Raw genomic sequence first — 144,179 nt, forward strand, 5'->3', positions numbered from 1 at the left:
GAAAGTGTGGGTGCTGGAGCCAGTGGCCCCAGCAGCACTCCAGGACAAATGGACTGGACCCTACCCTATCATTGAGAAAAAGGGAGAAGTCACCTACCTAGTTGACTTTGGAACCCCTAGGAGCCCCCACAGGGTGCTCCATGTGAATCGTTTGAAAGCATTTGTGGACAGGGAGGACATGAGCTTGCTCATGGCCACAGATGGGGAACAGGAGGAAGAGAGTGACCCTCTCCCAGACCTGCTTTCCCAGAACCCTGATGATGGTTCAGTTGATGGAGTAGCCTTGGCAGGCAGCCTCACTGACCAGCAACAGATGGACTGCAGACAGGTTTTGCAAGCCCACAGACACTTGTTTTCACTCACACCCAGCCAGACTAACTGGTGCACCCATGAGGTGGACACTGGTGACAGTCTGCCTGTCAAGAATAAGATCTACAGGCAACCTGACCATGTCAGGGATTGTATCAAGGCTGAGGTGCAAAAGATGTTGGAGCTTGGAGTGATTGAGCCATCAGAGAGCCCATGGGCCAGCCCAGTAGTCCTCGTGCCAAAACCTCATACCCAAGATGGAAAGAGAGAAATGAGGTTTTGTTTGGACTACAGAGGTCTCAATGCTGTCACTAGGACAGATGCACATCCCATTCCAAGAGCAGATGAGCTCATTGACAGATTGGCTTCTGCCAAGTTTCTGAGCACATTTGATTTGACAGCTGGCTACTGGCAAATCAGACTAGCTGAGGAGTCAAAAGCCAAGACAGCATTCTCTTCCCCCAGTGGACATTATCAGTTTGTGGTGATGCCCTTTGGTTTGAAGAATGCACCTGCCACCTTCCAAAGGTTGGTGAATCAAGTCCTTGCTGGGTTGGATGACTTTTGTGCAGCATATCTAGATGATAATGCTGTCTTTAGCTCCACCTGGGAGGATCACCTGATCCACCTGAAGAAGGTTCTGGAGGCCCTGCAAAAGGCAGGCCTGACTATCAAGGCTACCAAGTGCCAGATAGGGCAGAGTAAGGTTGTGTACCTGGGCCACCTAGTAGGTGGAGGTCAGGTTCAACCACTGGAGAGCAAAATCCAGACCATACAGGACTGGGCTCCTCCAGTTACCCAGACACAAGTCAGAGCCTTCTTGGGCCTGACTGGGTATTAAAGAAAGTTTGTGAAAAACTATGGGTCCATTGTGACACCATTAAATGACTTGACATCCAAGAAGATGCCAAAAAAGGTTCAGTGGACAGTTAGCTGTCAGAAGGCATTTGATGACCTGAAGAAGGCCATGTGCTCTGCACCTATCCTGAAGAGTCCTGACTACTCCAAACAGTTCATTGTACAGACAGATGCTTCTGAGTTGGGGGTGGGAGCTGTGCTTTCACAACTTAATCAAGATGGTCAAGACCAGCCCATTGCTTTTATTAGCAGAAGGCTGACCCCCAGGGAGAAACGTTGGTCAGCCATTGAGAGGGAGGCCTTTGCTGTGGTTTGGGCCCTGAAGAAGTTGAGGTCCTACTTGTTTGGAACTCACTTCCTAGTTCAGACAGACCATAAGCCCCTCCTGTGGCTCAATCAGATGAAGGGTGAAAATCCCAAACTGCTCAGGTGGTCCATTTCCCTACAGGGGATGGACTTTACAGTGGAGCACCGCCCAGGGACTGAGCATGGTAATGCAGATGGTCTCTCCAGGTACTTCCACTTAGAACATGAAGACTTATCTGGTCAAGGTTAGTTTAATGTCCCTGCGTTTGGGGGGGTTGTGTAGGAGAGTAGGGTCTGCTATCCTATGGTCACCCCAAATTTTTGCTTTTTGCTTCACTGGTTTTAGACTACTGAGGCTGTGGGCCTGCTAATCAGACCCCCAGCCTGCTGTTCTCTCTCTAAATTATTAATACATGTGCTATAGGTACATACCACAATTGGAAATGGACTCCTTGTCAGCCCCTGTACCATGCACTATAGGTGCTCAGGGCGTAGGTGCCACCAAGGCCTACCAGGGGCTGCAGCATATCTTTTGCCACCCCTGGCTGGTTCTTAAATTGACACAACTGGCTGATCACTCAGCTGGGACAAGGTGGTGTAATCACCCTTTGCTTAGATATAGTATACCTATATCTAAACCTATATCTGGACACATATAAACCTGTGAGCCACTCCTATGGAAGGCCTCATCAATCCTGGAGGCAGAGTGCGTGGTTTAATGTGAGATGGAGCTCTAGCATGAGCTGAGCCTGTCTGCAGCCGTCGGGAACAAATCCCTAAGCTGTTTCAGGATAATGCCATACCATATACTCTTAAGTGCATTATAATCCTCGCGGTTATATAGCAACTTTGGTTTGGCTTTATCAAAACATGTCGTGTAAGGTGTCATACGATTTGGAATACTATCCCCTCACCAGTTCTGGCGACGGGGATAGCATTCCACCCCTCTAGAGGGGTAAGACATGTTACTTTACTTAAATGCGGTTAATTTCTAAAAGGGCCTCAGATCCACCAAATGGATGCTTCTGCCACAGACACAAGTCTGACCACCTGAAGCTGACCGAAACTCAGCCAAAGGGGCCTGGACAAAGGGTTTCCTGTCGCAGGGAGGTGTCACACCCCACCCCCAGACAGGAGATAGTGGATTGTAGCAGGGAGGTTTGAAAGAGACCAGACACTGCCTGGGGTGCACAAGGCTGCCCCTTGCATAATCCGGTCAAACTGGTTCTGGGGCACACCAGCCCCAGTCCCAGCGCGGCCTGGATCAAAGGAAAGGGGTGTATCCACCCCCTTCCTGGGTCCCACCCATAGGAGGGGACCTAGCAGGTAATCCAGCCCCCTAGATTGGTATAAGAATGGGAGCAGTGCCAAAGCACTTCAGATTATCCTGATGAAACATAAGAAACGAAACTCTGGACCTTTCGACATCCTACTCAACGTAGAAGACTGAAGAATCTCCCTTGTGGTCAAGGAGTGACCACCCTGTGCAAACAAAGCGATACAAAAGGGGATGATGGACGGAGCATTTGAACAAATCAAAGACTCACCCCCAGTCAACTGATCTGGGTTTAATCCATCACCATTCTTTAGTTCACTCAGCCACCCCAGTTCAGACAAAGCTATATGCAAATCAGTCTGACCCTGTGCCTTGTGGGAACAGTCCAGCCCGAACTGCCAAGCCATGTCTTCCCTGGACCGGACACAAGCATCCTGGGACCGGTTTCGGATTCATAATCCTCATCAGCCAGGCTATCTTGAATCCAGTGGCCAAGTGAACAAGGGACTCACGTCTGAGCATACCCTGCCACACTTAGGGCGAACAAAGCGATACAAAAGGGGATGATGGACGGAGCATTTGAACAAATCAAAGACTCACCCCCAGTCAACTGATCTGGGTTTAATCCATCACCATTCTTTAGTTCACTCAGCCACCCCAGTTCAGACAAAGCTATATGCAAATCAGTCTGACCCTGTGCCTTGTGGGAACAGTCCAGCCCGAACTGCCAAGCCATGTCTTCCCTGGACCGGAAACAAGCATCCTGGGACCGGTTTCGGATTCATAATCCTCATCAGCCAGGCTATCTTGAATCCAGTGGTCAAGTGAACAAGGGACTCACGTCTGAGCATACCCTGCCACACTTAGGGCGAACAAAGCGATACAAAAGGGGATGATGGACGGAGCATTTGAACAAATCAAAGACTCACCCCCAGTCAACTGATCTGGGTTTAATCCATCACCATTCTTTAGTTCACTCAGCCACCCCAGTTCAGACAAAGCTATATGCAAATCAGTCTGACCCTGTGCCTTGTGGGAACAGTCCAGCCCGAACTGCCAAGCCATGTCTTCCCTGGGCCGGAAACAAGCATCCTGGGACCGGTTTCGGATTCATAATCCTCATCAGCCAGGCTATCTTGAATCCAGTGGCCAAGTGAACAAGGGATTCACGTCTGAGCATACCGTGCCACACTTAGGGCGAACAAAGCGATACAAAAGGGGATGATGGACGGAGCATTTGAACAAATCAAAGACTCACCCCCAGTCAACTGATCTGGGTTTAATCCATCACCATTCTTTAGTTCACTCAGCCACCCCAGTTCAGACAAAGCTATATGCAAATCAGTCTGACCCTGTGCCTTGTGGGAACAGTCCAGCCCGAACTGCCAAGCCATGTCTTCCCTGGACCGGAAACAAGCATCCTGGGACCGGTTTCGGATTCATAATCCTCATCAGCCAGGCTATCTTGAATCCAGTGGCCAAGTGAACAAGGGACTCACGTCTGAGCATACCCTGCCACACTTAGGGCGAACAAAGCGATACAAAAGGGGATGATGGACGGAGCATTTGAACAAATCAAAGACTCACCCCCAGTCAACTGGTCTGGGTTTAATCCATCACCATTCTTTAGTTCACTCAGCCACCCCAGTTCAGACAAAGCTATATGCAAATCAGTCTGACCCTGTGCCTTGTGGGAACAGTCCAGCCCGAACTGCCAAGCCATGTCTTCCCTGGACCGGAAACAAGCATCCTGGGACCGGTTTCGGATTCATAATCCTCATCAGCCAGGCTGTCTTGAATCCAGTGGCCAAGTGAACAAGGGACTCACGTCTGAGCATACCCTGCCACACTTAGGGCGAACAAAGCGATACAAAAGGGGATGATGGACGGAGCATTTGAACAAATCAAAGACTCACCCCCAGTCAACTGATCTGGGTTTAATCCATCACCATTCTTTAGTTCACTCAGCCACCCCAGTTCAGACAAAGCTATATGCAAATCAGTCTGACCCTGTGCCTTGTGGGAACAGTCCAGCCCGAACTGCCAAGCCATGTCTTCCCTGGACCGGAAACAAGCATCCTGGGACCGGTTTCGGATTCATAATCCTCATCAGCCAGGCTATCTTGAATCCAGTGGCCAAGTGAACAAGGGACTCACGTCTGAGCATACCCTGCCACACTTAGGGCGAACAAAGCGATACAAAAGGGGATGATGGACGGAGCATTTGAACAAATCAAAGACTCACCCCCAGTCAACTGGTCTGGGTTTAATCCATCACCATTCTTTAGTTCACTCAGCCACCCCAGTTCAGACAAAGCTATATGCAAATCAGTCTGACCCTGTGCCTTGTGGGAACAGTCCAGCCCGAACTGCCAAGCCATGTCTTCCCTGGACCGGAAACAAGCATCCTGGGACCGGTTTCGGATTCATAATCCTCATCAGCCAGGCTATCTTGAATCCAGTGGCCAAGTGAACAAGGGACTCACGTCTGAGCATACCCTGCCACACTTAGGGCGAACAAAGCGATACAAAAGGGGATGATGGACGGAGCATTTGAACAAATCAAAGACTCACCCCCAGTCAACTGATCTGGGTTTAATCCATCACCATTCTTTAGTTCACTCAGCCACCCCAGTTCAGACAAAGCTATATGCAAATCAGTCTGACCCTGTGCCTTGTGGGAACAGTCCAGCCCGAACTGCCAAGCCATGTCTTCCCTGGACCAGAAACAAGCATCCTGGGACCGGTTTCGGATTCATAATCCTCATCAGCCAGGCTATCTTGAATCCAGTGGCCAAGTGAACAAGGGACTCACGTCTGAGCATACCCTGCCACACTTAGGGCGAACAAAGCGATACAAAAGGGGATGATGGACGGAGCATTTGAACAAATCAAAGACTCACCCCCAGTCAACTGATCTGGGTTTAATCCATCACCATTCTTTAGTTCACTCAGCCACCCCAGTTCAGACAAAGCTATATGCAAATCAGTCTGACCCTGTGCCTTGTGGGAACAGTCCAGCCCGAACTGCCAAGCCATGTCTTCCCTGGACCGGAAACAAGCATCCTGGGACCGGTTTCGGATTCATAATCCTCATCAGCCAGGCTATCTTGAATCCAGTGGCCAAGTGAACAAGGGACTCACATCTGAGCATACCCTGCCACACTTAGGGCGAACAAAGCGATACAAAAGGGGAAACAGGCACCATCCAGCCCTCGACGTCTGCTTTGTTGCAGTTTCCGCTGGAACTCGAGCAACAGAGATCAACGAGAGCAAGCTTGCCTGCCTTGTAACAGCCCGATCCACAGTCCCTGCAGAGCTGAGACCCGTGGAGGTGACCGGAAGTGTGGGGCACGCCATCTTTGGAAAGACCACGAGATGCTGACTGTGCAGCCCATGAGTGACCCTCGAAGCTGTACAATGGGGTTTGAGAAGCCCCAGCCCAGAGCCACTGTTGCACCGAAGTTCAGCCCTCCACACTCGGCGAGTGCTGCGTGGGGCCCTTCTGCTTCTTTTGGGTTGACGCGTTGGTCCGGTCACTTGCCAGCTGGCTTGTGGCCCATGTACCGACGAAACTTGAAATTCGACTTGTGATTCTGGTTGCTCCAGATTTGCACCAGCTCCCCTGAAAAGGAGCCCCCACTTTGACCCTCCTGGTTTGAGTGAGAAGCAATCTCCCGGTTTCGCGTGGATTGCTTTTGCCAAGTGTGGTTTGCTCCAATCTTGAAGCCGACAGCGCCGACAGCGAGAGCCTGCGTGGGACAGATCGTGACCCGCTCCTGGACATCGTAGATGCCCCAGAGCCCACGTGACAGCGGAGAGAAGCTCCTCGACAACCACCTGATTGCGCCCGACATTGCCTGGTTCCGTCCTGGTTCCACCCTGGTCACTGCTGAGTGACCCAGAGTGTCCCCTCTGCTTTCAGGTACTTTTCGACTTGAGTCCACCCTTGGACTCCACCAGACACTTCTCTTTCACCCCGCCTGCAGCCCTTTCAGCTCCAAGCACAAAGAGGCTGCGTGACGAAACCCGACTCAACTTCGACCCTGTGCACCCACTTCCTGTGGGTGAGGTAACATTGCAACGCCGGTGTTCCCACACTGGTACACACCTCTAGGGTCTGTGTCTTAAGTTTTGTTCCTCTAGGTTCAGCGGAAGTGTCCTTAAACTTTAACTTTGTAACTTTTACGCACCATTGGTTAACATTGATGCATGCATGCACTTTCTGCACTGCACCCGAATCCCGCGGGCTTTTCCCGACTTCAGCATTGCTTGTCCCGACTGCTCCCAGCGATTCCCTAGGCCCTATGCCTAACCACTGATCAAATGGTCTCTCTTATACCATTTTTTTAGTATATGGTTTGAGTGGCCCCTTGGCCTCATCCAAAATTGTGCAACTTCGTATGTTATACTGTGCTTTTGATTTAACGCTTGTGCCCCTTTATTCATAAAGAATACTGGGGATTGTTTTTAGTAATAAATACATATGTTTTTATAATATATACTTGTGTGGTGTCCTTTCATTTGATATTACAGGATTGTATGTGGTAAAACAGCTCGCTTAACACGACCTCTTAAGTTAAGCCTTTAAGGCTGCTTAGTCCATGCTACCCCTAGGATAGCTTGTCTAATAAGGTTGACTTACAACCAGACACCATAAGGGTTGTTTGGACTGATACAAGGTGGTTCTAGAATTGGAAACATCATATATCAGGCCAACTTCTCACATTGGCCCTTAATGATTTTAATGCCAGATAAGTCATTGTGGCCTTCCCGCGAAGGGAGTGAAGTTGTGCCCTAGATGTGTTATTTGAGTCCAGGAAAACACCCAGATACTTGTATGTAGTTACCCGGTCAAGCTTTTCTCCATTCAGGTGCCAGCAAGGATTCCTTTTTTTCCTATAATTCACCGTCATGACCTTTGACTTATTAAAATTTATTTGAAGGACATTCTTTGCTGAGAAGGCATAGGCTGCTTTCAAGAGGTGCTGAAGGCCTGTTGGCGTACGGCTTATCAGCACCAGAATATCCGCGTATAACAGATTTGAAAGGGTGATTTTCCCCACATTGAGTGCATGGTTGCGACATTTGTCGAGTTCTGCGGGTAAATCCGCTAAAAAAAAGTTGAATAAAATGGGCGCTAATAGGCACCCCTGCTTTAATCCTTTTGTTGTCCTAATGGGCTTCGAAAGGTGTGTACCTGCCCCAAGTTTAATTTTAATCCAGGTGTTAGAGTGGAGCAGTATTAGGACATCTAGGAGGCGTTTCGGTATTCCCCAATTATACAGTTTCTGCCAAAGCAATTCACTGGCTTTCCAAGATGGCCGGTTCCACGTCTCTCGTCGCCTCCACGGGTCTCAGCTTTGCTGTGGCTGTGGATCGGGCTGTTGGATGTCTGGAAGTCTGGGTTTTGTCAGGCTCTGTGTTAAAGCTCCGGCAGGAGCAATGACAAAGCAAACCGTTGAGCGCTTGATGGTGCCTGCTTGCACAGGGTGGTCACTCCTTGACCACAAGGGAGATTCTTCAGTCTTCTACGTCGAGTTGGATGTCGAAGGGTTCAGAGCTTCGTATCAGAGTTTCAGTCAGGATTATCTAAAGTCTTGGGACTCAGCTCCTACCTATATACCAAATCTAGGGGCAGGATTACCTGCTAGGTCCCTCCCTTTCCCTTTGTCCAGTTTTGTGCCACAGCTGGGGCTTGAGTGCCCCAGCACCGGTTTGAACTGGCCTATGCAAGGGACACCTTGTGTGCCCCAGGCAGTGTCTCGTTTTATTCAGCCCTCCCTGCCCCAATCCACTATCTCCTGTCTGGGGTAGTGCTAGCATCTCCTTGTGACAGGAAACCTATTGTCCAAGCCTCCCTCGCTGGAAGGACTCCCAGCAGCAGGAGGTCATACTTGTGTCTGTGGCAGCAGCATCCATTTTGTGATGCTGAGGCTCTGGTTAACTTTAAACGGGATTAATGGAAGTAACATGTCTTTTCCCTCTAGAAGGGTGGAATGATACCCCCGTTGCCAGAACTGGCGAGGGGGCAGTATTCCAAAGCGTATGACACCTTACACGACATGTTTTGATAAAGCCAAACCAAAGTTAGCAATAACCGCGAGGATTATAATGCACTTAAGAGTATATGGTATGGCAATATCCTAAAACAGCTGTAAGGACATGGTTCCGAAAGCTGCAGACAGGCTCAGCTCATGCTAGAGCACCATCTCACATAAAACCAAGCACTCTGCCTTCAGGATTGTTAAGGCCTGCCATAGGAGTGACTTATAGGTGCATATGTGTCCAAATATAAGGTTAGACATAGGAATACTATATCTAAGCAAGGGGTGATTACACAACCTTGCCCCAGCTGAGTGATCAGCCAGTTGTGTCAGTTTGGATGGCCAGCCAGGGGTGGCAACAGATATGCTGCAGCCCCTGGTAGGCCTTGGGTGCACCTATGCCCTGGGTACCTATAGTACACTGTACAGGGACTCATAAGAGTGACCCAAATCCCAATTGGTGATGTACCGAAAGTACATGGTGTGAACTTTAGAGAGAGAACAGCAGGGCTGTGGGTCTGATTAGCAGGCCAACAGCCACATTAAGTGAAAAACCAGTGAAGCAAAAAGCAAAAAAAATGGGGTGACCATAGGATAGCAGACCCTACTCTCCTACATACCCCCACCCCAATGCAGGGACATTAGACTAACCTTGACCAGTTGTGTCTTCATGTTCAAAGTGGAAATACCTTGAGAGACCATCAGCATTGCCATGGTCAGTCCCTGGTCTGTGCTCCACTGTAAAGTCCATCCCCTGTAGGGAAATGGACCACCTGAACAGTTTGGGATTCTCACCCTTCATCTGATTTAGCCACAAGAGGGGCTTATGGTCTGTCTGAATTTTGAAGTGAGTGCCAAACAAGTATGGTCTCAACTTCTTCAGGGCTCAAACCACAGCAAAGGCCTCCCTCTCAATAGCTGACCAACGTTTCTCTCTAGGGGTCAGCCTTCTGCTAATAAAAGCAATGGGCTGGCCTTGACCATCTACATTAAGTTGTGAAAGCACAGCTCCCACCCCCAAATCAGAAGCATCTGTTTGGACAATAAACTAGTTGGTGTAGTCAGGACTCTTTAAGATAGGTGCAGAGCACATGGCCTTCTTCAGGTCATCAAATGCCTTTTGACAGCTAACTGTCCACTGAACCTTTTTTGGCATCTTTTTTGAAGTCAAGTCATTGAGTGGTGTCACAATGGACCCATAATTCTTGACAAATTTTCTGTAGTAACCAGACAGGCCCAAGAAAGCTCTGACCTGTGGCTGGGTAGTTGGAGGAGCCCATTCCTGTATGGTCTGGATCTTACTCTCCAGTGGTTTAACCTGACCCCCACCTACAAGGTGGCACAGGTACACAACCTTACTCTACCCTATCTGGAACTTTGTGGCCTTGATAGTTAGGCCTGCCTTTTGCAGGGCCTCTAAAACCTTCTTCAGGTGGATCAGGTGATCCTACCAAGTGGAGCTGAAGACAGCAATATCATCAAGATAAGCTGCACAAAAGTCATCCAACCCAGTAAGGACTTGGTTCACCAACCTTTGGAAAGTGGCAGGTGCATTCTTCAAACCAAAGGGCATTACCACAAATTGATAATGACCTCCTGGGGTTGAGGAAGCAGTTTTGGCCTTGGCAATCTCAGCTAACCTGATTTGCCAATAGCCGGCTGTCAAATTAAATGTGCTCAGAAACTTGGCAGAAGCCAATCTATCAATGAGCTCATTTGCTCTTGGAATTGGGTGAGTATCTGTCCTAGTGACAGCATTGAGACCTCTATAGTCCACACAGAACCTCATCTCTCTCTTACCATCTTGGGTATGAGGTTTTGGTACAAGGACTACTGGGCTGGCCCAGGGGCTCTCTGATGGCTCAATTACTCCCAACTCAAGCATCTTCTGCACCTCAGTCTTTATACAGTCCCTGACATGGTCAGGTTGCCTGTAGATCCTACTCTTCACAGGCAGACTGTCACAAGTGTCCACCTCATGGGTGCACCAGTTAGTCTGACTAGGTGTCAATGAAAACCTATGTCTAAAGGCCTGCAGAACTTGTCTGCAGTCCTGTTGCTGCTGGTCAGTGAGGCTGCCTGCCAAGGCCACTCCATCAACTGAACCATCATCAGGGTTCTGAGTCAACAGGTCTGGGAGAGGGACACTCTCTTCCTCCTGTTCCCCATCTGTAGCCATGAGCAAGCCCATGTCTGCCCTGTCAACATATGCTTTGAGTCTGTTGACATGGAGCACCCTGCGGGGGCTCCTAGGGGTGCTAAGGTCCACCAAGTAGGTGACCTCTCTCTTTTTCTCAACAATGGTGACGGGTCCAGACCATTTGTCCTGGAGTGCTGCTGGGGCCACTGGCTCCAACACCCACTCCTTCTGTCGTGGCTGGTACTCAGTCAACATAGCCTTTTGGTCATGCCAAGCTTTGTGAAGTTCTTGGCTAGCCTCAAGGTTTTTAGAAGCCTTCTCCATATACTCAGCCGTCCTGGAGGGAGACCAAGTATATAGTCCACTCTGTCTTGCTTAGGCTTTTTTTGAGGTAACTCCAATCCTTCCTTCACAGGACATAGGGGTCCCCTTACAGGATGCCCATACAAAAGCTCAAAAGGGCTGTAGCCAACCCCCTTTTGTGGGACCTCTCTGTAAGCAAACAGAAGGCAGGGTAAAAGGATGTCCCATCTTCGCCTAAGCTTTTCAGGTAACCCTTTTATCATCCCTTTGAGGGTCTTGTTGAATCTCTCCACAAGTCCATTGCACTGTGGATGGTAGGGTGTAGTGAATTTGTAATTAACACCACACCTCTGTCAGAGACAACCTCCATTGGAAACCCCACTCTGGAGAAACCTCCAAGTAGGGCCCTTGCCACAACAGGAGCTGTTGTGGTCCTCAGGGGAATAGCTTCTGGATACCTGGTGGCATGATCCACTACCACCAGTATAAATCTGTGCCCAGATGCTGTTTGGGGGTCCATTGGTCCAACAATGTCTATCCCCACTCTCTTAAAGGGTACCCCCACCACAGGTAGTGGTATGAGGGGGGCCTTCGTTGTGCCACATGATTTGTCACTGGCTAGGCAGGTAACACAGGAGCGACAAAACTCCTTGGTATCTTCTGACATATGGGGCCAGTGAAAGTGAGGGACAAGCCTGTCCCAAGTCTTGTTCTGGCCTAGATGTCCTGCTAAGGGAATATCATGGGCCAAGGTAAGAAGGAAGCCCCTAAATTGCAGAGGTATAACCAACCTCCTGGAAGCACCAGACTTGGGGTCTCTAGCCTCTGAATAAAGGAGACCATCATCCCAATGCACTCTATGGGTACCTTGAGCATTCCCAGCAGCCTCAGCAGCAGCCTGCTGTCTGAGGGGTTTAAGAGAGGAACAATCTAATTGAGCCTGCTTCAGATCTGCCCTTGAGGGTCCCCCTGTCCCAAGAAACTCAACCTGATCAGGCTCAAGTTCTTCTAGGACAGTTCCCTCTTGGATCACACAATCATCCTTCTGGGAGGGCTGATCCTCAATCTGAGGCAGGGGGAAGGCACTGCCTTAACCCTCTTGCTCTTTCTCTTGGGTTGTGTCTGGTCTATAGTTTCAAGATCCAGCACTGGTTCAGGTAAGCACTTTTTGGCCTGTGACCTGGTCACAGCAAGGACATGTGCAGAAATAACTAGCATCTCTGCATGAGTCCTATACTCCACTTCTGACCATACTGAGTTTTCTAGATTATTGCCCAAAAGACATTCAACTGGGAGGTCTGCACTTACCACAACTCTTTTGAGGCCAGTTACCCCTCCCCAGGAGAAATTAACAACTGCCACACTATGTGTAGTAGTGACATTGCTAGCATTGGTCACCAGGTAATTATCACCCAGTACAATCAGTCCAGGGTCCACAAAGTTAGGTGTCACCACAGTGACACAGCAAAACCAAAAGAAATGATGGACGGAGCGTTGACAAAACAAGCACTCACCCCCAGTCAACTGATCTGGGTTTAATCCATCACCATTCTTTAGCCCACTCTGCCACTCCAGTTCAGACATGGCCATATGCAAATCAGTCTGACCCTGTGCCTCATGGGAACAGTCCCTTATGGTGATGGTTGTAAAGCCAACCTTATAAACCAGATAACCTTATATATCTTAGGCTAAACTCAAGAGGGCATGTGAAGCCAGCTGTTTTACCATATGCCATCCTTTTAATACCAAATGAAAGGACACCACACAGGTTATATATTCAAAATATATATGTATTTATTTCTAAAACAACCCACTGAACTCTTTATGAGAACAGGAGCACAAGCGCATAACAAGTAACTTAATATAACATACAAAAGTTGCACAAATATGGATAGGCCCTGGTGGCCCGCTTAACCATATACTAAAATAGTGGTATAAGAACCACGTCATGAACAATGGTAAGGCCTAGGGGCTTGGGAATCACTGGGGCTACACTGTACTAACAATAGTTAGAGAGCAGGAGGCCCACGGGATCGGGTGCAGTGTCTAAATGCACACGCGTGCACACATAGAAGTCAATGGGTGCGTAAAGTTAGAAAGTTAAAGAATTAGGAGTCTTCCGACTGGACTAGAAGGTAACTACTTGAAACTAGGACACTAGGAGAGTTAATCTTTACAGGAGCACCGCAGTACTCGCGTTACCTCACCCACAGGAAGCGGGTTCATAGGTGTCAAAGTGTGTCGGGTTTCGTCGTGGAGTTCTATGGTGCCTTGGAGAAAAGATGCTGCAGGCGACCAGGAGAGAAGAGTCCAGTTGGATCCAAGGGTGGATCAAGGATGAAGAGTACCTGAAAGCAGAGGGGACAGAGTCTGGGTCACTAGCCAGTGACCAGGAAGTAACCAGGCGATGTCGGGATGCGATCTGGTGATGTCATGAAGCTTGTCTCTGCAGCCACGTGGACCAGGAGGTGTCGACGACAACCAGGAGCTGGATACGGACTGTCCCACAAAGGAGCTCACTGTTGGCGGTGTCGGATCTCGATTCAGAGTCAACAGGCCTTGGCAAATGCAACCCACGCAAGAGTCAAAGATGGCTTCTTACTCAGGCCAGCAAGGACTGAGGGGCTTCTCCTTTGCAGGGAAGCAAGGGCCAGTCTGTAGCAATCAGACCGGTTGTGTAGGTTTCAGATTTCGTTGCCACAGAGGCCAATAGCCAACGGGCAAGTGACTGGACAGACGCGTCAAGCAGGAAAATGTAAAAGGGCCCCACGCAGCACTCGGTGAGTGTGGACAGGTGATCTTCGGTGCAGTTGGTGCTCGGGGCTGGGGCTTCTCAATCCCCAATGCACAACTTCGAGGGGGCCTCAGAAGTTGCACGGAAAGCAATTCACTGTAAGGTAAGGTAATGTTTATTTGTACATGATTAATTAAAATCTTTAAAAAAATATAAAAACACCAATAGGAACATTAAAAGCCATTTGTACTTAAGCTTAACAAATTCGATTAAATAAATAAAAAAAAAAAAAAAAAACTAGATTTGCTAGGATCATCTCAAGGTTATCCTCAGGGCCTTATAATGTTCATCAAACGCCATTAAGTCTTTTTCTTGTTAAGTCAAAGAACTTCACAACCTGGCAATTCAGTTTGATGTTACTGGTGGTAAAGCATAGTTTGACTGCCTGCCTGCAGGTCCGAACATCATGTGATTTAAAGGATGGTAGCAAAAGGTTGTGCCTCAGATCCCTTAGTCTAGGACATATACAAATCACATCGACAATGTCCTCTCTACCGGTTTTACACAGGCGACACTGTTGCAAAGAATGTATTCTCTCCCAAGGAGGCAGGTGTGGCAGTATAGGGATTACACCAAGGCGCAATTTTAGGAACTTTTCTTTGACTTTTGTTTTCATGCCAATGTTGAGGTATGCTTGTGGCTGTATTTTTCCATAGTCACCCAGTGTTGTCCATCCATGCGCTCTGTTTGCTAAGTCCTTCTTATCTTCAATCGCTGAGATAATACGCGCTGATTTTTTGGCTACTTTTTTGAAGGACAGGAGATCTATTGACGTTTCTCAGATATCGGTCAAACCTAGAACTTCAAGTGATTCAAATAAATAGTCTCTAGGCAACGAATTACGATGCCGAAGTAACTCTTCCCATACGATGGAGTTTAAGGAGTCGGCCTGTGCTGTGCGAATCTTGCGCCAGCTGGCTACATATGCACTCCACCTCTCTAATGTTTGTTTGAGGATGTCGAATTCTAATCGAATCTGAGCAGGAGGAGAGACGTGTTTGGGAAGATTAAAAATAGCCCTATAGGAGTTGGCTATGACTGTGTCCAGCAATACGACATCCTTCCCATGAAGAGATTCACTCCTGTATGGAAGAGTTGGTTGTAGTTTCGCATGCAGGACTTCAAGGAAGGGTTTGAGTATGAGAACGGGAAGTTTGGCCCTTAATGATTTTAATGCCAGATAAGTCATTGTGGCCTTCCCTGGAAGGGAGTGAAGTTGTGCCCTAGATGTGTTATTTGAGTCCAGGAAAACACCCAGATACTTGTATGTAGTTACCCGGTCGAGCTTTTCTCCATTCAGGTGCCAGCAAGGATTCCTTTTTTTCCTATAATTCACCGTCATGACCTTTGACTTATTAAAATGTATTTGAAGGGCATTCTTTGCTGAGAAGGCATAGGCTGCTTTCAAGAGGTGCTGAAGGCCTGTTGGCGTACGGTTTATCAGCACCAGATCATCCGCTTATAACAGATTTGAAAGGGTGATTTTCCCCAATTTGGGTGCATGGTTGCGACATTTGTCGAGTTCTGCGGGTAAATCCGCTAAAAAAAAGTTGAATAAAATGGGCGCTAATAGGCACCCCAGCTTTAATCTTTTTGTTGTCCTAATGGGCTTTGAAAGGTGTGTACCTGCACCAAGTTTAATTTTAATCCAGGTGTTGGAGTGGAGCAGTATTAGGACGTCTAGGAGGCGTTTCGGTATTCCCCAGTTATACAGTTTCTGCCAAAGCAATTCACTGGCTTTCCAAGATGGCCGGTTCCACGTCTCTCGTCGCCTCCACGGGTCTCAGCTTTGCTGTGGATCGGGCTGTTGGAAGTCTGGAAGTCCGGGTCTTGTCAGGTTCTGTGTTCAAGCTCCGGCAGGAGCAATGACAATGCAAACCGTTGAGCGCTTGATGGTGCCTGCTTGCACAGGGTGGTCACTCCTTGACCACAAGGGAGATTCTTCAGTCTTCAACGTCGAGTTGGATGTCGAAGGGTCCAGAGTTTTGTATCAGAGTTTCAGTCAGGATTATCTAAAGTCTTGGGATTCAGCTCCTACCTATATACCAAATGTAGGGGCTGGATTACCTGCTAGGTCCCTCCCTTTCCCTTTGTCCAGTTTTGCGCCAGAGCTGGGGCTGGAGTGCCCCAGCACAGGTTTGAACTGGCCTATGCATGGGACACCTTGTGTGCCCCAGGCAGTGTCTCGTTTCATTCAGCCCTCCCTGCCCCAATCCACTATCTCCTGTCTGGGGTGGTGCTAGCACCTCCCTTTGACAGGAAACCTATTGTCCAAGCCTCCCTCGCTGGAAGGACTCCCAGCAGCAGGAGGTCATACTTGTGTCTGTGGCAGCAGCATCCATTTTGTGATGCTGAGGCTCTGGTTACCTTCAAACGGGATTAATGCAAGTAACATGTCTTTTCCCTCTAGAAGGGTGGAATGCTACCCCCGTCGTCAGAACTGGTGAGGGGGTAGTATTCCAAAACGTATGACACCTTGCACGACATGTTTTGATAAAGCCAAACCAAAGTTAGCAATAACCGCGAGGATTACAATGCACTTAAGAGTATATGGTATGGCAATATCCTAGAACAACTGTAAGGACATGGTACAGAAAGCTGCAGACAGGCTCAGCTCATGCTAGAGCACCATCTCACATAAAACCAAGCACTCTGCCTTCAGGATTGTTAAGGCCTGCCATAGGAGTGACTTATAGGTGCATATGTGTCCAGATATAAGGTTAGACATAGGAATACTATATCTAAGCAAGGGGTGATTACACTACCTTGCCCCAGCTGAGTGATCAGCCAGTTGTGTCAGTTTGGATGGCCAGCCAGGGGTGGCAAAAGATATGCTGCAGCCCCTGGTAGGACTTGGGTGCACCTATGCCCTGGGTACCTATAGTACACTGTATAGGGACTCATAGGAGTGACCCAAATCCCAATTGGTGATGTACCTAAAGTACATGGTGTGAAATTTACAGAGAGAACAGCAGGGCTGTGGGTCTGATTAGCAGGCCCACAGCCACATTAAGTCAAAAACCAGTGAAGCAAAAAGCAAAAAAATGGGGTGACCATAGGATAGCAGACCCTACTCTCCTAAATAACCCCCCCCCAAATGCAAGGACATTAGACTAACCTTGACCAGTTGTGTCTTCATGTTCAAAGTGGAAATACCTTGGGAGACCATCTGCATTGCCATGGTCAGTCCCTGGTCTGTGCTCCACTGTAAAGTCCATCCCCTGTAGGGAAATGGACCACCTGAGCAGTTTGGGACTCTCACCCTTCATCTGATTTAGCCACAAGAGGGGCTTATGGTCTGTCTGAATTTTGAAGTGAGTGCCAAACAAGTATGTTCTCAACTTCTTCAGGGCTCAAACCACAGCAAAGGCCTCCCTCTCAAAAGCTGACCAACGTTTCTCTCTAGGGGTCAGCCTTCTGCTAATAAAAGCAATGGGCTGGCCTTGACCATCTACATTAAGTTGTGAAAGCACAGCTCCCACCCCCCACTCAGAAGCATCTGTGTGGACAATAAACTCTTTGGAGTAGTCAGGACTCTTTAAGATAGGTGCAGAGCACATGGCCTTCTTCAGGTCATCAAATGCCTTTTGACAGCTAACTGTCCACTGAACCTTTTTTGGCATCTTCTTTGAAGTCAAGTCATTGAGTGGTGTCACAATGGATCCATATTTCTTGACAAATTTTCTGTAGTAACCAGACAGGCCCAAGAAAGCTCTGACCTGTGGCTGGGTAGTTGGAGGAGCCCAGTCCTGTATGGTCTGGATCTTACTCTCCAGTGGTTTAACCTGACCCCCACCTACAAGGTGGCCCATGTACACAACCTTACTCTACCCTATCTGGCACTTTGTGGCCTTGATAGTTAGGCCTGCCTTTTGCAGGGCCTCTAAAAACCTTATTCAGGTGGATCAGGTGATCCTCCCAGGTGGGGCTGAAGACAGCAATATCATCGAGATAAGCTGCACAAAAGTCATCCAACTCAGTAAGGACTTGGTTCTCCAACCTTTGGAAAGTGGCAGGTGCATTCTTCAAACCAAAGGGCATTACAACAAATTGATAATGACCTCCTGGGGTTGAGAGAGCAGTTTTGGCCTTGGCATCCTCAGCTAACCTGATTTGCCAATAGCCAGCTGTCAAATCAAGTGTGCTCAGTAACTTGGCAGAAGCCAATCTATCAATGAGCTCATCTGCTCTTGGAATTGGGTGAGCATCTGTCCTAGTGACAGCATTGAGACCTCTATAGTCCACACAGAACCTCATCTCTCTCTTATCATCTTGGGTGTGAGGTTTTGGTATAAGGACTACTGGGCTGGCCCAGGGGCTCTCTGATGGCTCAATTACTCCCAACTCAAGCATCTTCTGCACCTCAGTCTTTATACAGTCCCTGACATGGTCAGGTTGCCTGTAGATCTTACTCTTCACAGGCAGACTGTCCCCAGTGTCCACCTCATGGGTGCACCAGTTAGTCTGACTAGGTGTCAATGAAACCATATGTCTAAAGGCCTGCAGAACTTGTCTGCAGTCCTATTGCTGCTGGTCAGTGAGGCTGCCTGCCAAGACCACTCCATCAACTGAACCATCATCAGGGTTCTGAGTCAACAGGTCTGGGAGAGGGTCACTCTCTTCCTCCTGTTCCCCATCTGTAGCCATGAGCAAGCCCATGTCTGCCCTGTCAACATATGCTTTGAGTCTGTTGACATGGAGCTCCCTGTGAGGGCTCCTAGGGGTGCCAAGGTCCACCAAGTAGGGGACCTCTCCCTTTTTCTCAACAATGGTGTCGTGTCCAGACCATTTGTCCTGGAGTGCTGCTGGGGCCACTGGCTCCAACACCCACACCTTCTGTCCTGGCTGATACTCAGTCAGCACAGCCTTTTGGTCATGCCAAGCTTTTTGAAGTTCTTGGCTAGCCTCAAGGTTTTTAGAAGCCTTCTCCATATACTCAGCTATCCTGGAGGGAGACCAAGTACATTGTCCACTATGTCTTGCTTAGATTTTTTGAGAGGTAACTCCCATCCTTCCTTCACAGGACATAGGGGTCCGCTTACAGGATGCCCAAACAAAAGCTCAAAAGGGCTGTAGCCAACCCCCTTTTGTGGGACCTCTCTGTAAGCAAACAGAAGGCAGGGTAAAAGGATGTCCCATCTTCGCTTAAGCTTTTCAGGTAACCCTTTTATCATCCCTTTGAGGGTCTTGTTGAATCTCTCCACAAGTCCATTGCACTGTGGATGGTAGGGTGTAGTGAATCTGTAATTAACAACACACCTCTGTCAGAGACAACCTCCATTGGAAACCCCACTCTGGAGAAAACTCCAAGTAGGGCCCTTGCCACAACAGGAGCTGTTGTGGTCCTCAGGGGAATAGCTTCTGGATACCTGGTGGCATGATCCACTACCACCAGTATATATCTGTGCCCAGATGCTGTTTGGGGGTCCATTGGTCCAACAATGTCTATCCCCACTCTCTCAAAGGGTACCCCCACCACAGGTAGTGGTATGAGAGGGGCCTTTGTTGTGCCACCTGATTTGCCACTGGCTTGGCAGGTAACACAGGAGCGACAAAACTCCTTGGTATCTTCTGACATATGGGGCCAGTGAAAGTGGGGGACAAGCCTGTCCCAAGTCTTGTTCTGGCCCAGATGCCCTGCTAAGGGAATATCACGGGCCAAGGTAAGAAGGAAGCCCCTAAATTGCAGAGGTATAACCAACCTCCTGGAAGCACCAGGCTTGGGGTCTCTAGCCTCTCAATAAAGGAGCCCATCATCCCAATACACTCTATGGGTACCTTGAGCATTCCCAGCAGCCTCAGCAGCAGCCTGCTGTCTGATGGGTTTAAGAGAGGAACAATCTAATTAAGCCTGCCTCAGGTCTGCCCTTGAGGGTCCCCCTGTCCCAAGAAACTCAACCTGATCAGGCTCAAGTTCTTCTAGGACAGTTCCCTCTTGGATCACACAATCATCCTCCTGGGAGGGCTGATCCTCAACCTGAGGCAGGGGGGAAGGCACTGCCTTAACCCTCTTGCTCTTTCTCTTGGGTTGTGTCTGGTCTATAGTTTCAAGATCCAGCACTGGTTCAGGTAAGCACTTTTTGGCCTGTGACCTGGTCACAGAAAGGACATGTGTAGAAATACCTAGCATCTCTGCATGAGTCCTATAGTCCACCTCTGACCATACTGAGTTTTCTAGATCATTGCCCAAAAGTCATTCAACTGGGAGGTCTGCACTTACCACAACTCTTTTGAGGCCAGTTACCCCTCCCCAGGAGAAATTAACAACTGCCACACTATGCGTAGTAGTGACATTGCTAGCATTGGTCACCAGGTAATTATCACCCAGTACAATCTGTCCAGGGTCCACAAAGTTAGGTGTCACTATAGTGACACAGCAAAACCAAAGGAAATGATGGACGAGCGTTGACAATACAAGCACTCACCCCAGTCAACTGATCTGGGTTTAATCCATCAGCATTCTTTAGCCCACTCTGCCATCCCAGTTCAGACATGGCCATATGCAAATCAGTCTGACCCTGTGCCTCATGGGAACAGTCCCTTATGGTGATGGTTGTAAAGCCAAACTTATATACCAGCTATCCTTATATATCATCTGCTAAACTCAAGAGGGCATGTGAAGCCAGCTGTTTTACCATATGCAATCCTTTTAATACCAAATGAAAGGACACCACACAGGTTATATATTCAAAATATATATGTATTTATTTCTAAAACAACCCACTGAACTCTTTATGAGAACAGGAGCACCAGCGCATAACAAGTAACTTAATATAACATACAAAAGTTGCACAAATATGGATAGGCCCTGGTGGCCCGCTAAACCATATACTAAAATAGTGGTATAAGAACCACGTCATGAACAATGGTAAGGCCTAGGGCCTTGGGAATCGATGGGGCTACACTGTACTAACAATAGTTAGTGAGCAGGAGGCCCACGGGATTTGGGTGCAGTGTCTAAATGCACACGCGTGCACACATAGAAGTCAATGGGTGCGTAAAGTTAGAAAGGTAAAGAATTAGGAGTCTTCCGACTGGACTAGAAGCTAACCACCTGAAACTAGGACACTAGGAGAGTTAATCTTTATAGGAGCACCACAGTACTCGCGTTACCTCACCCACAGGAAGCGGGTGCATAGGTGTCAAAGTGTGTCGGGTTTCGTCGTGGAGTTCTATGGAGCCTTGGAGAAAAGATGCTGCAGGCGACCAGGAGAGAAGAGTCCAGTTGGATCCAAGGGTGGATCGAGGATGAAGAGTACCTGAAAGCAGAGGGGACAGAGTCTGGGTCACTAGCCAGTGACCAGGAAGGAATCAGGAAGGAACCAGGCAATGTCGGGATACGATCAGGTGATGTCGTGAAGTTTGTCTCTGCAGCCACGTGGACCAGGAGGTGTCGACGACAACCAAGAGCTGGATACGGACTGTCCCACAAAGGCTCTCACTGTTGACGGTGTCGGATCTCGATTCGGAGTCAACAGGCCTTGGCAAATGCAACCCACCCAGAAATCAAAGATGGCTTCTTACTCAGGCCAGCAAGGACTGAGGGGCTTTTCCTTCGCAGGGAAGCAGGGGCCTGTCTGGAGCAATCAGACCAGTTGTGTAGATTTCGGATTTTGTCATCACAGAGGCCACTAGCCAACGGGCAAGTGACTGGACCGACGCATCAAGCAGGAAAATGCAAAAGGGCCCCACGCAGCACTCGGTGAGTGTGGACAGGTGATCTTCGGTGCAGTTGATGCTCGGGGCTGGGGCTTCTTAATCCCCAATGCACAACTTCGAGGGGGCCTCAGAAGTTGCACGGAAAGCAATTCACTGTAAGGTAAGGTAAGGTAATGTTTATTTGTACATGATTAATTAAAATCTTTACAAAAATATAAAAACACCAATAGGAACATTAAACATTTGTACTTCGTTTTCAAAACTTTATTCGATTCCGGCAAGAATCATAAAAGTCAAAACAATACATTTTAAAAACATGGTTTGAAATTCATTTGAAAACAGTTTGAAATTCATTTGAAAACAGTTTTGACCTATAACACTAATTTAGTAAAAAACTTTTGATTATATAATCACAGTTGTAGCCCATAGCTTTTCAATCCGATTAGGTTAAGTTAATCATAAGTTCCTGATACCTATAGAAAAATCAAGGGCAGAAAAATCATAAACAACAATATAAATGGGCTACAAAACAAATTCATAGAGCCGAAATTAACCATACCGTTTTCTAATCAATAATGACACACGTATAAAATTTAGCATTGCACAACAAACATCAGATGTGGACAAGGTTAACAAATAGTCATAACCCTCTTTATAATGGTATGGTTGCTTTTCCTTAAGGATCGGCTTAATAAACCTGATTCTCGGATCCTTATATAAGGGGCAAAAGAGAACAAAATGCATGGTACTTTGGCTAACTCTATTGTTACAGGGACAGGGGGGCAGTCTCTCACACCAGCTCCCCTGTTTTGGAAACGCAAAAAGAAAATGCAAAATGTGTAACCTAAACCTTGTCAAATAGAATCGCCATTGCACATGATTTGTAAAGGTTAAATAAAACTGATGCTGAAAAGTAACCTTAAAAGCGTGAGGGCTAACCAAGGAATGCACAAGTGAGGATTTCCAATAACTTAATTTGATAACAGATTTAATATCTCCCCGAATATTTTCAGGGTTATCAAAGATGTCACCAAGGCCTATTTTGTGGAGTGTTGTATTAACATAGCGTAGCCACGGGATCTTATTCGTGTTTGTCAATTTTAAACAATCCCGAAGGATGTCTCTAGACAACTGTAGATCCTCCGATAGCCATATTTTACCCCATAATAATAGGGGGGAAAGGTGTATGATGTCGCTCACATAACTCAGACCTATCTCCTCATGGGCAAATCTATTTGAAGAACTTGATGGAATAGCCAATAGACGCTTTAAAAATTTGTTCTCAGTGGTTTGTATTATGTCAGGGCTTTCGATTCCCCAAACCCCTGCCCCATGGGTAGCTACCGACACACATTTTGCTTTATACAAGGTTTTTAAATGTTCGACGGGTTTGTGACCCAGCTTCCCACAGAAGCGGAACAGACCTTCAATAGAGCGACTAGCACTCTGGACTCGGGTCTTCATTAACGGGGCCCAGCTTAATTTGTTATTGAAAAGGTTTCCCAGATAGTTAAAATTTTCCACCTTTTCAATAATGGCATTATTTACTACAAACTTTCTGGTTTTTGTGCCCTTTGGGCCACAGACCATGGCAAAGGATTTGGTGAAGTTTACCTTCAGGTCTAGGTCCAACATGAAGCTATGGAAAGCATCAAGACATTGCTGCATGCTGTTTCCTGTGAGTGTCATTAATACCGTATCGTCGGCATAAGAAAGCATCGGTATGCTCCTACCATTAACCTTAGGGAAATCATGGCAGTGGTCCAACAAATATTTTTCCAGCCCATTAGTGTAAACTAGAAACAAAAAGGGGGCTAAAATACATCCTTGACGGACGCCCTCAGTCGAGGGAATGGATTTAGTTTTCTCTCCCCCTGGCCCAAACCTTATGGCTACTGTGGTTGCTTCATGGAGTCTACGGAGCAAGTGGACCAAAGGTTCCTCGAAACCCATAGCCTCCATCATTTCCCACAGTTTGCTTCGACACACAGTGTCGAATGCACTTGAGAGGTCCATGAAGGCAAGATGGATGGAAGAGTTCATTGCCTTCATGTATTTCCCTATAATCAGAGCCAGGTTCAGGCACTGTTCGACGGTGCCTTTGCCTTTTCTGAACCCATATTGGGAATCTACGATAAGGCCCACCGAGTCTGCCCATGTTTCTAGTCTAGCTAAGATGACCCTACCCAATATCTTACACGATGCATCAATTAGAGAGATTGGGCGATAGCATCGGGGATCAGATCTGTTGCCTTTCTTGAAAATCGGCACCACTACTGCCTCCTTCCATGAAGTTGGAATACGGCTAATAACAACTGCTCTAAATACATTTAACAATAAAGGAGCCCAAATCTTAATGTTGTGCTTAAAAAAGTCCAATGGGACTAAATCAGGACCAGGAGCTTTTAATGATATGCCTTTCAACAGAGCATCTTCCACTTCTTGCGGAGTGAGTGATAAGCTCAGGGACAGAGAGGATTGTGGGACCACCAAATCCCTAGGGTCTCCTGTTAGAGGTTCGTTAAGTGAGATTCCATGTGGATTAAAAATATCCCCAAAATGTGACTCCCATGTTTCACATGCAATCTGCATCACAATATTGTCCTTGCCATTACTTATAAAAAGGGGGCGATTAATTACTTCCCAAAAAAGCCTGCTATCCTTCAATTCTGAGGCCTTTTCTAGATCTTCCCAAGCTAGATTTTTTAGATCCAGCTTCCTTTTTCTGATGGCTTCTTTATAGGCCAGTCTAGATGCCCTAACTAAATCTATGTCCCTAGGTTTTTGTTTTAATGCCACCTTCAGGGATCTGTGTGTTGCCGAACATGCAGCATCAAACCATCTGGGCCCTAGCCTTTTATTTTTTCCAATTGGTTTTGTGAGCCGTTCAGCTACATGCCCACATAGTAACTCAAAATTCCCTATAACCTTTTCAGGGTTAGCTGTTGATGATAGACATGCCTCATATTCTGTGCTATATCTATTTATTATTTCGTCCTCTAGACCTGCTGCGTCTATTTTGCCCCACTTAAGAGTGATACCTTGGTTTCTGTTATACTTTATAGGTTGTTCCCAGACAGAATGTTTGGGTTTAACAGGACAAAAGAGGGATAGAGTCAAAGGGTTGTGGTCACTGGCAGCATTAGCGATTACTTCCAGTTTATCAACATAGTGAAAATACCCACTGGAAATGATTGCAAAATCGATGAAGCTCGTCGTGCCTCTACTTCCCTGAAAAGTTGGTATCGGAGCCAAATCTGCACCAACCCAGGGTTCTACTATAGATAAATCATTTAAAATAATGATATTATTTAAAGCGTCCCCCTGTGGTGTATGTTTAAAGTGAGTCAAAGGAAAGTCATAAGAATCTCTCAAACCACACACCTTCGAGTCCCCATGGGTGCATAACGTGCAATTGAAATCACCCACCCAGATGACAAAGAGTAGGGGTTGCTCGTGGCGTGCCCTGGCTATGGCCTCCTCTAACTTCGACATAACAGTTGTCTCATTATTATCAAAGATGTTATAATACCAATTAATTAATAACAGTGGTTCAGGAAACAAATTCACCAACATCATCACTTGAAACCATGGGGTGTCAGTTATCTTATTGATTACAGGTTTACAAAGTTTTAACGAAACTGCTGTCATTAAACCACCTTTGGCCCTACCCGCTTGTGAAGGTACCGCTAGGGTATTGAAGGCACAAAAGCCCTCAATATTCTGAGTGGAACGGCTCCATGTTTCCTGGAGGCACAAAATGTCACAGACACCCACAAAATCTAACCATGCCTCATCCTCCAGTCTTGAAGCAAGCCCAGCAATGTTCCAAGAAATTAAGCACACCCTTGATTCACTTTGGTTTTTTGTGGCTGACTCAAGTAATACTTCCGGATTTTGCCCTAGGATAGTTAGACTTGGTGCACTTTCTATATTAATACCAGCCTCAGGGGCTTGGGGGTTAGAAGCACGATCGTCACCCATGGGAACATTCTCCCATAAGTTATCGTTACGACTTTCTCCCTTCTCCCTCTGGCTGGGCTCTCCTATTATCAGGGCATCAACAGGGGGAATTTGTGATGGTCAGTCTTGCTCATCCATGCCCACAAGTGGGTCAAAGCGGTTTCTTAAAGGGATATTATTTGGGAACCACCCTGCCACCTCCTGCGGGCAGCTAAACATGTTGGTGTTGGGTGCCCCTTGCCACCAGTTATGCTGGCTATACCCATCAGGCCTATTTGTTGTCCATCTGGTGTTATGGACAATAGTCCATGGACCTTCCTTAGCGGGATGGTTTCTTGGAGGGTAAAAAAAGCTAAGGGGTCTCAGGACTATTGTGGGATTAGCTTCATACGATGGCCATGCACATAGATGCTGTGCTGTATGAGGATCAGCAAAAGTAACCACAATACAGTCACCTGCCAGGGACTTAGGTGTGGGTCCTATCCAAGGCACTCTTCGAACCATTAGCACACTGCTTCTCTGTTGGACAGGAAGCTGTGTGTTGGAATTAAGCCAGTGGATAACTTTATTTTTCAGGGAATGGTGGTTCTCCTGGGAGTGCTGGCCCAGCTCGGGGACACCAGCTAATATGATGACATAAGGCCCAGCTTCTGGTGGAAGGTCAATAAAACCTCCACGAAAGTTGGGACGGCTAGATGGCCGCTGAGAATTATGGGTTTGCCTTATAGGGTGTTGTGGGGCAGCTCGTGGGTTTGGGTTCTGCCTATGTGCTAAATTAGGCAAAGGACATAATTTAGGTGCAACAGAACTAGGAGTTACTGCAGTCTGATTTGCAACAGTAGTACGTGGCTTCGGTATAGGTTTAGCTGTTGGTAAGGGCATAGCAATATTTTGGGGTATCTGTAAGGGTAGTGGTAAGGGCGCTAGTTCTTTTATCTGAGGGGATGATTCGGTTTCACGTGGGTGTTTAGCTTCCATTTCCTTTAAGCTCAAACTGGCCAGAGTAACTATGGTCCTATCCATTTCTAAGAGGTTGTTCTCTATACGAGAAAGCCTCAATTCCAAAGGAGTAAGTAGTTGTTTTAACGTAACCCAGACCGTTTTGAGGAATTCCTCATCTCCCCCTCTATCATTTGGTGATCCACACACCTGCCCCACCTGATCGTTCGCTCTATTCGACTCTGGGGAGGCAACCAGGATACTAGCATCCGCTGAGATGTTTAAATCCAGAGCGGCTGTCCCACCCAGAGTACATGGGTTAGTTTTCATACTGTCATCCTTTAACCCCAAAGATCCCAATGCCCTTCTACTATTGAAGAACTGTGATCTAGCAATTTTCGCTTTTTTACGTGCATGTATGGCCCTAGCAATACATTTCTTTTTATAAATTGCAGCTTTCCTGGCCCTTCCTAAATTCAAGGATTGATTAGTTTTAGGGGGATACAAGGTGCCTGACATGCCAGTTAATAGGACAGGATCCTTAGTTGGTTCCAATGGAGTGGGTAAAGGGATCAAAGGGGATGTTGGGGAAGTAAGGGAAGGGGCTGGATGGATAGCAGCCGTGTTCAACAAAGGCCGTGGACCTGCTATATGCTCGGGGGTACGCGAAGAAGCAATATTCCCCATGGAAGATTTTCTAGTGCTAGCTAGGTGCTCAGATAGCCTTCGTGCAGCTTCGAGATCCAGTGAGACCCTGTGCTGCATTTTGTTAATTTCCTCATCAATGGCTAAATTGGTTTTAACTAGGAAATCATCCAGTGTTCGATTAGAGTTACTCGCGGCCATGAGGGTTTTACTCCGACTACCTCGTGAGCACATTATACAGATTAATAAGAACCCAATAAATAATTTAAATATTTAAAAAGTAACACCAATAAGAACTGTATAATGCACCAACCAGGGGGCGTGGCCCAGCCCAGTCCTCCTAGTCCTCGAACGGCCTCAAACGGCCCAGTCTTTGCCCGGTCTTCGCCCCGGCCCGGGAGGGACAAGGAAAGCTATAGGGGCGTAGATGGCGGGGGGAGGGCCAGCAGGGAGAGCGGACCGGAAGCTGGAGGACGGTCTCGCAGGGACTCCTGGTTCCTGGAGTCCCTGCACGCTCGCAGCCCCGCTAGCGCCTCTCACCCGCGGTGTCCTGAGTCCTTGCACGCGAAGCGGCACCCGCGGAGCGGGTGCGGCGAGGTGTAGGCTCTGTAGAATGGGCGCCGGTGAATAGCCTGTAAATGCCAGGTGAGCCTGCTGTCTGCCGAAAAGTTGAAATGGTCTCCCACGGAACAGGCAAAGAGGGTAGCTTTTCACTCCTCGATGGCGGGGGGAGGGCCAGCAGGGAGAGCGGACCGGAAGCTGGAGGACGGTCTCGCAGGGACTCCTGGTTCCTGGAGTCCCTGCACGCTCGCAGCCCCGCTAGCGCCTCTCACCCGCGGTGTCCTGAGTCCTTGCACGCGAAGCGGCACCCGCGGAGCGGGTGCGGCGAGGTGTAGGCTCTGTAGAATGGGCGCCGGTGAATAGCCTGTAAATGCCAGGTGAGCCTGCTGTCTGCCGAAAAGTTGAAATGGTCTCCCACGGAACAGGCAAAGAGGGTAGCTTTTCACTCCTCGATGGCGGGGGGAGGGCCAGCAGGGAGAGCGGACCGGAAGCTGGAGGACGGTCTCGCAGGGACTCCTGGTTCCTGGAGTCCCTGCACGCTCGCAGCCCCGCTAGCGCCTCTCACCCGCGGTGTCCTGAGTCCTTGCACGCGGAGCGGCACCCGCGGAGCGGGTGCGGCGAGGTGTAGGCTCTGTAGAATGGGCGCCGGTGAATAGCCTGTAAATGCCAGGTGAGCCTGCTGTCTGCCGAAAAGTTGAAATGGTCTCCCACGGAACAGGCAAAGAGGGTAGCTTTTCACTCCTCGATGGCGGGGGGAGGGCCAGCAGGGAGAGCGGACCGGAAGCTGGAGGACGGTCTCGCAGGGACTCCTGGTTCCTGGAGTCCCTGCACGCTCGCAGCCCCGCTAGCGCCTCTCACCTGCGGTGTCCTGAGTCCTTGCACGCGAAGCGGCACCCGCGGAGCGGGTGCGGCGAGGTGTAGGCTCTGTAGAATGGGCGCCGGTGAATAGCCTGTAAATGCCAGGTGAGCCTGCTGTCTGCCGAAAAGTTGAAATGGTCTCCCCATTTGTACTTAAGCTTAACAAATTCGATTAAATAAAAAAAAAATACGAGATTTGCTAGGATCAGTTCAAGGTTATCCTCAGGGCCTCATAATGTTCATCAAACGCTATTAAGTCTTTTTCTTGTTAAGTCAAAGAACTTCACAACCTGGCAATTCAGTTTGATCTTACTGGTGGTAAAGCATAATTTGACTGCCTGCCTGCAGGTCCGAACATCATGTGATTTAAAGGATGGTAGCAAAAGGTTGTGCCTCAGATCCCTAGTCAAGGACATTTACAAATCACATGGACAATGTCCTCCTTACCGGTTTTACACAGGCGACACTGTTGCGAAGAATGTATTCTCTCCCAAGGAGGCAGGTGTGGCAGTATAGGGATTACACCAAGGCGTAATTATAGGAACTTTTCTTTGACTTTTATTTTCATGCCAATGTTGAGGTATGCTTGTGGCTGTATTTTTCCATAGTCACCCAGTGTTGTCCATCCATGCGCTCTGTTTGCTAAGTCCTTCTTATCTTCAATCGCTGAGATCATACGCGCTGATTTTTTGGCTACTTTTTTGAAGGACAGGAGATCTATTGACGTTTCACAGATATCGGTCAAACCTAGAACTTCAAGTGATTTAAATAAATAGTCTCTAGGCAACGAATTACGATGCCGAAGTAACTCTACCCATACTTTGGAGTTTAACGAGTCAGCCTCTGCAGTGCGAATCTTGCGCCAGCTGGCTACATACGCACTCCGCCTTTCTAATGTTTGTTTGAGGATGCCGAATTCTAATCGAATCTGAGCAGGAGAGACGTGTTTGGGAAGATTAAAAATAGCCCTATAGGAGTTGGTTATGACTGTGTCCAACAATACGACATCCTTCCCATGAAGAGATTCACTCCTGTATGTAAGAGTTGGTTGTAGTTTTGCATGCAGGACTTCAAGGAAGGATTTGAGTATGAGATCGGGGAGTTTGGCCCTTAATGATTTTAATGCCAGATAAGTCATTGTGGCCTTCCCTCGAAGGGGGTGAAGTTGTGCCCGAGATGTGTTATTTGAGTCCAGGAAAACACCCAGATACTTCTATGTAGTTACCCGGTCGAGCTTTTCTCCATTGAGGTGCCAGCAAGGATTCCTTTTTTTCCTATAATTCACCGTCATGACCTTTGACTTATTAAAATTTATTTGAAGGGCAATCTTTGCTGAGAAGGCATAGGCTGCTTTCAAGAGGTGCTGAAGGCCTGTTGGCGTACGGCTTATCAGCACCAGATCATCCGCGTCTAACAGATTTGAAAGGGTGATTTTCCCCAATTTGGGTGCATGGTTGCGACATTTGTCGAGTTCTGAGGGTAAATCCGCTAAAAAAAGAGTTGAATAAAAAGGGCGCTGATAGGCACCCCTGCTTTAATCCTTTTGTTGTCCTAATGGGCTTCGAAAGGTGTGTACCTGCCCCAAGTTTAATTTTAATCCAGGTGTTGGAGTGGAGCAGTATTAGGACGTCTAGGAGGCGTTTCGGTATTTCCCAATTATACAGTTTCTGCCAAAGCAATTCACTGGCTTTCCAAGATGGCCGGTTCCACGTCTCTCGTTGCCTCCATGGGTCTCAGCTTTGCTGTGGCTGTGGATCGGGCTGTTGGATGTCTGGAAGTCCGGGTCTTGTCAGGCTCTGTGTTCAAGCTCCGGCAGGAGCAATGACAAAGCAAACGTTGAGCGCTTGATGGTGCCTGCTTGCACAGGGTGGTCACCCCTTGACCACAAGGGAGATTCTTCAGACTTCTACGTCGAGTTGGATGTCGAAGGGTCCAGAGTTTCATATCAGAGTTTCAGTCAGGATTATCTAAAGTCTTTGGACTCAGCTCCTACCTATATACCAAATCTAGGGGCTGGATTACCTGGCTAGGTCCCTCCCTTTCCCTTTGTCCAGTTTTGAGCCAGAGCTGGGGCTGGAGTGCCCCAGCACCGGTTTGAACTGGCCTATGCATGGGACACCTTGTGTGCCCCAGGCAGTGTCTCGTTTCATTCAGCCCTCCCTGCCCCAATCCACTATCTCCTGTCTGGGGTGGTGCTAGCACCTCCCTGTGACAGGAAACCTATTGCCCAAGCCTCCCTCGCTGGAAGGACTCCCAGCAGCAGGAGGTCATACTTGTGTCTGTGGCAGCAGCATCCATTTTGTGATGCTGAGGCTCTGGTTAACTTTAACCGGGATTAATGGAAGTAACATGTCTTTTCCCTCTAGAAGGGTGGAATGCTACCCCCTTCACCAGAACTGGCGAGGGGGTAGTATTTCAAAGCGTATGACACCTTACACGACATGTTTTGATAAAGCCAAACCAAAGTTAGCAATAACCGCGAGGATTATAATGTACTTAAGAGTATATGGTATGGCAATATCCTAGAACAGCTGTAAGGACATGGTTCCGAAACCTGCAGACAGGCTCAGCTCATGCTAGAGCACCATCTCACATAAAACCAAGCACTCTGCCTTCAGGATTGTTAAGGCCTGCCATAGGAGTGACTTATAGGTGCATATGTGTCCAGATATAAGGTTAGACATAGGAATACTGTATCTAAGCAAGGGATGATTGCATGACCTTGCCCCAGCTGAGTGATCAGCCAGTTGTGTCAGTTTGGATGGCCAGCCAGGGGTGGCAAAAGATATGCTGCAGCCCCTGGTAGGCCTTGGGTGCACCTATGCCCTCGGTACCTATAGTACACTGTACAGGGACTCATAAGAGTGACCCAAATCCCAATTGGTGATGTACCTAAAGTACATGGTGTGAAATTTAGAGAGAGAACAGCAGGGCTGTGGGTCTGATTAGCAGGCCCACAGCCACATTAAATCGAATACCAGAGAAGTAAAAAGCAGAAAAATGGGGTGACCATAGGATAGGCGACCCTACTCTCCTACAAGGATGAATCTGAAATTCAATCCGCTGCTCTGGACATGACAGTCAGGCACCGTTTGCGGTAGGTATTTGAATTTTATGGTAAAACCCTTAGGGCCAGATGTAGGTGTCCAAATACCGGTCGGAAACGGCCGAAAATACCGATTTTCGGCCGTTTCCGACCGGTATTTGGACATTGGTATGTAGGGGCATGTAAAATTACAGAATCGGTAATTTTATCGATTCTGTAATTTTACCGATTCGGTAAATACAGACTCGGTAAAATACCGATTCTGTAAATGCAGATGTAGCTGGCACATGTCAGAGTGCCGCAGGGCTTTAAGAATCGTTATTTTACCACCCAATCCGATTGGGTGGTAAAATACCGAATCCAGGTGTGCATGCACATGTGTGCATGCACACCTGTGCCATGTGACACACAGACATGCCCTTAGGGCATGTCTGTGTGCCACATGGCGCACATGCCTATTTTTGGGGTGCCAGAGGGTGTCAAAGTGACACCCCCTGCACCCTTGCTGAAATCGGTATTTACCGAATCTGTAAATACCGATTCGGTAATGCCCATTGATTCCTATGGGCTTCAATGCCCATAGGAATCAATGGGCATTACCGATTCGGTATTTACAGAATCGGTAAATACCGAATCTTAACGATTCGGTATTTACCGAATCTGAAATACCTACATCTCCCCTCCTCTTTTTTACCACTTCTTAAATACCGATTCGGTATGAATCGGTATTTAAGAAGTGGCAAAAAAGATTTACCTACATCGGGCCCTGAATCTTTTAATTTACCTGGATCTCAATTACTGAGTGGACACCATTACTTGATAAACTGTTTATTCAGCTAATTGATATTCTGGTAAGTGCCTTAATGCGGGGACACATTGCATTATAAAACTGAGATTTAACACTGTCTCCGATCTAGTAAGCTGTGGGAGAACCGAATTAGGTACATTTTTGGGTGCACAAATTTCCGGGTACATTTTTGCTACTCACTCATTTCAGGTATGGCATATATCTTTCTGTGGACCACATCTGTGGGTGATGCCCACCAATATCCTCTGACAGATATTGTGAGCAGTCTCATTGTCAATAGAAGGAGCCTGTTGGCTAGAGGAATAGTTAAACAAAGCTCTAAGACAACACCACAAAATGTGTAAGTCTGACGGAAATTGTTTCCACCATAGCAAATCCAGGCACTCTCCCAGTTCAAGTTTGTCAACTTCTTAATCAGCCAGCCTTTTTCACAGTCTAGCTAAACAAGACAATAAAGAATCTTTGCCATATTTCTGATTTTTACATTACTACTTATAGACTTACATTGATAAATATTGAGTTTAATGATATTGATTGGCCATCTTAAGCTATTGAAAGTAGACGTCTAATTTCTTCTTTTTTGTTTATTTAATGTTCTCAAAGATATAGGTGTTTGGCCAAAACATATTTACATTTTCTGAGTTAGTATAAGCTTTGTATTCTTCATTTATTTTGACACTATTAATCTATGAATTGTTGAACTTGACATCCATATGCGCCAGCACATGCCTGCAAGTAAGTGTTGCGCTCTGAGCACCCTGCTAAATGACATGCCAAGTGTAAGAAATTGGAGTATTAGTTGAGGGGGCTAAGAACTCACTTCAAATAATAATCACAATCACTTGTCAGGGTGAACCACTAAAGTCACCAAATTAACCTGTGCTTAATGCTAAGGTAACTTGGCACAAAGCAGCCAGGTTTAAATTAAAGGCAATGTGTAAAGTATGTATGCACCATTCAAGCAGTAATAAAGTAAAAACACAATGCAAGAAAAAACCCAAATAATTGTAGAAAACTATACACAATTTTAATAAATAGAATGACACCAACATACAAAATCCAATCAATAGACCTGGAGATATAATTTTTTTTAAAGTTTAAACTAAAAATAGCACCAAAAAGCATTAAGAGCCAACTGTGGGTATCTAGCCATGCTAGACCAGGTCAAAGTCAAAAGATAAGCCTGACGGTGATGGAGCACAAGTCAGATGCAGGGACCAAGATTGATTCCAGCGGAATGTTTACCTCCTGACTGAGAAAGTTTTATGGAGAAAATGTGGTCATCGATGAATTGTTGGCAGGGCAAGTTGGATTCGAAGAGGGGCTCAATGATGGTGGGTTGCTGAAGAGTGGGGTCAAAGTGTGGTCTTCAATCAAAGCAAGAAAGCTCCAAGCAGGCAAAGTCCGGAATCTGTGCCTAGGAAGGCATCAATTTCAAATTGGATCCTGATAGATCCCTCTATGTTTGTACTAGAAACTTTTCTGGAAGTCATATCTCTTTTATCAGGGCAAGCCATCAAATTAAGGCAGACCGACTATTCAATGTTGATGGATGTGACTTTGACAGTTGCAGTTTTCCAGGCAGAAAGTTAGCAAAAAGTTTCTAAGTCACACTTCTTGCAATTTGGGGACACAGTGAGTACACTCTTATACTAGGACCTGGAGGGCACCACTTGGGGTTTAGGACTCACTCCAGAAGAGGCCAAAGTAAGTCCAGTTAAAATGGTCAGCTGGGCAATTGCAATGAGAGAGTACTCTGGAAGTTTATTGTTTCAAGTAGTTCAGCGAACTGACCCTTGAAGTGATTTCTGGGAACCAGGGTTCAAGGCAAGCAGGTCCAGTCTTCTTCCAGTTCTTCAGACAGCAGTGCAGCCCTTCTTCCGATTCTTCAGAGGCCCAGTAGTGTTCTGGGGAGAGGTCTGTGGGGTCCAGATTTCTGCTGGTGTCAGCCTGTGGTTGGAGGGTAATGCTTGGTCCAATCCTAATCCATCTCTGGTCTATTCCTCCCCTCCCACTGGGTTCGGCTCCAGTCTGATTAGAGAAACAAAAGGGAGGCAGGCCTAGAGGTGAGCATTTGCTCGTGATGAGGTAGGCATCTTTTGAAGATCAGGAAGGAGCAGGACATACAGCCTGATTCATGTACGGGCCATTTTGCGTGGCCCTAATAGCGAATCATAGCGACTCGCTATTGAGGACACGCAAAACGGTATTCATGTAGGAATTGCTAAATAAATAGCGATTCCTACATGTTCTCTATTTGCGAGTAGAAAATTGCTACTCGCAAAAAAAGGAATAGCTCCCCATTCATTCCTATGGGCCAAAAGGCCCATAGGAATGAATGGTGAGTATCCCTTATTTGCGAGTAGCAATTTACTACTCACAAATAAGATAGCGATTTTAAGGGTGCCAGGGGTGTCCAAAGGACACCCTGTAGCACCCCTAAAATGCACATTTGAACAGGTGTTGCGCACACACATGTCCAAAGGAAATGTGTGTGTGCAACATGCAACTTAGAAAAATGCTTTTAAAAGCATTTTTCTAAGTTTTTGCTATTTACCGAGAGGTCTGACCTCTCGGTAAATAGCGGCCCAAATTTGAAAAATCGCAATTTTTGAAAGTGTCATGAATAGCATTTAAGGAATCTCTAATAGAGATTCCTTAAATGCTAATTCTCGCATATTAGCTAATTCTTCATTAGCGATTTTTGCATTTGGGATTGTGAATCCCAAATGCCAAAATTGCACTCGCAAAAGGCAAGATTCTGAGAATCTTGCCCTTTGCGAGTGCAATTTAGCTTCATGAATCAGGCTGATAGTCCCCAGGCCATCCTGTCAAGGGAAGAAACCCTCTCACCACATCCCAAGCCCTTTGTCTACTGTCTGGGAGCAATAAACATCTTACCAGAGGTGAGCAATTAGGGTTCAGGTGACAGCTAGACACTTGCAGGAACGCCTTTTGGATTTAGGAAGGAAACTGACAACTTTCTAAAAGTATGATTTTCATATATAGTCATAAAATATCTGACTTGATATTTAAGTTTTATTTCAAATTACTACTAAAATGTGCCCTTTATACCCTTTCTAGCTATTCCCAAACCTAATTAGGCATTTATTAAATGTAATAGTGTAAACCAGCTTTGACCTATGGGAGGACCAGCCTTGCCTCAGTGAAAATTACTCTGAAGGGTTTTCACTGCCAGGGCATGTGAAACATGAAATATACATACCCTACTTTTATATACTATTCCCCGCCCTATGAGCTTTTAAGGCCTACATTGAGGTGACTTATAAGTATTAAATAGAAAGGTTTTGGCTTGGCAAAACGTTTATTTTGCTAGGTCGAATTGGCAGTTTAAAACTGCACACTATGGATGCAGTGGCTAGCCTACAGGCCTTTTTACAGTACTACTTTAGTGGGTGGCGCAATGTGTGCGGCAGCCCAGTAGTAGCATTTAATTTGCAGGCCCTGGGGGCAAGTGGTACCATATATCAATGACTTACAAGCAAATTAAAGGTGCAAATCAGGTGTATACCAATTTTAACATGTTTGAAAGGGAGGGCACAAGCTCTTTCCCCCTGGTTAGCAGGGGCAAACTGCACAGAATTCTGCAGCCAACAGAAATAGGGTTCAGTAAAAAGGCAAAAAAAAATCTTTGAAGGGAAACATTAGGACTAAAATGTGATTACTGGGTTTGCAGCTTAGATTCTATTTTTTGATGGTGCACTTAAATCAATCAACCTTTGTTCCCAAATGTTCTCATATTTTATATCTTACAATTTTGTGTTTTTTGTTATTTATGATATTCTTAGATTATCTTTATGTTTTATTGATTAATTATTTCAAAAGTGGTATAGGTATCTAAAATCTATATTTGTTTTACTCTCCAGCTCATAGGTATATTAAGAATTACATGGATGAAATCTACATAACAGCTGCAGTACGTAGAATAAGTGATTGTGGCAGTTCCACCAGCCTCAATTACAAATCAAATAATTGTGTGAAATGTTTAACTGTTCTGCACTAGGGTTCATTGGTTTGCAAGTTTTCTCAGAGTGTATTTATTCTAGTTAAAAGTAATGTCATGTTGTAGGGCCAATGTTCAATTTTCAGATACTATTTAATTGATGCCAATGCCATCTGTATGTAGTCAGGTTATTGGCACAGGTAGGGACAAACATTAAGTACTCTTTCGCTGTCCATACATTCTGTGGCACTTTAGTGCTTGGAGCTCATGTCCTATATGGCATACCATTCACTGTGGTTTGTGCAAATTTAACCAAGGCCTGGTATCCGTAGCAGATTTACAACAGACTTGAAAGAACCCAACATCCATTGTTACTTCAAAAATTGTCACTGTTTCTGGACCACTCTTCCCATTTTCCTCCAACTCTTGGGTTTCGAAAGGATGTTTGGATTACACCAAAGCTTAATTTGTAAAATATTAATAATAATAAGTAGAACAGGGGCCCTAAGGTGTTTCTTAGGAACCACCTGCCGATGCTACAGTTGCTGAATCCTAAGGCTACCTAGCCTTGACTTGATCTCATGCCTCTCTTCCATCACCCTACATTTCCAGTCTCTTTATGAGACTCTTGCAGGTTCTTTGTAATCCCTGCTGTCTTTTGTCATCATTTTCCTAACTTCATATTCCTTCTTCTGTTGCAGGGATTCTGCACATACACAGAACTATGCGCAGGATTATGGGACCTTGGTGTATAGGGGCTAAACCCTCCTACCGCCTTAGAGCCCACAAGCCCAGGACCAACTAGCTATAGTGTCTCACTCGCTCTCCTACTCACAAATGGAGAAACCAATGATTAAACACCCCAAAACACAACACTCCAGGATCTCTCAGGAATCGCGGTAACAAAACACACCTTTTCGCTTACATTCTAGTACTTGTCCACAATAAGATCTGACAGAAACTCGAAAATAGTATTAAATATTTATTTTAACTAACATGCCCTAAAATGCAGTATAGAAGCCACCACCAGCAGCACAATGCATAATATCGAAGCAGTCAGAATTGCAGCAAGTAGAACCAAACACTTAGGAACCTATTTTAGGCTCCGAAACCGACAGCACAGCCACGTAACTCAATGAGTCCAATAAATCAAAACGTATTGTTCTTTAACCTTCTTGTACTCCTTATTTTAAACCATTGCTTTATACTCCCTTTTTTTTATTCATTATCTTCAATTCATTTTACTCATTTTCATTCAATAGAAGATGGATCACGCAAACACAGGAGACAAAGTGAATCCTGGATGTCACGTATTTAATAAAGTACCCAATGCATTTCGGGACGTATCCCTTCATCAGGGGTATCTAAAATACAAAGAATTGCACAAAATTTACAAAAAATTCACAAAAATTCATTAACATCGTTGAAACATATCAGCATTTATAATGCACTTGATATATCTATTGTGTCGATAGTGCTTACTCAGTTGCTCTGCTACCTTATTAATTCATGCCAATAGAATCAAATCTTTCACAACGGTCCCTTCGCACAACCTCCCACATCCTAGTTACCTTCCCCTATTTGTACTGTTAACCTTCTTCCCTTGTTTAAACAAAAACATTTAGGGGAATCCGGTTGCTTAATCCTACTATCCTGCGTTTACCGTGGCAAACGCAGTTGAACCCTCGAGACAACAAGCCACTTGACCCTACTTGCTGCCAACTCTTTTTTAAGCAGGTATGTTCCAAACCATTTCACAGTATTCATTTTCTTAGAAGCGCGCGAAGCGCACATCTTTCCTCGTGATACTGGAAACTACTGCAACTCAAGGGTTCATTAGCTTATAGCCATATACCAACTACCCAGGTGTTCGGTTATATGCGTCTCAATGCGGGAAATGCAAATCAATTAGCAATAAGACTTCCGTTGTTTGTAAATCCTCAACATTCATTTCTGGCATGAAAAAACTACATTACCCAGAGTCCCCTACATTATATATCTGTAAAACCTGTAAATGTCCCCCGCACCCCTGTGGATTTTACTGTGAATGTTTCAATTACAACCATGAAATATACTCCGGCACATTACCTCCATATTAAAGATAACATCACTAAGATATCATAGCGCTCATAAAATGCGTTTACAGCGATTAAAATTCATTATGATAAAATGTATCTCCACAGTTGAACCAACGTGACAGGAAAGCACAGCTCCTGTGTGTGTTATTGCTCTATCAGTCCATCTCTTTTACTCAATCAATCCTTGTATGAATTCATGTTTGTCCAGCTCTATTCATGGGTAATTGCAGCAAGGCCATATATCATAAAGGGAGATATCATTTTATAAAGACAGCGGATAAAAGACTATAAGGCCTAACCACCCTCCCGTTGGTAAGCAGAAGTATTATTATATAATAGAAGAACTCTGGGCTTTTTCAGCAGACCCCATACCTCAGGATGTAGATAGAATTTCTACATCACAGGTGTGGGTTGCTCTTCTCCCTGGGAAGGCCCCTCTCCAAGTTTGTGTTACCTAAATATGCATCCTCATAATATCAAAGTACTATCCTCCAGCAGAAACAGCTACATTTGTATGTTTTGTCTAAGTGCTAGGGCCTGACCAGAACAGAATAACAAGAGTCGGTGTTTATCGACCTTGCTCACTACTTTCAGACTAAACTCCAGGAACAGGCAGAGAATGAGCACAGCAGAGAGTTCTCATGTGACAGGCATAAACAGAGTCATGTAAAATAAAGACATGCAGTGTTGTGTGCAAAAGCAGCATCATGGCTACCGGGCTCATGCTAACCTAAAGATGTTGATAATGTCTCTAGTAACCACATGACACTTCCTTCTGCGCTTCCTTCCTTCCCCCTACTGCTTAGGGCCGAAGTCCAGCTACGAAGTTTATAATAAGGTGCGTACAATAAATTAAGCATTCACATTTTAATGTAACTGATCCACAAGGTCAGAGAGAGGAAGAAAGAGGAAAGAAAGCATAAAGGAAGTGCAGGTAAAAGAAGAAAGAGACACTGGAGAGAAATTCAGCTGTAATTATTATTGTACTGGCTTTCTTTAGCTACCATGGTCTTATAATCCACTGCTGAGGGCTATACCAGTTGTTAAAGGCATTGAACCTAGTTTTAGGCCTGACCTGCTTGTGAAGGCCTATTATGAGGAAGAGGGCCTTTAACAGCTAGCATAGCCCGAGGCAAAAGGGCTGTAAGGCTATTAGAACATTCGACCCACTGAGGGTAAAATGCTTCAAATTAAAAAGAAATACAAAGATAAACATTGGAATGTTGGGGCAGAAGGCGTATACCAGCCATTAGTAGCATTGAGCAACTCAATTGTCTTCAGTGGATTTCTCAACATTCCAATGTTATAATTAGGGCTGCCCGTTTTATGGTATTTATTTTTTGGGCATTTCCAACTGTATTTATCATTGTTATTTTTTGTTCATTTTTTCTGTGTTTATCTATTTTTATTTTCGGTTTTATGTGTAAATTAAGCTGCAATGTTTTTGTTCCACATTTATTTAACTGATAAATATATACTCGCATTTGACCGTCCAAAAGGTTATAGCAGTATACAGCGCAATAGCGTTATCTGAAAACACTTGCATTGTAGAATAGCATAAATAACTGTAGATCTGGACTTAATTAAGCTTAATTAGGAAAGCTTTTGTCTTTTTTAATGCCACCTACCTCTCAATCTGTACACCTAAATACCTGGCACTCATGAATGACAGTAGAAAAAATCATCCAAAGAAGGCCTATTTTCTGTATTTAAAAATAAATACAAACAGGAAAATAAATAGTTTTCTGTCTGTATTTATCTGTAAAAATCAGTAAAAAAGGGAAACTGGGAGCCCTAGTTATAATATAGCCTTAAAGCCTGCAGTCCAGGGTTACACCAGTTGTTAAAGGCCCTAAAACAAGTGTTAGGCCCGACCTGATGGTGGTGAACTATGCCCAGAGTCATATGGTGCTGGGCTAATCTGCTGCCGGCGCCAGGGATCGAACAGTGTAAGCATGGGCGGATTTTGCGGATTGGCAATCCGCGAACTTGCGTATTTACGGATTCGCAATCCGCGAAGATCCGCGAACTCTAGCGGACTTGCGGATTTTTCCGTTTTTTGTGTTGGCGCGTGTTCGCGCCGATTTTGGGACAAGTTCGCAATTGCGAACTTACTTTTCGGCTTGCAACGGCCGCGACTATGTTGTTTCTACGTCTGGTTTATCATCACAGGTTCACAGCACCCTCTGTTTCACCACTGCCACCCTCTGGGACACCCATGCCACCCTCTAGTACATCCTCACAGGCACCTATTAGGTTTATTTATTACTGTAGATTATGGTGGTTGAAAAAAGCTAGCACACCTGCCCTTCTTCAACTGCCATCAATTAATTTGTGTTTCATTAATGTGTCAGTAATTTTGAAAGTTCCAGTCTGGCTGGCACCTGCTTCCTTCCTTATCTGTAATTTGCTTTTTGTTGCAGTGAAATTTTTTTTTTACAGGACCTTTATGGTGCTATTCTATGAGCCTGCTGTTTGGGTCATAGCAGGGTCATAGAATTGTTGCAAACTCTGGAGGGGCCCATCAGGAAGCACTACCTTGAATGTTACTAATGTTAAGTTTGAACTTTTGCACCTGCTCATTGCTTTCATTTTAGCTAAAATCGTTTTTTTTGCAATTTCGCGCGTTATTTGGGGCGCGAATCCGTGCGAGATCGATTTCGGAAGCCGCGAATACGTGCGAATACAAAATTGTTTTTGTTGCGACGTGTATGTTCGCGTGATCTTGCGCGTGTTCGCGAGGCGCTTCTAGCTATTCGTTTGCCAAGTTACCCTATCGGTCGTACACGGGCGCGGCCATCTTGTTGGCGTGACGTAATTCCGTTTCCGCCCGCTATGTGTAATCTCGCAAAGTGTGCTGCTCGCGAGTACAAGTTCGCGCGTACTCGCAAGGAAAATCTCGCGCGAACTTACCCACGCGGTCGTGAACGGGCGCGGCCATCTTGTTTCTCATTCATTGCTATGGTTCTGGGCATGCTTTCTCTATCCTCTCTCAATCTCTGCCATCCTTTGCTTGTTTGAAGTTTTTTTGATCTAATTTTACTTATTATCTAACCCTCTATTTTTCTAGCTCTATATTTTTGTGTTTTCTGCAGCTTTTAGTTACTTTTAAACTACTTTTTTAAACTCTTTTATTTTCTTCTTCACTATTCTATTTCTTCTTTATCATTTAAGTTTATTTCTGCCCAGACCATGGTAAAGGGAGCCGGGAAGCACCCTGAGAAGGGGAAGGGTCCCGCACCCCGTGCCCGGCTCCCGTGCGGGCGTTTAAGGGGGGAGCAAGTGGTCCCGAGGGAGATCTTTAGCGCGGAGGAAGTGGCGGCACTGATCTTCCATGTCCAGCGCCGCCTCCCCAAGACGATCCTGGGAGGCGGCAAGATCGCGACCGGCTATGGCATCCGGGAGCGCCGCCAGCGGTGGGAGAAGGTGTGCCGGGCCATGTACAAGATCTCTGGGGTCCGGCGCACATATAACCAGGCCACCCACCGCTGGACCGATGTCATGGACCGGGAGCGGGACTTGCTGGACGCGCTCGGCGTAGAGGTCCCCGGGCTTGGTGAGTAGTAGTAGTAGTACATTTACTACTCTGTTTTATCCTGCTCTGTTATTTGCAAATCTTTGTTCTTTACCAAGAGCAATAATGCTGCCGATTACATTGAGGTAAATTATATTTCAAAATCTTCTATGCATTTCATTTTCAGGTGCACTGCTCTCCTTCTCAGTAGCCTTGCTTGCTACTATGCTTCTTTGTTTTGTATGTTGTGTTCAGAAGCATTTCATTGGCCTGAGAAATTATGTATCAGTGTACTGTAAAGAAAAGAACTGCGTAATGCTAGACAGTAAGGGTCATATTTTCAATTACCGGCGCATCCCTGCAAAGTAGCAGGGATGCGGCAGTAATTGTGTGCCATGCCACCACCACCCATTGGCCCAAAACGTCACAGAAGCCTTACGCATCTGTGCCGTAAAGGCAGCGCATTGCTGGAGTTGCGTGCCAACGATGGCGCAGCTCCAGCAATGCTCTGGGGTACCCTATCTCCCCAATGCTGCATCAAGCCGTACGTCGGCTTCAAGCGCGCAGGGTTTGAGTCATGCATCATTGTCATAAAAATGACTGATTGACATCTTGTAGATTTCCCTCAGCCACTTTTAGGATTCGTTCCTGCGCAGGTACGCCCTCCCTTGCGCCGGAACGCCCCCTGATGGCGCAGGGCTTTACAACGTGATGCATCGCCCATATGCCCATATGTGTTTGTTTTTTTAATATATACGCCGCACCAACACCATGGCGAGTCTTTTGTTCTGCCGCTGCGTCAGAAAAGGCACGCAACAATGGAGGAAAATCAGCCGCAACTTCCGCAAGGGACTTATAAATCAGCCCCAACAGACTGAAGTCCAGTGTCCTTCCTTTAGACAGTCACATGTCTATCAGAAGAAATAGTGGCGGTGGTGGCGGGTGGATTGATAGTTTGAGTATTCACTGATCTGCAAGCAGGATGGACTTTGTCTGTCACGTGTTGTGCACTACTGCCTGCAGTGCCAGGCCTAGGCAAACCTCTTTAGTAGTCTGTTTATTGAGTTACATAGGAACTTTCTAAGTCAACGTTCCGCAAATCAGGCAATACGAATAACGTAGTATACCACATGAGATAGATCCCGTGGAATAGTTGTCTATCTATTTGCTATTTTTCCAAAATATGTTGTTATTGTTCTTTTGAAATGTTTGATTTGGTTGAAAAATCTCATCCATGTTTTATGGTTTTTCTTTCTTTCATGTTGTACATCAGCTCCCCCCAAGGGCAAGAGGACACAGGAGGAGGGTGCTGAGGATGCAGGCCAGGATCGGGCAGGCGAGGGCTCCTTTGCTGGCCCCAGTAAGTTTACATTTTACTAAACAGTACCTATTTTTTCCTAGCGTTCCTCATTCGATTTTTTCTAAATCGTCTTTGATCTTCTTGTAGACTGGATATAAATTCTTATCCTGCCTCGAATATGATGACTCCCTGTGGTATTACTAGACTATTCTTATTAGTCTGTCTGTGTAGCTAACTAAGATTGGACATTTGGCAATTCCATTGGACTCCCATTATATTCAGCAATACCTCTATGCACTGTCTCCTTACTGACTAGATAGTGTGGCAGAGTCATTCAGCTCCCGAAGTCACCGATTATAGATCCCCAATGATCTCTAGATTATCGTACGCAGGACAAGAGAGTAGTACGGAGTCACAGCACAGTCAAGAAGTGTCAGAGGCACTCATGCTTGCAAAAATTCCAAAACCTTTAGCTCATCCACTCTAGTCTAGAGGAACAAAAACCACAGAGTCTATTTAAGTGTAAAAGCTTTATTAAAAGTAAACACATTTATTGAAATCTACTTTGTCATAAAACTATTTAACTGTAAACGGAAAAGTGGTTAGTGCTGACGATTAATTGGACACATTTCTTGTGGTCGAGCCGAACTCTCACCTACTTTGAACTTGATCCTGGTCGTGTTCTTAGGACTCAGGAGTCAAGCTTCTGTCTGTTAGGAGAAAAAGTGGTGCGTGTTAAAAATCAAAAGCAAGCATTCATCAGTTGTGCATAAAAGTGCAGCAAGACAACAGCCTTCCCTGGAAAATGGGACATTTTTACTATGGAGTAGACAGTCACAAATTATTACATTGTATTCTGTTTTTTTAACATTTCTCCTAGACCAAATATTATATAGTAGTGAGTGGTGTATTCTAACTTTCTTAAATGTACTTTGTAGGTGTAACATCTGGTGACGGGGCCAGCGCGGAGGTGGCTGATGTGTTGGACTTGGACTCGGAGGCCTCTGGGGAGGATGCGGCGGTAGAAGAGCTGGTGGCCGTTCCTGTGGGGGATCAAACGGTGGTGGCGGAAACAGGTAAGCTATATATTCCTTACTTATTGAGATTGAAGACTGCATAGTGTGCTTTCTGCACGGGTGTATTACAATTACAAATCAACCAGGTAGTAGCCTCCTCGAAATGTACTTCGACTTAGCTGTGAAGTTTTTGGTGAGAAGAATCCCAATAAGTTCTTAGACGAACGTGATGGATGGGATGAACGAAAAGCGAAAGAAGGGTGTAAGTAAGTGGGACGCGAACTTGTATGATGGCTGGCAAAGAAGAACGATATGTGTTTGCTTGGACCCAGAGGTGGCTGGGAAGGAAAGAATATGGTATGGTGCATGGCTGGGTCAATGATGAAGCAAGGATGGGTGGAAGGACAGCAGCCTGGGTGGGTGAAACAGAAACTGTATGTGTGCGTATACTTTGAATGAATGGATGCCTGGAGCATGGTATTCTCTGACTCTTACATAGCAAATGTGTATCTAGAGAGAGTAGATGGTCGCCAGGTGAAGTAAGTGTTACCTTGAAGAGCATGTACCACCGCACCCGCACGTCCGTCCCAGTGCAGGGAAGGCAAGGAAAAGAAATTGTAAATGTGTCCAATACTTCCATGAATAGTAGCAGTACTTTGTATTGCGTTTGCATTCACAGCATATATCTGGTTATTACGGTGGACACTCCGTACCTCTCTTAATAACTTTAGTTTACTTGTAGTACGTCATTCATGTGTGGGTGTATCACTGTGTTCACTCAATATTAAGCAAAGCACCTAAAGTCATCTCATCTGTCATTAAATACGTCCCATGTGAAGTGATAGATAATCAAATTAGTTAGCTTCTTCAGTTTCCTTTTCTAGTACTCATTTGCACTGTAGGGTGAAAGGTAAATTAATTAAGCAGTAGCCCTTGTAACAGAGTATTCTCAGTGCCACCCGTAATAGAAAAGTAATAGCTTCACCACCTGCATGTACTGGACCGGTACAGTAACGCAAGTCTGTCTCCATCATCATGGTGTGCAACTTTTTTTCTCGGGTGCAACTTCACTGTGCTGTGTCCATGTCATTCTGCCGGCTTGCATAAGATAACGTACCCATTTCCCTAAACAAGAGAGAAGAAGAATAATAAGACTGGTGTACTGTCATAGTCGACTGTAATGGAAGTCCATAGTGGTCGTAGAATTAGTTCATTAAACTACCACTACTGTTAGAGCAAGGATGCAGAAGTGGGAGGGTTACATAGATACTGTCCTCAATAGTTATGTACTGTGCTTTCAATTTGCTACTTGTACTCTGTGACCCAACTTTCGGCTCAATCACTTTGTGTTATTAATAAGGAGCATTGGTTACAGACTATGTCTTTCTTTCTTCATATAGTTGCTCCTTCTTCCAAATCAACAACAAGGAGGGAGCAGGCTAGATTGGCCCGGCAACGGAGGCTGGAGGCCACAGTCGCCGAGTATCGGCGGCTGGTGGCCCTGGAGGAGGAGGAGGACACGCAGTCGAGCGGGGCAACATCTTCGACTGCATCCTCCTCCGTGACTAAACCAGCGGGACCGAGCCGGGCTAAGAAAGCCGACCGCCACCGCCAAGCACCGGAAACACCAGCTGCCCCCCACAGGAGCTGCAAGGAACGCCAACACCGCCTACGAGTCCGCATGTCCAACCTGGAGCAGGAGGTCCTGAGGTATAAGACCTTGGTTAAGGGCCTCCGCTCCGAGCTTGCCACCCTCCGCAAGGAGTATGATGCCCATGCCGCATCATGCACCAGCACCAGCACCCTCCAGTAGTGGAGTGTCCCTTGCCCTTTTTTTATAGACTTTTGGGGGGTGGGATTTGGGAGTTGGGATCGTTTTGGGACGTTTCAGAGACAATCGTTGGGGTTAGGGTGGGTGAGGGAGATTATTTTGTTAGGGATAAATAAATATATTTTTCAACTACTTTATCTGACCATACCTGTTTTTTACTGCTTTTCAGTCTGGTGGGTGGGGGGCGGGGGTGTAACAGTAACTTTGTTTTCCTGAACAGTCGTAGGACTTTAGTAGTACAACCGTCAAACTCTTGTCTACTCCGAAATAATACTCCATTATACTACCTCCCACCAAACGCTTATCTTACCTGTAATTTGTGTTAGAAATTAGGGCTAGGCCCAGGGCTGGCTCCAGGTGAAATGGGGATTAACGTTGTCATTCCTGGGCGGGTGACATTTCCTCATTGCGGTGTTACTAGTGGTGTGACACAGTGGCAGTTGCATGCCTATGGAAAAAAAGAAAACGAAACCTTGTTTGTACTCCTTACTGTAGCATTACAACGGTTACGGTACGATCGAGAAAATAGCAGGTGACAGTACACTAGAACAGTGCCATAATGTAGCCTAACAAATGGTAAAGTATTGCAAGTATAACTAGTACTTGCGTTGAATTTATTTGACATTGGCTACTACTACTAGAAGATATAGTACTGAAGCTGAGTAAGTCTAGAAGATATCCTCGTATTCCTTCACCAGCCTGTTGCTGCTATCACCTTATCCTCCCCAGCAAGTGTGTGGAATTATTGATGTCATTTTAGTCAGACATCAAGCAAAACAACACAGCCCGGGGGAAGAGGGTTAGGGTTTGTAAAATGGATGGGAATGGGGGTTTCTTTTTGGGTAGGTTTTGTTGAGAGAAGAAAAAAAAAGCAGAGCATGGACAAACAATAATTGAAGATACAGAGTTTACAGACAATCTTTGGTTACAAAGTAAAGGTAAGCACATGCAGTCACACTCATAGAATAAAAGACAACAATGGATACTGTATCTGTATTGCGTATGTTGTTGGAGTTGTCCTGTTGAAATTGGTAAGTAAGTTGCATGCAGCAAACAATTCCTCTTATTGGCGGCACTCCTCCATTCCAGCTGACGCTTCGTCCATCAATGTGGTGGTGACCACTGACAGAAGAGACACCCTGTCCACTGCCTGCCTGGCGGATGTTGACTGAAACCCGGCCTGTAATTATTGAACGGAAAACAGGAAGTGCTATTACAATACCACTGATAAATAAATAAAAGGTATGTACGCTGTGTGGTTCAAAAAGTCACACTTTGATGATGCCTAGCAGAAAAATGGTTACAAAACGTACTTTGAAAGTAACAGTAGACCCAAATACAGACCGTGGATTGTATTCAAACCACTTGCCTGCAAGCAAAAGTATCCATAGCCAGCATCGCTCCAACAGTGCTCTACAACAACAGAACCGCGTTGCAATAGAACCCCCCTAAACACATGCAATCCTGCTGCTAGGGCTAACCCTAACGAACCCTAACTTACAAAGTGCCAAAACTGGTGTTTCCTTATGGATTTTGTCCAACTAACTTCTAGCCGGTATTAGACCTTCCCAGGAATGCCCCAGGCAAGACCCGCCAACCCACCCGCAAAAAAACACCCGACACAACACCACCAAACAGCGAAAAAGCTAAATCTCATACTTACAATGTCTCTCGGCCTTCGGTCCAAACGCGGCGCTGTGCAGCTAGGTCGTCATCATCATCATCAATCATCATAACTCCTGTTTTCCACCACGTATTTCCTGAAAAGCAAATGCAATCAAGATTAGACTGTCGCAGCAGTGCTTCGACAGAGACCCCGGCCGCAACCCACCCACGAACAGCAGGAAGCCCCCCAAAACGCTACATTGAGCAAGATGTCTGAAGAAATGGCAAAAAAAAGGCTGTTCCTTATGGATTTTGTCCAAAACACTTGTATCCGGTATTAGACCTTCCCAGGAAAGCCCCAGGCAAGACCCGCCGGCGCCAACCCACCCGCAAAAAAACACGCGACACAACACCACCAAACAGCGAAAAAGCTAAATCTCATACTTACAATGTCTCTCGGCCTTCGGTCCAAACGCGGCGCTGTGCAGCTAGGTCGTCATCATCATCAATCATCATAACTCCTGTTTTCCACCACGGATTTCCTGAAAAGCAAATGCAATCAAGATTAGACTGTCGCAGCAGTGCTTCGACAGAGACCCCGGCCGCAACCCACCCACGAACAGCAGGAAGCCCCCCAAAACGCTACATTGAGCAAGATGTCTGAAGAAATGGCAAAAAAAAGGCTGTTCCTTATGGATTTTGTCCAAAATACTTGTATCCGGTATTAGACCTTCCCAGGAATGCCCCAGGCAAGACCCGCCGGCGCCAACCCACCCGCAAAAAAACACCCGACAACACCCCCAAACAGCGAAAAAGCTAAATCTCATACTTACAATATCTCTCGGCCTTCGGTCCAAAGTAACGCGCTGTGCAGCTAGGTCATCATCAATCATCATAACTCCTGTTTTCCACCACGGATTTCCTGAAAAGCAAATGCAATCAAGATTAGACTGTCGCAGCAGTGCTTCGACAGAGACCCCGGCCGCAACCCACCCACGAACAGCAGGAAGCCCCCCAAAAGCTACATTGAGCAAGATGTCTGAAGAAATGGCAAAAAAAAGGCTGTTCCTTATGGATTTTGTCCAAAATACTTGTATCCGGTATTAGACCTTCCCAGGAATGCCCCAGGCAAGACCCGCCGGCGCCAACCCACCCGCAAAAAAACACCCGACAACACCCCCAAACAGCGAAAAAGCTAAATCTCATACTTACAATATCTCTCGGCCTTCGGTCCAAAGTAACGCGCTGTGCAGCTAGGTCATCATCAATCATCATAACTCCTGTTTTCCACCACGGATTTCCTGAAAAGCAAATGCAATCAAGATTAGACTGTCGCAGCAGTGCTTCGACAGACACCAAAAATTACACACAAACCCCCGGAACCCCGCCAAAGAGCACCTCAAAGGCAAGCAAGTCAGCAAAAACGGCAAGAAATTTTCACCTCATATTTGGTCCAAAACACTTTTGTCCATTATTAGAGCTTCACAGCAATGGGCCCAAAACCGTCAACTCACCCGCAAAGAAGTACAACACCCCCACAAGTGCTGAGTCTTTCTTCATTGTGCGTAATCCAGCACTCTGCTTGGAGGGAAATCGCAGTCTGGAGGAGGAGGATAGAGGAGCATGTTCTTCAGAACTTGTGAACCTGAGGAATGTAGACTGCGGCACCTTCAAATCAATAAGCAAACAAGTGAAGACAGTTCTGATGATGGTCTTCTTTTTGGGATTAGGTGATTAAAGTTTGAATTAAATTAACTGTGCAAAACAAAGAAAGAGAGACACAAAGCACACAGGAATAAAAGTGAATAAGGACGAAAAAGAAAGTTCTTGATTGATTGTCTCATTTTCAGGGCTCGGTGTCAGGGAATAAGAACAAGATTTCGTCATCATACTCTGCGAATTCAGGCTGGATGAGGTCAGTGGCACCGAACAGAGAAAAAATCCCCTCATCTACGTTGCTGTCCTCATCGTCTTCATGTGGCGTGCTTTCTCGCACTTTGTAATCTGGTGGTATGAGGTGCTGATTCATCTTGATCATTGTCAGCCGCTCCACATTTTTGGGCGATAGGCGGCTCCGTTTGGCAGTTACAATGCCACCAGCAGCACTGAAAACACGTTCAGAAGACACACTTGCGAGTGGGCAAGACAAATAGTTTATAGCCAGGTTGTAGAGCTGTGGCCACAATTGTTTTTTGCCATGCCAATACTGCAATGGCTCCTCATTAAGAAAGACCACTGTTGAGTCATTCAGATAGTCCTGCACCATCGACTCAAGGTCATCAACTGTTCCTCCACTTTGCTTACTTTTTGCTGTGCCTGTGACATTTTTTAGAGAACCATACCCCATCAAACTTAGCCAATCCTCCTCCCCAGCCACTGTTAGTGTTGTCATTGTGTGTGGTGCAGATGATCCAGTTGCCGGTGTCTTTAACGGCTGAGAGGTCACTTGTGCCCCAGCCACAGGTGCAGAAGTGGATTCTTGTGACTGCGGATGGCCTGCTGATGCTGATGCTGATGTACTGGCTTCTCCTTCAATAACCTGCCGTTCTTTTTCAAACCTCTTGGCTGACCAGGCTAACCAATGTTTGTACTTTTGAACATCTGCATCAGCGAAAGGAAAGAATGCGTTGTCTGCCAGCGCCTTTTTGTAGCGTGGATCCAGAATAGTAGCACAAATGTAATGCTGATCTGAGTTGATGTTTTTAAGACGTTCATCACCACGTAGGCGATGTAATAATTTCTCAGACAAAATGAAATGGTTTTTTTTTTTTTCATCTTTTTCAAACTCAGAAGAAACCGCCATCAGTTGGTGCTCCAGTATGCACAACAATGGGATAGCTTTTCCCAAATTACAGTCCTCCTGGCTGACTGCACGCGTGAAGAACTCAAAAGGACGAAGCATGTCTGTCAGGCTTTTAACTATGGCCCATTGCGCCTTACTCATCCGCAGGTCCTCCTTCTGAGATGTAGCCTCTGTCAAGAAATAGTGATCGAGTACCGTATACTGCTCATGCAGACGCTCAAGCATGTAGAAGGTTGAGTTCCAACGTGTTGCCACCTCCTGGATGAGTGCTTTCACTGGCATTCCACGTTGAAGTAGCAGTCTCCGCAGATGCTTCCGGGCCTTAAAAGAATGGCTGAAATGGTTGCACATTTTGCGGCAGGTGGCCATTACCTCGAACGCTGGACTCTCTTTATCACTCAAGAATTTTTGAACTACCAGGTTGATACAGTGCGCCAAACACGGCACTCTAACATGGTGACCCTGTGACATGGCCTTAACTACATTGGCGCCATTATCCGTGGAAACATAACCAATCTTGCGTTTTAGGGGGGATAGCATTGACAACACCTTTTTGTCAAACTCTTCCAAAAGGTTTTCTGCTGTGTGACTTTTCTCCAAGGCAAACATGGCTAGTGTTGCATGTTTCCGAGCAGCTTTGAAAACTTGGTCCGGGTCAACACCTGCGTTTAGCTTTGCTATAACACCTGAAAAAGAGACCCAGTGTGCAGTGATGCACATGTAATCATCGCCTGGGCCACTGGTCCACATGTCTGTTGTCAGATGTATTGTGTGAACAGCACTCTTCTGCAAAGCTGCCCCAATCGCCTGCAGCACATCTTCATGTAGTGCTGGAACCGCAACTCTGGCAAAATAGAACCGGCTCGGAACCTTCCATTTAGGGCAGAGCGTTGCAACTAATTCAAGAAAACCTACCGCTTCTACAAAAGAAAAAGGTAGAAGGTCCACAGCTAGCATTTTAGCCAGCTTAGTGTTATACAGACGCGTCAGTGGGTGGTTGCGTTCATATGGCACGTCTGAAGTAAGCATTGTTCTAATGTTGGCCTGGACCAAGCATTTACGGGCTGATAATGACTTCGTTGACCCAATTTTGCTCGCTGGTGAACTTTTGTGCGTTGGTGTCTCACTCGCTCCAACACTCTTAGTGTGCCTCACATTGGGTGTGCTGCTGAGAGGGGTACTGGGTGTAAGGGAAGTGTTTGACACGTCTTCTTCCTGCTCGTCAACATCAGATGAAACATCAACGTTTCCTTGATTTTGGCCTTTCTTGATCGCAGCTAGGTGCGCAAACCATTGGACACCGTGCTTTCTGTCAAGATGACCACTCTGGCCGCCGGTACCATAGTTGCTACCTGGCTTACCACGACTAACTGCAAGCTTACAAAGGGTACAAATGGCAAACCTTGGATTTTTGGGACAAACAGTAAAGAAGTCCCAAACTGGGGACTTGAAGTGTCTGTGGGACCTGGAGGAGGCGGCGATACTGGTGGTGGTGGTGGTCATGAAGCTAATGCCAGATGAAGTGGAGGATCTGGATTGGCCAACTTTTGTACGTTTTCCACTTTCACCGCCACTAATTAAGGTCGAGGTTGACGCAGGTCTCTTCTTGCCAGAAAGAAATATGGAAGCGGGACGAGTTGGTGTACTACTTAACTCCAATGATTGTGGTGTTTCCACTGCCTCCTCATCGACAACATCATCATCATCATCATCACGCGCAGCAGCTCTTCGGGCTAGGGTCAAAATGTCTGTTTGCTGCATGCCCGCTGGGGCTGCAGTGACCTTTATGATGACTGGGTCGTCGTTGGCAGAGTCTTCATCAGCAGCAGTATCCGCCACTTCTTGTTGAGCCTCATCACACTCCATAAGTCTGAGACTTTGGACGAGCTTCCTTTTACGCTTAAGTACCTTTGTTGGATCATGGTGTGCCTCACTCTCAGACGGCTGTGGTGCTGGTTCCCAAGTTTGATCCGTATCATCAGAAGGAGGTGTGCTTGAAGAGGATGTAGACACCACCCTTGATCTCTTCCTTGCTAGGGTTGTGGAAGACAATGAAGGATCATCAGGAGGAGTGGCTTCCTCAAATGATACCTCGCCTTGATTGTCGATTTCCTGATGTGCCCCTACTTCGGGAGGAACAACTATTGTGGGCACTTGTTGTGACCCTCCATGCACCTCTGCATGCGCATCTCCTTGCGCTGCCTCTCCTTCCACATGTACTTGGGCTTGTACTTGCACATGTGATTGTTGTTGCCGCTGTGGTTGTTCAACACTCGTCAGATGAGCTACAACAACCTGTGTTGATTGAGGGACATTGCTGCTGCTTTCTTGCGATGAGCCAACATCACTGGTCGATGGTGATTGAAGAAGTATACTGGCTGCCTCTGCAGCACTCAAGGGCTTGGACTTAAGTTGGCGTGGTGGTGGTGGTGGCACTGAGCCCAATGGAGCGGGGGTGCTGCTGCCAGCTTGGTCCCCAGCAGATCCCGCTGCAGCTGCTGCAGGCATACTTTTTTTTTACTCACAAAAAAAGGGGCGGGCGGCACACCAGTGTCCTTGGTAACTTGCTTCTTCTGCTCCTTACTGGCACCTTTCTTGCTAGAGGAGCTACGGGTTACTTTTTTTGGGGCCATCTTCTTCAGAGCAGGTCAGCAGGCAGCAGTTGCACGAGTTGCAGAGGGTTCTGTGTCCAGACGTGACGTCGCGTGACGTTATGCTGCACACACCGCTGCAGGACTTCTTCCTGGCACTGGTGGTTCTATTGAGTCTTCTTGTGCACCTAAAAGCAATGGAACACAGAGGAACATCAGTTCAGTTATACACCCCAAAAAATCGACAAAACACAGAAAAATGAGCACAATCCCATGCCATCCATGATGTTTACATTGAAGACACCCCACAGAAAGACTAGGGACATGCAAGTATGCAACACTCACTACCCCTGGGCATAAGGGATGAAAAGTAGGCAAAATAAGTGCAGGCCTCAGACACTGCCTCTCCTCAAAATGGCCCCCTTACACCCCAAGCACATGTTGCTGCCTGTACCAGCCAGCACTCAAGATGGCCACCACCACCACCCACATGGCCAGTCCACATCAACAGTACACCCCCAAAAAACAGAAAAACAGCCAGAAATCACCACAATCCAATGCCATCCATGATGTTTACATCAAAGAGAGTGAGACAACACCACAGGCACACTCAGTCCATGCACCACCACCACCCCTGGGCAAGCAAAAGGCCACACCAGCAGCCCCCCAAAAACGACAAAAAACAATAAAATAAGCACAATCCCAGCCCATCCATGGCCTCAATTATGTTTAAATTCAAGAAGACACCCCACAGAAAGACTAGGCCCATGCAACACTCACCACCCCTGGGCAAAGGGCCACACCAGCAGGCCCAAAAAAACGACAAAAAACAATAAAATCTGCACAATCCCAGCCCATCCATGGCCTCAATGGTGTTTAAATTCAAGAAGACACCCCACAGAAAGACTAGGCCCATGCAACACTCACCACCCCTGGGCAAAGGGCCACACCAGCAGGCCCAAAAAAACGACAAAAACCAATAAAATCTGCACATTCCCAGTCCATCCATGACCTCAATGGTGTTTAAATTCAAGAAGACACCCCTCAGAAACACTAGGCCCATGCAACACTCACTACCCCTGGGCATAAGGGATGAAAAGTAGGCAAAATAAGTGCAGGCCTCAGACACTGCCTCTCCTCAAAATGGCCCCCTTACACCCCAAGCACATGTTGCCTGTACCAGCCAGCACTCAAGATGGCCACCACCACCACCCACATGGCCAGACCACATCAACAGTACACCCCCAAAAAACAGAAAAACAGCCAGAAATCCCCACAATCCAATGCCATCCATGATGTTTACATCAAAGAGAGTGAGACAACACCACAGGCACACTCAGTCCATGCACCACCACCACCCCTGGGCAAGCAAAAGGCCACACCAGCAGCCCCCCAAAAACGACAAAAAACAATAAAATAAGCACAATCCCAGCCCATCCATGGCCTCAATTATGTTTAAATTCAAGAAGACACCCCACAGAAACACTAGGCCCATGCAACACTCACTACCCCTGGGCATAAGGGATGAAAAGTAGGCAAAATAAGTGCAGGCCTCAGACACTGCCTCTCCTCAAAATGGCCCCCTTACACCCCAAGCACATGTTGCCTGTACCAGCCAGCACTCAAGATGGCCACCACCACCACCCACATGGCCAGTCCACATCAACAGTACACCCCCAAAAAACAGAAAAACAGCCAGAAATCACCACAATCCAATGCCATCCATGATGTTTACATCAAAAAGAGTGAGACAACACCACAGGCACACTCAGTCCATGCAACACTCACCACCCCTGGGCAAAGGGCCACACCAGCAGGCCCAAAAAAACGACAAAAAACAATAAAATCTGCACAATCCCAGCCCATCCATGGCCTCAATGGTGTTTAAATTCAAGAAGACACCCCACAGAAAGACTAGGCCCATGCAACACTCACCACCCCTGGGCAAAGGGCCACACCAGCAGGCCCAAAAAAACGACAAAAAACAATAAAATCTGCACAATCCCAGCCCATCCATGGCCTCAATGGTGTTTAAATTCAAGAAGACACCCCACAGAAAGACTAGGCCCATGCAACACTCACCACCCCTGGGCAAAGGGCCACACCAGCAGGCCCAAAAAAACGACAAAAAACAATAAAATCTGCACAATCCCAGCCCATCCATGGCCTCAATGGTGTTTAAATTCAAGAAGACACCCCTCAGAAACACTAGGCCCATGCAACACTCACTACCCCTGGGCATAAGGGATGAAAAGTAGGCAAAATAAGTGCAGGCCTCAGACACTGCCTCTCCTCAAAATGGCCCCCTTACACCCCAAGCACATGTTGCCTGTACCAGCCAGCACTCAAGATGGCCACCACCACCACCCACATGGCCAGACCACATCAACAGTACACCCCCAAAAAACAGAAAAACAGCCAGAAATCACCACAATCCAATGCCATCCATGATGTTTACATCAAAGAGAGTGAGACAACACCACAGGCACACTCAGTCCATGCACCACCACCACCCCTGGGCAAGCAAAAGGCCACACCAGCAGCCCCCCAAAAACGACAAAAAACAATAAAATAAGCACAATCCCAGCCCATCCATGGCCTCAATTATGTTTAAATTCAAGAAGACACCCCACAGAAACACTAGGCCCATGCAACACTCACTACCCCTGGGCATAAGGGATGAAAAGTAGGCAAAATAAGTGCAGGCCTCAGACACTGCCTCTCCTCAAAATGGCCCCCTTACACCCCAAGCACATGTTGCCTGTACCAGCCAGCACTCAAGATGGCCACCACCACCACCCACATGGCCAGACCACATCAACAGTACACCCCCAAAAAACAGAAAAACAGCCAGAAATCACCACAATCCAATGCCATCCATGATGTTTACATCAAAGAGAGTGAGACAACACCACAGGCACACTCAGTCCATGCACCACCACCACCCCTGGGCAAGCAAAAGGCCACACCAGCAGCCCCCCAAAAACGACAAAAAACAATAAAATAAGCACAATCCCAGCCCATCCATGGCCTCAATTATGTTTAAATTCAAGAAGACACCCCACAGAAACACTAGGCCCATGCAACACTCACTACCCCTGGGCATAAGGGATGAAAAGTAGGCAAAATAAGTGCAGGCCTCAGACACTGCCTCTCCTCAAAATGGCCCCCTTACACCCCAAGCACATGTTGCCTGTACCAGCCAGCACTCAAGATGGCCACCACCACCACCCACATGGCCAGACCACATCAACAGTACACCCCCAAAAAACAGAAAAACAGCCAGAAATCACCACAATCCAATGCCATCCATGATGTTTACATCAAAGAGAGTGAGACAACACCACAGGCACACTCAGTCCATGCACCACCACCACCCCTGGGCAAGCAAAAGGCCACACCAGCAGCCCCCCAAAAACGACAAAAAACAATAAAATAAGCACAATCCCAGCCCATCCATGGCCTCAATTATGTTTAAATTCAAGAAGACACCCCACAGAAAGACTAGGCCCATGCAACACTCACCACCCCTGGGCAAAGGGCCACACCAGCAGGCCCAAAAAAACGACAAAAAACAATAAAATCTGCACAATCCCAGCCCATCCATGGCCTCAATGGTGTTTAAATTCAACAAAACAGTTGTATCATGCACCCATAACCAACCCTGGTCCTACTGGATACTGTGGCTACCCACAATATAATTTATTTAATTTTCTGAAAAAGTTCCAAAATTGTACTTGCAGCAACTGTAATGCCCCAAACAAACTTACTTGTGAAAGTTGATTTCTAATCCAAAAGTGATCCAAAGACAGTCAAAAAGGCCTCAAATCCAAATATCCAGCAGCACCCACAAAAAGTAATCCTTCCAGCTCCAGATCCAAATGAAAGTGACCAGGAGATGGACAAAGCACTGGGAGGAGCCTGCTGGACAGGAACAGGAAGTTGGAGACTGTGGGGCACTTCCTTCCTCCCCCCCCCCCCAAAATGGACTCCTTGCAAAAAAAAAGGCCATGCAAATGTCAACCTGAGGAGTGATTCTGATAAAAATCATAATTTTCTGAAGGTTTATCCTGTTTGCTGGTGATTTTCTTGTGCGAAATTGCAAAATCTCTATTTCGCAAGTGCGAGATTGTTCCTTTCCGCCGCAACTACATGTTCGCAATTGCGAACTCTCGCGAGGTGTGCTGTGCAAGGTGGCAAGCCGCGAGTACGTATTCGCGGGCGACAAACTCCCGCGGGAACACGCAGCAAGATCTAAAATGGCGCGTCACTCGCAAAGAAAAACAACTCGGCAAACGCTAAAATGACGGAAAGTGAACGCCGTGCACCACGCCGCGCGCCGCAACCAAGCAAAAAATCCGCCGCGAGCGGATTCACGGATTTTCGACAAATTCGCGAGCGTTCGCGGATTGCGGATTTGCCGAAAATCCGAAAAATCCGCGAGCGGAGCGGATTTTACGCCCATGCTTAGAACAGTGATCCCGATTCCAGGGCCAGTCGCCCTGGCCATGGCGCCACACCTCTCCCTAAAAGAGGCAGAGATCTAAAACATTTTCTGCAAGAGCCCCTTTCTCTTTTTTTAAGTACACCATTGTGTGCTAAGTGGTAAAGCGACAGTGTAATGTCACAAGCAACTCCCCCCCATGTCTTTTTATATAATGGCAGCACAGCTTAGCATTTTTGAAGTTAGTCACACCAGATATTGAGTATTCACTAGAGCTCCTCTTGCAAAATGGAGATATTCATCATGCATAGTGATGTTTCAGGTGCAAATTCCTGTCTGTGCTTGAAAAGCTATTACACGCCTAAAGCAAACTGCGTCCAACACAGAAGGCTGCCTCCCTGAATAGCAAAAAGAACAAATGATGGACGGAATGCTGAACAATGCAAACATTCACCCCCAGTAACAAAGATCTGGGTTTAATCTATTGTTCTTTTGCTCACCACGCCCCTCCAGTTGGGAACCAGCCATATGCTAATCAGTCCAGCCCGAACTGCCAAGCCAGGTCCTTCCTGGAACAGAAACAAGTGTCCTGTGACACTTTTCGCCTGCTGAAAGCTGGCATAAAATGTCAGGAGTGTTTCTTTGCCAAAATCGAGAAAAACTGACTGACAAAGGACCTGGCATCTCCAAGTGTACGCCGTTATTCCCCATTCTATGGAAATAACATATAAACGCTTTAGTTTGATGTGGGGATACAATTTGGAATTGTACTTTCCAGTTCCCAGGTATTCCTGGACCAAATTCTGTCCAAGTCATAAAGCTCATTGGCATTATATAAGCTTACAGCATGTGCTAGTAATAAACAAAATAATATAATACAAATTAAAAATAAACCTGCAATACAGGGAAAATCATCTTACAATGGTAAAAAATAATGCTCAAATACTAGGAGGACCATATGTAAATGTACTATGTCATGTCATGTCAAGGAAATTTCATATAAGGCAGACTGCTCACTCCAACAGGGGCATACCGGCGCTATAACCTAATACAGAGAGAGGCGAGTAACAGGTAGATCAGAAAAGGGGACAGATGGCTAAAATATCAAGGTTTTGAACATATTTTTAAAATAAAGTAAAACTGTGACAAGAATGAGTAGGAAAGGGCCACTTATTCCAGTGGTAAGGTGCAGGATAAGAAAAAGAGCGTCCTCCATTTCGAGTAGTCCATATGCGACGGGTAGCTGGTGTAGAGTGAGATCTAATCTTATCTAACTTTCCTGGTTGGCTGGTAAAACTTAGTTTTCAGCCGAAGGTCGACAGGACTTTCACGATACAAGGCTCCATCAGTGTGGCAAAGGAGCTTAAGAGTACAGCGCTACCTGGTGGGCAGCCCATGAAGGGATCGCAGAACCAGACCTGTCAAGGTGCCAGATGGAAGATGGCAGACTATACAGGCAGCTGCATTCTATGCCACTTGCTGTCACGACATAAGGGACTCATTTGCTGCATCCGGAAGATCATTGCCACAGTCAAGATGACTGGCTATGAGAGCCTGAATAATGGTCTTTCTACAGTTAATAGGGAGCCAAGAGAAGACCTTTCTAAGCAAGTGAAAGTTTCCAAAATAAGTACCACAAATAGCAGTCACCTGCCTTGCCATGTTAAACTTGCCATGCAGCCAAATGCCAAGATTATTTGATACCTTTATTGGTCAAGGCAGAATGCCCAATTGCATGGGCCACCAGTCATCTGATCAGATCTAAATAGCTCTGCCTAATAATACGATTTCAGCCATCCCCTATTAAGCTGAAGACCATTCTGCTTCATCCAAAATGCCACTGATAGCCCGCGCAGGTCACCTGACTCATAATTTTACCATATACACATTGGGCCCATATATTTTCAATGCACCATATTTATTAATCGGGTAACCTTACACTCTACTACCAGTAACCCAGTTCCTTCCTATTTATTTCCAAAGTACCCGACTTACCAACCCACTGTTACGAGTACCTATGATCACAATGGATCAGGGAGCTAGCTGTAAAAGAAAGGCAGACACAAAATACAAAATACCATTTACTATGTTTGCAATCATATAATAACCACAGACTCAGGAAGTTTTAAAACCTTTATCTAGTTTTCATCAAGTTCAGAAAGCATAAGGTTCACAGCAAGTAAACTGTCAATAACTAAGATTATAAAGAGCACATATCCATATAGGAAGTAAATAAGACCAACCATTTAGGACTCTAAAAGGAAGGTAAGAACAGGGAACATGCTAGTAAGAATTTCAGGAATTTAGACTTGACGTGGAGTAACTAAAGGACGGGAAAATAAGGAACACGCTAGAAAGTCACAGTTTGTATATCCTTCAAAAGTGGGCCAGCAGGAGAACTTAAATGAATTTATAGAAGACTCGAAGGTAACATGTAGCTATAGGGAAGGTAAAAGTGGAACACGCTAATATTCCAAAGTAATCACTTTATTTGGCTAAAGGAGGGTAAAGAAAAGGAACATCTATATCTCATGAGCTGTATGCAGCAACGTACTTAAAGGATGGGGAAAAATGGGAACATACTAGTATAATAACTATAATGTAGGACTTTATCATTTGTCAGTGAAAGGAAGATAAGGAAAGATCAAATATGCAAGACTGCCTTTATTAAAGCAAAGAAAAAAAAATGCAGAATAGGTTCCCTCAGAGTTATATTTACCTAGAATGGTGTGGAGACCAACCCTGGCCACGGGTCAGTAAAGGACAGGAGAAAACCCCAAGGAAATACGGTCGCCAGTAGGCCAACAGGTGCAGAATGGAAACCCAGGACAGGAAAACCAGATTAGGATCAGGACAGGACCACCAAGGTAAGACCAGCACCCGCAGTTCAGTTGCAACGCCTGCGCTACACCCTCTCTGCAGCTATCAGTCAAAAACCCTGATTGGGTTATCGAATTTCCCAGCAAAGTGCTCCGCCAGCACTTAAGGTTCTCAAAACCCCCAATGGGTCTGTGAGACAGTCAGACAGAGTGCTCCGCAGCACCTCTGTTTCAGGATCAGCTATTGAGTGCGTTGGGTCAGTGACAGGTCAGCTATTCGGACAAGTCGGACAAATTCTCTAGCTAAACCTAGGCTAATTATACTGTTTTCGGGTCAGTGTACCACCCCCCAAATGTTGCAAGTGTAAGAATCCCCATTTTCGATTGGTCCTCAAGTAGAACAGGTCAACACACCAACCAGGATTTGACTTTCACAAGCCCCAATTTACATCTTTTGGGACCGCCTATTGAATTTGGGGTTCCCATGATATGTGCTCTTCTCCTAACAATGGATTATACAATTTAATATACAATTGTTACAAATGCAGTACAGTTCAGCTTCGTCTTGCTGGGTTACAGGTTGGTTCCCATGAGTATCTTGACTGTGGCTGCCGGCTGGCTGGGTTCCACTGGTACAAGGTTTTCTTCCCTCTGCTAGGATGACATGCGCAGTAGGGACTTCAAATATGGAGTAGTAATCGCCTCCCCCACCCAAAAGATTTGTCACATGAAAAGTAAAGGAAGACAATTTAGAACACAGAAATAAATGAGTACACTGTATACCAGGAATCCCTATATGACTCCCCTTACTTTATATTAACTATAGCATTAAGATTAGTGCAAGACGAACAGCATAACAAAAGCTGCATGGCAAGCACCGGACATGTGAGAACACAGAGCAGCCATTTTAGAGGTAGTGCGCAAGCGCAAAGATTTCCCACCAGAACTGCGAGTATGTCACGTGAGTGTGACCGACGCATGCGCAGAAGAAATTCCCACTAAGCAGCGGACATTTTAGTGGCAAGCGTATTACAGTTAGTAAATACGTATGCAAGCTTCGTTGGGACACCCCATGTAGTGTAAAATGTGCAATATTAGTAATACAAACAGTTTGATTATATTTTCGTTAACATTATTTGAGATTCTTGATCCAAGCAAGTCGCTGTACGTGCAAATCCTTGCTCCATCAATCCCCTCTTTGATGATATTTTATATCATCACAAATTCATGGAACCAGATGCCAACTTTTCAAATTTTTCCAAGTTCAATCTCTTCAAACATTCTGTTCAACTTTTCTTTAGTTTCTTTATTAGGGTGAGAATTTTTCACCCTTTTATAAATCTGATTATTCAGTTCCTCTAATTCAAGTTCATCCACATTTCTCTTCACTCCTCTCTTGTTCACAGTGTACTTCTTTTGGTGTTTGCGACTTTTACAACAAATGAATATGATGAATACTACTAAACCTATTCCCGCAATTGGCATCAGTACTTTTATCAAAAAACTTTTACCTAAGTTAGAAAACCAATTACCTATAGCAGAGAGACCATCAGTAAGTCTCTTCCAGGCACTGTCAACCTCAAGTGGTTTGAGCTCTTTTTCCAAATTTGTAATGTTCCTCACATACCCTTTGATTTCAACACTTTTATCAGGTATGTAAGTGCAACAATGTTGCGCTTTCAACATTCTGCAGACTCCGCCCTCTTTCGCCAATAGTGTATCAAGAGCAAGTCTGTTCTGTAAAACCATTGATCTGATCGCAACCACTTCAGTATTGACCATCAGGAAACCTCCAGCAGTGTCAGTAAATAACCAATCCACTACTGTTGACAATTTGCAAATTCTCTGTGTATTCAGAACCACTCCCACTGTAGGTATCAGTGCACTAAAAATATCTCCTACTATTTCACCAGCACTTTCTCTTTTACTACGTACTAATTCGTTAGTTCTTTCAGTGCTTCCAGTGATTTTCTCCACATGGTATATCTTTGGGAAGACAATACCAAAATAACAACTCCCGTACCAATGATCGGGCAATTTGAAGTAAGCCTTATTTCCACATATAAAATAAATTCCAGGGAACACAGGCTCTGACCATCTTTGAAACCCCAACCTCCAATTACCTTGTAATTATGTTCGCATTCACTGGAACCAATGAAAATATTGTTATAATAACTAGTTTTCTCTCTTTTAAGACAAAGTTTCCCTTTCTTTTCGAAATCCAGCAACATTGCAGCGTTAGCTCCACCATTTGAGGTGCTCCCTATACTTTCTGCCCATTTGGGAGCTTTCTGGTTCTTGTCTTTGGCTTTCTTTTGGAAACTTTCTCTTCTCTTTTCTACCATATCTAGAAATTCTTTTTCTTCTTTATGTAAAGACCAGGTCAAGTTATTTTTGTGTGCGTCATCTACATTTATTTTTCCTACAGTTAGAAAATAATCACTCATGTATTTAGCTACGTCTCTAGTTGTATGTACAGGGTTCAGGTTTCTTCGAACAGGAAGTTCAGAAATGTCACGTCAGAGTTTGAGTAATAATACTGTAAAGGTCCTCTTTTATAAAATAAACTAGTTAATATACTACAGGAAATTCCATAGGCTAAGGGCAAGTGGTGGTAAGTCACACCTTCAGCTACAGAAGTAGGTAGCTTCATGCAGACATAACAGTCGTCTATCTCCATAGTTTCTACATAATGTACTAACAGGTTTGCGAAAACATTTAAATGAGTCTTGTTTTTTATTTTGTTAAAGTGTAGACCTTCCTCATCTGGTGCTTCTAAATCTAACTGTGTCTGTTTCAGGCTAAGTGGTTTGTCCAATGCGTCTACTCTTCGTGGTGTACTTCTAGTGTGTGATTCTACAGTGTCATCAGGTAGGTTATTATTTGGGTAAAGACTCGGGTTCTTACTCATCATAGAAGGAATAGTTATTGTTAGTCCTATCCAAAGTATCAGTACTATTGCTACACTACATAAACATACTTGGCAACATGTTTTTAAACAACCTCCTCTCGGTCCCCCACTCTCAGAAGAATCCGACATTTTGGATCAAAAGAAACTTCAACCCCTCTTTGTAACTCTGCACAGCTTGCTTACTCAAGTAACTTTTCAGGTTGGGTTTGCTTCTTCACTGGTCTGTTCAGTAATCAATTCTTCATCACATTCATCACTTTCGTCACTTATTTCCAGATTCTCAAATTCCTCCAACACAAAATAAGTCCATTCAGGACTCGCGTACTTGTTATTCAGTTTCTTGATGCGAGCACTTTTTCTCTTTGGCTTTGTCACCACTGGATCAGTTTGACTCGAGACCTCATTTATCTGTTCAGGCTCCTTGTTTACCGTCTTTAGACGCAATCTCAGCCTCTTCACAAATCTAGGTACTGAGTCACCTTTTCTGAGTCTTTTAACTGGCACTGTGTCTTGACCTTCGTTAAACACCCTTTTGTTTTCGTTCAGTTGTGGTACATTGGGATCAAGTTCATCCTCTGTATTGTTCCCTAACTGACTAGGTCCAGGTCTTTCATCTCTTTCTTCTGCCTGGTCCCTAAACTGGCCTTGTTCAGGTGTATGCTGATTTTGGCTTTGATCTGTTTCTATCTCTTCTTCCTGAACACAATTGTCTAATCCTACCTGTTCCTGTTCAAGCTCTTCGAGTTCTTGATTTTCTTCTGCTTGAACTTCTGCCCTAGTTTCTATCTGCCCCTCTTCTGGTGCAGGTGTTCTTGGTGGAGTGTCAATCACCTGCTCTCTCCCTATCTGGTCCTCCTCAGAATCAGATTTAACGTGGATTTCGATGATCTGAGTAGCTTCTTCTTCACCTGTCTCGTCCTCACTATCCCACTGTCTATCTAATTGAGTCTGACTCCTAGTTCGTATAGGGTCGATTGTCAGATTGATTATCGGAACCCAATCTTCTTGACTGGAGCTCGGTTGTTCTTCTTCAGCTACTTCAGGACCGATATCTTGGCATTCTTGCGCTGCGCAACCTTCAGCCTCAGTTTCGTCAGGTTCAGTCACTTTCCTCGTGTGGCTGGCATGGATCCAGCGAGGTACTCCTGCACACTTTACAGCTGTGGTGGTTACCAGGATCACCTGTCGTGGCTTTCCCCACCTTGGTCCAAGGCAACTTTTCCGAGTGTGCTTCTTTATTACGACCCAGTCAGCTGGATTCAGGTCATGTGCTGGAGTCGTTGGCCTGGCGACGTCTTCTCCCCCAACCTGGCGAGAGATAGAAAACACTTGGTCAGCCAGCTCTTTACAGTATTCCAGTACCAAATCATCAGATATGCTTATTATTTTGTATCCTGGTACCCATTCTTGCCGCATTGCTCTTCCCATCAGGATTTCATGGGGACTCAAGTACATGTTCCGATCTGGAATACTTCTGAGTCCCATCAACACAAGAGGCAGGGCATCTGGCCATTCCAATTGAGTGTATTCACACATCTTTCCCAATCTTGATTTGATTGTGCCATTTATCTGTTCTACCACTCCAGAAACCTCTGGGCGATATGCACAGTGCAGTTTTTGCGTGATCTTGAAAGCTTCACAGATTTGCTTTATTATTTCATTCTGGAAATGACTTCCTCTGTCAGATTCAATTAAGACTGGGAAACCGCAACGAGGTATAAGTTCCCTAAGCAATAATTTTGCTACTGTGATGCTGTCATTTCTACGGGCAGGGATAGCTTCCACCCATTTTGAAAACAGGCAGACAATGACAAGTAGGTATTTCATTCCTCTACAAGGGGGCAACTGAATGAAGTCAAGTTGTAATCTAATAAAAGGCCCTTCTGCCTTTCCAATTTTCCCAGGTAACACTATAGTTTTCTTTCCAGGGTTAAATTGTTGGCAGATCAAACACCTCTGGCAGAGTGCTTATGCTACGCTTCTGAATTTCGAATTGAACCATGTTTGGCGGAACATGCGAATCATCGCATCTCTGCCTACATGTGTGTCTCCATGTATTAACCTGGCCATAGGAGCAAGCATACAGTCTGGCAACACAGGCACATCATCAAGGTAAACAATGACACCATCTGCATTTCTCCTTCGACAACCAAAGTTTCTCCATCTTTGTTTCTCCTGTGGGTCTGCTGCTTCCTGTAAGCTTCTCACTTCCTCCCATGTATTCACTCCCTCTAACATCAAAAGTTGGCAGCTGTTTCCGTTTCCCCCAATCTTTATATTGATTGAAACTCTGTATTTTGCACAGTGTTGGGCTAACTGGTCAGCATATCAATTACCTGCTGTCACTTTGTCTTCGCCAGATTTGTGAGCAGCACACTTGACGACAGCCAATTCTTTTGGTAACTGGATTGATTCCAGTAAATCCTGTACGTATTTTCCATTTCTGATAGGGGTGCCTGAAGAGGTCAGGACCTCCCTCTGCATCCACAGCTGTCCGAAGTCATGCACAACCCCATAACCATACTGGCTATCAGTGTATATGGTTATTTTCAAATTCCTCCCAAATTTGCAAGCTTTTGTCAAGGCAACCAATTCGGCTATTTGTGCAGACTTGGCTCCATATAAATAGGATGCTTCCACTGGACCTCCCACTGTGCATACGGCATAAGCAGCGCTTAGGCCACCATCCTCATGTCTCATGCATGACCCGTCCACAAACAATTCATAGTCTTCACTAATCAGAGGATTTTCTTTTATATCTGGACGTGGTTTTGTACTGAACTCAGTTAAATCAATGCAGTCATGTGCAAATTCTTCTCTTACCTCAGCTGCGAATGAACTAGGTATTAAAGTAGCTGAATTCAGAATGTTATATCGTTCTATGGTCACATTCCCTGCACAGACAAGGATTCTCTCATACTTAGTCAGTCGACTAGGGATGAGATACTGGGTCTTTGTTCGTGTCAGCAAAATTACAACAGAATGTGGAACATACACAGTTACTGGATGCCCCATCACAATGGACTCACTTTGTTCAAGACTCGTGCAAGTTGCAGCTACAGCTTTCAAACATCCAGGTAATCCAGCTGCTACTGGGTCCAATGTGGAAGAAAAGTATGCCACTGGACGTCGAGTCAAACCATGAATTTGGGTCAGGACTGAAAGTGCACAATTGTCTCGTGTGTCACAAAATAGTGCAAAATCTTTTGAATAGTCAGGCATTCCTAATGCGGGAGCAGTACACAGATATTCTCGTAGTTTTGTAAAAGCTGTTATGCTTTCGTAATCCCACTCTACAGGATCTTTTGCTCCTTTCTTTGTCATTTTTATCAATGGTTTCGCTAGGACTGCAAATCCCACAATCCACTGCCTACAGTAACCTACAACTCCAAGGAACATTCTGATTTCCTTCTGGGTATTTGGCAATTCCATGTTTCGAATTATCCTAATTCTTTCGGTGGTGACTTTCCTGGTACCTCTTTCTATCTGTTGCCCCAGATATTTCACTGAAGTGGTACAGAACTGCAATTTTTCTGGTGACACTTTATGTCCCCCTTCACCTAAATGGTTCAATAAGGCAATGGTGTCAGTAACACAGTCGTTTTTGCTCTTAGACGCCACCAAGAGGTCGTCTATATATTGCACCAGAACAGATTTTCCGGGCAATATTAGGTTTTCAAGGCACTTTTTAAGAATCTGATTAAATATTGAGGGGCTTTCTGTGTACCCCTGAGGGACGCGATTCCAGACATAGACGTGACTGTCAAACTCAAATGTGAAAACAAATTTGCTGTCTGGATGCAATGGAATTGAAAAGAATGCATGACATAAGTCTATGACGGTAAACCATCCTGCATTCCATGGAATTTGGTTTAGAATCACTGCAGGGTTTGGCACGACAGGACAACAAGGAACCACAATTTTGTTAACCTTGCGCAGGTCCTATATTACCGTGTACTTACCACTAGGTTTCTTAATTCCAATTATGGGCGAATTGCATGGACTGCTCATCACTTCTTGTATGTTATCTGCTTCTAGCAATCTTTTTATTTCAATAGCAACTCCTGTTTTTACTTCTGCACTCATTTTGTACTGTTTAGTATTTGGGTAAACTGCATCTTCTTTTATGGCTATTTTAATTGGGTCAACATTTGCCATTAATCCTACATCTTTCCCAGTAAAATCCCATACTTCTGGTTTCACTGTCTCTTGGAGTTCTTCAGGTAAGTCTTGCATTGTCAGTTTTCTGATTTCTGAATCGGGTCTAGCTAACATTAATTTGTAAACTCCGTCTTCATCTGGGGTCTGTATTTCGACGCCATTTGGTGTGCAAAAGATGGTGCAGTTCATTTTACACAACAAATCTCGTCCTAGCAGGTTTACAGGGCTGGAATCACACACAACAAATCTATGCATTTATTTAAAATTCCCAATTTTAATTTCCATAGGTTCAGTAACTGGGGTACTAATTAGCTGATTAGAAACGCCCACTACTTGGATCGCTTCTCCCGAGAGGGGTAGGTTTGGAACGTCTGCTGTTCTCACAGTAGAACGGGTAGCACCAGTGTCCAACAGAAAGGTGACGTAATTTCCCTTGACCTTTCCTTCAATGTATGGCCCTGTCTGGTCCACCGGCAAGGAGGCGCCAAGCACGCACTCCTCGTCCTCCCCCCTCAGGCACCGTCAGTAGGTGTCATCACAGAGAAACGTGTCATTTAACAGAAATTGTGAAGTTGCTGCATTTCTATCCTCCCTTCCTTCCCACACTTCGATGTCTTCGCCCTGTTGTGCTTTGCTCCTATAATTTGGTCTAGGTGCACGCGGCAACTGATTTTGCTTTACCTATTGCTGAGTCTTACGTGGAGTCTCTTTCTGCGTCTGTAGATTTAAATCATTAATTTTAATATTACCATTCTTTAAAGCTGGACACTCGTCTCTCCAGTGCCCTATCTGTCTGCACCCGTGACAGGGGAACTTCTTTTTGGCCTCCTCTCGGCTCATCTTTACTCTGGGCTTTCCCCCACCCCCGGGGCCTTGATTCTGATTACTGGTTAGTTCATTTAGCTGCTGTTCCTGGTGTTCGGCTAATTTTACCTGAGGCCACATGACCTTTTCTTTTAACTCCTTCCGTTTATCTGCCAATTCATCCTCGCAATATTTAGCATACTTCAGGACCTCATCAATCGGTTTAGACTGCCAGCAGATTTTATTGTCTTTGATCCACTGGGAAATCTCAGGCCTTAACCCTAGCACAAATCGATAAATGAAGTGGGTCATGTCTTTCATCTCAATGTTATCCAATCCGCTGTATGTTTTGAACACCTGTAACAGTCGTTCATAATAGGAATGCACAGTTTCATCTCTATTCTGGGTGGTTCTATCTATTCGGGTCCAATCAGTTTCTTTTGCAGGCACCTTTCCTTTCAGATATAACATTACCTGATTGTATTTTTACATTACATCTGCTGAAGGTGCCCCTGTGTTCGGGTCTCTCGGGAACTCCTCACTAGGCCAATCGACAGCAATTTTACATTCTGTCCACAGATCTACAGGTACTACAATGTCGAAAAACCCATCTAAATCTTTCAGGAGGCATTTCTGCACTTTCACAAATCTCTCGACCTGTCTGTACCAATCTACAGGTTTTTCTCGTAATTTTGGGAAATCATTGGTAAAGGACACAATATCCTGTCGGGACCATGGAACATGTACATACTTTCCACCTGGCACTTCTCGCATAGGATATAATTTTTCTGCCTTGTCTGCTTCTTTTAAGACATACTCTGAAGCCATGTGTTTGGATCTAGTTTCTTCTTTTTTCTTTGCCCACCTGGCTTTCCATTTTTCTAATTCTCCCCATTTTTGCAACACGTTTAATAATTCCCTGATCTGTACCCTTTTTCCCTGACACGTTCATGTTTTCCAAATCCTTGTCTGTGAACTCTGCTCTGTAGAGTTTTTGCAACACTTTAGATTTACCAATATCTATTCCCATGCTAGCTGCTGTGTCCATTAATTTCTCATGGAACACTCTGGTATTACGGGTGATACTTTTGCAAATAAACAGCAATTCTTCTTCAGTAAATGTGTTCAGTCTGTCCAAACCCACATTTCCAGCCATCAGTTCTTCCAATTCTATTCTTAGTTTGTAAATATCTAATGGTTTCGACTGAGGATTTTGTTTTTCTAATTCTCGACTCCATCTCTCAATTTCTTCGGGAGTCACTACCGTGGCACTTCTAGTACCCGTAGAGGACTCAATCTGCACATCTCCTGAAGTGAAAGGAGTGTTCTTCCTCCTTGAACCCCCTTCTGCTTCCCTTATCGGTAAATCCATCAAGGAAATCACAGATTCACATTCACTTGCCTGATCATCTACAATTAAGGGCACTTTTCTCGGCTGTACTACAGATGGGGTAAATATAGGAGTCTTCGGGCTATTCTGCTTATCCCCGTACAAAGGAACAACTGGTCCAATAGACACTGGGATTTTCAAAGCTTCAGGACTTGTATTTAGTTGGGAGATTTTCTGAATTAATTCTGTTCTTTGTTTAGCTAGAGCCTCTCGTTCTCTCTCCTGCAGTACCCTTTCCATGCTTCTTTCATGCACTATTTGCGGAGTTAGGGTAGGAATATAATTCGGGGCTGTTGGATGTGTCATACTTGGTCCCTCACCATAATTAGGTTTCAGGAATGGATTCCCTGTACTTAAAGGTCTTGGCTCCTCCTGAGGAGGTTTTAGACAGGGGTCTCTCGCACTTACGGGTCTTGATCCTTCATTATAAGGAGGTGGATTCTTCATTAATAATTCCTCCAAATAATCATCATCTGAATCCCCACTGGTCATCAAATGCTTTGTTTTCTCTGTCCGTTTCTCTCCCAGGGGCGCTTCTAGTGCTATCACCGGGTATAGTCCTTCTACTAACATGTTCTGTCTTCACTCTTTCATTCTTTTTTCTCAGGTCTCTTTATTAACTTTTGGATACCATTTAGTCAACCCCTTGTCCATTCTGGGTCTGTCTCGCTCAAAAGCCTCTATCTCCCATTCTTCTAAAGCCTCATATTGCGTTAGTCTGGGTCTGGGATGTAAATCATTCATTCGGGTTCTCAAATTGAACAGAATCCGGCGAAGCGAATTGGAATATTAGGTCTGAGAGGAGATATATTGGTCGTAAAAAGAGGACTTATAGAGCTCTAAGAGAACTAGTACTAGGAAACGGGATAGTGGATGTTTGGTATAAATTGCAAGCTAATGACCCAGGCTATACTTTTTTTTCGATCCCTCATCAAAAGTTTGTCCGCTTAGATTATTTTTTTGTTTCCTCTTCGTTTATGGAGAACGTGAAGATTGAGGTGTTACCACAACTGGTTTCCGACCACAATCCAGTTATAATTGAATTATTTTTACCTTCTAAATGTGGTAGACCTAATATACAGTGGTCATTTCAGAGAAATTTACTACTTGATGAAGAATATCTTCAATTTATGGCTGGAATAATTAGGGATTTTTTTGAGCGGAACAATGGGACAGCCTCAACACAAGTTGTCTGGGATACTTTTAAGTCTATTGTGCGGGGGGAAACAATCAGTTATTCCAATTTCAAACGTAAGAAGAGCCAAGCCGATTTTAAAGATAGATTGGATAAAGTCCGGGAGGCTGAAGTTAATCTTGCTTTTGCCCTTAGAGACAGGCAAGGCTCTGACGAGGCCCAGCGACTTTTAGTTATTGAGCGGTCCATTTTGTATTCATATGTAGCAGACCAGGTAGCGGTTAAATATAAACAATACAGAGCTGAGTATTATGAATACAGTGAGCAGACAGGGAGGATCTTAGCTCAACGGCTCAGACAGAAAGCAACGTTAAATGAAATAGTGGGAATTAAGGACTTAGATGGAGTATTTCAGGAGACTAAAGCAGGGATACTAAAGGCATTCAGTTGTTTTTATAAGGTATTATATAACGACACCAATAACGAAATTAATAAAGCTAGTGATCCAATGGACTATTTGAGGTATATCGAAAATACACCGCTGATCGAAGATGACAGAGCTCTTTTATCAGCTCCTATTATATGGGAGGAGATTGAAAATGCAATTCTTAGTCTTGACGCTGGGAAAGCAATGGGGCCAGACCAAATCCCTCTTGAATTTTACCGCACCTATAGGAATATGCTCAAACCAGAGCTACTTAAGATATTCCATCAAGCTTTCCAAGGGAACCCACCTAGTTCATGGTCCATGGCTACAATCGTAGTATTTAGTAAGAAAGGTAAGGATCCTAAAGAACTAGGTTCATATCGACCAATATCCCTTATCACATCAGACAGTAAGATTTTTCAAAAATTCTGGCCAACAGATTAAACAATATGATGTCTGATTAAGTATCTAAGATTCAGCATGGTTTTATCAAGAACAGAGACACGACAGATCATATAAGGCGTGTCATTACATTGTTAGACTGGGCACAGGCCACGGAATCTCCAGTCGGGGTTATCCTGCTAGATGCTGAAAAAGCTTTTGACAGGGTTGACTGGAGATTCCTGTGGTCTGTTCTGGCCTGGAAGGGTCTTCCGCTAGAATTTATTATGGCCATACAGGCGCTCTATTTTAGTCCTAAAGGAGCGATTCGTATAGGTGCAGAAATCTCTGATTCTTTCTCGATCACCAGGGGGACAAGGCAGGGCTGTGCCTGTTCCCCTTTACTGTTTGCACTCTATATAGAGCCATATTTGAATAAACTTATTAAAGAAACAGGGATTCCACCAGTAAAAGTGCATAATGTTGACCATAAGGTTTTTGCCTATGCAGACGATGTTGCCATTGTGACTTCAGATGCTGCTTTAGCTATACCCAAAATTATAGAAATGGCACAGGAGTTTGGTGTACTATCAGGATATAAGCTCAACAACTCTAAAACTCAAATTTTACACTCATCTGTCGATCAACCGACAGGTATAGCTCTAGCTCCCACAAGCACATACCTTGGAGTAACTATTTTGGCTAGGGTGGATGACATAGTTGGGCTAAATTTGGACCCTTTGTTAATTTCTACAAATAGGACATTAGAAAGGCTAAATAATTTGCACTTGTCACTTTATAGTCGTACAAATGTGGTGAAAATGTTGATTTTTCCAAAATGTCTTTATTTTTTTCGCACTATACCACTTTTCTTTCCTTCGTCCCTTTTTAATAAAATAGATCGAATGGTATCTAGGTTTTTATGGGGCTACCATCGTACCAGAAGATCTTTAAAGTGGTGAATTTTGCCGAAACTGCGTGGTGGCCTGGGAATACCGAGCTTCCGACTTTATTATTGGGCAGTCATACTTAAACTTATGGGGATTCTATTATTTCATGATTTTAGTCTAGAAACATTTATGACACCATCTATATATGAAATGCTGCTGGGGGAGGAGGCGCGACAATGCCAGGTGAAATTTTTAGAACCGAGCTATTATAAAAAAACAAAGTTTAAGATAATGATATCCGTATTTCAGATATGGAAACAAATAAATAAGAAGTTTCATCTTCTACCAAAGCTCAATTATTACACGCCGCTTTATGGGAATAGTCCTCTTTCTGGGATCTTCGCGGATCCCGCTATGCATCGATGGCAAGTCTCGCAGGTTTATTTGTTGGGGCAATTATATCAAAATGGATCTCTTGTTTCATTTGCAGAACTACAGGAAAAATTTGGACTTATAAGGGGTGATTTTTTTAAATTCTTGCAGATTCGTAGCTTTCTGGAAACCAATAATGTATTACATACTGACTTAAGGCAGACAAAAGATGTCCTAGAGAGTTGCAGAAAGAAAAATCGAATCGGTGTCGTATACCAACTGTTGCTAGACAGGATGCAAGATGATTTAGTCTTTTATGCGGAGAAGTGGCAAAAAAGCTTGGGAATTAAGGGAATAGATGTCTTTAGGGCTTTTGAGATATGCAATAGGGTCTTAGTAAATGGCTCTCTTAAAAGTCAGCATTTTATGTCTGCCTTAGACCTGTATTATACACCTTCAAAACTTGCAAAGTGGAAAGCACTAAAGGGTACAAACTGTAGTCGCTGTGGGCTCTTTGCAGCTGATCTAAACCATATGTTTTTTTGTTGCCCGAAATTGATGCAATTTGTATCTAAAGTTCAAGAATTTCTAAATATTGTGATGAATACTAATGTGATCTTATCTTCTGTACTTATAATTTTTGGAATTCAAACTGATTCTGAAGTGCTGTCAGCAGCTGAAGAAGGTTTTCTATTTATAACTATGGCAGTATTTCGATTAACCCTGGGCGTAGTGGGCGTAGTGGGGCTCCGCGGAGCTACGCGGAGTGGGCAAGAAGCTACGCCCACTCCCGCACTCCACGTAGCCCCACTACGCACCTCCCTCCCGCTCTCCCCTACATACATTATTTAAGCAACTAGCCTTAATAAAAACAATTTTAAAGCACTTACCGTGTCCGGGGCTCGTCCGGGGCTCCCTCTTGGAATAGCGTCCTTTCCTGGATACCAATGCGCATGCGCGGCCGCCCGTGCATGCGCATTTCTCCTGAAAAATGCGCATGCGCGGGCGGCTGCGCATGCGCATTGGTATCCAGGAAAGGACGCTATTCCAAGAGGGAGCCCCGGACGAGCCCTGGACACGGTAAGTGCTTTAAAATTGTTTTATTAAGGCTAGTTGCTTAAATAATGTATGTAGGGGAGGGCGGGAGGGAGGCGGGTGGCGGCCGACTCGGCTACGCACACGGAGTGGGCGTAGTGTTGCCGGCTACGCTGTCTACGCAAAATGCGTAGGAGGCAACACTACGCCTACTCCGTGGGCGTAGCCGATTCGGACGCCCAGGGTTAATTTCGATCTTACATAACTTCACGGTGGCTAGATAAGGACCCCCCCAACTTTTAGTCATTGGCAATCTAAACTGTTAAATATATACAGGATGGAAAAGGCTGTTTATAAATTTAAGGGGCGGAAAAGAAAGATCTTTGCTCAAAAATTATGGTCCCCGATTGAAACTTGGATTTGAAAAAGCTATTTATGTATTAAGTGTTAGTTATCTGATTATGTGTTATGGGGGGAGGGGTCTCCCATCTGCAGAAGTATCCTAATGAATTTGTATGTGCCTTAGTGCTTTATTGGGCGCTATTAATTGTTTTTTTCTTTCTCTTCTTCACTTTTTTTCTATTGTTGCAATTGTATTTGCTTATGTAATTTACCTCTGCCACAAAAAATTAATAAAAAAATAAATAAAAAAAAAGAATCCGGCTATTAAATGTACCATCTAATGGAAATGCCAAAATCCCGTCATTTTTTGTATAATCCACCCAATTTTCCAACCATACGCAAGTATGGTAGCCCTTGTCAAACAACATAAATGATGCGGGAGTATTAGGCGGTGGGATGACAACTCCTTCTCTAGTTTTGATAGGCTTGTCTTTCTTGAAATAATTCTTCACCTTGTTTACTAAAGTCATTTTCCTCTTATGTTCATACATAATGTTATATTTACGACCTTTCCACTTATCTTTTCCGAACCCTAGATATCTTGGATCAGGTCTAGTCTCTGGATTAGACGTATGCCACATATACTTATTCGCAAAGTGACTTTGTTTACAAAATCACTTCCAATCCTAAAGTGTCTTTTATTTTCCTACAACCAATCAAATGTGCGATTTCAAACAATCTTAACCAATGGGTGCACGGTGTTTCTCGTAAACGAGTTATCACACTCCTGTGCTCACCCCTCCTTTACAATTCCGCCTCAGCTAAATGCCCGCTGTCTCAACCAATACCAGCGCTACACTGAGTGACGTCAGTGCAGCTCCGCAACTGACTCCCTCCTTCACAAGGTAAGAAACACTTCGATTTCTACCCTTTAAAGTGCAAGTGCTCTGTTTAATTTACAACGCAAACACATTCGCCACTGTACTCGAGTGTCTAAAAAGAAAAGATTTGTTTCACTGCAAGTAAACCTTTTCTATTTACCTTTCAAATACTGCGAGTAGATCCCTTCTGCCTACTCTTCACACAAGCATTAGTGAACCTGCTACTCCTTCGACTCATCCACTTCGAGATATATACTAAGCCAAAAGTTTCACCAGTTAACCCCTTTGCTATAAATCAAGCTCAGACGAACCTGCTACTCCTTCCAAGTGACCCTTACTAGGTGATATCACAATAGAAGTTTTGCCAGCGATCTCTTTGCTATCACTTATTCATACATGTATACAGAAAACCCTAATTAGTGCTTCCAGTTCTGCCTAACCTGCACCAATTTTCCTCGAGCCACTGACCTCACTGCGTAGTGGATTCTCCTCACCACCCGCTACTCTGTCCCCGGGGATTCCAGACAAACATATAACAATCACTGACGAGTGTATTAATACGTTTATCAATATAGCAGCAAAAATACCAATTTAAAACATTTCATAATTTTTCAAAGCAATAAACATCAATATTTGATCGATCGATACTTTTAGCAGCAAATTTTCACAATTATCAGCAAATAACCTATCTACCTATCTTAACTAGTCCTACCTAACTTTAACTAGTCCCTAACCATTTCCTCTGCTACCAGAAAATTACTGATAGTGCGCGCAGGTCACCCGACTCATAATTTTACCATATACACATTGGGCCCATATATTTTCAATACACCATATTTATTAATCGGGTAACCTTACACTCTTCTACCAGTAACCCAGTTCCTTCCTATTTATTTCCAAAGTACCCGACTTACCATCCCACTGTTACGGGTACCTATGATCACAATGGATCAGGGAGCTAGCTGTAAAAGAAAGGCAGACACAAAATACAAAATACCATTTACTATGTTTGCACTCATATAATAACCACAGACTCAGGATGTTTTAAAACCTTTATCTAGTTTTCATCAAGTTCAGAAAGCATAAGGTTCACAGCAAGTAAACTGTCAATAACTAAGATTATAAAGAGCACATATCCATATAGGAAGTAAATAAGACCAACCATTTAGGACTCTAAAAGGAAGGTAAGAACAGGGAACATGCTAGTAAGAATTTCAGGAATCTAGACTTGACGTGGAGTAACTAAAGGACGGGAAAATAAGGAACACGCTAGAAAGTCACAGTTTGTATATCCTTCAAAAGTGGGCAAGCAGGAGAACTTAAATGAATTTATAGAAGACTCGAAGGTAACATGTAGCTATAGGGAAGGTAAAAGTGGAACACGCTAATATTCCAAAGTAATCACTTTATTTGGCTAAAGGAGGGTAAAGAAAAGGAACATCTATATCTCATGAGCTGCATGCAGGAACGTACTTAAAGGATGGGGAAAAATGGGAGCATGCTAGTATAATAACTATAATGTAGGACTTTATCATTTGTCAGCGAAAGGAAGATAAGGAAAGATCAAATATGCAAGACTGCCTTTATTAAAGCAAAGAAAAAAAAATGCAGAATACGTTCCCTCAGAGTTATATTTACCTAGAACGGTGTGGAGACCAACCCTGGCCACGGGTCAATAAAGGACAGGAGAAAACCCCAAGGAAATACGGTCGCCAGTAGGCCAACAGGTGCAGAATGGAAACCCAGGACAGGAAAACCAGATTAGGATCAGGACAGGACCACCAAGGTAAGACCAGCACCCGCAGTTCAGTTGCAACGCCTGCGCTACACCCTCTCTGCAGCTATCAGTCAAAAACCCCGATTGGGTTATCGAATTTCCCAGCAAAGTGCTCCGCCAGCACTTAAGGTTCTCAAAACCCCCAATGGGTCTGTGAGACAGTCGGACAGAGTGCTCCGCAGCACCTCTGTTTCAGGATCAGCTATTGAGTGCGTTGGGTCAGGGACAGGTCAGCTATTCGGACAAGTCGGACAAATTCTCTAGCTAAACCTAGGCTAGTTATACTGTTTTCGGGTCACTGTACCACCCCCCAAATGTTGCAAGTGTAAGAATCCCCATTTTCGATTGGTCCTCAAGTAGGACAGGTCAACACACCAACCAGGATTTGACTTTCACAAGCCCCAATTTACATCTTTTAGGACCGCCTATTGAATTTGGGGTTCCCATGATATGTGCTCTTCTCCTAACAATGGATTATACAATTTAATATACAATTGTTACAAATGCAGTACAGTTCAGCTTCGTCTTGCTGGGTTACAGGTCGGTTCCCATGAGTATCTTGACTGTGGCTGCCAGCTGGCTGGGTTCACTGGTACAAGGTTTTCTTCCCTCTGCTAGGATGACATGCGCAGTAGGGACTTCAAATATAGAGTAGTAATCGCCTCCCTGGCCCAAAAGATTCGTCACATGAAAAGTAAAGGAAGACAATTTAGAACACAGAAATAAATGAGTACACTGTATACCAGGAATCCCTATATGACTCCCCTTACTTTATATTAACTATAGCATTAAGATTAGTGCAAGACGAACAGCATAACAAAAGCTGCATGGCAAGCACCGGACATGTGAGAACACAGAGCAGCCATTTTAGAGCTAGTGCTCAAGCGCAAAGATTTCCCACCAGAACTGCGAGTACGTCACGTCACGTGAGTGTGACCGACACATGCGCAGAAGATATTCCCGCTAAGCAGCGGCCATTTTAGTGGCAAGCGTATTACGGTTAGTAAATACGTATGCAAGCTTTGTTGGGACACCCCATGTAGTGTAAAATGTGCAATGTTAATAATACAAACAGGTTGATTATATTTTCGTTAACATTATTTGAGGTTCTTGATCCAAGCAAGTCGCTGTACGTGCGAATCCTTGCTCCATCACCACAGCATGCAGACAGTTACATAGCCTGGCTCTTGTTATTCCAGGTCTTGTCCAATCTATATTGTATAACAAAATTTCTAGACCGAAAGACCTGAAAACCTTTGCCAAAGGAGCCACATAGATATTAAAGAGGGTGGGACTCAAAAAGGACCCCTGTGGCACACCGCATGTGTTTCAGACAGAGCTAAATTGAAATGGGGGGTTACAAACCACGTGAGATCTATCATTTAGGAAGTTCCTAAGACAGGCCAGCCTGTACATGAACCCCAATGTTTTAAAACTTTCAATCAGGGCAGCATGCAAGACCGTATCAAAAGCTGCAGAAGCATCCAATAATCTAAGTGCAACAACATTTCCTGTTTATCAAGCTGGCCTTGATAGCATCAGTGACTGCCAAAAGAGTGGTTTCTGTGTTTTGGGCTGCCCTAAAGCCTGGCCTGACTGTGAAGATTCCAGTATGTGATGGGTCTCCAGGTGTTTATACAATTGCTTGTTGATACTTTTCCCCATTACTGTGATGGGGATTAGGAGAAGCAAAATCGGGCGATAGTTGGAGAGGTTGGCAGGGTCAGCTGTGGGGTTTTCTTTTAAGCAGGGGAAACATGGACATGTTTTTAGACTATTGACACCATGGCTATTTTTAGTGAAAGATTGAAAAGGTCGGTAAAATATGGCACAAAAAGACGCAAAATATGAGAACAGATGGGCTGGATATGGACTGTTCGGTAACCCAGACTTGACTGAGAAAATCAGGTCCAGGACCTCCTCAGGAGAAATCTAGTCAACTGTTCCCAGCATTCACAGTGCATCAGGATATCGTAGAAGGTACCTTGCTTCGCTGTGTAAAGGTTCTACCTGGTAGTCAAAGTCCTCATATATTTTATTAATCTTATCATGAAAGTTAAGTGACACTGATTTTCAGAGTTCAGGAGCACTTGGGCTTGATAACCTGCAATAGTCGGGCTGTGTAAATTCTTTCAGAGTAGTGAAAGTCTTTTTAGCAGAAGACCCAGATTTCTGACTCCTTTCAGCCAGGAAGCTCAGACGTGCCTCCCTTAGGTGTTTATGATAAACAGTTAGGGAGTGTTTGCAAGCAGGTTTGTCCTGAGGCGATTTGAACAGACGCCACGCTCTCTCAAGTTTCTTATACCATTGTTTCTATTTACTAAGTTCGCCATCATGCCATTTAGCTTGGTCTTTATGTTGCCTTGTTTTAGAAGATTTAAAAGGGGCCATAATGACCTTGGCATTAGACAGAGCCTAATGGAACATTGCCACAGGCCAGTCAATGTCTGCAATGTCTGCTGAATTCTGAAATCTTAAGCAGGCCGCACATTGACTTTCATTAATTTCACTCACAGCTGGTACTAAAGAGGGTGGCCAGGGGGGGTTACAAAGAAATAGCACTTACCTTACAAGGCCACCAACTATCCTCCATCCTCATCATCATCGTCTGCTTGGTCTGCTGGAACAGGAAGCACAAGCAGGCTCCCCTAAGTCAATAACAATGCTGCAATGCAGCGTTCTGATTGGTCTAAGCGCTGTAGCTTGACGCTCAGACAGGCAGTGGGAGCCTGTGCATGTTCCCTACCAGGATGTGCATTACAGCCTGGTGAGGAACTTGCTAAGTGCGCATGACTGTTCGACCGGCCTACTATGGCCGGCCAACCCATAATGCGCAGTTAGTGTACATATTTTCTCGACGCCCTTCTAGCTGCATAGACAGTCTACCCCCGCCAAGGCCTACCCCTGCTTCAGCGTGAAGAACAAAATGATAACAACATCATGTTGTTATCATATTATTTTTCCTTCTTTGCTCTGGTAAAAGTAGTGAGGCAAAGCTCCTCTGCCTTAGCGGAGGAGCCGCCACTGATTAACTTTCTTCCATGAGCAAACAATGAGTTGCTTCTCATCCAAGAAAGTATTGAATGATCAGACAATCTGATTTGGAAATTAGTTAGGAAATGATCATGCCAAAGAAGTGGCGTAGGTGAATCTACCTTTATCCCGTTGGTGACACTAAATATTAGGTCCAACATGTGGCCAGCAACATGAGTCAGAGCACAACATATTTGTGTCAGTTCAACTGTTCTCAGGTCCACTGTCAATTGAGTTACTTCACTGTATTCTGTATTTACCCTATTGGAGTTAAATTCCCCATGCAATAAAAAGTTATCATCCACAATAATGTAGAAGGAAAGCAAATCTAACAACATAATAAAAGCTTTCTTCGAACAAGAAGGATGATAAAGCAGAGCCCCTTTCCAGCTGTTATGCATGGGGGACTCTAATTTAAACATCGTCTCCAGCTGTTTGGATAGATGGGACCTAATAATTGAAATGTTCAGGTTATTAGAAAAGATAATCACAACCCTACCTTCAGCTCTGTCTTCTCTGTTGAGCTTAATCACCTGATAGTGAGAGCGGATGGCAATAGAATATCAAGGAAGGTGGCAGGGTGAAGCCAAGTCTCAGTGATAAAACAACTATCAGGGTTGCAAGACGTCAAAAGATCCCAAATTTCTGTAGACTGTTTGGGCAGGGAACAGGCATTGAAACATAGATATTTAAGGGCCTGCTCTCCTCGTAGAGAAACAATCAAATGGCCCTCCCTGTCCAGAGTTCACAATATATTGTCATTGTGCCCGGTCTAGCTTCTACACCCGAAATAGAGGGTGAATCTCTCATGCAATGGAATTGGCATGAGCGGCATGGAAAGAGCCCCCAAGTAGTCGCTTGTGAGTGTAAGAAACATTGGCCACTCCAAAAAGTAAAAGGAAGAGCCAACCCCCTAAGCAAATGGAGCTCCTTGAATACGTCAGCTTAGCTTCATGTCCTGGGGGGTAAAGAAGCAGGGGTCCTGGCAACTGGGGATGGTCTGGCGCAGACAGTCACAAACGTGCTTGCAGTTGTAGCGCCGGTGGCGCACCCACTGTGCATGTCCACAACACATCTGCACCGCCACCTTGTTTTTAAAGGGTGCCCCAGTGTGCATACCTGGCCACCAGACCATCAACCACCACAAAATGGCAGCTACAAATGGCCAGAAGAGGGAAATACTTTTTTCCAGCTACAGTGCTCTCTCTGCAAAAGGGTATAAACCGGAGCAGACTGGATAGCATATCAGAGGGCCCCAAAAGGAAATGAAAAGTCAACCCCCAACACTTTTCAAAATTTGAAAATATGTTTTTGTAAGAAGGAGTAAAATCATGATATTAAAAGAAAAAAGTAATGTACCTGCAGAGGTAAAAAATGCTGTCAACATAATCAGCCTCTCTTTAGTTATAGGCTACTCATTGGCGCCACCGCCTTGTTTTTAGAGTGCCTCATTGTTCATACCTGGCCACTAGTATGTCAACCACCACAAAATGGCTGCAGCATGTGCCAGGAAAGGGAAAAGATGCTGACCAGTGGACCAGAGAGCAAGTTAGAAGGACCCCAAAATGAAAGGAAAAGTCACCCTCAGTCAAAACATTTAATTTCCCAGCCTTCAAATACATATTCAAACAAGATATGAAAGAGCAGAATTGTTAATTGTAATTATAATTGTAATTATATTTATTTAGTGCTTACTACTCCTGACCAGCCATCAAATTGCTTTTTGGTGATTAGCACACTACTCCGGAATCCAAAAAGGATTACTAGTGGATTAATATAGGGAGATATGAGTTAGTTTGAGAGGTGGACATTTGAGTCTGTTAGTTGGATTGAAAAGGATAATGGAGGGGATAGAAGAGTGAAGAGCTTTGAAAGTGTTTTTGGGGACATCATAGTAGTAAGAGTAGGTTTGGGATGGGTGAAAGGAGAGATGGAGGAGGGAAGAGTTTCTAGAAATGGAATAGGGAGATCATATTAGTAAAATGAGGTTTGGATGAGTTCAAGGAGGGATACATGAGAGAAAAATTTAGAGATGGTTATTTGGGGGATCGTAGTAGTAAAATGAGGTGTGGAGTGAGTTTGATAGTGGAGGCAGAGGCTATATTGAGAGAGATATAGGTTGAGACATAGTGCATTGGAGAGAGTCAAAGTTTTTTTTCTTCTTTTACAGTAGGAGTAAACTAATAAATATAGAGAAGCATAGGTTTATAGAGACGGAATACATGTATAAGGACGATACCAAGAAGATATCAAGATTTAAGTTGTATTTTACAAACTCAGACTTTCAAGTGTTGCTGTACTTTCAGCTAATTTGTCAATTTTTAACTATTTTTTAATTGTATATTTTCCTCAATATTTCAATAGTGAAGCAATTGTAGATAAAATAGTTATGGTAATATTTACATATTATGATAGACAAATAAAACAGAGACCAGTTAACAGCAAAGAACGGGTTCAAAAGCGATATTCATCAAACGGAATACAATATTGACAAATTAAAAACAAAATAGCAAAGAAGTTTGCCTCCATGGGTTCTATTTTTTTTTTTTTTTTAAAAGGTCTTATGGGACAAGTCCTTCATTCTTACCCACCTGAGGAAAGAGTTAGTCTGAGTTGTTGAATTCAGGAACAAAAGTAATCCTTTGAAATCCTTAAATTGTATTGACCCAATTCCATTGGCCAGCCTCCCAGCTCTGAAAATTGTTCTAGCACCACTAAATCAATACAGCAAGGTGGACGCTATTCTGGTTTGCACACACCAGTCAAATGTATTCATGCGCAGATTGTACGTAATTCCGAGGTGTCAGAGTCGTAATTGGGTGCAAATTTCGCATATTCTAATCATCAAACTCTTTGGTAATTTGCTAGTGGCCAATTTGCAACCGCAAGTGTTCATTGGTTGTAAATATAGGTCATTATATATGGAAAGACTCTGCAAAGCCGTGACATATGGCTATTGTTTCCTGTCCACACAGAAATATGTTTTGTTTGTTTCTTCAAACATTTTGGATATGCGACCACATAATTATAGATTTGCATGTTTTCACCATTTTCATGTTTCTAAACCTAGACCTGCATGCCCACTCAAGGGTACAAAGTGGCTATGTGTGTCATAGTCCTTGTCTAATGGCCTGCTGAATGTGAGACTGCAAGTATACTAAACGGCCCATCTGAATGTTGACGTCGTCTACTTGCTGTTTCTAGCAGGCAGGCGGCCGAGCAGGACCGAAGCGTCGCTTCAGCACTCTGACAGAAAGCGTGGGTGATACAAAATGGACTCACTGGGCTGCGACGTCCCTGTTCCAGCTTCTGAGTGGTTTAAAAAAGGTTTAAAAAATGTTCCAATTATGCTTTCTCACAAGCATGCAAAACAAGCCTGGCTGTAAGTTAGAAACATCTACTCATTATTTCTGTCCGTCTGTGGCCTTTATACGCCATCGGATCATTAAAAACACACAAAACACCATTTTACAGCCTATTTCTAAACAGACGCTCGCCGTAAACGAATTTAGCAATGTGGCTGGTGCTTTCAGCTGTGAAATAATTTTGCTGCGGCAAGTTAGAAAAAAGAGATAGCGATAAATAACGGTATTAAAAAGAACATTGTAATTAAAGTTAAATTGTTTACAACAAGGTTCATAAATTGAAACTCCGCCATTATCGCAGTCCCGTTGAAGGTTCGTTTACATTTACGACAGCAGATATTTTTAAAGGACGATTTTCGATTTTTACCCAAAATTGCCTAGGCTAACGTGTGATGCATCTAAATACAAAACAGGGGTACGATTTGCAAAAGCTATTTGGGCACTCCAGCGCTCCAGTTTCCCCTCCTAGAAAATCGGGGCATATTACCAACCAATAGAGATAATTTTTGTCTCTAACTTGTTTAGAGACAAAACTTATCGCCGCACATCGGCGATTTTTATCGCAGATAAACCTTGCTATTAGCAAGGTTTATCGCAAATGCGATAAAAAACGGCCGCAATGCATGAATATCGCTGAAAAGTCAGCGATATTCATGCATCATCGAGCAAATGCTCTTAGCCATGTTATCCACCTCCCATTGGTTAACATGGCTAAGAACTGCTCAGGGCAGGTGTTAGCTTTTGGAGATATTCGCGCTTAGCGCGAATATCTCCAAAAGTTGGTAATAGGAGATAGCGATGTTAGCGACTGTTTCCAGTCGCTAACATCTTGGCACGCCCACTTTGCATGTCATTAGTGATAAATATCACTGACATGCAAAGTGGGGCCCAAGATGGTCGCTATCTCCTACTAGCTGTCACTAACTGGTGTTAGCGACAGCTTGGTAATAGGGAGATAATTTTATCTCCGCTTTCTTGGCTTTTAAAGCCAAAAAAGCGGAGATAAACCTCCTTGATAATATGCCCCGCAATTCGCCAACCTCTAACGGGAGCTATCTGCCTCTTTTATCTTTTCTGTATGAAGGTGTCTTCCCCAGTGATGATCTCCACAAACATAAGTATATGATTAAGTAGTGGGGAAAGGAGGAACATTTGGTACTCGACTGATGGGGTAAAGGGAAATTTAAGGAGGGGGTTAGGAACGGACAAACTAATACAAAATACACTTTCATCCACATACGAGTAATACCATTGTTATTCACGAAAAGCAGTTCCAGTTCTACTACATATATATGACACACATTTTTATGTTATAGATCTTAAGTATGTGTTATTTTTTAATAATATAATACACTTCAATTAATTTAGAACGTCGATCGATTATAACAATTAATTAAAAGCAGATCTTCTAATCAAGTTTGTTTCAACTTTAAAAAAGTGAGGGAGGATGACTTTAATTTTAAAGTACTGTTCCAAAACAATGTATAAAACAAATTAATTAATATATTTAAAATAATTCACAATTTAGTACAAAGTTAATTTTAGGCGGTTGTGTGTTGTATACTTTTTTTAAGTAGTCCTAGGTTAGTATTATTTTTTAATTATTGTACATTTTTATTTTACATGAAGTTAGTTTAAATAAACTTTATTAATGTTCCCTAAATTCTCTTATAGGGAGGCTCTCTGCTCCAGTTGGCGGAGAGCTCTACAAACAGGTAGATACTTGCTATTAGTAACATTAAAGTCTTAAATTCAGTCATATAAATCTCCACCACTTCTAATAGGAAGGGTTGGGGGTGGAGAATAAAGTCTGTACCTAGGTCGAAATTTCCATTCAGAAATGGTGAATAGGCAAACAGTGGAGATTTATTCATGGGTTTTGTATTAGAATAGTAGATAGATATTCTCATGGAAACGTACCTTTGTGAATTTGTCCCAATGTGCTTCTGTTCCAGAATGTCTTCCTTTCTCCACAATTATCAATCTTATAAGTGTTCAAAAACATACCTACACTTTTTCACTCACTATATCAGGCCTCATTCTTCCTCGTCCTTCTTCCCTCATCTCTATTAACCTGCTGCTTTGAATTCTTCTCGAGCATTCTCTTTCTTCCCCATCTTGGAAGTAAAAGCCCAAGCACATGTACCCACTGCAACAAAAATGTGCCTGAATCAATCGGCCCCAGAGCTTGGATGTATAGATGTTCCTATAGATTGATGAAGAGTCAAATGAAGCAGGAAGAACAGAGGCATCCTGCTCTTGGGGCAATCTGTTAATTAGCAACTGACACCTGGTCTCCATGGAATGCTTTCCACACTCAGTAGGTATTTCCGGCCACAACCCCAAAAAAAGCACCGTTTTTTGCTTTTTTTTGGCAAACTCAAGAGGTCAACATTCAGGCAAATTAGGATGACCAAACTGGTCAGCTGGAGTGACATTTTCAGGTTGTAATGACTGCATTTTACAGAGAAGTGGGGAAAGCACATTCTGCTTTGAGACAGAATGTTTCATCCAGTCCTACTCTACATTCCCTCTTCACCAGTACCTGGTTATCTATCATTTTTGACATGGAGTAGTGGAATGCTGATATCCAATAATGAATAGATAAATGACCGTCATTAGCACCTACCATTATACTTGGGCAGCTAATGATAATTGCTAATCTTACTGTTACCTGCATTCCAATTCCAATTCCAAAAATTCTTTATTTCGGCCACATAGGCCATAAAAGATGCAATAAAAACAATACATACATTTAAAACACAGTGTATACAATAAAAGAGGTCCTGCTAGGCCTGCATAGGGTACACAAGCAAAGTAATATAAATCAGGGGGACATTTTCTTCCTTATTATCCATGCCGCCATTAAAAATTTTGAAACCGCAAACACAATATGGCCCAGAGTGTTGGTCTTCATAACCCTGTAGGCCTGTGGGTACTTCCTAAAGCCCAAATTCCTGCACAAGGGTGCTATCCAGCGCCTCCTCGGGCTCCGGTAAGCATAACACCCAAACATTATGTGCAGATCATCTTCGTCGTGGGCTTTACAGCACGGGCAGAGTTTGTCACCCCCTGTAGACCATTTATAAGTAAAAACTTTGGTAGGGAGTGTACCAAACCTCCATTGCAGGAACAATTTCCTCGCTAAAAGAGGAAAAATAAAATCCATAAAGGTTCAAATTGATAAGAATTTTTGGATTCTAAAAAACGTCCCGTCAGGGTGCCACTGTCATGAACATTAACCATAGCAGCAAGATGTTTGTTCTTGTACAGCTGGGCAAGGGTTTTTCGCGAGATCCTTTGGCAGCCCTGAGCTGGATCATCCCATAGGTCTTGCAAATTCAAACTAGTCAGTTCCGACTTGATATGTGCCAGCCAGGGAATTTTGCTGTTAGTATTCAGCCTCATAACGTGAATGAGGTCCTGTCTGTAGTGATACAACTCCTCGGTGGTCCAGATCCGATGCCAGAACTTCACAGGCTTTGACAGGAGATCCTCGGCAAAAGACGGAAGGCCCAGGTCAAGTCTTAGGGGGAAGAGTGGCGTACCTTGCGGGAGAGCAAGTAAACGCCTAAGGAAACAATTTTCTACCCCTGCCATGACCTTACCAGCCTTATGTCCCCAGAGCTCGCTGCCATAAGAGGCTGCCGCCTTCGCTTGGGACCTGTAAGTTTCCAGGGCCGGACTTACAGGCTTAAAGGAGGACTTGTTGGCCACCTTCAGGAGTGCACCCGATAGCTGGGAGAGTTTAAGCCTAGACCTCGCTACCTGGGAGTCCCACAACAAGTTTTCTTGCAATGATACCCCCAGATATATAAAGGTCGAGACCCTCTCCAAGGTAGTATCCCCCATTGTTGGATTGGGTCTGATTTTGGTAGGGGGGTTGAAGATCATGAACTTGGTTTTGCCAGTGTTCACCTCCAGCCCATGCTGGCGACAGAAAATGCCAAAACCGTCCACAATCCTCTGGATCCCCATTGGGGATTTGGAAAGCAGGAGGGTATCGTCAGCAAACATTATTGCTGGGACCCTCCTGCCTGCCAAAAGCGGGGCGTCATTGTCTTTAACAGCGTCAAGGTGTTGAATGACGCTGTTGATGTACAGACAAAACAGGGTAGGGGCCAGGACACAACCCTGTCTGACGCCACGACGGACCGGGAATTTGCCCGAGAGCTTGCCATCCCTCCCACACCTTACTTGTGCAAAGTTGTTCTCATGCAACCTGATGATGATACTGAGAAGGTGGGGGGGTACTCCTAGCTTTTCCAGAACCTCCCATAGCTTGCCTCTGGGGACGAGGTCAAAGGCTGACCTCAGGTCCACGAAGACCATGTACAAACGTCCGCCCTCTATCGTGACCGTCTTCCAATATAGGAGAAGGAGGCGGAAAATTTGGTCCATGGTCGACGTGTTCTTCCTGAAGCCAGCCTGAAGGGGGCTCATGATGTCATTGTCCTCGACCCAGTCTATGAGGTGGTTTAGAATGAGGCGCGCAAAAAGCTTTTGGGGGACATCGATTAGGCTTATGGGCCTGTAATTAGCGGGGAGCAGGGTAGATCCCTTCTTATGGATTGGAACAATCTCTGCCCCCAGCCAAGACCCGGGGATTGGCATACCTCCTAAGATGGCATTAAAAAGAATAAGAAGGTAAGGACCCCAGATGTCCGGGTGATGCCTAAAAAGATCCCCGGGTAGCTTGTCTAGGCCTGGCGCCTTCCCCAATGGTAGATGCTCCAGGGCAGATTCCACTTCCCCCAAAGATAGTTCCATGCCAGAACCCTGGGAGCCCCGAGGCACCTGGAGGGCTACATCAGGGCAAGAATCAATGTCCTGATAAAGTACCCCGAAGTAGGCCTCCCAGACTGCGGGTGCAATATTAGGTTCAGTAGCTCTAGTGAGCTCCCCAGTCCCATTATTTACAAGGGCCCAAAATTTCCTGGAATCCCTGGCTTTTAGAGCATCATAGAGATCCTGCCAGTGGATCCAGTCCCACTCGGCCCTGGCAGTCACCATCACTGATTTGTAGTGTTTCCTGAGATCACGTACCTTAGCCTTGTTGGACCCCTCTTTTATCGCGGCAATAAGTTCGGATTTTGCTGCCCTGCAGGAGGAGGTATACCAGGTTGGAGCATGGGTCTTTTTCTTTCGAGTTGGCACCACCGGGTAGAAGACCTCAGCCAGATCCCTCACTAGGTCCTGATGTATATTACCCAGTTCCTCGTTAAATTCTGGGATCCTTGGCTCAGCCAGAAGAACATCCACCTCCACAAACCTTGGGAGTGCCAGCTCATAGAGCTTAGCGATAGCTTCTTCCGAGCTAACCAGCTTCCCCCACTTAACCCGGCGCCTATTTGTCGAGAGGCGCAAATCCCCCAGGTCTTCCCCTTGCTCTACTGGGGGTGCAACCGCCGAGGGCAGAGGGCTCTGGATGCTTAGACAGAGGGCATTATGATCACTATCTGCCCTATTTAACACCCCAAAGTCAAGTACTTTTGGCCAGAGTGTAATATCCACCATGATGTAATCTAGCCTCGACTCATGTCCCCTTCTGTTGAAAGTGCACACCGAGGGGGTATCGGAAGGAGTACGACCATTACAAGCCCTCAGTGCGCAATTCAAGGTAAGGGACATGAGTTGGAGTGCTAGAGGAGACCAGGCTTTGGGGTGGGGAGAAGACGAGGGTGGCACCCCCCAATAGTCATCCTCGGCCGTAAGGGCACCATCCAATAACCCCTCCAGGGGTTCAAAGTGGCAATTGAAGTCTCCTCCAAGCACCACCTTGAGGCCTCCCGGGAGTTGGCCCAGGAAGGAGGACAGCTCGTTTATAGTTGATGATTCATTTGACGAGGCTACTGGACGCGAGTAGACGTTAACGATGGCCCACGCTGGTTTGTCGGGCCATGTAAGCCGAACACACTGAATGTCCAGCGAAGACGTGTGGATCTGCTCCGCCTGGCACCCAGTATGACTCGCAATCCAGATTGCCAGGCCACCCGATGGCCTCCCCCTCCCACTCCATTTGGCGGGGATTTCAAATACGTCGAACCCTCTCCTGGATTGGGTGTCCCTCGCCCATGTTTCTTGGAGGAGGAGGATATCACTGCCAGCTACTAGCTGGTCCCACTCCGGTGTACCCTCCTTATTTGCAATTCCCGCCACATTCCATGAGAGAATTCTCAACCCCCGATCCGATGGCAGGTTACCTTGGCCTCCAGACGATGGTTGTACGGCGGCCAAGGATGAATTAGTAGCTTGGGGGCAGTTGCAACAACCCATGCTGGCTGAACGCTCGACCACGTCCGCCACCCCAGGTTGCAGAGTGTGGACAGGGCTGGTAATAGTAGAGGGTCCCAGTTGACCCGAACTATCAGCCATATCAGCCATATCAGGAATTCGCTCTGTGGCGTTGTCATACCGCTTGGGGGCAGTCACAAGGGTTCCACCCGAGCCCACCGGGCCTTGCGTCACCTCAACCATCCTCTTCCCTGAATCAGAAAAAATTTCCCTAGCTCGTGGTCAGTCAACCTGATCCAAGCAGGAAAATCTATTGGGGTGAATGAAATTTGTCTGGGCAGGTGGTAAAAAATGCCTAGGTCTGTACCGCGAGCCATCCACAGCAAAGCCTACTCTAGTCCACCCCGTCTTGCTCCCTGTCAGCGTATTGCTGTCACTAGGGTAGAAGTATGAGAGGGGTACTAACTCAATGTTGGACCTGTCAGGCCTTACAAGCCAGTTGCAGATGTAGTTAGCAACATGTGGGCTTTTGAAGCCTAGGATGATACAATCCCCTATCCTATTCTTTGGGGTAGGGCCGATCCATGGAATCCTCCTTACCATCAGGACCTCGCCTTTCAGGTTCGGAGGCAGCGGCCTATTAATACTAAGCCAACTGATAACCTTATTGCGTAAGGAATCTTGGGTCTCCCTTGTGCCATCGGTTAGCTCCAGAACTCCTACCATAATTGCCGTATAGGGGACCGCTTCCGGAGGCAAGTTAACCACCCTGCGCCTCTCGGGCGGGGGAGCGATACCACCAGTCGGGGCATTGGTGGCACTCGCTACCCCCCCGGTCGCTGCGCAGGAGGCAGCTTGGATCTCCTAGGGGCCGGGACAGGAGGCCCAGACGCTAGAGGTAACAAGGGGCGTGCCTGGGACGTCGACGCGCCGGATGTGCTCGCCGGTGCTGCAATGTGGGCCTTGGGCATTGCGGGTGACTGGGCTCTATTCCCATGTGGATTCCCGATAGCTGTTGAAACGTTTGTACCTGGCCCCGGATTTTTCCCAGTATGGCTAGATCCCAGGGCTTGAAGTTTATTCTCTATGGCATCCAATCTAACTACAATGGGGGTTAACAAGTTTTTGATGATAGCTGTCAGTGAGTTAATAATTAAATCTACACTGTTAGAAGTTATCCCCCCAAAAGTAAATGGGCCCGGCGGCAAGGGTAATGACACCGGGACTGGAGAGCCCCCGGAGTCTACCACAGACCCCGCAACAATGAGATCAGGTGAAAGCGAGATGTCTGTGGTATCTTCATAAGATGATTCAACAGTATCCACTCTTGCCCTTTTTGCCCCCTTTACTTCCCTGGACCTTTTCCTTTTTGTAGGGTGTTCCCCCCCACTAACTGCGGGCTCTAGAGACAGTACGCCCTGACCCGCTTCAAGCGAATCTATTCCCATATTGTCCGTGATGGGGGAATGGTCAGAAATCCCAGATGGGCGGGGGGAATTCCTAACCCTCTGTGTTACGGGGGTTCTTAGTTGCTGGAGGACCGACTCAATAGTCTGGTCTATACTGTCCAATAGTGACATGTGAGTAACATCCGGGGGATTCGGTGTACTGGCCTCTGTAGAAAGGGTTTCCCCATGGTCCACGAACACACTTTCAGGGCCCATCAGGAGGGGGGAGTCTGTAGATAAATGACAAGTACTAGTTTGAGCACTCGCTTTTGGAAAGAATTTCTCCTGAGTACTTGAGCCTTGTTGGACAGACTTGCTCAGTAAGGATCTGGACGCCATTGTAGGAAAGGCTACAGGGGGACAAGAGCGGGGAGCGTTAGAGGGGTGGGCCGGTCCGGTCTCTTCCGGCCTCTAACGGCCTAAAACGGCCCGCTCTTTGCCCGGTCTTCGCCCCGGGGATCGCCCCGCGCGCGTCCCGCGGTGCGCGTGCCCAGGTGCTCCTAGGTATAGCAGGGGGGCGTGGCACTGGGAGGGGGCGCGGCGCGGCGGGAAGAGGAACCAGCTGGCGGTGTTGCAAGGTGAGCTGGTCCTCGCAGTCCCGCTCGCCGCGCCTCTCACCTCCACTGCGGCCAGAAGGAACTGCAGATAACCCCCAGGTGGTCGGACAGCTCCCAGCTACTCCAGTAGCGAGCTACAGCAGCCAGGGACAATGTTCAGCAGAATTAGCCTCACGAGCGGCACCCGCGAAGCGGGGGCCGCGAGAGGTGAAGAAGACTCCAAGCAAGGGGGCGTGGCACTGGGAGGGGGCGCGGCGCGGCGGGAAGAGGAACCAGCTGGCGGTGTTGCAAGGTGAGCTGGTCCTCTCAGTCCCGCTCGCCGCGCCTCTCACCTCCACTGCGGCCAGAAGGAACTGCAGATAACCCCCAGGTGGTCGGACAGCTCCCAGCTACTCCAGTAGCGAGCTACAGCAGCCAGGGACAATGTTCAGCAGAATTAGCCTCACGAGCGGCACCCGCGAAGCGGGGGCCGCGAGAGGTGAAGAAGACTCCAAGCAAGGGGGCGTGGCACTGGGAGGGGGCGCGGCGCGGCGGGAAGAGGAACCAGCTGGCGGTGTTGCAAGGTGAGCTGGTCCTCGCAGTCCCGCTCGCCGCGCCTCTCACCTCCACTGCGGCCAGAAGGAACTGCAGATAACCCCCAGGTGGTCGGACAGCTCCCAGCTACTCCAGTAGCGAGCTACAGCAGCCAGGGACAATGTTCAGCAGAATTAGCCTCACGAGCGGCACCCCGTTACCTGCATTCATGCATTGCAGGTTGTGACAAATCCATCTTGGCTCGGTTCGCAATGCAGAAAGCATACTTGTGCACGCAGTATGATTACAATGCCTTACTAAATTGTCAATGTGTCACTGTTTCCCTGCCTGTATAGAAATTTAAATGTATCTTTTATTGTTCCAGAGGGTATGCAGCTGCCATATGTGGTCTAACTACAGGACGGTTCCCAGAATTCGGATTCCTAGACCATGGGAAATGTCTATATCCAACTGGTCCATTGGAATTTGTCCAGACAGACATCCGCTTCCTTTTACTTAGAAAAGTATACATCCTTCAGCACAGGATGCAAGTTCAAAGGGGCAAGTGAGCTTCACATGAAACACTTCCCCCCCCCCACCCCTGGGGACCAACAGAAGATGGGGCCACGAGTTCTGGGCTGATGCACAATGTCACAGTGCAGTAGCTCAAGGCAGAGCTGAAGGCAATTCTTTACAATACTCATATTGTCAGTCATGAATAATTCAGTATAGCAGGAAGGGGTGGGTTCCTGTCAGACCCACTTGGATGTACAGCCTTGAGTAAATCGAGCACAGTATTTTCAAGGGTAATGCAATCAATAATTAGTGATGAGGTCCGTCTGGTGCATATTTGAAGAGTTCCATTTCCAGTTTTGCAGAAAGATGCACTCTCTTCCAAAGGATTTGCTTTGCAGCATCATGTCTTTGCCAGAGTTCAAAGTAATAAGCAGGTACATCCTGGCCTTGGCTGTGCAGCCTTCTCCTAACACTGTGACCCAACCCTGGCCTTCCTAGTTCGCATCCCTATACTACCATGGATTTCTCCCATGAGTCCATAATTTGTCTTGTCCTCCCTCAGAGTATGGCTCTAATTGGTAATCCGAATTCCCCTACTCTAAATGAGGCAAGTCTGCTCACTCAATATTGCCCTCACCTAACACAACCCCACAGTTTCCTCCTTCGCCTCCTGGCATTCTGTAGCAAGCCCTTTGACAGGCCCGTTGGCAGGCAGAGCCAACACAATTTGTGATTTGGATGTGATCACAGACAGAATAGTGTATGTCTTTTGGAATGCATGCCAGCTGAGTTTAGGTAGAAAATATTTTATATTTCAAGTCTGATATAAAAATAGTACAAAACAAACATTACATTTCACCACTGGACATTTCAGCCCAGCATTCCTCCCCATTCTGAATTTGATTTTAATAGAAGTTTCCATTCAAACATACAGATTAAAGATTGCATTGTGCTTTATACAGCAATAATATGTTGCGCAGCAGCGGTTGCTAGGAAAGACAGACATGGTATAATCCAAAGCTATGTTTTAGCATTTAGTGGGCCAAAAATATGGTTCAATCATATGGCTCATATTTGTACAATAGAGCAACTGCGTAGTAGTCCTGCCCATTGATCAGAGTGACATTTATGGAAATTTGGAAATAAAAAGGACTATCCTTTTGTAAATGGTACTCATAAGCTTGAGCCTTTTTATCTGACCACAACAACTGCATAGGTTAAGGTACCAGATGTGGGTGTAAACACAGTAAAATATATATTTCCTCTCAACAATCAAGCATCTCCCAGAAAAGGACCAAATTATATTTAGCACAGGGAAATCTAAATCAATTGTTTCTGGTACTATCTCCCAGTGAACATTTTTCTTATGTTAATTCTAACCCCATTCATTTTGTACTCATTAATGCTCGTTCCCTCCCTAAGCATAAAATTGAAATACAGGAATTACTAACCAATCATAAGCTAGATCTTGCTTTTATAACTGAAATGTGGGGTGACTCTTCTACAGGTCCTGACTTCTGTGCGGCTACCCCAGAAGGATACTGTGTATCTAGACACAATAGACTCTTAAAAAAGGGCGGTAGGTTGGCGATTATTTATCGAGAAACTTTTGCCATAAAAACTGAATCAATTACTTTATCAGTTTGTGAAGCACTGACCTTTTCTATTACTTTTCCCAATACTCAAACATTCAGAGGAACTTTGATCTATCGTCCTTCAGGCCCTCGAGCGGGCTTTCTTAAAAATGTACACAACCTTATGGAACCGATGGCAGGAACTCCCGATTATACCATACTAGCAGCCCGTCCCGATGTTGTCCGGGAGCAATTAGACTTCAGGGCCCCCGCCCGCCCCGACTTTGTCCATGGGTCCCCCGGAGCCTTCCTCCATATATTGCAGTATTATACCTCTATGTTTACTTTGTACGCTTTTGTAACCTGCACACGTAACTTTTTCCTCCTGTAATGCACCGTTTGGCTTAGTTTTTTAATGCTCCGTTTTCTTCCTCTTGCTACCTGCACACGTCACTTTTTCCTCCTATACCTCTATGTTTACTTTCTACGCTTTTGTAACCTGCACACGTAACTTTTTCCTCCTGTAATGCACCGTTTGGCTCACTTTTTTAATGCTCCGTTTGCTTCCTCCTGCTACCTGCACACGTCACTTTTTCCTCCTATACCTCTATGTTTACTTTCTACGCTTTTGTAACCTGCACATGTAACTTTTTCCTCCTGTAATGCACCGTTTGGCTCACTTTTGTAATGCTCCGTTTGCTTCCTCTTGCTCACGATGTATGCTTTTGTAACCTGCTCACATAACTTTTTCCTCCAGTAATGCACCGTTTGGCTCACTTTTGTAATGCTCCGCTTGTTTCCTCTTGCTCAGGATTTTCATTTTTGCTTCATTTTTCCGCCGCTCACCGCTCCTAAATAAATAAATAAACAACCTACCTCATCCGCCGCTCACTGCTCCTCCCCGCCTGTCCGCCGCTCCTCACCGCCTATCCGCCGCTCCTCACCGCTCCTCCCTGCGCCATGTCCGCCGGTCCTCCTGGCGCTCCTGGACGCCGCTCCTCCCCGCGCTCCTCACGTCAGGCACGCACGTTGCGGCCGGTGCTTCTTCCAAGGGACTACTTTTTTTTCAGTAAATTTTTTAAATAACGTATATTTATTACGTTTATATAGCCTATGTCCATCTGCACACCCTGACGATTACAACGATGTATCGGGTGTGTGGATTGGCGCTGTGGTTCCTGAGTTTACCCGCCTCAAAGGTTCAAAGTTCTTCCTTTATAATAGTAGTATAGATTGGGAGATTTCAACTTCCATCTAGAATCCTTACAGGATAAGGAATCCTCCTCCCTTATAGCAGTCAGCAGGCTTACAACAGCTGGTTATAACACCTACTCACACGGCGGGTCACACCCTGGATGGACTGTTTACTAGTAATACTAATATCTCAATATCCTCTGTCCTACCACTCACTTGGACTGACCACTCTGCAATAATCTATACTTTACAAATCACAAAAGCTAAGGAAAGCTATACCATTTCGCGTACCCCCAAACAAGTTCGAGCATGGAAGAATACTGACATTATTCTTATGCAAAAAACACTGTCCTGTACCCAACAGGAAGTCATAGCAGATCCTGATATAGCAGCCAATGACTACTCTTCTTGGCTTTATAAGGCCTTCAGCATAACAGTGCCAGATAAGAATGTCTCCACTAACCGTAAGGTGCCTTCAGCCCCATGGTTCTCAGAGGCATTAAGATTGAAAAAACAACGGTGCAGAAATCTAGAGAGAAAATGGCGCAAACACTATGACAATAATGCGAAAGATTTATATAACGACTCACTGACCAAATACAAGCACCTTATTGTAGCAGAAAAAAGCAAATACTATCAAAAACAAATAGAGTTGGCTCTAAATTCCACCAAGCAGCTATTTCAGGTGGTAACTAAACTCTCCAATACACCTACAAGCACAGTCACAGAGGTGTCACCTGCTCTGTGCCACTCTCTTGCTGATTTCTTTGAAGACAAAGTGCTTCAGATTTATTCAAATTTTGCTATGCAAGTTAAGTCAGATCCCCCTGCTAGAGATAGCCTGGCTAATACCCCGGCTACGGGCTTTGCAGAATTTAGTCAAGTCTCATCGGAACTAGTAAAAGAGCTTATTCTCTCTATAAAATCGGGTTCCCCTCTGGATCCTTGTCCTCCCTCAATGGTAAAACTCATTCCAGAACACATAGTCCCTATTCTTACCAATATTTTTAATTCAATGTTCCACACTGCCTCATATCCATTGATTTGGAAGAAGGCCATCATTAAACCCCTGCTAAAAAAAAACAACTTGGATCCCACAGAACGCAAAAATTATAGGCCTATTGCTTGCCATCCTTTCCCTGCAAAGATTGTGGAGAAAATAATGAATATTCAATTATCCCAATTCATCGATCATAATAATCTTTTGGACTCCACTCAATTCGGGTTTAGGAAGGGTCATGGGACGGAGACAGCCCTCATTAAGGCGGCGGACGAAATTAGGATGATATTAGATCAAGGTGGTGCGGTGGTCCTTGTTCTATTGGATTTGTCCACGGCCTTTGACACGGTCGATCATTCCATTCTAATCGACCGTGTCTCGGCCATGGGCATAGGACATAAGGCCAAAGTTCTACTAACCTCCTTCCTCGCCAATTGTATTCAATCGGTTAAACTGGGCGAATCCTTCTCACCAACGTTTTCTCTTCCATGTGGGGTGCCACAAGGATCCTCCATCAGTCCGACCTTATTTAATATCTACGTGTCGGACCTGGCCAAGATCAGTAAAAAACTAGGGATGAGAATAACGTCATATGCCGATGACACCCAACTGGTGTTGGCAGTACATAATGATAGATTACAAGTGGCAGCCAGCTTTCAGGAGGGAATGTTAGCCATCAGCTCCTGGATGGCACGAAAGGTTAAACCCCGATAAAACAGAGGTTATAACCTTTGGCAGTTTAACCCCTGGCTGGTCCCCTACATGGTGGCCAACCGAGTTGGGACCTCCGCCTCAACCAGTCAATAAAGTCAGGAACCTTGGGGTTGTGTTCGATGACAAGCTCTCGTTCACTCACCATGCGAATGCAGTTGTATCCGCTTCCTTTAACACTCTTAGAATGGTAAGGAAGTTGCTTCCTTTCCTTCCTCCGAGTGCGAGATAGGCTCTCATGTGTACGCTGGTTATGGCAAAAATCAATTATTGTAATGGCCTCTTTCTGAATGCTTAGGAGAGAGTCTTAAATAAGCTACAACTAGTGCAAAACGCAGCAGCAAGAATGCTCTCTGGTACGCCTAAATTTAAATCCACTTCCCCAGTTATTCGCCAACTACACTGGCTTCCAATCAGAAGCCGAACAAAATTTAAGGCTCTATGTATAACATATAAAGCAATCAATAACTCTGGTCGAGAAATCCTGAAAAAGGCACTCTGTCCATATATTCCCACCAGAACCCTTCGCTCATCCTCTGCACGCTGCTTAACCATCCCACATACAAAGAAATCATCTTGGGGAGACAGAGCATTCATAGTTGCCACCGCCAAATTGTGGAATACCCTTCCACTACATATCAAGGCTAGCCTATCCCTCATGACATTCAGGAAGTTGGTAAAAACATGGCTGTTCAACCAGTAAGCACTCTCTTCAATCCTATGTTCCTCTATCTTTCAGCGCAGAGACACCTCCGGGTAGTTGTGCGCCATAAAAATTTCATAAATAAATAAATAAAATCATCTAAGCAGGGCACACATGGAAAATGCTTTCTTATGGCTCAAGTTTCCATTTCCAGTGACAACACTTTGTAAAATGATGTCGCTGTGAGGGATATTGCTTACGTTAAAGGACTTGGAGCCCTCCCACTGCTTACCATTCATTAGCTTCATTGTTACTCTTCTTTGCTGCCTCCTTATTGGCCAGTGCGAGCCAGGTGGTTACTTCCTTTTCTTTCTGTGGAGCATGGACCAAGCACGGATTGCTTCATCTTGGTTTGTGTAAGTCCACTGCTTGCACTGTGATATAGGTGCTATTTCTTCTTCCTCTCCCACCCACCCCTTCTCCATTTTGCAGCCCGCTGTCCGCCTATCCCCATCATCGTAGCTTGCCCATACTTCCACCCGCTTCCCTGTCCTTGCATGCCCATCCTGTTTAAAAATGACAGGCACCAGCACTGGATGCGTCATGTGCTTTTTCGCTAACTTTAAATTTAGCCATGCTGCACTACCATGCTGCTGTACAACATGGCTAAAAGACACGGGCTAAGCCAATAGTTCTCCTACTGGCAAAACCTATTGGCTTTGCCAATGCTTGTTTCGTAATGCGGCGTGGTAGGTTTCCATTAAAGCTCCCTGGGAGGTTGATGCCTTCCTTTGACTTATTAAAAAAATGGCCTCTGAAAAATAGATGTAGCTGCTTTTCCCTTCGCGCTAACTCAAGACAAAGGTAATACCATTTCAATTTTGTGATAATATTTCTCCATTCAGCTCAGAAAACTTGCTTAGAAGAGCTTTTTTAAAAAATTTGTTTTGTATTCTATTGCCTTGCTAGAAATGACTGTCCCAGAAGAGAGCACACTAGGACTGTACTCTTTTGCGCGAGAACAAAGTCAAGTTATATCTGCTGAGAGAGGCCTGGACTGGTCTAGGATTTGTGCCAGATGAGGTAATACAAAATATTATTTGATGAGGGACTGTAATGGCACAGCATATTTCTGCCATAAGATCATGACACAGGTAACACTGAAAATGGAACGCTTTATTGTGATTAAAAGTTGTTGCAAGCTTTAATTGTTTTAGTCTGCTATCATAAAATATATTGAATGCATTTTAATGTTGTGAGTTATCTTAAATCTTTCTGCATGTTTCTTTCAGTAGGGGTTGTACGTTTTGACTTTACTACTAGTTGCCCATTGTCTGATAGTATAAACCTGTTAATACAATCGTTTCGCGGATGTCAGACCTGAGAACACTTGGAGTGAAATACGAAATTAGAGGAGAGGAGTTGGCCTAACGGCTAAGGCGCTCGCCCTCGGACCTGGGGATCTCGGTTCGACTCTCGGTAACGACGCCAAAAACCTCCTGTGATTCTGGGCAAATCACTTAATCTCTCCGTGCCTAAAATGAAAGTGTGTCCTCATGTAACGTAACTGGTGCTATGTAAAGCGCTCTGATACCTGATTCGGTTCGGGTCTAGTTCGCGCTATATAAAACTCTGCAAAAAAATAAACATTTCACTTAGTTGAATAATGTCCATCCTCATGCACTTCATCTTAACTTTAGACAGAGAACATCTGATTATGAGCATGGGACAGAATATCACTGGACTCGGACTGTACCTCAACTAGGGTATATAGCGGAGGAATACAAAATAAATAATGATTTCCTGAACATGAATTAATATTTAGTGAAATATACGAAAATACAAATTGAATTCATGTTAATACAAAATAGTACTCACCCTAATAAATGAAACAACCAATTGAGCTATAATTTAATTGAATAAATGTATCAGGTAGGCCTTCACATTAATATATTAATTAATACAAATATTAAAACATATTCGAATGATTTACGAAACATTTCTACCCTATTACTTGACTGATAATTTATTATTAATAACATATACATCTAATTAATATTTTTTTTAACTTTTCACCTTATTTCCATACAAAACCAACAACCTGTAAAAAAAAAACTAATCATCAATAGAACCAAACAAAACAATATAAATTAAATCCATTTCTTTTAACATTAACAAAAATCACAATAAAATAAATGATTTATAGAATATATAAACAATTCTAATAACAAACTGACTGAAAAATATATTTTTTAATGTAACTCGCAAATTAAAATAATTAAACATTAGACAAATAAAAAGCACAGAAAACTACAAAAAAAGATACATTTTATAAAATATTAAAGTATAGGATGTGAACATCAACGTATTTTACAAAGTTTAAGACACAACGTCATACATCAATATTATTTAAGAATATGTTCTGAACACCACAATATTTTGGAGATGTATTTTTATAGGCCATTGACATTTTTGAGTCGATATTAAGGGGGAAACACGGGCATCTAGCATTAAAGACAGCATACAGTCCCGAGATAGGCTTCGCTGCTACAAATGCATACCTCCACTCAACAAAAGCTCCCTGTAGGGGAAGAACACGTGGCACAATGCTGCATAAGATTGTATTGCCATGTGAAAGGGAAGAATTGAGGCCTACCCCATGGTATGCCATCTATTACCACTAAGACATCCAACCACCCAAAGGGACCATTCGCCTATTCAAGAGCAAGGTGAACACTAGAGCGCCAAGAAGAAAGAAGAGAAGGGAGGGACCTGCAAGTTCACGCTGGCAAACCTGAAGACCACTCATGCACAGAATAAGAAAAGATTAACCTGTTTCGGCCTCTGATCAGATTGGATCAAATCTACAGATTACCACAGTTACTGACTCGGACCATTGACCCTGAATCCAAGCATCCATCCACAACAGGCAGATCACCGAAGTAGTGACAACTTGGTGAAGGCCTACAGGGAGGACCAGGGATAAGCCACCTGAAGTCCCTCAAATACTTACTTTAATGAGTCAAGCAACACCACCATCTGAGGTCAAGCATCATGACCAGTGTGACTCCAACAATACTCTTAATGAACATTTGATCTTCAGTATAATAACCATGAACTGCCCCAAGCATCAGCCAGTTGGGCCAACTCTGTACTCTCAGAACAGGATCCGGGTGTGTCTGCCATTAAAAGATCCTGGATCCATTCTCTGCAGTGTTCATGCCCCTTTTGCAACTGATATTGTGTGTCCGGCTGTACACTGCTGTCCTGCTGAATGACTCTAAGACCAATAGACTCACAGTGGTGCTATGTTTTGTTTTATTTTCCCCTGTTGGACATTTTAATTTTGGAAAGAATGTAGTGTCCCGAGAGCACATTACTGCACAGCCCCGTCTCCTAAGCGGGCAGTCCTACACTTCCCAACAGTAATCTTTCTCAGGTGTTATCAGTCAGGCGACCCTGCTAACAAAAAGGAGCTTGTGCCTGTGCTCTCACTCCAGTTACTATCAGCACTATGTCTCCTAGTTATTCTTTTACACTACTGCATGCCTAGGCCCACAACACTACATACTCCTCAGGAATAATTGATTGCGAAGTGTGACAATGTCCCTTAGGCCATAGACAATACCTCCAGTTATCAATGTGAAAAAAATGGAGTTGGCCTGGTGCCAGCAAACGCGAGCAAAAACTTAGGGCTGATTACGAGTTTGAAGAATTAGCGCCAGCTCTCCACCAGCACAGCTGAGCCAAACATGCGCAACAACCGCCGACTGTATCACAAGTTCAACTCGTGAAACGGATGGCGGCCCTTTGCCTTTCCCATGGTGGTGCCTGAAAAACAGGCACCGCAATGGGAACGGCAAAAAACTTCCAGCACAGCATGGATGGTGACGTCCATGCAGTGCTGCAACTTTGGGGAAATACAGGGCACATGTTGTGTCCCCCTGAATGTATCCCCATGGCGGGGGGATGGAGGCCCTCTTGGGCCCCCTCTGTTTCTGCACCTTCATCCCTTTCATGGCAGGGTTTCGTTGTGAAAATGCTCTCAGCATATTGTGTTGAGGCACTCCTGCGCCACCGCCAGGGAACAACTGTTCACTCGAGCAGCCGGCAGTCCACCACCCCTATGACTTTAACAGTCATAATACGGCAGAAAATTAACCGCCTGCACAAGTCTGGAAGTCTCAAGACCACCAGACTCATAATCAGCCTCTACATTTTTATGGAGTTTCCCATTTGCAATTTCTAACAACTAGCTGTAGGAATTCTAGTAGTGCTGAACGTGGTTTTTACATTACATCTTTGCTAGGGTGAGTACAAATCTTCATATCCTCATAACTAAAAAGATCCTACAAACACACCACAAACATAAATATGCTGATTATGTATTTTGTAAAGACCACGCTTTAATTGGACCTTGCTGCATCTGTACGACCATACAGTGTTAGAATACAATCATACAGTCATGGAATCTAGTGACAGGTCCTATGGTTTGGGCACTCCCACCTCTTCACAATGCCAAACATGGCTGCCCAGGTGCTCCATTCCACTGCTATAGTATCCATTTTGTATTCTATTGTGTGCATGAGAACCAAGGTAAAGTGATATTATAGTTCGGTTTTGAAGTGGGTAAAAACATTTATAAATCCTAAAAAAACAGTGACATTCAGCAGTAATAGTTCAGTGAAATAACTATAATTTCCGCCACTGCCATGCACTGCTTATCACCTGAAATATTACATCTCTTGTTGAAATAAAAAAATATAGACATATTTAGGGTTTGTAGGTTGTCCAAGAACACAAGGTACCCAGAGCCAATAATTGAACTTCACCTTACAAAGGTTTTTCATTGTTTACCGATCATAGAGGAATTCATATTGTAAAATATAAAGAAGGAAAATGGGTATGAAGGAATCCTATGGATTTCTGAAATGTACACTAGATACTGTGTTTAGGAGCAGTGGTTATTTGGACATCGTTGAATTTGTGGGTACCAATACTAGCTTGTGATTTAGAGGGCATGTTTCAAAATTTCTTTTTTCTAACACATTGGCTTAAATTTGGAAGGCATGAATGCAAAGAAAACCAATTGGTATTAGCAAAAGTTCCACTATTCTGTGCTCCCACATTTTGTTAACAATGGTACCTCACTTGTGTAGGTAGTCCTAGTGCCTGCAACAGGAAAGGGCCCAAAAGACAACCTGGACACATCACATTTTTCCATTTAAAAGGGACCCTTTTTTTTTGCAATGTGGGTAGCGGTGGATTTCAGGCCATAGCTCAGCCGGCACCAAGGGAACCCTAGTAAAGCTGCACATTTGTGAAAACTAGGTATTCAGTTGAAACCAGTGTGGCTTGACTTTTATGGCTCTCTCCATGTTTTCCTACCCAGAAGCCCTTGCAAACCTCAAACTTTGACTACAATAACACATTTTCCTTGAAATGATGGGGTGGAAAGTTCTGGAATCTGTAGGAAGCAATGCATTTCCTATCACCTTCTATTGCCCCATATCTCCTGATAAAAATAGTGCTACACTTGTGTGGGTAGGGTTAGTGGGTGCAATAGGAAAGGCGCGAAACCACATGGACACATCACATTTTTTCACTAAAAACGGACCCTTTTTCAATGTGGCTAGCTGTGGGGTTTGGGCCCTAGCCAACGGACTAGGGCAACCTAGTAAACCTGCACATTTTTTAGAACTAGACACTCCCAAAAATCCAGGGTGGATAACTTGCATGTTTCTCACAGGGTTTTCTTACCCAGAAGCCCTATAAGTCTCCCATAAAAATGGTACCTCAGTTGTGTGGGTAGGCCTAGTGCCTGTGACAGAAAAGGGCACAAACATCCCATTTTCCACTGAAATCAGTGCCTTTTTTTTGCAAAGTAGGTGGCTATGGATTCTGGGCTCAGACAGCACCCAGGAAAACCTAGTAAACCTGCACATTTTTTAAAACTATACTCCAGTGGGAATCCAGGGTTAGGTGACTGGTGTGGCTCTCACCAGGTTTTCCTACCCAGAAACCCTTGCAAACCTCAAACTTTGACAAGAAACGCACACTTTTCTACATTTCTGTGAGGGTAACATCTGGAATCTATGGAAAACCACCCCACAAATGTTCTCCCACCCACCATTCCTCCAAGGTTCACAATAAAAATAATACTTCACTTGTGTGAGTAGGCGTAATGAAAACTGATCCTTTTTCTGCAAATTGGATAGTTATGGATTTTGGGCCCTAGCTCAGCTGGCACCTAGGGAAACCTAGAAAAACCTTCACATTTTTAATACTAGACACCCGGGAGAGTCCAGCCTGGGGTTATGTGCGTGGTTCTCAGCAGAATTTCATGGAAAACCTTGCATACCTCAAACTTTAACAAAATCCACACATTTTACTTATATATCTGTGGGGGAAAGTTCTGGAATCTGTGCGGACCCATAAGATTCATACCACCCTGAAATCCCAAATGTCTCCTGATAACAATGGTACTCCACTAGTGTGGGTGGGTCAATAGGACGCAACACAGAGGGCTCAAAAGCATTACACCGAGAGATCAGAGATAGGGGTAGCTGCAGTATTTGGGCTCTGCTCAGCCACCATCCATGGAAACTTACCAACCATAGACATTTTTGTTACCGAAAATGCCCGAAAATGCCCGGCCAACCTCAAACTTTGACTAAAATCACACATTTTATATATTTCTGTGATGGAAACTTTCAGAATCTACAGGAATGCAGAAAGGGCCAGCTGTATTACCGTTTTTAATAGTCACAAATGGAAAATCGGGGCGTTTGCGACTGCTTAAAAGTGTTGTAGCATGTACAAACCCTACTTTGCGAGTCAGTAACCTATTACATACTCGCAAAATAAGGTTTGTGAGTCGCTATTAGGAAGGGGCGTGCCGAAGGCATCTCGTCCTAATAGCAGGCTGAAGGGGGATGTGCAAATGTTTTGTGACAGCTGTTGCAAAACAATTGCAATTTCCACCAATTTTAAACTGGTACTAAAACAGTCGCAAACAGGAAAGGGACCCCTTCCCCTTTGTTTTTGCCAGGGAAAATATTTTTAAAGAGCAGTCAGTGGCCCCACAGACCACACCCTGCCCTTAAAAAATGAAAAGAAAACTTTTTCAATTTTTTCTTTTAAACGCATCCTGTTTTCCTCTAAGGAAAACGGGCTGCATTTGAAAAAAAAATTGCTTAATTTGAAAAGCAAACACAGACGTGGTGGTCTGCTATCCCCAGCAGGCACCCATCAATGTGATTTTAGCCCATTCCCTATGGGTCACAATATGCGAGCTGCCTCATGAGTATTGATGAGACAGGTCATCTGCGACCCCATTGGGAATCGCTAAATGTGTCTGATACACATTAGTACAATAGGTTTTGCGAGTCGCATATTGCAAGTTGCAAAAAATCACAATTTGAGACCCACAAAACAGAAGGATCGTACATCTGACCCAAAGTTCCTACCACCCAGCGATACCCTACTTGTCCCAATAAAACCACTGCCCCACTTCTGTGGCTGGGCCTAGTGCCCACAACAGGAACAGATCACACCAGTGGAAGTCCCTTATTAGGACTACCATTGTGAGGGTTTTCAGAAATGTCCCAGGTGGCGGTCTACCCAAGCCCAAAAAGAGAAGCAATTCACCAGGTCAAGTGGGACGATATTAGGATTTATACACACTCTTCTGGCCCATATGTAAAAACTACACCCACAAGAATTAAATGTCCTCTCGCTTGTCATTGGGATGGGATGTTTTAGTCCACAGGGGAGCAGAAGGACTGTTGAGACTTTAGGGGTGAGCGTGGAGACTGATTTTAGGATGGGCCAGACCTACACCATTATTTTATTAAAATAAATATATTCCTGCCATAAAGTGGGCTTTCTGCCTTCTGTCCAAGGATAAATTGGGAGCAGAAAGACTGGTTTATCCCTTTTGGGGTGGGGTGGGTGTCAATACCAGAATGCAATGCCTGTATCCATTTATTTTGCCCGAATGCAACACCTCTGGGGTCTAGAGGGCTTTCTACCTCCTCAGTGGGCAGAATTGGGGCACTTCCCAAATTAGGGCAAACCTCCTATCTGTCCCTTCTGGGGTGGGGGTTTTGCTTGATGCTAGGGTAGGCCCCCTCCTCTCCCCTTCCTTTTGTTTGTTTTGATGCCACTTTGTGTTCCCACATGTCTAGTGGGCTTTCTGCCCCCTCTCTCCCGGGGGAGGAAAATTGGGGAAATTATTCACTCTGTCTCCATGGGGCAGAAAGTCTGTTTCACCACTTTGTGTGGTGGGGACATGGAAATGCTCAGGGTGAGCAGTCCCCACTAGTATGTTTAAAAAAAAGAAATACTTCCCTGGTGTCTATTGCACTTTCTCCAATACTTAATTTCAGTTGGTGGTTTCTGGTGAAGCCCACTGTCACTCATGTTTGGGGAGAAGCACTTATTATTCCTCATCTGGCATTTCCTTAGATCAAGTGAGAGAGAAAAGCAAACAAAGGAGAAAGAGAGAGATAGAAAAAAAATCACAAAAGGAGAAAGCTGACACTTAAAAGAGTGAGATAAAGGGGAATAGAATATCTGATAGCCAATTAACGAGTGATGAGATGATTCTAGACTATGCAGCCTTAGGGGGTCATTAGGATGACGGGCGGACTTAGTCCGCCCGCCATCCTATCGGGAGTAGGGACCGCCCGCCATAAGGGCGGGGGTCCCGTGGGTGGCATTAGGATGCGGCCGCCACAGTGGCGGCCGCATCCTGCATTCATAACATTGTGGCGGGAGGTACTCTCTGCACCGCCCACCACAATGCTATGAATGCGTGTATGCATTTGCATACACAATGCGGCAGGCACCGCGCGGTGCCTACCGCATTGTATATGCAAATGCAGGGGGGTACAACAGGTACCCCCCGTGTGCACCCCCCACCCCTCCTTCACTTTGTTTAACCCCATCCTAATATGGCTGGCGGTGTCTGATAGACACCGCCACCATATTATTCCTTTTCCGCCCGGCCCGCAAGGCGACCGGGCGGAAAAGCGACGGACGGTCTTTCCGTCCACCGCGGTCCCCCCCGCCATACTAATATGGTGGGGGAATTCGGGAAACGATGTCGGGCGGATTGCCTCCGCCAGGTCGGCGGTGGCTACCGCCAGCCTGGTGGAGGCAATCTGCCCGACATTGTAATGGGCCCCTTAGTATTCAGCGCATCTGTGTCATCTTCAGGCTTCTGAGCAGAGCTTTGGGCACTGGGACTTATTCTTTTACAAATTAAGGACTGGCTTTCTGCCCTCCATCTTTACCCGGAGGGGGCAGAAAGACTGTTGAGTCTCTTTGTGGACTGGGGAAATAGCCATGCCAATGACAGGCAGCCCCCACCCCTATGTTTCTAATATATTAATATATTCCCTGTGTCTAGTGGGTTTTCTGCCCTCCAGTGTGTCATATTAGGTGTAATCGTTCCCATCTGCCGGGGGGGGGGGGGCAGAAAGACAGCTTCACCATTTGTAGGGTGGGGAAATGGCATGGGGGGAGCACTCATGTATGTGTTTAAAAAAAAAGATTTCCCTGGATTCTCCCCTTTCCAACGACAACTCTACAAGGATAATAAGTGAACGGGGGCTGAGATATACCCCCAAGCACGAATGTTGGGAAAGTAAAACAAGCTCTTTTCATGCAGCCCGAGCTAACATTTAAAAAAAAAAAACATCACACTGGTGCAAAGCACCAGATAGTCCTTTATAGTTCTCCCAAGTGTCAGGCAATGCCTGTCACATGCACTGGAGGTGTAATGCGGGTATCAGCCATTGGCCTACACCTGCACTAAAAGGGATAAGTGACATCATTAATACCATCACTGATGACATCATCAAATCTACTGATCCTGAAAGTGCTATATAAACCCTTAGATCGTTTTAGAAAACAAAGCAGGTAGTAAAGGGACCACAAACATACCGCATATATTGACTATATCTGCATGTCCAAACCAGAAATAGTGTAGTAGTGGAAACAAATCTGATTCACTATGGTAAAAGTTATTTAATGCACAGTTTAACTACCAGTAAACTTTTAAATGCAAACTGTACTTCATTTAAACAAGGTAGAAAGTGAGCACAACTAGTGTGCGTTGTAGACATATATTACAAATAGGTGGCGGCTTAAATCAAAGTCCTGTTACTAAAATACATGAGAAAAACTAGAGCTTCTCCTTACACTTAGGGCCCGATGTAGGTAGGATTGATTTACCGAATCTTAATTACCGAATTTTACCGATTCGGTAATTAAGAATCGGTAAATCTGAGGGGTGGGTATGTAGGTATTCCAGATGTGCTGGAATACCGAATCGGAGAAATTCGGTATTTACCGATTCGGTAAATACCGATCGGTAATGCCCATTCATTCCTATGGGCTTTGAAGCCCATAGGAATGAATGGGCATTACCGATTCAGTATTTACCGAATCGGTAAATACCGAATTTCACAAGGGTGCAGGGGGTGTCACTTTCACACCCTCTGGCGCCCCCAAAACAGGCTCGGGTGCCATGTGGCAGGCAGACATGCCCCAAGGGCAGGTCTGCCTGTCATATGGCAGAGGTGTGCATGCACACATGTGCATGCACACCGAAATCGGTATTTTACCATCAAATTGGATTTGATGGTAAAATACCGATTTTGTAAGGCTTGTGGGACTCAGAAGAGTCCCACCTACATCTCAAATTTACCGAATCGGTAAAAATACCAATTCGGTATTTTACAGAATCGGTAAATTTACCGATCGGTAAATTTACCGATTCTGTAAAATTAAGGGCCCTACATACCATTTCTGGAATACCGGTCGGTAACGGCCGAAAATACCGATTTTCGGCCGTTACCGACCGACCTACATCGGGCCCTTAGTCACATGTAAAGATCTGCCCATGCTGATGTTAAAGAGTAAAGCAAACAAAAGGAGATGATGGACAGAGCACTGAAACTTTGCAGACAGTCACCCGCAGTCACAGATCTGGGTTGAATCCACAATCGTTCTTTAGTTAACTTCACCACCCCAATTCAGACCCAGCCATATGCAAATCAGTCTTGACCCTGTTCCTTCATCGCCGTGTGTTTGTGATTTTAATGAGTGGTCATGCAGTGTTATTAGCAGCAATACTTGCATAAACTGGAGATTTATAAATTGCATATATTTATTTCCAGAAGTTCATACAACATTTTGAGACATTATGCATTGCAGAAGAATGTATAATATATGGGTCACTCACCTACAAGCATCTTAAGTAACAATATTATTGTATGAGTTGTACTAACAGTGTATACCAATGGTTCTAAACCAGTGGGTGGTGGACCGCTGCGGGTCCGCCACATCTACTGCTTATAAAATTAAACAATATTAAGAGCTTAAGAAAATATATATTCATAAAAATGCAAAACTGAACATTTTTAAATGCCCTTTAATGTGAATGCATTTGATATTGTAGTCTAAAAAGTAAGTTGATATCATTATCATGAATTGTGGGAGGAGTGCAAGTACAGCAAACTAGTATGAATGACTGGTAACCTCAATTGAAGCACTAGTATGCACCAAAAAAAGGAGATCATGCATTAGAGCAGAAAGGACAGAGTTAATTTCCAGATTCAAGCAAATCACTTCTTTTAGAAATAAAAGTAAATGTTGAAAAGCACCATCCTTCCCATTAAAACTTCGATTTTGGCACTTTTGTTTGTTTGCAAACTAAATAAAATATTTCATAGGATCACTGACATAATATCGACGACACAAATATCGAGATACACAAATATCGAGTCAAAAATATCGATTGACAAAATATCGACTCCCTATCTTCAAACAGGTAAGTACCAAAATATCGACTCCAAAATATCGACTTACAAAAATATAGACTGTCAAAATATCGATTTTTTAAAATGTCTTAAAATTAAGTTAAAACTAATATAGTAATAAATATATTTAATATAAACTTAGAAATAATTATTAAAAAAATATAATTTTAATAAATAATTTATATAATTAAAAAAATTATATCACCAAAAATTACACACACACATATATATATATATATATATATATATATATATATTCTCATCAACGTGTCCACAAATCAGTGTCTTTGCGCTCTCGGGCAAAAAAGGCAAGGGATCCCAATGTTCAAGAAGCAGTTTTATTACACTACGCGTTTCAGCAATGAAGCCTTGTTCACGTGTCACGTTGATGATTTATGCAACCGGACTGCTTCGCCGGCATCTGCGCCAATTTCCGCTGGGTTCCAGTATTCCAGGAGAAGCTGTGTGTTGTGTTTTCATATATATATATATATATATATATATTTAAACATATTATTAAATAAACATATATAACATTTTAGAAAATGTTTAAAATTTATTGTTACAACTATAGTGAGTTCAACATTAGCAAAAGTGTTGGATAGCGTAGAGGTAAAATTTACTACTCCCACTCCAGTGGGTGCAACAGTAGGGAAAGCGCTGGGTAGCGTAGAGGTTAAAATTACTATTCCCACTCCAGGGATGTATGACGTTACAACGCATACTTTTACAACGCCTACCATTACAACAAAACTTTTACAACGCAAAAACTTTTACAACGCATACATTTACAACGCAAGATTTTACAACGCATATACCTTTACAACGCATACCATTACAACATAAGTATTGGTAAGTATATAATAATTTTTTGAATATAAATTAATAAAAAATATTATAATATAATTTAATATAATTTAATTTTATTAAATAAATGTAATTTAAATGTAATTTTACTTTATTTTTACAAAGTACCCCTGTACCCCAAAAACCCAAAACTGACCCTGAACCCTAAAAATACCCCTTTACCCATAAACTGAAAACTGACCCTGAACCCTAAAAATACCCCTTTACCCGAAAACTGAAAACTGACCCTGAACCCTAAAAATACCCCTTTACCTACAAACTGAAAACTGACCCTGAACCCTAAAAATACCCCTTTACCCCAAAAACTGAAAACTGACCCTGAACCCTAAAAATACCCCTTTACCCAAAAACTGAAAACTGACCCTGAACCCTAAAAATACCCCTTTACCTACAAACTGAAAACTGACCCTGAACCCTAAAAATACCCCTTTACCCCAAAAACTGAAAACTGACCCTGAACCCTAAAAATACCCCTTTACCCAAAAACTGAAAACTGACCCTGAACCCTAAAAATACCCCTTTACCCAAAAACTGAAAACTGACCCTGAACCCTAAAAATACCCCTTTACCCAAAAACTGAAAACTGACCCTGAACCCTAAAAATACCCCTTTACCTACAAACTGAAAACTGACCCTGAACCCTAAAAATACCCCTTTACCCCAAAAACTGAAAACTGACCCTGAATCCTAAAAATACCCCTTTACCCAAAAACTGAAAACTGACCCTGAACCCTAAAAATACCCCTTTACCCAAAAACTGAAAACTGACCCTGAACCCTAAAATTAAAATATTTATCAATTAATCAATTATAATTAATTACCAATTATATTTTAATTAATTACTAATTAATAATTAATTAACAATTAATTAAAAAAAATATCAATAAATAAATTAACATATTTAATTAATTATAATTAAATTACTTCCCACCCTATTCCCCTATAAACCCACAACCCGCTACAGAAAATAAATTACTAAAATTAAAATATTTATCAATTAATCAATTATAATTAATTACCAATTATATTTTAATTAATTACCAATTAATAATTAATTAACAATTAATTCTAAATGATTATCAATAAATAAATTAACATATTTAATTAATTATAATTAAATTACTTCCCACCCTATTCCCCTATAAACCCACAACCCGCTACTGAAAATAAATTACTAAAATTAAAATATTTATCAATTAATCAATTATAATTAATTACCAATTATATTTTAATTAATTACCAATTAATAATTAATTAACAATTAATTCTAAATATATATCAATAAATAAATTAACATATTTAATTAATTAGAATTAAATTACTTCCCACCCTATTCCCCTATAAACCCACAACCCGCTACAGACTTATATTACACAAAAAATAAAAATTATTATTAACTTACCTTAAATTCGATATTTTTGTTGTCTATATTATGTCTAGTCGATATTATGTCCATTCTATATTTTTGATTCGATATTATGTCCATTCTATTCGATATTAATTTTCTCTAGTCGATATTTTTGTTGTCTATATTATGTCTAGTCGATATTATGTCCATTCTATATTTTTTACTCGATATTCTGTCCAGTCGAAATAATTGACTCGATATTATGACTGTACACCATTTCATAATTTGTGTACTGGTTTCATGTATAGTTGTTCCGGTATTGTTTCAAGTCAAAGAAAGTGATCAGGCGGGTTCCCAGGCTTCCAGTAGTAAATCAGTTGAGGTCCACAGAAGTCTAAAGTTTAAGAACAGCTGGTGCATGCCATTTCGCTCATTTCAGAAAAATGTGCAAGGAATTGTTACAAAGCGAAGTGAGTTGTGTATAGGACTTAGTTGTGAATGCCTTATTCAAGGCTAATTCATAGATGTGAAGCAGTTGACATACAATTCTCTGTCTGAGGATACATTTAACAGCTACACCTTATTAAGGTAAATAGCCATCAAACAAACTTTTGAACGAAATTCAAGGTTTAATAAAATTTTGAAAAGCGGTGCCCCTCCTCCCATATTTAAAAAACAAACAAACAATTATTCAGTTAAATTGACAATGTTTAAATGTGTGTAAACATACATCATTGCCAAAAATACTATTCTGGTCAGCATGGCCTTACTAAAGTATAAAAGTATTAACGGTCAGATTATTATTAATGGTGAGAGGGGGGAGGGTAGGAGGTTTGATACAATTTGGAGTCCCTTCCCCTTGGATACTTACTCTAAGCCAGCATATAAATGACAAAAGGTGTAAGTGATGTCCCATTACAGAATGGCTTACTGACAATTATATTTTTTCTACCTAAGACTTTTATTAGCATGATGCGTCTCTTTGTCAGAGCCTGGTGCCTCCCGGATCAATTAAGCACCCCCAGGGAGCCTACCCCCCAGTTTGAAGACCGCTGGTCTACAGAGACATTATGTACACATCTAAATACCAGTAAAAAAGAAAATATCTACAAAATGTGGGTGATTTCACAGAAAGGCTTTTTGTTCTGTTTGTTGCATAAGGTAACACCCTTTAGCACCACAGAGCTTTTAGAATTATAGGCTTAGACATTCCTCGCGGAATACTTTGCAGTGTTTAGCAAACTGTCACATTCATTGGATGATGTTGTCAGTGATGTCATCAATCATGTCATTTAAAACATGTAATAAATAATGTAATATGTGAGGTTATAGGTGGTTTATGGCAGGGGCCCAAGTTATGGGTAGTTCACCCACATATAATTGGCTTATTCCAGTGCATTTATGGGTCAGAAACATTGAACTTTTACCCATGTCAACACCTAACTATGACATCACTTTAACCTTTGTTTTTTCACTGAATTTCTGCTGTTTTCTTTTTTTGTGAAAGGGAAGATCATATTTCCATACCTAACTATAAGGTCTCTTTAACTTTTGTTTTTTTCAGTGAAGTTCTGTTTTTGAAACTGATATTCAGCCAACACCTCAACTGCACACAGCCTTCAGCCATGCAAAGTGAGGTTGGCCCAGGCAACCCCCTTCAGGGCGCAACCCCACAACAGCCTTCCCATGGTGGTCATCTTGTTGCCCCTACCCCTCTCCTTCCTACTTTCGCTATCATCCGTGTGCCCTTGCCACCACTCTTCTGCCCTCTGTGGTCCACTGGCCATGCCAGCATGCCCTGAATAGCCATTTTTCTACACTTGCCTCTGCCACGTCCTTCCTCTCACCTGCCCTCGGTTCTCCATCTGCATGCCCTTGCTCCCTCCCACCTCCTCTTCATGGTCAGGTTGCTACCCCATCTCATGTTGGCATGTGCTCCATGATCAACTCGCTCCTGCCCCTACCATCTACCCTATGTTTTATGTGTGGTGACCCTGCCCCCTCCCACATGTCCTCCATGATCCTTTGTGCTTCACCTGCCTATGCCAGCCTGCACTCCATGTTCAACTTTCTGCCCCTTCTTTACCACTCCAGACCTCTGTTCTCGGTCTTTGGGGGCCCTTCCCAATATTACCTGCTCTCGTTGATCAGCTGCTCATGCTAGCTTTCCCTCTGTGGTCAGATTTCTGCCCCTGCCCCTATCCCCCTCCACTGGCCCTCTGTTCTCTGTGTGAGTGCCCTTGCCCCCTCCCACCATGTCTACATGGTCCATTCCACCCTCACCATGACTAAACATGTCAACCCCGTCTCCTCCTCCTGCTTCAACATCCTCCGGATGCTACGTAGGATTTTCAAGTGGATCCCCACTGAAACAAGAAGAATGGTCACCCAGGTCCTCATCACCAGCAAGCTGGACTACGGTAACGCCTTCTATGCAGGAGCTTCGGCCAAGCTCCTGGGACGGCTGCAACGCTTCCAGAACACCTCGGCATGTCTGATCCTCGACATCCCCCGCTGCAGTCACATCAGACCCCACCTGAGAGACCTACACTGGCTCTCCGTCAACAAGAGGATAACCTTCAAGCTCCTCATCCACGCACACAAAGCCCTCCACAACTCTGGCCCAACGTACCTCAACAGACGACTCAGCTTCTACACCCCCACCCGCAAGCTCTGCTCTGCCGACCTCGCCGCTGTCCTCCGCATCCGAAGAACAACAGCGGGAGGCAGATCCTTCTCCCACCTCACCGCCAAGACCTGGAACACCCTCCCCACCAACCTACGGCAGACCCCAGACCTTCTGGCCTTCAGAAGACTACTAAAGACCTGGTTCTTCGATCAGTAGCAGCACCCCACCCCAGCGCCTTGAGACCCTCGCGGGTATGTAGTGCGCTCTACAAGTGCCCTGATTGATTGATTGTTTGATTGTGCTGCCCCTGCCCATGCCTGCATCACCCGAATGGCCAGCTGACTGCCCCTGCCCCTCCCACCTTCTGCCCGCCAGGCCTCTGTTCTTCATCTGCATGCACATGCCCACTCTTGCCTGCTCTCCGTAGTCAGCATGGTTTCCCTGCAGATGCCAGCCTGCCCCATGGTCAACTTGTTGTCCCGGCCCCATCCTACATGCCCTCTGTTCTATGTGTGTGTGCCCCTGCCCCCTCCCTCCTGGCTTCTGTAGCCCATTGTGCTGCCCCTATCAGCCTGTTCTCTATTGTCAGCTTGCTGCACAACCTTCTCCTGCCCTCTGTTTTACTTGTGGATGACCCTACCACCTTCCTCTTACCCCCTGTGGTCCATTGCTCTATACCTAATCATGTTGGCCTGCCTTCCGTTGTCAGTATGCTTGCCCTGCCCCCTCTTATCTGCCTTCTATCACCATCTGTGTGCCCCTTCCCTCTACCATCTACCCTTTGTAGTCGAATGCCTGCCTGCCTGCCTTCCATGGTCAGCTTCCTTCTCCTGTCCCCTGCCCTCCATTCTCCATGTGCATGCCCCTTCCCCCTCCTTTCTGCCCTCCGTGGTCTGTTGTGCTGTCACTGCCCATGTCAACCTGCCCTCAGTGTTTAGGTAATTGTCCCTGCCCCCTTGCCCCCCTCCCAACTCTCCTCACTTCCCTACTTTTTACATGTGCATGCCCCCACACCATCGCCCTGCCCTCTGCGATCCATTTTGCTTCCCCTGCCAACGGCTTGCCCTCATTTTAGCCTTCTAGAGCACTAACCATAAATTCTGTGACAAAAAGAACCCCTTCATTTTGTTTATTTCTAAAGGAAATGCTTTAGTTTTTTCAGCTTTGATTCTATCAACATGGCTTCATGTGTGCCACAACTCTGTCATAAATACAAACGTTAGTTGTTTATTAGAGCACTGTGGGAAGCTGCAGTAGCACACTAGGGAGTTTACATGTTAGGTTGCTGAGTTGTAAGTATGCGACTCACTCTGCATGTCAGAATGTTTTACTAAGATGGATGAGAAATACATTTAAGAACTCAAAGAAAATGTGTCCTTATTTGAGCTCTTTCAAGCACTAACCATAATTTTTATGGCAAAACAAACCTCCTCGTTTTGCGTATGTCTAAAGGAAATAGTGTAGGTTTTACAGTTTTGAATCCATCAAGCCTCAATCATAAATAGATAGTGTTATTACTCTAGTTATTTATTACAACACTGTGGGAGGCTCCAGTAGAACACTGGGGAGTTAACTGACAGACTGCTTCTGGTGTTGTTAGAACATTTTACTCAGAATGTCAGAATTAATTCTCACATGGCTGAGGAAGACTGTGTGAATTTATAGATAATGTTCTCTGATTTTAGCTTTTGCCATACCTTCAATAAATTTTATGAGAAAATCATTAGCAAAAATAGTTTTCTCTGAAACATGGTTCATCAAATCCCAGCAGAGGAGCAGCATTTTCCACTTGATAAATTCACAGTTGAACACACTACAATCCTTACCATTAGTATGGTACCACTTACAAACAACTTATATATTGTGACTAAAATCTGTTTCCCCTTTATATGTGTCCTTTTTTGTGAACCTCAAAAACTGCCATTCACTACAATGCTTTTCAATGAGGAACATGACCCAGAGTCATGTTGTCCATTTAGTGGATGGCCAATCGAGATGGAGTCCCTTTGGGCTCCCCCCACATGCCCCCTTGGAGTCAGGGTGTTCTCAGCCTGCCCTTAGTATATTTTCCAATTTATTTTTTATGGTGCACGTACCACATCCCTGAGTCTTGTCATGGCTATCACAACAAAGTGCCCAGGTTTGGCCATCCAATAAGGATTGGTTTATCCCCTTTAAAATTGCCACCCAGCACATATTTAGACACAAACAGTCCAAATACAGATATTTGTAACCCCTTCATGACCACCCTGAGCACCTCAGAAACGGCTGAACGGATTTACACCAAATACCAAAAAGCACACTTTCTGAGTACAATTATTACTGTCTGCCAAATTTGCTGTAATTCCATTCACTTCTTTACATTTCCTATGGGAATTAACATAGGAAACCCCGCTTCTTCATGTATATATGAGGCCTGGCCCAAAATGAGCAATGGATATGAAGGGAACGAGACAACTAATGGATACCAACTCTTACAAACCTTGAGAAACAGATCCTACAGAAGTCTAGAACAAAGAAAATAAGAATATGGTTTTAGAGTACAGGAGCTTAAATCTAATTTGATGACGCAACAGCAGATGTACTAATTCATCCAAAACCAAGGCCTGGGAGATTTTATATGGTTCCCAAAACTCACAAAAAGAACAATCCTGGCTGTCACATCATCTTTGAAAATGTTACAGCCACTGAGAGTACATTTATTTATTGACCCGCACAGCCCTTTGTCTAGGAACTTCCATAATTTGTTAAGCAAACCAGTCACTTTCTTGATTATTGAAAACCAAAACCAAACCTACACATTTGATAATACTCTCTTGGCTACATTAGTTGTAACATCATTATACACCAGCATTCCACATGTGCATGTCCTATGGCATTAGCTGAAGCCCTTAATGAAAACACTGAGAAAAAGCCATCCACCAAAGTGCATCCCAACTTTGCAAGAGTTATCCTTAAATCCAACAAGTTTACCCTCAATGGTGAACTCTATCTGCAGATACAAGGGACTTCCGTGGGTACTCAGATCCCTCCATAATGTGAGAATATCTTCATGGATAAACTAGAGGATCATATACTTTTTACTTCTAGCATCAAACCATTAGTATGACTAAGATACATTGATGACATATTTAAAGTATGTGTTGGACCTGGCCCTTTTGGCAGGTTCACCCCGAAACTTTTTGCTTTTTCCTAGCCTGTTTCTGTAACCTGGTGTTGATGATTTTAGGCCTCTGCGCACTTTTTCACTGTGGTACAGTGTAAAGTGCTTGAGCTCTCTGTGTCTGTGTGGTGAGTGACCTGCCCTCCCATAGGAATGAATGGGGAATATGTATGCCCATGGTAGTTCCTGATGTGTGGGGAGTGCAGGGTCGAGTTTGATATGTGCGGACTCGTGAGATTGAATGCTGCGAAATGGTGTATGCGGCATGATTGTGTCTAGTCTAGAAGTGCCACTTTGAGAAGTTGGTATATTTGTGTAATTTGTGCCTGGCGTGTGATTGGCTGGTGAGCCTGGCCCAGAGTGCCTGGGCCTGCTTGTGGATTGACTGTCTGGTTTGAGGGTGACAGGGGCTGCAGAGCCCCAGGAGGATGTCTGAGTCAGCCCGTGGATGAAAGGCAGCATCTGCTGCCAGGGAAGTGGGTGGAGATCGCACCTGATAGTGAGTGAGGCTGTGCCTGCCTGCCACAATGCTGGCTCCACCCCCCCGCTGGGCGACTGTCACCTCTGTCCCTGATACTGACAGGACTTCCCTATAACCAGTTCTAGCTGGTTCTCACACTGCCTGCACAAAGACTTCAAAGACTTTTCTGTGTATAAGAAGGGGTTGTGTCCCCTTCCAAAATGTTCTTGTTTTTGGACTTGAATCTGCCAGCGGCGTGCTGCTGCTTGGGCTCAGGGGAATCCCTGGGCCCTGCCCAGCCCCTGGACACCTGAGGGACTTGTCCTGAACCCCTGAAGGACTATGTGGAGGACTGTGGGGGCACTAGTGCCTGAGAGGCGCTTTACTTGTACTTTTGCTGGACTGGTGACCTTTGGTTGCCTATAGCGCTGGGAGCGCTTAATTTCCCCTTCTAGTGCTTGAGGGCGCTTTTTCTGGACCTTCAGCGCTGGGGAGTGCTGTGAATTGCCTGCAGTGCTTGAGAGCGCTTTATTTGCCTTATTACGCTTTCCTCTGCCGCTGCCCGGGGCCTACAATCATCACAGCCCTTGGCCGGGGATCGCCGAGAGAGACCGAAGCATCGGCGCTCCCATTGGCGGAGAGCGACGAGCCCCCTCAGTGACGCCGCGCTGGGATTGGCCCCAGCCCCGCCACGTCATCGGCAGAGGCTGAGGCGTCAGCATCATCGGAGGCTCGTCCCGGGAGCCGCACTGCCATTGGCTGGCTCCGGGGTGTCTGCTGAGGCCGCCATGAAGGAGTCCGACCGAGGAGAAGAGGCGGAGAGCGGGAATGGGCGTCCGGGGCTCCGGTGATCTGGAGGGAGCCCCGGGAAGAGAAGAGGACGTCGTTTCCGCCTCCCCCCCGCCGGGGGGAAGCCATGGTGTGCCGTCCGGTCTCCCGTGAGGAGAGGGAGACCGGAGCTGCTGCGCCGAGGAAAGCGTGCCGAGTAATGGCTGCTGGGGCTCTCGTGTGCTGAGGGAGCCCCGAGTGAGAAGAGCGGTGGGGGCACGAGGCACATTGCTGGTGCCGGCCCCCACCGTGAGCACAGAAGAGCCCCGCTGCCCAGAGGAGCCCCCGGTGAGTGACGCCCGTAGTGAGGAAGGGCTGGGGGGGGCTCCGAATTGCTGTATGTTGGTGCCGCTTCGAGGCACTGAGTAAGGGCGGTCCCGAATGGCAGTGGGTCGCCCCACCGTGGTTGCAGAGCCTGCGAGGGGCTCTTGAGGGCTCGCCTTGCTGTATGTTGGTGCCGCTTCGAGGCACTGAGTAAGGGCGGCCCCGAATGGCAGTGGGTCGCCCCACCATGGTTACAGAGCCCGCGGGAGGCTCTTGAGGGCAGTTGTACTTACGAGCCCAGCGAGGCTCGTGGGGCCATTGTGTGCAGAGCCTGAGGGCTCCAACGGCCATATCTAGTTTAAGAGCCTGTGTGGCTCCAACGTTTGGGGCATGTGATGCCCAGAGCCTGTGTGGCTCCAGCGTTTGGTCATTTTTAGTTAGAGGGGGCGCCGTGGCACATTGCTGGTGCCCGCCCCCTCCTGCCTGCGAGGAATTTGTTTTTAGATCCTGTGTGGCTCCCACCATTGGCGCAGGTTGGGCCTAAGGGTCAGTGAGGGCCCTGGCGCAGTTTTGAAGTTCCCCAGCTGCCCAGCAATTAGTGGGCAGCTGCAACGTTTAGGTCTTGGGATGTTCCCAGGTGCCCAGCAAGTAGTGGGCACCTGCACCGTGTATGCCCCTGACATTGAGACTCAGGGCGTCCTAGCCCCAACAAGGCCAGTTGGCCTAGGGACTTATGTAGGTTTTGCGCAATTGTGTGGTTTATTCCTGCACCTCTGAATGTTTTTAGACATCATGTGATTCTTGCGCTATTGTATTGTTCTGGTACCTCTGAATGTATTTTTATTGCATCATGTGCTTTGTTCTTAACACCGCTGAATGTGTAGGTTTGTGCATCATGTGTTTCCCTTTACTACTCCTCTGAATGTATATTTATGCATCATGGCTAATGTGTTCTTTCCTAGACCCCTAAATGCTGTGTGATACTTAGGTGGTTGTTCTTTTTAGTACAGGTGGTCCTAGTGAGGTCCTGGTCCCCTGCGTGACATTCTCCTAAGGTGTTTAGGGTTGCGTAGGTGGTACTTACCTGTTCCCAGTAGTTACTGGATGTAATTTATAACTGTTATTTTGTTTTATATCTTATCTTCTATGATCTACAAAGTACTATTTCTAAATGTGTTGATTCTGACAGTGACCCATGTGGCCCTGTCTTGTAAATAATCCCTTATGAATATTGCCAGTGCCAGTTGGCACAATGTACATGTGTGATTTTTATCTGATGTGTTTTGACAATACAAAAGTTATTTTCATATAACCTTGTGTGGAGTTCCTTTTGTGGTGTGCCTAGGATGTTGTTGCTGTTGTGTGCTGGCGCAAATGCTTTTCACATTGCCTCCGAGTTTAGCCTTACTGCTCGTGCCAAGCTACCAAGGGGGTGAGCAGGGGTTATCTTGGCGTGTGACTCCCTTGCCCTGACTAGAATGGTGGTTTCTGCCTGGCTTTGGCGTCAGCCTTAGCCTACCAGAAATAGCCAGTTCTAACAGTATGTTATGCAGGAAGTAGAAAACTGGAAGAATTTACAGCCTATATCAACAGTCTTAAACTTACCATCACATTCACCAGCAACAATACTAAACAGAAGCATTGTCTCCCTTTTCTGGATATGCCACTCACCATTTATGAACAGAAAATTGTAACTGGTCTGTATCACAAGCCTACAGATGCTCATTTGTATCTAAACTGGACTTCATCTCATCCACCTCACGCTAAGCTCAGAATCATCTACAGCCAAGAACTCAGACGTTGATGCATTTGTATCAATGAGGACATTTGTAAAGCACATATTTGATGTTCTTTATGTACAGGAGCTTGCTCGATTATTTCAAATGCACATCATACAGCCACAAATAGGTAAGTCTTTGTAGTTACCCAGGGAAGCAATTATTTGGGATAACAACAGCAGAAACAAAAGTGACAGAATGCCATTTGTGGTTGACTATCATCCATTAGATCCTGACTACAAAACATAATACAATAAACATTTCTCTTACTATCCACCTGTGAAAAATTACAAAGGGTTTTTCCAAAACTGCCATTCAGTGCTCACGGCAAGGCACTGGTGGCTGGTAATTTTAGCAGGATGGACACACAAACACACACACAAACCCACAGACACTCACTCACACAATACAATTCACACTTGCGCACACACAGGTGCATCCACAACACTCACTCACAAATACACATACATTCATTTATTCATACATGCACCAAAAAACATAACATTTACTTTCAAAGCAGCACTCCGGTAGGGAAGCCTCGAAAGTCCCAGGAGTGTTGGGACTGCTGCCTTCCCTCATTGGCTGAACTTAGGCAACAGTCCCTCACTCTTCACAGAGGAGGAATGGGTCAGTGAGACTGCTACCCTCAGCCCACTCTCGGACTGAGGCAATCAGTGATGCTCAGATCATCACTAGGGGGATGGCCAAGAGGCACTTTTGATAAGCTGAGGAGGTCACACCCGCAGGCTGTGAAATCCTCAGCCTGGCGACGTTCAGCTCTCAGGCAGCCAGGAGCCTGAGCATTTAGCACATTACCTGAACAAGAAGAGTGTCTGTCAGGACAGACACTCTTTGTTGGGGAAAAAGATGGGGACCTGCCACTCCGCCCGTATGGACAGGCCGTTGCTGTCCAAGAGCTCCCAATTTACAAGCTTTCATTGTTAGAGCTGAATTCAGGCAAGCTGAAACAATTGCAGGTGTTCATTGCAGAGATCATAAACGATGCATCATATTTAAATACATTTTACAAACATCATCAGTAACAAGTTCTATTACAAGAAAAAACATATGGCATTATTGGCATAGGCATAAGGCAGCAACTTACATATCGATCAACACCTATTAATTATGTGATTTGGTGCAAAAGGTGTAAAAAAAAAAACAATATGTAGGCCAAGCTTTTTAACTTATACGTTAGACCTCTAGCCGATGTCACAGAAGAGGCAGGGTTACCTTGTTTTCCTACGCGGACGACTCCCCGATTATTCTTTCTCTATTCATGGAAAGTACGGCTGTGTCATCCCCCCTTCAGCTTGGCTTGGGTAAAATTGCATCATGGATGCAGACAAAGTACCTTAAGCTCAATGGAGAGGAAACCGAGTACCTTATCCTTGGTAAAAACAAAGATCTCTGGGGCCCACAACATTGGCCCGGTGAGATGGGATCACATCCTCAGCCCTCCAGTCAAGTCTGCAATTTAGGTGTCATCATCGATGACTCACTTACTATGCACCATCAGGCAGTCAAGGTAACTGCCACCGGCTCTACCATCCTGAAGTGGCTAAAAAAGATCGTCTGGATGCTGCCTGAGTCTACTCAGAGAACAGTAGTCCAGGCTCTTATCACCTCGAGACTGGACTACGGCAACGTTCTCTACCTCTGATCCAATAAGGAGGTGACTCGCAGGCTGCAGATGGTGCAGAACTCTGCTGCAAGACTACTTTGCAGGGTCCCTAGAGCTACCTCTGTCTCAAGTCAACTGCGGGACCTGCATTGGCTCAGGGTGGAAAACCGAATTAAGTTCAAAGCCCTGAGCTACATGTTCAAAATCAAAATAGGTGCTGCCCCTCAGTATCTGCAATCTCTGGTTAGCCCCTATGTGCCTTCCCGTTGCCTTCGCTCACCCACTGAAGGGAAATTCTCTGTGCCCAGAATCAAACTATATCGGATGGGAGGCAGATCGTTTGCATACTTTGGTCCCTCACTATGGTACTCACTTTCCACAGCCATCCAGAACGAAACGGTATATGGCCATTTTCGCGAATCCCTAAAGTCTTGGCTTTTTAACCAGTAATCCAACAAGCAGCAATACATTCTTTTGATCTGCTCTGGCTCCGGAAAACCCTTTTTAGGTAGCTGCCGCGCCTTCCAAATGTAATAAATAAATAAGCTTTGAATGACCTCCGTACACGATTCAGGAATCATAAATCAGCAATAATAATATGAAACCTAACATGATTTGACGGTTTTACTTGTGAAACATGTCTTAAAAGAAGAACTATTGGACTCAGAGAATACCTCTGGATGCACCTCTTACAATCATTGCATCCAGATGGACTGAACATCACAGACAATACCACCTGATTGCTGCATATCTCGAGAGATCTCAGGAATGCATGGAATCTTAACTCATGATATTTTTTTCAAAATCCAGCAGTGTCAGCGGTACAGCCACTGAGCAAACAATGTTATACTACCTGAGGAGGGGAAAAGCCTAGAGTGACCAGAGGTACTGGATTTCCTCGGACAGTCCAGGTATTCAGACAACTGTCCCGGTGTACCAGCATTTTTCTCAAATATAAATACATGTCGCGGTTTTTGAAACAAAGGTCAAGTTAACCTTCAAAGCAGAATAGAAACTATTCTCTCCTTTCCAAAGAGACTGAAATATTTTAAGTAATTTATCTGTTTCTTTCAGGCAGAGCAGGAGGAGGTCAGCTGCATGCTTCCAGAAGATGGGAAACAGAGTGGGGAGGAGGGCATCAGGGCTCAGTGTGGAGGTTCTGTTAATGGTATGTAAAATTAGCCTTTGGAATGTTTGTGTATATACTGAAAAAAACAAAACAAAGTTTAAAGTAACATTATTGAACAAAAAAAACTACAGAAATTGACCAGTTATAGGCTCGATTACAATGTCGGGCCACCCGCCACCGATAGGCCGTTGGAGGCGATCTGCCCGACATTCAGAGTATCGGTCCGACCTCTGTCAGTCAGAGCGATTTGGGTGGGGGAAAAGACCGCCGCCTCTGAAAGGCTCAGGGAGCCCATCAGGCGGCGTTTAGACCGTAATCCCTACATTGTGGGCGGTGCCTGCGCAGGCACCATCGTACAGATTACAATGTCCATTTCCATCTGCCTTTACATGGCAGACCGACGCCCATGTAAAGGAAGACAGAAAGGAACTTTGAGGGCCCCTAGCAGGGCCCTCATCAGGCGAGGGCCTTTGCTATGTGGTCCAGGGAAGTCCATGTGGTGTCCCTCAATAATCCATGACTGTGTGCCAGGCACCACATAGTGCATGGATGTTTGAAAACATCCCGTTTACTAATGCGGCTTGCACTGCGTCCCTTTCTGCAATAATAAAAGGTATGTTTACGACCACCTGCATGGTGGTTGTATCCAAATAGGGCTATCGTTGCGGTAAAGGAACGGGCCGACAAATAGGTGGCGATCCCAACCCCCCAATTCAGATCCAACCGTCAGGGAGGTGGTTGGAAACATGCCACTTTGTACTGAGGCTTGTGTTGCGGCTCGGAAAAGGGCCACAGCACAAGCCCCAAAGCCAAAAGGCATGTTTTAAAACATCCCTGCACCCTGCGGTGCCTGCCACATAATGCAGAGATGTTTAGGGGTGCACCACATGGCAGAGCACCATGGGGAACAGGGGCCCTGATAGGGGTCCCAAAAAAGCCTTTCCGCCAGCCTTTTTTCATGTCAGAAGAACCAACATGAAATGGCTAGCGGGAAGGTGGATCGTAATCCCCACAGCAGTGCCTGAGAAGGCACCGCCTCCATTGTGGGGAATGCGATCCAACCGATTGCCCAACAGGCTCCTTGAGCCCGTCAGAAGCTGTCAGTCAATCCCTCGAGTAATGCGGTTTGACCGAGCACATCGTAATGCAGCAGTCTGACCACAGACATAGATATCAGTGGGACCGACACTAACGGCACGTTGGTTTCATGTCACTTAAAGCTGAATGAGGCCCCAAGTCCCTTAAGGTACTCAACTAATGCCCTACTATAGACAGCCTTTTCCTGTTTCAAACCCTTCACAGTCACCGGACCTACAGTGAGAAATGAAGTGGATATGAGTAGAAAAGTGGGTACTGTAAACAGTTTTTATTCTATGTTGAGAGTTTACCCTGTACCATATAGTTTGCAGACAGTGAAACTCTGATGTGGAATACACCACAGAGTATTCAAAAGTATCTACTAAGAACAGTGTACGCGCAATGCAAAACATCTCCAAAGAGCAGCTATTCACTAACAATAACCAGGGTCTGAAGGTGCTAAAAATCATACTGCCTACAGCCTTCATACTGTGGCGAAAACTTTACAGATAGTCCATCTTCCAACACAAGTCACGCACATGTACATTGGTTAGTATCGGTGCACTGACACAATATCGAAACCATAAATATCGTGATGCCAAAATATTGTGACAAAAATATTGATCACAAAAATATTATTTTTCTATACATGAAATGGTAAGTACAAAATATCGGAAAAAAATATTGTTTCACACTGGTATCGAAGAAATGTTTACAAAAATATTGTTTCTTAACTATATATGTAGTTTAAAGAAGTAAAACTTAAATATTTTAATATATAACATTAATATAATATGAATGAAATGTGTTTAAATAATATTTATACATAGATATAAATATTTACTAAATTAAACACACACACACACACACACATATAAAAAAGTGTGTAGGTTTACATACACATATATAATATAAAACTATTTAAAAATATATAAATTCTTACTTGTATTATATTTTTATAAGGATTTTTAAATGTACTAATATAAAAAAACTATATATATATATATATATATATATATATATATATATATATATATATATATACCTACACATAAAAAATAAAAAGTGCTACAAATAAACTGCAAAAATTGTAGATTATTTCCAATTTAATTGTACATGAAAAGTAACAATATATAACAATACGTTTTACTAAAAATATCTAAAGATTACAAACATTTATATACGTAGAAAATATAAAACTAAATACACAAATACATAATAATAATATTTAACCAATATTAATAAAAAATATAACTCTTAAAATATTAAACTATTCCCACTCCAATGTATACAACAGTAGAGAAAGCATTAAACTCAGGAGGGGTCAAATTTACTATTCCCACTCCAGTCCGATCAACAGCAGAGAAAGCGTTGGACTGAGGTGGGGTAACATTTTCTATTCCCACTCCAGTCAGTGCAACAGTCAGGAAAGCATTGAACTCAGGAAGGGTAAAAATTATGATTCCCACCACAATCTGTGCAACCGTAGGGAAAGCATTGAATTTCAGAGGAGTAAAATGTACTATTCCCACTCAAGTCGGTTCAACAGTCGGGAAAGCATTGGAATGTTGAGGGGTAAAATGTACTATTCCCACTCCAGTAGGTGCAACAGGAGGGAAAGGGTTTGACTCAGGAGGGGTACAAATTACTATACCCACTCCAGTCAGTGCAATGGTAGGTAAGGAGTTGGATTCAGGAGGCGTAACATTTACTAGTCCCACTCCAGTCTGTGCAAAAGTAGTGGAAGCGTCGGACTGAGGAGGGGTAAAAATTATTATTCCCACTCCAGTCAATTCAACAGTAGAGAAAGAGTAGTTCACTTCAAACAAATAACTTATTTATTACAATGCGTAATAATTATTATACATTAAAACAAATAATACTAATGTAACTAAAATACCATACTAGTATATTCTCACAATCGTGACAACCAAAAATAAAATATAATTTAAATTAAAAAGCATAACAGAATTAACATATAACATGATAAATAACAACATTTTCAATAAATGAATACATATTTTTACATTTATTATTACTTAAATTACTTACCAACCTCTACCTCTTCAAACTAAACAACACACACTTAGGGGTCGATTCCGATTCGGGAAAAAAAACGTCCGTACGATTTGTATCCGGAGCCCTCTCCGTACTAATCGTACCCGTCAGTCCGAGTCGCGTAGTAAGATCCGTATTCCGTGAATCCGTCTGAATCGTCGCGATCCGTACGTATTGCAAGGCTGAACCGGTGAACCGTACGACTCGTACACATGCCGTATGACTCGTACACATGCCGTACGACCTGACGAGTACGATCCGGACCGGGGTATGAGGACGCGATTCGTATGGTCCACGTCAGGTAAGGGCGAGTCATATGGAAAAGCACACAAACACATACACACCGTACGGTCCGTACACCCCATGATCGCAGGTGTAGGCACCGTACCCCATGTATGATGGGTGTACGCACCATACCCCATGTACGATGGGTGTACGCATCGAACGGAGATTAGAGTCGTACGGTCTCTGTACGACTCGTACAGAGTACGGCTCCTGGTAGGAATCGTACTTCGTCGTACGTACGGGGGACGTTGCAGGGTACGATTCGTACGGGAAAAACGCTCCGAGCGGCTATTCGGAGCAGTTTTTCCCGAATCGGAATCGGCCCCTTAATATAACTTTACAAATATGATAATGTCGCAATTTACATAATTATCAATATACATAATTAATAACAAATTAATAACTATAAATACATTGTTTTTAAATTTACTTCCCACCCTGTACCCCTAAAAAACCCAACAACCCACAACGAAAATATATCTTAAAAATTATAACAATTGCACAATTTACATAAATAATGATCAATTAAACAATTAGTAATAATGAACTAATAATAAATTAAATATATTTAATTAACTTTCCACCCTACACCCCCACAAACCTAACAACCTGCACCTGATATATAACTTAAAGTCTAAATTGCAGTTTACATAATTAATTAAACAATTAATAATAGTTAACTACAAATTAATTATTCAAATTTAATTACCTTCCTGTCCTTTACCCCTACAAACCGAACAATCAGCACTTGATATATAATTTAAAAGATTTCCTAATTACACAATTTACATAATTATCAGTTAAATAATTATGTTTAATTACAATTAATTATAATGAATTACCTTCCCACCCTTTACCTCTAAAAATCTCACAACCCGCAATATAAATTAGTTTTTTTATTAATTACAGAATTTACAAAATAAATGATCGATTAAAATTACTGATGAATTATTAATTAATTATAAATAAATTACTCCCACTCTGAACCCCTACAAAGCCCACATCCCACACCTATAAATTAACTTTAAAAATAAATTATTTATACAATTCACACATTTATCAATTAAATAATATTATTAATATTTAAAAATATATTCTTCATTAATTATAACCTGCTACGACACAAAAAATGTTAATAAACAATTAACATTACATTTAAAAACAACAAAAAATGTACAAACTATATATAAGACATGAACAATAATGATACAAAAATGTTTACCATATACAATTAAAATATATACTAAAATACGTAACAATTATTTTAAAAACAATATTATTAAAAATGATATTTTTGCAAGGATATTACCAACATCGATATTTTTAACACTGATATTAACAACATATATATATATTTTATGATATTACCAACATAGATATTTTTGACATTGATATTACTTACCTTAGAAAATCGATATTCTTCTCAGCGATATTTCTGTATCACGATATTTGTGGATCACAATAATAAATACTGGATATTTTTTACACAATATTTTGTCCGAATATCATTAGTACCGCGTACATACAGTCTTCAATGTTAGGTAGAAAATGTCATGCTGAGACGATTCTGTTTAATAACTCAAGGCTGCTTACAATACTTAGGGGCCTTATGACTTTGGCAGTGCGGGAGCGGGCTGCCACGCCAGTGCCCCGCTCCAGCACTACCTAAGCATAATTAGACTGCCCCTCCGCCCCCGGATTCTGACTGGAATCCAGGTTGGCAGTCCTGTAGCAGCTGGCCCATGGCGGTGCCTCATAGAAGAGCATGGGAGCGCCATTGCAGGGCATGGACTGTTAAGTCCATGCCCTGAAGGAACTGGGGATGCATGCAGACAGGGGAGCACACCATGTGTCCCCCTGCATGCATCCCCTTGCGCAGAAGCAACAGGGGGCCCTATAGGGCCTCCTTTGTTTTCTCTCTGCCACACTTACCACAGTGGGGTCACCGCCATGGAACCATGGAGGAGAGGAAACTCATAATTTGCTTGGTGTGCTCAGCGGGCCCTCCAAGCATATTGCAGCTTGAAGGCAACACTGCCATTGCGGTGGTGCAAATGCGGTCCGATCGCCCAAGTTGTAATGGGGCAGTTGGACCGCCGGTGCGGCAGTGCCCGCAACGCCACCGTGGCTACGGTGGTGCGATGTACCACCATAGTCATAATAAGGCCCTTAGTAAGTAATACAGAGAATCTTTGCCCTACTGGAAACCTTTTCTGCGGTGCCAAAAAACCTGTGTGGAACATACTGGACAGAACTCAACACCTGCACAAAGTTTAACTCTTCAATAAAAAGATTTAGAATAGGTTCAATACCTCTGTAAACCTCTGCTCTATAAGGAGCACATCCGTTCTGTAAACACTTACATCCGATACATGGACACAGGCTGTACAAAATTAGATAGAAAGGTAATATGGTAGCTGCCAGCCACAATCTAAACTATAAAAGAAACTAGCACATTCATTGGATGATGTCATCAGTGATGTAATTAATGATGTCATAGAACATGACATGAGTGATGTAATATGTGAGGTCATAAGCAGTGCATGGTGGCAGCACAGGTTATAGTTAGCTCTGCTAAATATAACTGGTACATTTCTGTGTTTTTTTCATTCTAAGCATTAATGCTGTCACTGACAAATTCATCTAACCATAACATTATGTTAATCTTTTTTAACAAAAACATATCCTTTTATCACACCCAACTATAACGTTAATTTAACCTCTGTTGTTTTCAGTGGCTTTCTAGGGTTTATTAACATAAAGTAATATTATATTACCATACATAAAGCCATCCCCCGCTGCGAACGGCCTTTGGACGTGCACAGTGGGTTGTTGGCCACAGGGTTTTATGTTTTTAAAAGGGGAGGGGGACATGTGGACCCTCCCTGATCCTTATTAGTCACTTGGGATCCCATCCCTCAGGTCCTATTTTTAAAGGGAGGGGGCGGCTTCCCCCTCCATTAGCCTTTTTTGGCCAATGGGACCCAATCCACAAGGGCCTTTTTTTAAGGGAGAGAGTGGCCAAGTGGCCCCTTCCTTGAGTCTTATTAAGCCCTGGTTACCCCATTCTTCCTGGGCCTTTCTTGTTTAAAGGGGCTCCCTCACCAAGCCTTATTGGGCGTTTGGGACGCAATTCCCCAGGGCCATTTTTTTGTAATGGGAGAGGGGCCTCACAACCAAAGGTGCCCACCCCTGCAGTCATCCCCCGAAAGACAGCCAACCCCATGCTGCACATGACCTTCGGCCGTGCATGGTGGGGGAGTTGGCCAGGAGGCCTGGCACTGGGGAACCCACGCCCTTATTTATTTTAAAGGGGAAGGGGCTGTGTGGTCCCCCTCCTCGATCATTATTAGGTCCAAGGGACCCCATACCCCTAGGGCCTTTTAATCATTGAAGGGGAGAGGGGCTCGCATGGCACTCCTCCCCCAGCCTTATCAGGCCTTGGGGATCCCATCCCCCAGGGCATTTCTTTAAATTAAAGGGGTGGGGAGGCACATGGCCCCCTTACCCGCACCTTATTAGGCCCTTGGAACACCATCCCCCAGGGCCACTACTTAATCGCTTGACCGCGGCGCAAATTCTGCTGCGGTTCGGGTGAAATAATGAGTGGGTGGGGTTCGGACGGCCCTCGGCCGTCTTCCGCACACACCCACCGTGATGTCTGACGGCCGGGGGTCGTCCAACGCATGGAAGGGGTTAAAACAAAGGGAAAGGGGACCACACAGCCCCCATCCCGAGCCTATTATGGCCATGTGGACCCCATCCCTCCAGGGCTGTATACGTTAATGAAAGGTGGAGGAGGCCAACACGCCTCCTCCCTGATCCTTAATAGGCCCTTGGGACTGCATCGCCAGGGCCTTTTTTTTAATTAAAGTGAAGGGGGTGCATGCCTCTCCTCCCTGTGCATTATTATTTTACCTTGAGGACGCCATCCCCCAGGGCCAATACTTAAAATAAAGGGAGGCGGGCCATGTGGCCCCCTCCCCATGCCGTTTATTAGCCCCAGGGATTCAATCTCCCGGGGTCCGCATTACATTAAGGTGGGTGCCCTGGTGCATCCCCACCGTACCCACCATATATTTATTGGGCCAAGGGGGGGCCCCAAGGCCCCCTTAATCCTAGCTACCTCGCTGCATGCAGCGGGAGATGGCATTGCTCCTGTCTACAGGGAACAGATACTTGTGCTGCTCCCTCTGGACAGGAGAAATATTTTGATCTCTTTCCCTTCCTGCATCAGTGTCGGCAGAGAGACAGATCACAAGCCTGCTCCCAGCCAGGTGGAGCATTTTCAAAACACCCCCCAGCTGGATGCAGACTTTGTGCATGCTCCAGCATGGTGGGAGTTTTGAAAATGCAACCACTAAGCGGGAGAAAGCACAGGTTTCCTTGCCAAGCCGGTGTGGGTAGGGAAACCGTTGTGTCCCGGGGTGGGATCCCTAGGGCATAGCTAGTGAGCAGGCCCAAGGGATGGGTACCCACAGGGCCATAACTGGCTCAGGTAGGGGCCCACACTTCCCCTCCATTTACAGGCCTTTAGAGGTTCTCCTTACAAATACAGTGGGCCTTGGGGGATGATGTCCTCAGAGCCAAATACTGCCTGGGGAGGTTTGCTGCTTACCCCCGCACCCTAAAAACATTGGCAAGCCCCGGAGGATGGGGTTCCTGGGGCTGCAAGCAGCTCATGGAGGGAGGCCACGTGCCCCCCTTGCCTTAAAACATAATTTGGGCTCCAGGGTATGGGGTACAGGGGCCGAAAATGGCCTGAAGAGGGGGGTTGTGTGACTCCTTCCCCCTAAAAGATACTTCAGAACCCGGAGGAGGGGTTCCCCGAGGCCAAACCCAGCCTGGGAAGGAGGGGTTACGTGAGCCCCCTTCCCCCAAAAATATAAAATCGTTGTCCTCCGGGCACCAGGCCATCCTGGGGGGTTTAAAAAAAGGTGCGGTAGACCGTGCTTCTTTTTTAAAAAAAAAATTGCCAAGGATCCTTTGCAAAATTGCAGCAAAATTAAAAAAATATATTTTGGGCCCAGGTAATATCCTTCTGAGACATGACCACAAGCCCTAGGGGGTCAGGGTATTCCTACCCTGCCCCTATGTGTCTTTTTTGTACCTCTATTTAGGACTCAAGACCAATCCTAAGTCGGCTGCCACCCCTTCCTGGTTGAGGTGGTGGCAGCCAGTCAGATCTCACTTCAAGATCTGTCAGCTCAAGGGATCCTCCTCGTCATGAAAAATAGAATTGTTTTAAACTTTATTTACTCCAAAACTACAGGACAGATTTACACCAAAACACAAAAAGCACTCTTTCTGGACCAAGATTTAACTTTCTGCCAAATTTGGTGTAAATCCATTCAGCGGTTTGGGCTGTAGCAATGTCTACGTTTCCAAAAGAAAAATGAATGGGAAAAACATGTTTTGGGACCCTCTCTTTTTCTCTGCCCCCGCTTGATGGATTACACATACATACGATATCCCTACACTCAAAAAATGTGTTGGAATGTACCCTCAGACATACCAAACATCTCAATATCTTCATGCATAACAAAATTGTCAAATAGTAATGTCCTGCAAAAATATAGAAAGCATACTCTCAGGATAGTCTAATTTTCATCGTGGCTAGGTCCTAACCCCAGGAGCAAAATACAGAGATAGCTAACTACTTGAGTTACTCAAGCACTTTTGTGCTAACGGACATCCGCAGCTACTGATGAATATCTGTTATCCTCATACCAAGCAGAAAATGATTAATACATATGACCCTTCTTGAGGGACTTTAAATGTATTCACGTGAAATAGAAAAAGATTGATTGCAGGTTTTGGAGTATTTTATGTGAAACATGATTAGCAGCATCCAGAACAACATTCTAAGCATATAATTAGGGATATAGAAAATATACCCTCACACAAGGTTTCCATATGATGAACTGAAATTCCAGAAGTTGATATTTCTCATCAAGAATCATGTATGCTGCTGGGATTGTTCATACATATTTTATTCCTCCCTTCTGCAAATGTGCCTGTGGCCAAGGTATGCACAGACATACATCCATGGTATCCATACACTAAAGAGATTTAAATATCCAAAGGATTTGTATTGGATTCAGTACTGTGCTGCGTTAAATACTGCAAAAATTATATTGCTAATTATACCAGGATATTGCTGCAGATTGCCTGTGCTCATTTGCACCTCTTTCAACTTATCAAATGGGAAGACTCCAGATTTTGCTGTTGTCCCTAAGAATCATATTGTGCCTGAGCCACAAACTGCATGTTATAATACAGTTTGTAGTACTACAAAATGTACTACAGAACGTACTATAAGGTTGATGTTTTGCATTTACTGTGCAAAGTTCTCTGCTTGTTTGCGGAGTCTCTACACATGTAAGTATACATTTTAGTAGTAAATGTGGGAGGGACACGGAGCAGTGGGTGGGAAAAGTGGCAGACTAACTACTAAAGGAGATAGGATTAGGGAGAAGTAAGAGGGTTTAGAGAGGGTCAGGGAGGGGTGTATTGAGGAATGTCACCCACCCACACAAGAGTAAGCCATTTGCATTACTCTGAAGTGGAGACGTGTAACTTGTACTTTTGCAGTAAATGTACACTCACAGTTTCAATCAATCAATCAATCAGGGCATTTATATAGCGTGCTACTCACCCGTCAGGGTCCCAAGGCACTGTGGGGGAGGAGGGTGCAGCTCCGGCTCAGTCGAAGACCCATGTCTTGAGGTTTTTCCTGAAGGCGTGCAGGGTGGGAGAGCATCTGATGGTGACTGGTAACACGTTCCAGGCCTTGGCAGCGACGTAGGAGAATGCTCTGCCGCCCGCTCTGGCTTTGCGGATCGGGGGGGCGGTCTGCGAGGGCGAGGTCGGCAGAGCGGAGGTTCCTTTTGGGTACGCAGAAGGAGACTCTTTTGTTTAGGTATTTGGGTCCGATGTTATGGAGTGATTTGTAGGAGTGAGTGAGGAGTTTGAAGGTTACTCTCTTCTCGACGAAGAGCCAGTGGAGGTTGCGTAGGTGTTGGGTCATGTGTTTGTGTTGAGGAGTTCCGAGGACAAGCCTGGCTGTGGTGTCCTTGATGGTTTGGAGCTTGTGTATGAGGGTCTTGTTGATTCCTGCATAGAGTGCGTTACCATAGTCCAGCCTGCTCGTTATGAGTGAGTAGGTTATGGTTTTTTGGCATTCGGGGGGTATCCATTTGAAGGTCTTGTGTAGGATCCGTAGGCAGTTGAAGCTGGTGGAGGCGATGGAATTGATCTGACGGGTCATGGTGATGGAGGGGTCGAGGATGATTCCAAGGTTGCGTGCATGGTCTGCTGGAGAGGGCGGGCTCCCGAGGGTGGAAGGGCACCAGGTGTTGTCCCATGCGGAGGTGGAAGGTCCAAGGATGAGGACTTCCATCTTCTCTGAGTTGAGTTTTAGACGGCTGCCTTTCATCCAATTGGCGATCTCCCTCATTCCTTCTTGGAAACAGAGTGTGATGTCTACTCTTCAGGGTTTTTCTTGAGGGAGAGGATGAGCTGTATGTTGTCAGCGTACGATACTATGTTGAGCCTGTGCTGTCTGATGATGGCGGCGAGGGGAGCTTTGTAGATGTTGGAAAGTGTGGGGTTTGGTGATGATCCTTGGGGAACTCTGCAGTTGATCTCTGTGGGTTCAGAGATGAAGGGGGAAATCTGATCCTTTGGGATCTGCTGGGGAGGAAGGAGTGGATCCAGGAGAGGGCGGTTCCTCGTATTCCGGCATCGTGGAGTTTGGCAGCTAGGGCGGGTGAGATACGGTGTCAAAGGCTGCGGAGTGGTCTAGCAGGATGAGGGCCGCGATGTGTCCCTGGTCGAGCAGCATGCGTGTGTCGTCGGTGGTGGTGAGGAGGGCGGTCTCAGTGCTGTGGTTGCTGCGGAACCCAGACTGGGAGGCATCCAGGATGGAGTTCTCCTCGATGAAGGCCGTCAGCTGTGTGTTCACAAGTCTCTCAGTGACTTTGGCCACGAAGGGGAGGAGGGAGATGGGCCTGTAGTTCTTCAGGTCTGTCGGGTCGGCCGATGGTTTCTTGAGGAGGGGTTTGACTTACGTCCACTTTCAGTCATCGGGAAAATGCTGGATTAGAAGGAAGTGTTGATGGTTTGTCCAAGTTCGGGTGCGATGGTGGTGGCAGCCCTGTGGTAGATGTGTGGTGGGCAGGGTACCGTGGGGGCTCCTGAGTGGTTGTTCTTCATGGTTGCTGTGGTGAGCTCCATGGTGGCAGGGCTCCAGGCGGTGATGGTCGGCTCAACGTCGGTGGTGGGGGGAGGCGTGGTGTCTGTTCGTTAAAGTTGTCATAGATGGAAGTAGGTGCTTACCTGGTTGCAGAGTTCCTGGGATAGTGTGAAGTCCGTGGCTTTGCTGGGTGGGGTTTGGTGAATTGCTGAATGACGTTGAAAAGTTATTTAGTATTGGTTGTGTTGGTGTTGGTTTTGTTCTTGATGAAGGTCCGCTTGGTGTCTCTTATGTGCTGGCGGTATTTTTTCAGGGTGCTACGGTAGGTGTTGCGATCTTCTGTTGTTTTGGAGTTTCGCCAGGTATTCTCGAGGCGTCTGCAGGATCGTCAAGCCTCTTGGAGTTCGGTGGTGGACCAGGCTGCTTTCAGAAGGCGTTGTTTGCGGGGTGACGGGGGGTAGCGAGCTTGTCAGCGTAGGTGGAGATCCAGCGATGAAGTTCCTTGGCTGCGGAGTTGGCATCATTCTTAGTGCAGGGTGGGTCTAGGAGGAGAGTGCTGTTGAGGTGTTCCTCTGTGATCTTGCTCCAGTTTCTTTGTGGCGGGCGCGGAGCGGGTTTGGTTCTGGTGGGAGTGTTGAAGGCAAAGTGTACGCAGCAGTGGTCCATCCATAGTGGCTGCGAGATGTGGCTGAAGTGGATGTTGGATCCTACCGCGAAGATGGGTCACGGGTCTGTCCTGCTCGGTGAGTGGGAGCGGTGACAAGCTGCTTCAGTCCGAGGTTGGTGAGGTTGTCGAGGAGGGAGATGGAGTCGGGGTCACTGTGGTTGTCGAGGTGGAAATTGGCGTCTCCGAGGAGAATGAAGTCCATAGAAGAGATGGCGTGGGGTGCGACGAGGTCTGTGATGGTGGTTGCGGAGAGGGTGCGGGGTCCTGGGAGTCTGTAGATGAGGGTGCCATGTAGTGTCGTCTTAGGGTTGGTCTGGATCTGGAAATGGAGGTGTTCAGTGTTGGAGCGGGGGTTGCACATGCTGGGGGTGGAGAGTCAGAGAGAGGTCTTGTGTGCAATGGTGAGTCTGTGTAAATATCTAAAAACTACAAAGTGGAAACTTACTCAAAAGTGTAATATACCTTTGTGAATAAATCTCTGTGTGTTCTGGGCTTACATTAAAGCATTGTGTCCGTCTAACTTCCAAATGAGACAATTACAATAATTTATTTTGAGAAATATATTCTAGCCAATGACATGCACACTCTGCTGGACATACTCATAGTAGCTCTCCTGAAATGAGGAATTGCTCTCCTGTTGGGCATAATAATTGCGTCATATCTTAGAGCTTTTGCTTTGGAACAGATATTTAGGAAATTCTGCGGAGGACCCAAACCTATATGTTTTCTATATCATTCTTCCTTAATGAGCCATGTGATAATTTTGATATTGATATTTTTGGGTAATTCATAAAACACAATGAGGAAACAGAAACAGAATGTTCGTAGAGGATTTACGAAGGAATTTTACCCCAACATCAACAGATTATGGTGGACAAACAGAAAATATCCATGGTGATGTTGTTAATGTCCTGCTAGAAATTATAGTAAATATTTAAGTGATGATTTTTAACTGCTTTCAAGAAGGGGCGAGAAGATTATCCTTGTAGACCAGTGTTGCTCAGGAAAAGGATTGCTTTCATATTTTCACTTTTGCGAAGTTAGTAATTTCCAAAGTCAAACGCACTTCTTCTGGAAGATACAAGATCCCATATTCATGTTTTACTCGCACTGGATTTGCTAACAAGATTCATATATTCATTGGAGTCACTTTGATGCACATTCACAAATGATAATTGGGAATATTATCGAACTAAACCACCCTCTAGGATATTTTCCCTGATCCAATGTGTACACAATAAGAAAAGTAAGAAACTTTAATGGTTTGATTTTACTTAAAAATGTATTCGTTTACAATTCTTAATTAATCATCTAGGGCCAGATGTAGGTAATCCTATTTTACCGATTCAAACATTCCAAATTTTACCCATTCGGTATTTCAGAATCGGTAAATTGGATGTAGCTAATTATTCAGTAAATTTTACCGAATCGGTAGGATTCGGTAATTAAGAATTGGTATTTACTGATTCGGTAATTCCCATTCATTCCTATGGGTCTGGAGGCCCATATGAATGAATGGGAATCCATTCAGTATTACCGATTCGGTAAATACCGAATCAGTAATAGGGGGAACATTTTCAAGGGTGACAGGGTGTCACATTGACACCCTGTTGCACCCCTGAATAGTGCATGGGTGCACATGTGACACATATACATGCCCTAAGGGCATGTATGTCTGCCACATCGCACTGTTGTAAAAGCAAAATAATTGCTCTTGCAAAGGTTTTTGATATTTACCATCAACTTGTAGTTGATGGTAAATAACAAATCCTTAACTCAGGAATGCACTCACTTGAGTGCTCTCTACATTACGGATTCGGTAATTTACCAAATCGGTATGTTAAGAATTCGGTAATTTACCGATTCCTTAAGTTACCGATTCAGTAAAATACCGAATCTTACAATCATGCCACCTACATTCCAAATGCCAAATACCGGTCGGCAACGGCCGAAATTCGGTAATTTCGGCCGTTACCAACCGGTATTGGGCAACCTACATCTGGCCCTTAGTCTTATGAGAATACCGCCATGCAAAAAATATTAAAGTCCAGACAAATCTTTTAAAACACTTCAAAATATGAGCAATGAAAACAAGCAGGTCATAGATTGTAGTCTCTTAAATCAACTCTTCAACTGAGAACTTTTCGAAAAACATCTGCTTGGCACATTATCATCTCAAAATTTCTGGAGTCCTTTAATCCACTCCTGTGCCTAAATTTGGAGTTTCATAATTGTCTTCTGGTTTGCATATGAAAAACAAAACTCAGGAGGGTCTATCTTAACCTTTTGCTGACTGCTGATTTCCATTTTCACCCATTTACTGCAGTGGACGTTATTTAGCCCCTTAACTGCAGGGCTTTGCTCCCCTCAGCGCTGAGCCCTTTTTGGTTTCTTTGGGGTTGCTGGCACTTAGGGTGCCATAACTTTTTTTTTCATATAAGGTATTCATGCCAAATTTGCATCCTTGTTTTCCAACATCCTGGGGATTATAAAGGTATCCCAAGCTTGTGGCTTCCTAAGGAGGGGACTGAGAAAATAGGCAAAATATAGGTGAATTGTGAGTTTGTTGGGAAAAATACTAAATAAGTGCTGCAGATTAAAAGTGTCTATTTCTTTTTCTAAATATGGCATCAATGAACGGTTTTCTGTGCTAAAGTCACCATCTTCCCAGCTTTCGGGTACATGCAGAGCTAAATAAAAAACCCTATTTCTTTATCACAGTTTTTGCATTTTTCAAAGGCGATTCCCCATTTTTCCTATTGTTTGTGTACTCAATCTACTTCCAGGTTGTGATAAGTTCAAGTTCAAGTTCATGCATTTATAAAGCGCACTACTCACCCAGAGGGTCTCAAGGCGCTGGAGGGAGGGGTTTACTTTTTATCGAATAGCCATGTTTTCAGTTCTTTTCTGAAGGAGATGTGATTCTGAGTAAGGCGGAGGTGGGTGGGGAGTGAGTTCCAGGTCTTGGCAGCCAGGAAGGAGAAGGATCTGCCACCCATGGTGGTTTTTCGGATGCGCGGGATTGCGGCGAGGGCTTGATTGGATGATCTTAGTTGGTGGGTGGGATAGTAGAAGGACAGTCGGGTGTTGAGGCATTCGGGTCCTAGATTATAAAGGGCCTTGTGTGCGTGGGTAAGAAGGCGGAAAGTAATTCTTTTGTTGACGGGAAGCCAGTGGAGGTTTTTTAAGTGACCGGTGATGTGCTCTTGGCGCAGGATGTCTAATATGAGTCTCGCTGATGCGTTTTGGATGCGCTGGAGCTTTTTCTGCAATTTTGTTGTAATTCCGGCGTAGAGTGTGTTGCCATAGTCCAGTCGACTCGTGACCAGTGCATGGGTGACAGTCTTTCTTGTTTCGAGGGGGATCCAGCGGAAGATCTTTTTGAGAATGCGAAGGACGTTGAAGCAGGAGGACGATACGGCGTTGACTTGTCTGGACATTGAGAGGGAGGAGTCTAGAATGAAGCCAAGGTTACGTGCATGGTCTGTGGGTGTGGGCGCAGATCCCAAAGCGGAAGGCCACCAGGAGTCGTCCCAAGCTGAGGGGGAGGGTCCTAGGATGAGCACCTCCGTTTTGTCTGAGTTGAGTTTTAAGCGGCTCTGTTTCATCCATTCGGCTACTTCTTTCATACCTTCGTGAAGGTTGTTTTTGGCGGTGTTGGGGTCTTTAGTGAGGGAAAGGATTAGCTGGGTGTCGTCGGCGTAGGAGATGATGTTGAGGTTGTGTTGATGTGCGATGGAGGCGAGGGGACTCATGTAGACGTTGAAGAGGGTGGGACTGAGTGAGGAGCCTTGAGGTACGCCGTAGATGACTTCGGTGGGCTCTGAGTAGAATGGGGGGAGTCGGACTCTCTGAGTTCTCCCGGCTAGGAACGAGATGATCCAGTCCAAGGCTTTTCCTTGTATGCCGATGTTGTTGAGGCGTTGTATGAGGGTGTTGTGACAGACAGTGTCGAAGGCGGCGGAGAGGTCAAGTAGAATGAGGGCCACTGTTTCACCGTTGTCCAGGAGTGCTCGGATGTCGTCGGTCGCCGCAATGAGGGCGGTTTCGGTGCTGTGTTTGGCTCGAAAGCCGTTCTGTGAGGGATCCAGGGAGTTGTTGGATTCAAGGAAGGCTGCTAGTTGGCTATTGACGGCTTTCTCGATGACTTTGGCCGGGAAAGGGAGGAGGGAAATGGGTCGGTAGTTTTTCAGATCTGAGGGGTCTGCTGTTGGTTTTTTCAGAAGGGCGCTGAGTTCGGCGTGTTTCCATATTTCTGGAAAGGTGGCGGAGTCGAAGGAGCAGTTGATGACATCGCGGAGTTGGGGAGCGATGATGGAGACAGCTTTGTTGAAGATGTAGTGGGGACAGGGGTCAGAAGGTGAGCCAGAGTGGATTGAGTTCATGAGGCGAATGGTGTCTTCAATGGTGATTGGGTTCCAGGAGTTGAGGTAGTTAGTTGGAGGGGTGGGATCTGAAGGGGGTGGGGTGAGTTGGTCATTGGGAGTATTCTTGAAGCTGTTGTGGATGTCGGCAATTTTGTTGTAGAAGAAGGAGGATAGCGCATCGCAGAGGTCTTGGGAGTTAGTGATGTCGTTGGATGCTGCGGGAGGGTTGGTGAATTCTTTGACGATATTGAAGAGTTCCTTGCTGTTATGAGAATTGTTGTCGAGACGGTCCTTAAATGCTGATTTCTTGGCGGATCGAATCAGTTGGTGGTGTTTGCGGGTGGCTGTCTTGAGGGAGGCCATGTTGTCTGAGGTTGGTTCTTTTCTCCAATTCTTCTCCAGGGTGCGGCATGTCTTCTTGGATTTTTTAAGGTCATCATTGAACCAGGGAGCTTTTTTGCTGGATGATTTCGACTGGTGTTTTTTCAGGGGTGCTAGTTCGTCCGCACTGTGGGTAATCCATTGCCTGAGGTTGGTGGCCGCTAGGTCTGGGTCCGTTGCTAGGGTGGGAATGTTTTGGCAGAGTGATGTGAGGAGTTGTTCGGTGGTGATTTTGTTCCATTTTCTTCGGGGAATGGGTTGTGGACGGTTGTGGGTCAGGGTTGTTTTGTAGCTGAAGTGAACACAGCTATGATCCGTCCAGTGGAGAGCTGTAGTATAATCGAAGGAGATGTGCTTGCTGGAGGTGAAGATAGGGTCGAGCGTGTGTCCGGCTATGTGAGTGGGGGAGTCAACAAGTTGTTTGAGTCCGAGATTGAACAGGTTGTCCAGAAGGGTGGTGGTGTTGTTGTCGAGAATGTTGTCAAGGTGGTAGTTGAGGTCTCCTAGAAGAATGTAGTTCTCGGAGGCGAGGGCGTGCGGGCTGACGAAGTCAGTGATGTCGTCGCTGAATTGAGATCGGGTGCCTGGGGGCCTGTAAATGAGGGTTCCTCTAAGTGTGGTCCTGGGGTCGGTGTGGATCTGAAAGTGGAGGTGTTCGGCGGTTGCAAGATTGACGTCAGAGCTGGTTGTAATTTTGATGGTGTTTCTATGGACGATGGCGATGCCTCCTCCAGTTTGATCGGTGCGGTCTTTTCGAATGATCTTGTAAGTGTCCGGTATGGCTATGGCGATGTCGGGGGCAGAAGATGCATTCATCCATGTTTCAGTAAGGAAGGCGATGTCAGGTGACGCAGTGTCGATTAGATCCCAGAGTTCGGTTGCATGTCTGTGGACCGAGCGGGTGTTCAGTAGGATGCATTTCAAGTCGTTGGGTTCGGAGCTGTGTGTGGAGGAAGTGTGTTTGGTGAGGGTCCTGACGCAGTTGAACTTACAGGAGAGGCAGGAGAATGGGCCGTGGGTACGTCCTGGGGTAGCTTCGCAGCAAAGTGGGGTGCGTCCGGCGTTGAGGGCGAGGAGAGTAGCGGCATCATAAGTTACTCTGGGGGGTTGGGAGCGGCATAGAGCAGGGGGACGGGCGCTGGGCGCGGTCCAGGCGCGGACGGGCGCAGACGGGCTTACCTTTGGCGCACCTTCGGCGTGTCCGCTGCGCGTGGACGCTGCGCGTGAAACCATCTATCTAAATGGAGAATGGGGGGGCGGAGCGTGGGAGGGTCAGCTGGGAGGCGGTAGCAGGGGAGGGTAGGCGGGCTAAGGGGGTCCACAAAAAACAAACAAGATGACAAAATGGAGGATGGCACGTGAAACGGGGGCAGGTTACTATAAGGCTAAATTGCTCAAATCAATGCACACAGTAAAGCAGCACTAAATATAGTGAGTCAATGGCGGCAGTAGTTACAATCCAAACAGACAACGTTGCGCTTCAAAGTTAATTATCATGCGAGGTACGGCGCTGTATTAGAGTCAATGCGCTATGAATTAAATGTCTATAACAATCGCGACCAGAGCGCTGTGCCTACGATACCACGGTGAAATCGGCAGAGGCGCTTCAGGAACGAGGATAGCAGGCAGATTCTGTGGCCAGGGAGCGTGGGGGGAGCGACCTCTTAGGAACAGATCCAGACGGTCACCAGTGGTCACCTTGATGGAAACCAGTGTGAAATCTTACGGTGATCGAGGGAAACTATATATTTGTGGAAAGTAGACAAAATTCATCAAGGGCTCATATGTGTTGGTTGATGAATATTACAGTCCCTAGTCACTGTGTGGACTGTAACATTCATCAACCAAGCACACACGGGGACTTGCACAAATAGCATGCATATCTACACCTGACTTCACATCCCTCTACCTCCAACAACCAACGTGTTGTCTTACCTCCTCCCCAGTCTCCCAATGAACTTACCCTGTTTGCCTGTGACCTCTTCCCTGCCACAGCTGCCCCCCAAAGTCAAAAGATTTTCTTTACCATCACTACCCTTCCATTACACCCCAAAACACCATCCCTCCCACTAAACCCCTCCCTACCCCACAAGGCCATAAAAAGAAAACCCACCTGCCCAGAAACAAACCCAACACAACCCAACCCACACCCTCCCAAAACTCCACGGACTTCTTCCCCACCCTACCGCAGATCTTCTAAGGCCAAACAAAAAACTAAAAAGCTGCTTCCACCTCTCTATACCCATCACTACCCTTCATGCTTACCGAGTACCCTGTATGGTGGCTGGTGTGGTGGGTGTGGTGTGTGGGTGTTTCAATGTCGGTTGTGGCTGTGTCTGGTGGTGTGGTGTCTGCCCATATGTGTGTGTAGTGGCTGTGTGTGGTAGTGTAGTGTCTGCCTGTATGTGAGCAGTGGCTGTGTGTGGTGATGTGGTATCTGGCTGTATGTGTGTAGTGGCTGTGCCTGCTGGTGTGGTGTCTGGATCTATGTGTGTTGTGGATGTATGTGGTGCAGTGGGTGTGGTGTCTGGATGTATGTCCCTGGATGCAGTGGTGAGGGGGGTCGAGTGCCTGGTGAGTGGTTGTGTGCCTGTCTTTTTTTTTATGTTTCTGTTGTCGTGTGCTGAGTGTGGATGTTGAGGTGGATGCGTGCTTATGGGTGTGTGTGCTTTGGGTAGGTATGGAAATAGGGATTGTGATTGAGGAAGCAGTAAAAGTTGGGGTGGAAAGTTGGAATTTGTGGTAGGCTGCCATGAGTGTGGAAGCCAGAGCCTGAAAAGATCTCTGGAGACATGTTAGCATGAAAGCATTCCAGGTACGATACCATCTGCATCAGCTGGGGAATTGCACCTGGATGGCATTCAACACTGCAGTCTGGCCCAGAGAGATCTGCCTCAGGATGTCAATTGCCTAAACATTCAGGGAGGCAAGGGAGACAGGTGCCTGGTACAAAGGAGACTCTTTCCATCTTAGGGGAGTGGGCCCGGACAGCTGGCTGGGGAGTAACAGAGAGGGTGGAGATGGAAGGGAGGTGGCAGACATGGATGTTGCGGACGCAGGTCCAGGGGGGTCCGCCACCACCAGGGAGTGGCCACTCGAGCTTGACTCAGATGATGATGATGATGTGTCGTCTGGCTCCTCCATGGCACTCCCATCACCCTCTGGGCCACTGGTTCCCTCTGTGTCACTGGTGCGGCGGGAACCACTGTGGCCAGCTGCTTCCCTAACAGTATCTGCCCTGTCTCCTCTGCCGCCCTAGGCTGATGCTGAAATAGTAGTAGATATAGGTTAATTGCAATTGTGTGAACATACTGGGCAAACATATTCTAAAACAACACATTACATAATTGCACAGATCATAATACATAAAAGAATGACTACATTGACACCAACATTTGCATGAGAGCGTGTGAATGCTACGTGGCCTGTGAACAGTCACACATAATGGTAGTATG

The sequence above is a fragment of the Lissotriton helveticus genome, chromosome 2_1 (assembly GCF_964261635.1).
Source record: "Lissotriton helveticus chromosome 2_1, aLisHel1.1, whole genome shotgun sequence".
In the NCBI taxonomy this organism is placed as follows: domain Eukaryota; kingdom Metazoa; phylum Chordata; class Amphibia; order Caudata; family Salamandridae; genus Lissotriton; species Lissotriton helveticus.